The 143,017-nt window shown below is 32.1% G+C and overlaps 14 protein-coding genes and 2 long non-coding RNA genes across 21 annotated transcripts; 7 read left to right on the forward strand and 9 right to left on the reverse strand.

Moving 5' to 3' along the window:
- Window positions 1–7,591: 7,591 nt before the first annotated feature.
- LOC108489931 (transcriptional activator DEMETER-like) lies at window positions 7,592–15,033 on the reverse strand. 2 transcript variants are annotated; one of them, XM_017794681.2, is made up of 20 exons: window positions 13,907–15,033; window positions 12,989–13,782; window positions 12,367–12,895; window positions 11,990–12,289; window positions 11,834–11,924; window positions 11,038–11,758; window positions 10,874–10,953; window positions 10,717–10,801; window positions 10,535–10,626; window positions 10,394–10,462; window positions 10,265–10,301; window positions 10,094–10,176; window positions 9,380–9,979; window positions 9,242–9,278; window positions 9,088–9,145; window positions 8,852–8,988; window positions 8,548–8,613; window positions 8,329–8,443; window positions 8,069–8,107; window positions 7,592–7,991 (listed from the first exon to the last, which is right to left on the reverse strand). In XM_017794681.2, exons 1-20 carry the CDS (start codon window positions 14,658–14,660, stop codon window positions 7,864–7,866), a joined length of 4,815 nt encoding a protein of 1,604 aa, XP_017650170.2. In that variant the 5' UTR covers window positions 14,661–15,033; the 3' UTR covers window positions 7,592–7,863. The 2 variants fall into 2 exon arrangements, with proteins under 2 accessions (XP_017650170.2, XP_017650171.2); XM_017794682.2 differs by having other exon boundaries at window positions 13,881–14,002.
- Window positions 15,034–15,561: 528 nt separating this feature from the next.
- On the forward strand, window positions 15,562–19,320 carry LOC108450159 (UDP-D-apiose/UDP-D-xylose synthase 2-like). Its single transcript, XM_017747664.2, has 9 exons — window positions 15,562–16,000; window positions 16,272–16,364; window positions 16,544–16,651; window positions 17,736–17,850; window positions 17,933–18,066; window positions 18,178–18,279; window positions 18,385–18,477; window positions 18,559–18,694; window positions 18,796–19,320. The coding sequence occupies exons 1-9, from the start codon at window positions 15,734–15,736 to the stop codon at window positions 18,906–18,908; spliced, it is 1,161 nt and encodes a 386-aa protein (XP_017603153.1). The 5' UTR covers window positions 15,562–15,733; the 3' UTR covers window positions 18,909–19,320.
- An 8,528-nt stretch (window positions 19,321–27,848) lies between these two features.
- Window positions 27,849–30,307, reverse strand: LOC108489913 (histone deacetylase HDT1-like). Its single transcript, XM_053028816.1, has 10 exons — window positions 30,134–30,307; window positions 29,721–29,791; window positions 29,372–29,605; window positions 29,256–29,286; window positions 29,089–29,166; window positions 28,807–28,997; window positions 28,667–28,717; window positions 28,498–28,585; window positions 28,262–28,373; window positions 27,849–28,176 (listed from the first exon to the last, which is right to left on the reverse strand). The coding sequence occupies exons 1-10, from the start codon at window positions 30,144–30,146 to the stop codon at window positions 28,116–28,118; spliced, it is 930 nt and encodes a 309-aa protein (XP_052884776.1). The 5' UTR covers window positions 30,147–30,307; the 3' UTR covers window positions 27,849–28,115.
- A 5,904-nt stretch (window positions 30,308–36,211) lies between these two features.
- On the reverse strand, window positions 36,212–40,354 carry LOC108453697 (uncharacterized). The gene is made up of 4 exons (XM_017751963.2): window positions 39,722–40,354; window positions 38,089–39,069; window positions 37,517–37,564; window positions 36,212–37,336 (listed from the first exon to the last, which is right to left on the reverse strand). Exons 1-4 carry the CDS (start codon window positions 39,920–39,922, stop codon window positions 36,929–36,931), a joined length of 1,638 nt encoding a protein of 545 aa, XP_017607452.1. The 5' UTR covers window positions 39,923–40,354; the 3' UTR covers window positions 36,212–36,928.
- Window positions 40,355–45,330: 4,976 nt separating this feature from the next.
- LOC108452546 (uncharacterized) lies at window positions 45,331–48,160 on the reverse strand. Of its 2 annotated transcripts, none has more exons than XM_017750346.2 (9): window positions 47,623–48,129; window positions 47,348–47,534; window positions 47,118–47,251; window positions 46,883–46,995; window positions 46,546–46,795; window positions 46,074–46,229; window positions 45,900–45,979; window positions 45,751–45,800; window positions 45,331–45,646 (listed from the first exon to the last, which is right to left on the reverse strand). In XM_017750346.2, the coding sequence occupies exons 1-9, from the start codon at window positions 48,019–48,021 to the stop codon at window positions 45,492–45,494; spliced, it is 1,524 nt and encodes a 507-aa protein (XP_017605835.1). In that variant the 5' UTR covers window positions 48,022–48,129; the 3' UTR covers window positions 45,331–45,491. The 2 variants fall into 2 exon arrangements, with proteins under 2 accessions (XP_017605835.1, XP_052884731.1); XM_053028771.1 differs by having other exon boundaries at window positions 45,415–45,646; window positions 45,887–45,979; window positions 47,623–48,160.
- A 3,755-nt stretch (window positions 48,161–51,915) lies between these two features.
- LOC108453207 (uncharacterized) lies at window positions 51,916–65,789 on the forward strand. Of its 3 annotated transcripts, none has more exons than XM_017751182.2 (26): window positions 51,916–52,664; window positions 53,353–53,520; window positions 54,144–54,218; window positions 54,966–55,044; window positions 55,641–55,705; window positions 55,884–55,973; window positions 56,094–56,183; window positions 56,294–56,380; window positions 56,631–56,714; window positions 57,556–57,714; window positions 58,223–58,251; window positions 58,349–58,481; window positions 58,973–59,012; window positions 59,124–59,560; window positions 60,045–60,583; window positions 60,692–60,755; window positions 60,879–60,981; window positions 61,096–61,259; window positions 61,647–61,772; window positions 63,095–63,165; window positions 64,122–64,184; window positions 64,334–64,406; window positions 64,912–65,031; window positions 65,128–65,205; window positions 65,312–65,362; window positions 65,465–65,789. In XM_017751182.2, the coding sequence occupies exons 1-26, from the start codon at window positions 52,419–52,421 to the stop codon at window positions 65,564–65,566; spliced, it is 3,336 nt and encodes a 1,111-aa protein (XP_017606671.1). In that variant the 5' UTR covers window positions 51,916–52,418; the 3' UTR covers window positions 65,567–65,789. The 3 variants fall into 3 exon arrangements, with proteins under 3 accessions (XP_017606671.1, XP_017606672.1, XP_017606673.1); XM_017751183.2 differs by having other exon boundaries at window positions 57,556–57,678; XM_017751184.2 differs by lacking the exons at window positions 51,916–52,664; window positions 53,353–53,520; window positions 54,144–54,218 and having other exon boundaries at window positions 55,646–55,705.
- An 8,866-nt stretch (window positions 65,790–74,655) lies between these two features.
- LOC108453046 (RING-H2 finger protein ATL57-like) lies at window positions 74,656–75,705 on the forward strand. Its single transcript, XM_017750932.2, has one exon. The coding sequence runs from the start codon at window positions 74,735–74,737 to the stop codon at window positions 75,488–75,490; it is 756 nt and encodes a 251-aa protein (XP_017606421.1). The 5' UTR covers window positions 74,656–74,734; the 3' UTR covers window positions 75,491–75,705.
- A 728-nt stretch (window positions 75,706–76,433) lies between these two features.
- Window positions 76,434–83,868, reverse strand: LOC108453045 (uncharacterized). Its single transcript, XM_017750931.2, has 8 exons — window positions 83,648–83,868; window positions 81,892–82,911; window positions 80,605–80,723; window positions 78,416–79,192; window positions 78,027–78,333; window positions 77,366–77,531; window positions 76,983–77,088; window positions 76,434–76,908 (listed from the first exon to the last, which is right to left on the reverse strand). The coding sequence occupies exons 2-8, from the start codon at window positions 82,699–82,701 to the stop codon at window positions 76,791–76,793; spliced, it is 2,403 nt and encodes an 800-aa protein (XP_017606420.1). The 5' UTR covers window positions 82,702–82,911; window positions 83,648–83,868; the 3' UTR covers window positions 76,434–76,790.
- Window positions 83,869–90,646: 6,778 nt separating this feature from the next.
- Window positions 90,647–91,560, reverse strand: LOC108452317 (uncharacterized protein At1g08160-like). The gene has a single exon (XM_017750091.2). It carries the CDS (start codon window positions 91,454–91,456, stop codon window positions 90,854–90,856), a length of 603 nt encoding a protein of 200 aa, XP_017605580.1. The 5' UTR covers window positions 91,457–91,560; the 3' UTR covers window positions 90,647–90,853.
- Window positions 91,561–94,768: 3,208 nt separating this feature from the next.
- LOC108452294 (uncharacterized) lies at window positions 94,769–95,615 on the forward strand. Its single transcript, XR_001866367.2, has 2 exons — window positions 94,769–95,125; window positions 95,306–95,615. It is a non-coding gene; the product is annotated as an uncharacterized LOC108452294 (long non-coding RNA).
- A 3,680-nt stretch (window positions 95,616–99,295) lies between these two features.
- Window positions 99,296–101,082, forward strand: LOC108450523 (cyclin-dependent kinases regulatory subunit 1). Of its 2 annotated transcripts, none has more exons than XM_017748188.2 (4): window positions 99,296–99,436; window positions 99,531–99,688; window positions 99,832–99,892; window positions 100,685–101,082. In XM_017748188.2, exons 2-4 carry the CDS (start codon window positions 99,636–99,638, stop codon window positions 100,835–100,837), a joined length of 267 nt encoding a protein of 88 aa, XP_017603677.1. In that variant the 5' UTR covers window positions 99,296–99,436; window positions 99,531–99,635; the 3' UTR covers window positions 100,838–101,082. The 2 variants fall into 2 exon arrangements, with proteins under 2 accessions (XP_017603677.1, XP_017603678.1); XM_017748189.2 differs by having other exon boundaries at window positions 99,336–99,436; window positions 99,624–99,688.
- Window positions 101,083–101,810: 728 nt separating this feature from the next.
- LOC108451394 (uncharacterized) lies at window positions 101,811–102,576 on the reverse strand. The gene is made up of 2 exons (XM_017749091.2): window positions 102,158–102,576; window positions 101,811–102,070 (listed from the first exon to the last, which is right to left on the reverse strand). The coding sequence occupies exons 1-2, from the start codon at window positions 102,308–102,310 to the stop codon at window positions 101,825–101,827; spliced, it is 399 nt and encodes a 132-aa protein (XP_017604580.1). The 5' UTR covers window positions 102,311–102,576; the 3' UTR covers window positions 101,811–101,824.
- A 20,409-nt stretch (window positions 102,577–122,985) lies between these two features.
- LOC108452321 (uncharacterized) lies at window positions 122,986–126,692 on the forward strand. The gene is made up of 5 exons (XM_017750096.2): window positions 122,986–123,643; window positions 123,730–123,954; window positions 124,069–124,392; window positions 125,739–125,786; window positions 125,889–126,692. Exons 1-5 carry the CDS (start codon window positions 123,140–123,142, stop codon window positions 126,582–126,584), a joined length of 1,797 nt encoding a protein of 598 aa, XP_017605585.1. The 5' UTR covers window positions 122,986–123,139; the 3' UTR covers window positions 126,585–126,692.
- Window positions 126,693–126,971: 279 nt separating this feature from the next.
- LOC108451829 (histone H2B-like) lies at window positions 126,972–127,599 on the reverse strand. Its single transcript, XM_017749519.2, has one exon. The coding sequence runs from the start codon at window positions 127,505–127,507 to the stop codon at window positions 127,082–127,084; it is 426 nt and encodes a 141-aa protein (XP_017605008.1). The 5' UTR covers window positions 127,508–127,599; the 3' UTR covers window positions 126,972–127,081.
- Window positions 127,600–129,061: 1,462 nt separating this feature from the next.
- Window positions 129,062–130,671, reverse strand: LOC108452798 (protein SENSITIVE TO PROTON RHIZOTOXICITY 2-like). The gene has a single exon (XM_017750589.2). The coding sequence runs from the start codon at window positions 130,498–130,500 to the stop codon at window positions 129,301–129,303; it is 1,200 nt and encodes a 399-aa protein (XP_017606078.1). The 5' UTR covers window positions 130,501–130,671; the 3' UTR covers window positions 129,062–129,300.
- A 5,456-nt stretch (window positions 130,672–136,127) lies between these two features.
- Window positions 136,128–138,696, forward strand: LOC128293203 (uncharacterized). Its single transcript, XR_008283321.1, has 3 exons — window positions 136,128–136,257; window positions 136,731–136,815; window positions 138,440–138,696. It is a non-coding gene; the product is annotated as an uncharacterized LOC128293203 (long non-coding RNA).
- Window positions 138,697–143,017: the final 4,321 nt, after the last annotated feature.

Consider the following 143,017-nt stretch of genomic DNA (forward strand, 5'->3'; position numbering starts at 1 on the left):
TTATTTGGAATATTTATTATGAAATTATGATTATCGTTATAATACAAAAATTGAACTTGTGAGTTTATATGGCTAAATTTTAGTGATTATTTGTTAATTTTATGAATTTTATGATGAGTTATTTCATATGTATTGATGATAAAATCGTGAATAATGTAAAAGCATGAAAATTGAATAAATGATCAAATTGAGCATTTCAGTTCAGTGACAAGATGAATTGAAGGAAAAGACCATGGTTGGACCATGGAAACAAGTGATAAGTGATAGCTTCGGCTACACTTAACTGATCAAGGACAAATGAAAGTGATAAGTAATAACTTCGGCTACACTTATCTGATTAAGGACAAGTGAAAGTGATAAGCGATAGCTTCGGCTACACTTATCTGATCAATGGCAAATGACAACTGAAAAGTGGTAGCTTCAGCTACCTGATCCGTGAAAAGTGGTAGTTTCAGCTACCTGATCAGTGAAAAGTGGTAGCTTCTGCTACCTAATCAGTGAAAAGTGGTAGCTTCGGCTACCTGATCAGTGAAAAGTGGTAACTCCGGCTACCTGATCAGTGAAAAATGGTAGCACCAGCTACCTGATCAGTGAATAGTGGTAGCTTTGGCTACAAGTGACAAGTGACAAGTGACAAGTGATTTCTGTATAAGACCATATCTGGGATATGGCATCGGTGTGATATATGCTACTGTATAAGACCATATCTGGGATATGATATCAGTGAGATATGTGATTACGTGTAAGACCATAGTTGGGCTATGGCATCATTATGTAAAGATGTGTAAGACCATAGTTGAACTATAGCATCGAAAAAAAAAACGAAGTACTCAATTCCGTAAGATGTTCACTAATTTGAAGAAGTTTGGTAAGTATTACATGGAATTATGTGACATAAAGAAATACGAGTTGATGAGACATGAGCATAAAACTTGGTTGATGGATGAATTCATTTGTGATTATATATTTCTACGCCTTGAGTGTATTATCCGTATGAATTGGTACTCCAAATGAGTTAATGAGAAAACTTCTAGTATGAAATAATCTGAGTTCGAAATGAAATATCATGAAAACGCATTTGAAATACATTGGTATGTATTGTATATGCTATTTGACTTCATAAATGTGGAAAGCAAATGTATGTGGAAATATAAGATGATGATATTTGTACATGGAATTTATTGATGAATACGTACATCAAAATTTATATGATAAATTTTAGTGAACATTGAAATTGGGCTCAATAAGTGATTTGGCAATTTAAATCGTAATTGGTAGGAAGAGTTAATGAATTGCATATTTATGAATTGTTACACGTATTTATCGAAATATGAGGAAGTGATGGTAATTGATACATGGAAATATGAAACTATGATATATATAAAAACATGGAATATGTTTGATAAATGTGTTCATTCATAATTATAGAATTATGTACCTCATGTGTGCTATTTGCATAAAGATGATATTTCAAATACTTTAGTGAATAAAGCTTAAATATGAAATAGTATGAAATCGAAACAAATTGTTATGAAAATGTATTTAAATTATCTGTAAGTGTTTCGTGCTTCTCGGTAATGCCTCGTACTCTATTCCGGCTACAAATACGAGTAGGGAGTGTTACAACCCTTGAGACAGAGGAGGAGAGAGAAAATGGATAGAAGGGTCAAATTTCTGACGATTTCTAGATGATAATATCCTTCCTTTACGGAATGAGTAATCTAAAATATACAAAGCTTAATAGAAAATTAAATTTAATGCTAGTTAAAAAAACAAATTGCTCAATCCATGCCTTGACGGGGTTTGATATGGATTTTAGTCATTATGATAAATAAAAATTACAAAGAAATATATATTTTCAACATGTATTTAAATACGAAGGAAGTCGAGAGTTTAAAATACTAAATTAGAATTAACTAACTAAATCATTCATTTTATGGTCACCTTTTAAATTACAAAGTAGAGTAATTGTGGTATCAATGTGGAAAACGGATGCCACATTGCGATGTAGGGTTTTTGATTTCCGGTCCTTGGGTGTCTCTTCCCCCCTCCCTTCGTTGAAGATAATCCCATGATGATGATGGTTAGGGATTTTATGGATGTTGATAACGAAACCTGGAATATGTGACCTTACTTCGCCCACGCTTTAACCATGACCTGTGTAAAAAAGTCATTGTTAAGATTCCAATAAGATTACCTTCGGCTCAACATAAACTGATCTGGCATTTCCTCCACCATGCCACTTTCAACGGTTCTGTATGGGTATCAACTCTTCTTTTCTCGTTTCCTATTTCTTGTTTAAGTGGCTCTACCCACACTGACACTTTTTTTTTTCTTTTTCTTTTCTTGTCGCCTTTTTTGTAATTTCACTCGTTTTAAACACACGGTGGGATAACATTGTGGCCCGTTTTCCAATATTTGATTCGTTCGTTTTTCCATATGTCTTGTTAGCATATTTATTTTTGAAGGCATTTATGGCAACTAAATTATGCCACAAATGAAAGGCAAGGGTTATTGCACAATGGTTTATACATCATTGCTGTGGTTTGTCGTTCCGGCAAAGGTTTACTTTGTTGATAGTTTATATAAGATGGTTGTTGCTACTTCAGTGGAGGTCAGTATGGGCGGCTTGAGAAGCCTGTTTTTTTTGGGTTCGAGATGGAGACAGACACACAGCATGTTATCTTCGAATCCAATTGCAAGAATTTGATCTCCCCGTTTAAGCTCGATTGGTCAATTGGAATGGTCTGGCAATTCAACATGATATTCCAACCTTTTGTTTTCTTTTTCTAATGCTTCTTTTATCCTTTCTTGTTAAGAAAGCTAACCGAGTGGCTTATTGGATTACTAAATGGACGTGTGTAAGATCTTGAGCTCATGATTGGGTGGATAATCCACCCCCATTATTTATATATTCCCTGTTGTTACTGTAACACTTTGGCTTTTTTAGCCTTGTTATGAAAGGGAAAAAAAATCAGTTATCCCATTATTGAATATTTGAAATTAAGGACAGACTATTCATAAAAAGAAGTAAAAAATTTTATATGGTTAACAATAGAAAGGATAATCTTTCTTCTAAAACTAAAAATTCAACTTTATGGAATGAAAGCGAACAAAAAAGATCACACAAAACAAGCTTTCAAGTGAAAAGGACACCATTTCTATTTATAAAACAAGACACGAGAAACGTCTCTCAGGCTAAGGCCGTAAACCCGGTGACGAGTTTTAGTCTCATTGGTTACGTACGTGGCAAAACCACTCTTTCTATCCCATCATTACTCGCCACGTATGCAACAAACTGCCAAGGAACTTGCCACGTCACTAAAGCACCGTTGGTATCCATTTCATTCTCTTGATTTTCTTTTTCCTTTTTTCTTTTCCATTTTTTCGTAGGTATAAAAACAAAAATACTACTATTAAATACCGAAAGATAATCGGTCATGCTTTAGCTTATTATTTTTTTTTTCCTTTGGTGTGTCCCTTTCTTTCTCTCTCCTCTACTTACTATTCATTTTTCTCTCTTGAATTTTCTCGAAAAATTTTGGCAAAAGCCTTGTGAGATGTGAAAGGAAAGGGAAGTCTGGGTGTTGTTTTGTCTGACTTCAAAAATGGCTTCTTTGTACTGCAATAATCAGGTAAGAGATTCTTGTTTTACCAACGCACGCCATGGAAGATCATGTTCCAAAGCTCAAGCTTGTCTCGAAAAGATTCTTCATTTAATTTCAAGCATCCCACCACCATGTGAAATTAACCCAAACCCTTTCAAGAAGAGAGGGTTCGATATTGATTTAAACTTGAGATTAGGCTCTTTTGTCGACGATGATGACGAGAGCGAAGAAAAATCCGATTGTTTTGCTGAGAATAGTTTCAATGAAGAGAAAACAGGTACCGGTGAAGCTACAGCGACGGATGTTTCTTCCGATGTTACAGATATTCAAAAAAGCGAAGAGTTTAAGAGCGGCACTGAGGGTGAAGTTAAAGCTTCGGCGGCGGCGTTTCATGATTCATTGGATTTGCTAATAGAAGCGGCAGAGATGATTTCAGCCAGGGATATTTACCTGAATGAAAAGAAAAAGGAAGTCGAAGAGGTTGAAAAGAGTGGCGGCGGCGACGGTAGGGAGTCAATGGAAAGGGTTAAAGACTACTCGGTTAACGTTGTGGAAGAAGGGTTGGAGGAATTAGAGGATATAGCGTCGCCGGTGGTTCGATCAAAGAGAGGGCGGAGTCAGGTTTTGCCACTCAGGTTTAGAGACTCGGTTTTGGAGCCATGGAAGAAGCGACCACAGAGATCAACAGCGACAACAGCTGCAGTAGCGGTTTCGAAGAAGAAACGAAACTCGAGGTAAAAAAAAAAAAAAAACACTAAAAGTGAAATTTCTTTTTACCGTTTACGTGTTAGAACTTTGGGCTTTTTTATGAGAGTTACTGAGAAGTAGCAAAAATAGTGGGGATTTGGTAAAATGAGAGGGACCGGGAGACACTATGGTCTGGTGTTTATGTAAATTGTCGACAGTAAATTAAGAATGTTAAAAGTTTGGTTAGCGCTTTATTATTATCAATTTAGTAATATTAATTGGTTACAACACATTAACTTTAGAATCCAAGAATATTGCCATTTTGAAAATGAAATTTATTCAAATTAAATATAACCTTGTATAAAAAGGATGAAGGTAGTAGCTAATATGAAAATTAATGAACGATGAAGTGGCAATTTTAATTAAAATATACTTAAATAGAAGACAACTATAAAGTCAGATTAGAGCTTCTGGTTAGGAAACAGTTTGACATATTCAAAATTAGGCCCCAGATTTCGAGAGACCAAACTATTTCTTAGTGTTTTCTCTTTTTTTTTCCCGAATGCGTCTTTCATAACACCTTAGTTTACACAAACAGCCATATATTCTTTTTTTGGTTAAGGTAGTCAGGTCAAACAAACTTTTTTTTTTAATTGTTGATCATTGTAATAATAATAATAGTAAAACATGCAAAATTGAGAACATGTAAACAGTACTTGTTTGGATGCTAAAGCTTGGGAAGTAATTGGTTACTGCTTTACACGTAAAATGTTCATTGTTTTCAAATATCAAGAATTAGTCTGCGAACGGTCAAAGGCGCTGAAGAAAAAAAAGGAGGTAGCAATCTGAAAATGCCCAGAATTCAAACGGCGTCGTAGTAAGCTCAACCCAGCATGGTGATTCCGTCTGTCCATACGATTTGGTTGACCTTGTTCATTATAAGAGCTAATCTTAATTGAAAGATAAACATCATCATACCTAATTCATCTTAACACTTAGCTACCTTAACATTTTGTAGCATTATCATATAATATGTATGATAGGCATCCTATAAAACTTCCCTTCAACCTCAAAAGAGTATATTGCAATCACAAAAAAAAAAAAAGAAGAAGCAAACTTTGCACTTGTTTAATTATGCCATTCAACTTTTATTTTTGTTCATTATTTAGTAGTTCAACTTTGACTTATCCAGGGGCAAAGGGGCTGAATGGAATTTTAATTTTTTTTATAGTTCATATTTTTATAATTTTTAAAAGATTAAATCGAATTTTTATAATTTTAATGGGGTCAAAGTGTAATTTTATCTTTACTATTTTAAAATTTTAAAATTTCTTAAAGAGCTTAAATAATAATTTTTCATTTTAAGGGGGTCGGGCTTTTACCTGCCAGCCCCCTAAATTCGCCTATGAGCTCATCCATCAATCTTTATCAGCATGAGTTAACATTAACCATAGATACTTATAACAATTAACCATCGAGTGTGAACTTTTTTTTTCTTTTACCAAAACATATCATTAACATGTTTTTGATTGATATATTAATGAATAATCAACCAATTGAGCCAACCCATATTAACTTTTTTCTTTTTTAATTTTAATTAAACTTATTAAATGGCCAAACTACTTAATTAAATCGAAAGCTTGTTTGGAAGTTAAAAAATCTAGATCAAAATATTAGACATAAAAATAAGTTTAGATGAAAAATTAGACTTATTTAAAATATGAATTAAGCTTGGGTTAAATATTTAAAGCTCATATTCCGCTCAACCCGACTAATTTTTAGGTTTATAATTTTTATTTATTTTACATAATAGGTAATTTATATCATAAGAAAATTATATATACCATATGTAAACATAAAATATATATTAAGTTGTTTATATTTAATTTTAAATATATATATATATATATATATATATGATAGTATAAAATTAATAAATATTATATACAAATAATTATATTTTAAAAATAAAGAAATGAACAAGTTTAAACAAGCTTTTTGTTAGTCATTTATAAATATAAATAAGTTTAGATAAAATTTGAGCAACCATGTATGATATTAGTACTTAACACTATTCATAAATCCGATTCAAACCTAATGTGACTTGACTTACGAGCATCTTTTAACTTTTAATACAACTTTATTTGTGAATAACACAAATGTATTTCATCTTTGAGCGTATGTGGTTATTTCATATTTATTATGGTATACATGTGCACTATTATTTAGATTTTTAGTTAAGTTAATATCATGAGTCAATCATGTACTACTTAAATTGATAATTTATTAAAAATATGTTTTTTATAAAAGCAAATTTGGGTGTTTTTATTTTCTATTTTTATATTGAAAGATTTGAACTTAGACATTATAGTTTTTAAACTTTAAAATTACCATTTCAACTTCAATTTTATATTAACTGTTACTATATATTTTACATAATTTTTCACCAATATATATTATTCACATATAATTGTATCTCTATTATATAAATTTAGATGTTTACATACAAAATTATGAATACTTAATTATCAATAAATAAAAATTGAGCATTTAATGTAAAATATATCATATTAGCAGTATATTTATCAAGATTTTCATCAATACTAGAATTATTCCCTTGCATACAATGATTCCGAGAATAAATGGATGGGGATGACTGCATCTTCACTTTCCTCTAGTCAGATCGGCACTCAGACTATTCCTCGGTCACCTTCTCCGAATCATGTCCTCAAAATCAACTATGACGTCTCCTATTTCAACCATTACAAGTCTGTAGGAATTGTCCCCGTCGCCTGAGACTGTGAAAAAGTAGTTGCCGATGGAATCAATGCACAAGTATGCTCTACGATTGCATTCCCTTGCTATTAGACTTGATTCGTCCCCCATCCAACGATACGTATGAAAAACTCTCTTTATCGAGTCAAACTGTTGTCGAGCTATTAAAATGCTTACGAGAGAAACTCAAGTTGCTTGGGAAGTTTATTCTGTAATTTCTAACATATCGACCTTTGTTTCTAAGGTTCATGATTTTGATTCAGCAATAAAGATGACTGGGTCGCAAAGATACAGATTCTAAATATGCTTATAATGTTTTAGTCTCATGTTTCATTTCCAATAAATGTAGTAAAATTATTAATTATAAAAAAATTGATATAATTTGGTAAATTAAAATTAGTAAATATCCAAAATTTACATTAATTACAAAAATTAAACAAGCATTATTTAATAAATTAAAAAACAAATGCATAAAAGCAATTCATAACAATTAAATTAAAACTAGTTAAAACACCGAAAAATAATAGTTGAAACAGAAAAACAATAAACTGTTTTAAATACTTACCACATGTCTATCAAAGATCAAAATACATGTCGATTGTCAAATAAATTGTTTTAAATACTTACTACGTGCCTATCAAGGAACTAAATACATGTCGAACATATATTCTTTTTAGAGAATTTTTAATATATGGTATAGATTTAATATACATTATAAATATCACTAATGCATACTTTATTTACAGAAAATCAAAAAATATTTTATAATTGATAAGATATTACCTTTTATAACTTAACAATTTTGTTTTGGGTTTAGATTCCTTTTTACTTTCTCTATCTTACTTGGTCCACAGTGAAATCTGCTTGCAAGAGGTCTAGGGATACCTTGACCCCTTTCAAATCCTCTATTACAAATAATTCCTGAATTTTTAAGAAAAATAATTATTAAATAAACTTAATTCACCTTAAAAGGAAAAAAAGAAAAAACTTAATTGTACCTGTCCAAAAACATTTCTGAATATTATACATTGATTCACCTGTTTTAGAAGAAAAACAAAAGAAAAATTAAAATAATATTTTAAAAATAATTTTATTCACTTTAAAGAAAAACAAATTTTTATAAGCAGAAATTATAAATTTTACAAACAAATTATGTTAATTTTTATTATATAAATATTATTTATCTCAAATTTTATAAATAAAATTTATTATTTTACAAACAAATTATTTTGTTTTTTATTATATAATTGTTATTTACCTCTCAATATTGCTGATATTGATGTTCCAAAATATGCTGTCCTAGTTCGGAGATTATATATCAACTCCCTTGAAACTTTAATTGGCCGATAACTAGTTTCATGATCAGCAAACACCTACAAAAATAAATAATATATAATAAAATTATATAAAAATATTTTAAAATTTAATTAAATATATTTATATTTATATTAAATATAAAAATAAAATATACTTTTACCTCATTTACTTGAAAGTATGTTCCATTCAGTGGAAAGCTACCTTTGTTAGCTACTCGATATGGTATCTAAAAATTTAAACCAGAATTATATAAGATTTTAAACTTAACATTTATTATTATTTTTATATTTTGAGATTTAATCCGTAAAAATACATATATTTTAAGAATTAATTGAAATAAATTTAAGCCGATATGGTATTTAAAAATTTAATAGAATAAATATCTACCATACCTATTTTTATTTCAAAATTAAATATATAAAAATATATAATTTAAAATTAATTAAAATATTTTTTTATCTCACCAAAAGAGTGCCACGAACTATATTAGCATTAATTTCCCGAATATTGTTGCATGAGAAACATGTTTCTTCGTTACAAAGATCAGGCCCCGTAGAATTACATCTTTTCTTTGGTGGTTCTGATGACTCTGCAATTTCACCTAAAACCAATACCAATACATATATATACACACACGCAATAAACCACTTATACAAATAAAATATTTGTATTTATATCTTAACAAAATATTAAATAATACCTGATCTCCATATTGCAAGATGATATTGTAGATCATTATCAGATTCTGTTTGTTCTAACTGTAATAAATAATTAATATGTAAAAGAATACAAATAAAACTTTATATTTATCTAAATTTATATCTTAAAAGAGATACCTCATTAAACTAACTTACCCCTTCAAGTAGAACATGATTTCGTGGAAGTTCATAACTGCACAAAAAAAGAAAACTAAAAATAAAAATCCTGTTGAAAAAAATAATAATAAAACCATCAATAATATGAAATATAAATGCTTACACAAGATTACTTACACAAGATGCTCAGTTCTTAGCCGTCTATTCTGCTTCAATTTAGGAGCAGAAGTTGCATTCGGATCCAAAGAAACTAATGAATTTGAAACCTCACCATCTCTAAACATGAAATTGTTTTTCATTATAGAAATTCTGAATATTGGAATTCCGTCGGAATCATATTCAATCTCAGGTTCTTGAGACTCTGGAACTTTATATTTTGAGGATAATTCGAGAGGTTCCTCAATTATAGGCTCGATATCAGCCTGTTGATACTCCGGCTCTTTGATGATAGGCTCAATCTCAGGTTCTTGATACTCCAGTTCCAGAGACTCTAGAGCTTTATATTTTGAGGGTGATCGGGAATGTTCCTCAATGATAGCCTCATAAATCTTAGTTTGGCTTTCACTATTCAAAAGGTATTGTGGTAGTTCATAAATCTTGGTTTGACTTTCACTATTGAAAAACTGTGGTGGTTCAAAAGGTTCTTCAATAATAGACTCATGAATTTTGATTTGACTTTTACTATCCAAAATGTGTTTAGCCTCTTTTAATGCTCGAGGGCTTGAATTTGAAGCCGCACTTGATTTCATTTTATCAGACGGGATGGCTTTCTTTGAACTGTATCAACAATTTAATATTGATATTAAAATTACATTGATATTAAAATTAAAAATATTAATATTATAATTACAAAGAATGCTTGAAAATTTTATTGTTCATATGATAGAAAACCTGGCATATTCACTTTGGAAGTGTTTGCAATTATCTCTCATCGGACAAGCATTGCAGTTTGGCTTACTCTTGGTACAAGTAACCTGGTATGTGGAAACATAAAATTAAAATGAATGAGAATTGAAAACGTGAACCAATGAAAAGAAAAATGAAAACATAAATGAAAAGTACCTTTCCAAAGGTTATCATATGAAAATGAAGTTTGTACCTATATCATACAATATGTCAAAACTCAAAGATTAATTAACAAGTTTAGTTAAATCAGAAAAAAAATGGTGTTATTTAATGTGGTGACTTCACAGGATTCTTTGAGGCAAGTTGCACAGTCGCGGCCATAGGTATATCTGAATGTTATCCATGATGGGGTACCTGCAAAAAAGAGAAGAGAAGATTTCCATCAGTGTTCTTTTTTTTATTTGCTTCTTAGCATATGATGCTTACTGTTCAAGGAGATGCAACTGAAGTTGTTCAGGAAGTGGTTGGAGAGGAACCCATCCAAGACGAACAGCAATTCGAGCAACATTTACGTCAACCTTGTCGAAAAAGGATGAAACCTTTTAAGAATGCAGATAAATTTCATTGACAAAGAAGTTACCATAATTTGGTTAGATTAAATATCTTACAGGGAAAGCAACTTGTTCTAGTGATAAAAGCCGAATGCACTCAACACTCTTTAACCCCAGCCCGTTCACTTCTAACAGGTATCGCCTGTAATTACAGAATAAACATATAAGTACATGCATATTTATGTCAGAAGATTCAACTAATATGTTGGCTTACTTAGCCAAATCTGGTGGGGTGTCTCGTAGCCATTCAAGGTCAAGGCAATTGTGTAAACTAACCACTCGGTTAAGTAAGTTCTGCAAAAAAAACTTATGATCAAATGAAAAGATTTGAAAAAGAACCATGCTAAATATGTTATTTTGATATGTAGTTTTTCTTACTTGGATTGTTTCTGAAATTCTGTTCTGCTGGCCTCGTTCTTTGATGCAATCAGCTAAGTCCTTAACATCTGCAAGCCTGACTGCCTCCCAGTCCACAGTATCCATTTGATCACTGCTTCTTTCACCAGTGGAATATTTTAACCTTATGCTTTCCCAATCAATCTCTTCTTCCTTCGAAGCACTTTCCTTCTTCTCTGAAGTAGATTTTCTCTTACCAAAACCCATATTCAAGTACTCACGTTCCTTTAATTTCGGTATTTTTGACAGAACACGTTTTTGCATTTTCGCGTATTGTCTTTGCACCATGGGTCCACAACTACCGTTGGGGTTTGCAATCGAATTTTCTGGCAAGTTGGTGTCACTGACGACCTGTAAACAACCTTTTTGTCCAGCATTCATGCTTGTTTCCTCTAACTCACCAACCAAGCCACCATTGTGGTCTGCTTCTGGAATTGTTGGCAAGTTGGTGTTACTGATCACCCGTAAACAACCTTCACAACCAGTATCGATACTTGTTTCTTGGAACTCACCAATCAAGCCATCTGTTGGTTCCTTGAATTCTTTGTTTCTTTCTGGTTCAGGTTCGATTACAAAATATTGGTTACCTTCTGCATCATATTCTGCTGTGTTACTCCCAACTGACTCTTGACTAAGACAAGGATCACTCCCGCTTGCTGCTTGTTTTGGAGGGAACTTTGCAGCTAGACACATAAAAGCATTGCTATCAAGAAAGCATTGAATTAGTTTTCTACCATTTTCAATATAACACATAAAGCTACATAACTTGTTGTATTACCTTGAACAGTGATCTGTTACATTCTGTGTTAAGAGAACTCCGATCGCCGAATCCAAAACTGAACCTTTCCATTTCCTGAAACCTCTGTCCCCTATTTACAAGGTACATATTCATTAGAATTTTTATAGCTAATGTAGAGATAAGCTAGAGATTTACCTTGTATTTGCTGCATACGGGCGATAAATGAGGCCACTCGTCCAGCAAAAACTTCTCTTTCCTTTTGCCACCATTTCTCCTTTTCTTCACTTGCTTCGTTCTTTATCCTCTCAACGTCTATTCCCATCAGCAAGTTCCAAACCCTCACGGTCTCTGGATCTAAAACAACTAATGGTCTTATTTTCTTAAGAGGTTGAAATGGCCCTTGGTACGGAACCAATGTGTCATCACTGATACGAAAAGACTGCAATTTCTGAATAATGAAATTAATATACTTTTTGCTCAAGAGTCCACTTTGACCTGCATCAAAAAAACAATATGCATTTTACTGTTTTCAATCTCAAAGATAAAGAAAAACACTGTTTCTCTGTTCTTACCTCTTGGTTTGACAATGGCTCCTGGTGTGCTTGCTTTACGCTTTCTCTTGCCAGTAATCAGGATATCAGTTTCCAATACTTTGATCTCCCTCATTGCTGATAGATCCATCTTTCCAGTGACACAAAGGTTATCAGTGCCAGTAATCGGAGTATCAGTTTCCAATACTTCAATCTCCCTCACTGCTGATATATCCATCTTATCAGTGACACGAAGGTTATTTTTGCCAGTAATCAGAGCATCAGTTTCCCATTCTTCGATCTCCCCCACTGTTTGATCAATGACACAAAGATTATCAGTGCCAGTAATTGGGGCATAAGTTTCTAATACTTTGATCTCCCTCATTGCTGATAGATCCAGATCCATCCTATCAGTGACATAAAAGTCACCAGTGCCAGCAACCGGAGTATCACTTTCCAATACTTCGATCTCCATCACTGCTGAGAGATCCTTATCAGTGACAGTGAGATTACCAACAGCAAGGTTATCAATATATAAAGCAGCATTACTTTTTCCCTCTACCTCAGTTACCTGTACAATATATCAATGAATAAAGAAACTTATAAGCTTCAGTGTGGTAACTTATGTAATAAAACTGGAGTTTGAGTGAATTCTAATTCTTACCTTCCTTGGCCTCTTCCTTGGTGTCCTTTTTCTTCTTGGTAACCATTTAGCAGTAAATAGCTTCTTCTTGCTGTTCTTGACACTTTTTGTCACACTCATAATAGGTAAACTAAAGAAACTCAATATCCTTCTCCTTCTGGACCTTCTTTTCTTGTTTGTAACACTATGAGAAGCAGACTCCACAGGTTCCGATTGAAAACACAAAGTCCTAGTAAAGGCAGCTTTGGTTTCATTGATCTCTATGATCATTTTGCTTTTTTTCAATGTCCATCTCCTTTCGGACCTTCTTTTCTTTGGAAAACTATGAAACGCAAACTCCACAGGTTTAGCATCTAAATTTTCTAATGGAAAATCCAAAGCCCTTGCATAATCCACAGGTTTAGCATCCAAACTTTCTGATTGAAAATCCAAAGCCCTGGCAACAGCTGCTTGGGTTTCATTGATCTCTATGATCATGTTGCTTTTAATGTCTGATAGATTCTTGTTCTCAATTATGGCTTCATTCAAACCAGGACTTGCTTGCTTCCTTACATTCTCAGACTTCTTTCGCTTAGCCCACTTCGCAGCTACAAGCTTTGGTTTCTTTTCCTTGACTAGCTTTGGAGTTGCAAGCCTTGGTTTCTTTTCCCTTACTTGCTTTGGAGTTGCAAGCTTCAGTGTGTTTGGTTTGCCATCGAATGCAACTTTTGGCCGGTGTATCTTCCTTTTCGGCTTCTGTCTACTTTGCTTCAGGTCCAAGCAATCATTGACCAGAATTTGATCAAAAGTTACAGTTTCCCGCATAAATCCATTATCTAAACTCAAAATTAACTATATTAGTTCGTGAATACTAATAATAAAAAAGCAGTGATGCAACATAAATAATTAACTATATTAGTTCATGAATACTAACTTAAGTACAGAATCAGTAAGCAGCACCTTGTGACAATGCATAAGGCTGAGAAACTTTAGGCTCGAGCAAACATGGGAGTTCCATGAAATGATTATCACTCAATACCGAATCCCAATCTTTTTCCAATATATTTGAACCATCAATGGCCCCAGCAGAAGCTAAACTAGTTGAGTCGAGTTCATCAGTTTGGTGATTAAAACCACCACTGTTTTCCAAAGTGTAAGTACTTTTATCCAAATCAATGGAGTCTCCATGACCCGAAAAAGTACCTTCAATCCCATTGAAACCATCTTCTTTTTGCTTGCTTGTGACGGTGCAGACTGTGGACTCCAAGTATAAGTCTTCGATTCCATCAAAATTTCTACCTGGACAAAAATTCTGTTCCTTGCCTTCACCAGCATTCAACAAATCCCCCATGCCTAGAGAATCCAAGCTCATCTTCGAATCTATTTTGCCTACCGATCCCAAACTTATGCTCTCTGTTCTGTTGGAACTTTGCTCCTTTTCTTTGTCTGACAATGGCATGCAAGAATCAAACACGGCATCCTTTTCGGCCAAAGGAACCAAATTAAAAAAACTGTCGAATGTTTTGTCACAATCAATTTTCTTTTCACTTGAACAACTCTCAGAAACCTTTTCTTCAAGCTTCATTCTGGACCGCCTTGCATAAACTTCCTTTATCTCTGGTACTCCTGCAGTAGGCTTTTCTGGGGTTCGAGGAACCGAACCACATTGTTCTTTTCTTTTATGTTTTCTCTCGTAAACTCTATACCCGGACATGATTCAAGCAATGGGAACAACCTAAACGACAAGAATTCTTACTAAGAGAAAGCAATGAAACAGTCTAAAACGACACGAATTCTACTGAGAAAAAAGACAAAACCATGAGAGGAAAACGAACAAAATAGAGGAAAAAAGGAAACGAGTGAGAGTTTGGTGGTAATTGAGTTCAATACAGAGTCTGATTAGAGACTTTGATTATGTTTCAAAGTCTGCAAGATATTTTCAGCAGTTTTTTAAACAATGAATGAAGATACAGTATGTTCGTTCCCGATTCTAGGCCTAGGGTTTGGTTTGGGTTTTTTTTGTTCTACTGGGGGTATTGAACTAAAAAAATCATATTTTTTTTTGAATTTTTAATATTATGCTGCGAAAATATTATGATAAGATAATGTTACGTGAATTTATATAAATTGTTTTAATTTTTAAATTGAACTTTAACTTAATTAAAATTAATATTATTGTTAGTATATAAAATTTTAAATTTAATTATACTAAATACATTATTTTCTTATATAAAAGATATATAAAAGATTAGAAGGGCCATAATTAATAAATAAATAAATAAACTTAATTAAAATTTTAAATTTAAAAATACAAAAATTAAAATTAAGTTATTGGAATCCATAATTTAAGTATAAAATTATCAAAATTATTTTTAAGTAATAAATATTATTTTAAAAATATTTTTATATTTTATTAAATTCAAAAAATAGATAATAAGATTTAAACCGGATGTGCATTTTTGATTTAGTAATCCTTATTCCCACCATACGGTTCATCCATAAAAATAAAGAATCCCGTGCTTCAAGAACAAAAGTAAAAATAAAAAATCCCGTGGTTCCAAACATAAGGCTGCACTCCTACGAGCCTTCCACGTGCTCAATCATTTTATTCAAGTACACTTTAATCCTGCCCTTATTAAATGTTGCACTGTAAAGGTGTCGTCGCTTCTATTTTCCACATATATACAAAGACATTCTCTCCCATTTCTCACCATCTACAATTAGCTTCTATCTCTTCCTTTGTCACGTTCGGCATTCAAAAATAACGAAACACCGGCGTTGTTTCAAATGACGACTAGAATAGATCTGGATGGGAGGCCTATAAAGCCGATGACGATATGCATGATTGGAGCCGGCGGCTTCATTGGTTCTCACCTTTGTGAGAAACTGATGGCGGAGACGCCGCACAAGGTGCTTGCCTTGGATGTTTACAGTGACAAGATCAAGCACCTTCTTGAGCCTGACTCTCTTCCTTGGGTTGGCCGTATTGTGTTCCACCGACTTAACATCAAGCACGATTCTAGGCTCGAAGGCCTTATCAAGATGGCAGATCTCGTAATTTCTTGCTCCCTCTTTTCCTATCATTGCAGTTCCTTTCCTTTTTTTTCTTCTGAATCAGGAGATGGCGTATCGTTGATATTTCTCTTTGTTACTCGTTAAAATACTTTATTGTTATTGTTCTTTTTTGTGTTGAGTATGTGCTGAATGCGTTTTTTTCTTTAGCTAATTCACTCTTATTGTTGTTTAAAGGATAATTATCTGAATTTTTTTCGAATAGTTCTTGCTGGATTTAGATTTGGTTTTTACTGTTTTTGTGGCAATGTAGACGATAAATCTTGCGGCGATCTGTACTCCGGCAGACTATAATACTCGTCCACTTGACACGATTTACAGCAATTTTATTGATGCACTTCCGGTGGTAAGCATCTCTGTTAGAGCAGTTCATTTTTGTGTCATTTGTTTAGTTTCTATAATTAGTTTATTTGATATTGATGTGAGTGAGGAGAGATATGATTGTTAGTTTGTTACTGTCCATATTTCTGATAGATGTTGAAATTGAAGTTGTGGTTGTTTTGACGTTGATTTGTGGTTTGGTAGGTAAAGTACTGCTCAGATAACAATAAGCGTCTTATTCACTTCTCTACTTGCGAAGTGTATGGCAAAACAATTGGAAGCTTTCTTCCTAAAGATTCTCCTCTCCGGAAGGTAACCTTTCACTTTCTTTTTTTTAATTACTTAACTGAGAATCATTTGAGATAGAGAATTTATATCTATGAACTATGCTTCCCTTTTAATAGGATGACATGTAATGGTACTCAATTTTCACAGACTATGTCAGTGTCTAAATCCACTATTGACCGAAATATAAGAATGGGTTTTTCAATTTGACCATCATTCTTTGATATGGATATTAATATCTATGAAGAAAGAATTTTTAAAGCTGGTATTGGATAGAAAAGGCAAGATATGTGGATTTAAATGGCTAAATTGATGTTGGTTAGTTGATTTATGTTTGCTTCTTACTTACCAAATGTCTTTGAATTTTTTCAGTTTTCTGGGTTTTTTTCTTCCTATAGTCAGCTAACATTGGTCAACCGCCTTCAAAAACATGGAAGGGTTGGAGAGTGGAGTGGTTATGTTCTTGTTTGCTCATGTAATGACAGTTTACTGTGTTATTAGAATGGATTATTAAGTCTTAGTCAGTCTAGCATGGTTGTATCCTTGATTGGGTTATATCTTTAAAAATTAGCCATTTTTATCAACAGGATTTTTCTTGTTCAAAAGTTTTTGTTATTCAATGCCTTGCTGTTAAACCTGCTAATTGATAAACCTGAGGTTAAGTTGGCCTCAGGTCTTGCAAGATACAGTTTTTGTGCTGATCATTGATATGCTCTTTTCTGGTTTATAAGTTTTGTTGAAGTTCATTTGTTGCTCTTGTTTGTTTGTCATTTTTAGGATACAATACCGACTGTAGGGTCCTTTTTTTTTTTTTGGTTTATTTGTACTTATGGCCCTTGGAAAAATATTTTTTTTCCATTCAAAATAGGCCCCTTTTTGTGATTTTGCCTCTTAAGTTAGCTGTTTCTTTTCTCTTTGGTGCCTGGTTTAAACATCACTAAATCCATGGTGGTATTGAAAGTTATCTAATACACTATTCTTTTCACCTTAAAACTTCCAAATTTCCCTTTATGCTATTTTTCCATTCCCTCTTATTTCTAGGTGACCTTAATGTGTTGTTTATTTCATTACATGGTTAAGTTGGCTTATACTTTTTTGATTAATGTGACAGGATCCTGCCTACTATGTCCTTAAGGAAGATACCTCCCCCTGCATTTTTGGTTCAATCCAAAAGCAAAGGTGGTCATATGCATGTGCTAAGCAGTTGATTGAGAGGCTTATTTATGGTTAGCGTCTTGTCTAATGATTTGGCTCCTATTGAGATTCTTCAAACATAATTTTATTGACTTATTTTCTTATCCATTGCAGCTGAGGGGGCAGAGAATGGCCTTGATTTCACCATTGTGAGACCTTTTAACTGGATTGGACCTAGGATGGATTTCATCCCTGGTATTGATGGTCCAATTGAGGGTGTTCCAAGAGTTCTGGCATGCTTTAGTAATGTTAGTTGAGAATTATTTTCACAGCTCTGGAGAATGACCTAGAACGGCATCTAATTTCTCTATTCAAATAAGATGGTCTTAGTTTTAATGACTCTTCATTTTCCTGGTCAGAATCTCTTACGCCGTGAGCCACTAAAGCTTGTGGATGGTGGTGAATCTCAGAGAACTTTTGTTTACATTAAGGATGCTATTGAAGCTGTTCTCTTGATGATTGTGTGTACTGACACTCTTCTCCACCTCTTACTCACCTCACCCTCTCCCCCATCTCCACATCTGGGCAGCTGCATAAACTAACTAAATTAGTTGTCTTCTGTACAGGAAAATCCTGACAGGGCCAATGGTCATATTTTCAATGTCGGCAACCCAAATAATGAAGTCACGGTGAGGCAACTTGCTGAAATGATGACTAAGGTGAAGCTCATGATTGATGATAGTAGTTGCTATTATTGGTATCTATGTTATTTTATAACTGTATGCTGTCGGACTCTTCAGGTCTATGCAAAGGTAAGTGGAGAACCTTCACTGGAGTCACCAACAATTGATGTCAGTTCCAAGGAATTTTATGGGGAGGGATATGATGATAGTGACAAGAGAATTCCAGACATGACCATAATAAATAGACAACTTGGTATGGTCTTGCTTCTTTGATTGTTCTCAAGATCTTTTGTTTATGGTGCATATGAGAACTTGAGTAACCATTTCTCGTTATGGTTTTTGACACTGCATTAGGTTGGAACCCCAAGACATCCCTTTGGGACTTGCTTGAATCAACCCTTACCTACCAACACAGGACTTATGCTGAGGCTATCAAGAAATCCATGGTAAAACCTATTGCATCCTAAATAGGTAAAGATGTTCAGACCATGCCTAAGGAAGGATGCATGTAAAATTTACTTGTTCGAAAAATGTTCCAATTCTTTTTTTCCTTTTAAGGAATCCTATATATATCTGAATTGTTGATTTTACTTGTATGCTACTTTTTGGGTCATCCCTTGTGTCAATAGTTAATAGCTCACATTAGCTCAGGCAGTTATGTTCCCTTTGTGGTCCTATGTGGAGATTATTAAATTTCTTAGATCTGAACCGATATTGTGTTCGTATTATATATGTTTTGAGTTTTGAGCTACAGCATGGAGTATATAAATTATAGTAGGAAAGGAAAGGGAAGCTGTGATTTGTTTCTTAGGGTCTCTCTTGGCCTGAGCTTGTGTTGTACTTAAAAAATCTGTTTGAACCAAGCTCATATTTCAAAAATTTATTATTTTATTATTTTTATGCAAGTTGAAGACCATTTTTTTTTTTTTGGGGCCATCCAAGTTAAAGTTCAGAAGAGCTGTTTTTTGTTTTGATTTTGATTTTTATATATTTTTTAATTAAGATTTTTTATTCGATGATTTGCCACGACACGAAAATTCGATAGGAAACCATGCAACAGTTTAGTATATTTATTGTAGTAGAATTTGGGTTACGTAAATATTTTTTGGTAAACTACCTCACAGGTCATCTAATTATTGTCCAAATAAAAGAGATTGATTTTTTTGTCCATTCCCATTAAGTGATAAGAAGCAGGCAGTGGAATAAAATTGCAAGTTTGTATAAGTTGCAGATTTAACTTATAATTCTAGATGACCGCAACATGAAATACAAACAAGTTCAAATCTGATCTATAATTTTTTTAAAAAAAACAGCAATTGAAATAAACAATTAAGATAAAGAACAATTAACTAAATTAAAATATTACAACAATTAAACAAGAATAGAACATAATAAAGAAGAAAATAAATAAATAACCTAACCAAAAGAAAACTTAAAGATTATCCTCTTATTGTTAAATGAATGGATTCCTTAAATTGTAAAAGTTTGAAATTCATAATTTCCATAATGATTAGGTTTAAAAATTTTGTTGGTCTAGTAATCCTTAAAAACTTGAATTTTTAAATTTGAAATCGAGTGATTCAAAGTGTATTAAGGAGCTAAGAGACAAATCTTGAATTGATAAGAATATATATTGACCTAAAAATGTTTTAGACCTTTTCCAAAAATGCACCACAAATTAATTAATTATAATATGGTTAGGCGTGTGGGTTTGATTGAGGTACTTAAAATGTATCGCCTAAATTTGTCATCTTTCACTTGAGCTTATCATCATTAATTGATATATTAAATCCATAAACAAAATTAGTCTCTTTTAATTCATCATTGTTCTATAATTTTTCGATAAAATTTTAAACAAATAAGTTAAGTTTACTTCAATTACTTAAATTTAAATTTCATTATTGAACCTTGAATGAAATAAAATTTATTATATTCATGAACTTAAAATTAAACTTCAACATTCATATTACATAATAATTAAAATATTAATATAATAATAAATTTAACTTTCTTCTTGGTCTCTTTTACATATATGAATTTAGTAATAATTGTAAAAATTAGTTGCAATGAAATAAGTGGCGTGTATAAAAAGATGAAATTAAGGCAATGAAAATGATGGGACATGAATGAGACAAGACGCTGAAATTTAACATGGGAACGAGAAAAATGGAAAGACCAGGAAAAACAAGCTAATGTTCTAAAGCATTGTTTTGAAATAATCTTACTCTACTCTATTTATGTTCTTTTTAACTTATGATGATAACTTATGGCGGAAGCAATGATGTAGTGGCAGTGGAGGAAAGATGGTAAATTTTGATAATCAATTTGAAATTATTTTTTATAATTATGAGTAAATTGATATATATAAAAGTTAATAGTTAAATTTATTATTATATTAATTTTTAATTATCAGGTCACGCTTTCATTAAATATTTAATAATACTTAATGGAAATAAAAAATATGATTTAATTAGGTAAATCACATTAAAGAATTGATAGTTGATTAACAAAAAAGAGTGGCAATAATTAAATGAAAAAAGGACAATAATTAAATGAACTCTAATATAGTATATCAGTTTAATAGAAAAATTTTGAAGAAAAACTTTTTACTAAGATTAGTATAACGGAATAGATAATTTTAAATCAAACCATTAGAATTCACAAAGGGATGAAAGCCAAGCTGAAGGTTTAGACTAAAGCTTACACATTGTGCATGATGAAATTAAACACTTGCATATACACACAGATTCCAATTTTGGTATTTCAAGTTCAGGACTTCAATTTTTATTACTAGTATCAAAGCTTTAATTGTCAGTCATTTAAATGGCTTGTTATTTTAGATTAATGGATAAGTCTTTAAGAATTTTTTTTTATAAAAATTATAATAACATTACTGCCCGTTTTATTATTTTTAATTTTTAAATTTTCATCAATTGAATTGATATTACAGAATTTTATCTTTCATCCTTAAATTTATTTGAAGGTTCAAATCCAGGACTATGTTAAATGTTTTTGGATCATTAGATGATTATAGTTGGGTTTAGTAATTTTGGACATAAATAGCAAATTAAAACATAATATGAATATGAATACTATTTATTGAGTGTTTCATTAAGTTTATATTACTCTCAACCAGATCATTAATTTGGTTAGAGAAATTATGAAATATATTTTCCGTAATTAAAATAAGTTATATTATTAATGGTATTTTAGTATTTTAATTAAAGAATCAATAGAGATATATATATGGTGGGATTTGAACCTAAAACAATTGCATTGGAAAAATTTTGAATTTATCACTCTGCAAAAACTTTATTTTAATATATTTATGTATTTTAATTTTAATTATGCCTATTTTATTACTTCCATTAACTGTAAATATATTAATAATGTATTTGATTGAATGGGTGTCAAAAGGTAACTCAACACCAACTCAAGATTGATAATAATATAATGATAAACAATTAAATCTAGTTTTTATTTTTTAAATTTTAGTACCATACATATTTCATGTGTAATTATTATTAATTAGTTTTAAGTCATACGCTTGTTATTTATTGAATGTTAGTTTTAAGCACACATTTATGTTCTATATTTGTGTTTTCGCATCTATACGCGTGTGATGGATTTCTAGTGTTAATTAATAATGTTGTTCATTACATATTGTATGATATTTTGAAACACAAATTTGTGTTCTAAATACGTAGTTTCCACACATATGTAATTGAGTTTCTATTATTTATATAAAACCTCTTAGTGTTGGTGTCAAAAGTTGTGAAAAAAATAAAATAGAATAAAATAAATAAAAATAAAGAACACATAAATTTTACGTGGAAACCCTTTCGGAAAAAAACCACAGGCGAGAGGAGAAGAAAATTCACTATGTCGAAAAATTTTTACTCAAATACAAGAGGAATAGACTATGTCTATTTATAGGCTTGCAAAGCCATATTCTAGTAGGATTGAAACACCTTATCCTAATCAATATAAAATAGATGGAGTTTAATAAGGTTTAAAACCTTATTCTAAAATAAAATAAAAGAAGTCTAGTTCTATATGGATTTTACTTTTATTTTATTTTCCATCGTATTTTATTTAAATAAGAATTTGGGTCACTTAATTCTAACAATCTCCACCTTGACACAAATTCTCAATGAACAAGTTCTTCATCGCGAACTTTCAATAAACAAGTTCTTCACCTCTTCCAAAAACCCCTTAAGGGTTTAACTTCAACAATGAACACCAACCAAGTCTAAGCAATGCTCAAACTTGGTTATAGGAAGTGACTTAGTCATCATATCTGCAGGATTTTCATGAGTGCTAATTTTGCTCACAACAATATCACCACGAGCAATAATATCACGAACAAAATGATACCGAATATCAATGTGTTTTGTTCTCTCATGAAACATTTGATCTTTTGTAAGAAAGATGGCACTCGATCGTCGCAAAATATCGTGTCTGATTTGAAGGTCTTCATTGAGTTCACTAAATAGTCCCTTCAACCAAATAGCTTCTTTACAAGCCTCAAGAATCGCCATGTACTCAGCTTCATGGTAGACAAAGCGATCGTAGTTTGCAAAGTGGCTTTCAACTAATTGCACAACCTCCGATTGTAAAGACGTAACTCGTGAGAGATCTTCTTCTATCAAGGTCTCCAGCAAAATCAGCATCAACATACCCTATAACTCCATCTTTAGTTCTTCCAAACTGTAAGCAAACATTAGTAGTGCCTCGTAAGTATCTTAAAATCCATCGAATCGCTTTCCAGTGTTATTTACCAGATTCGCCATGTATCGCTAACCGCCCGATCGCATATGATAAATCGGACGTGAACAAACCATAGCATACATGAGAGATCCTATCGCACTAGAGTATGGAACATGTGACATGTACTCAATCTCATTATCGATTGAGGAGATAAGGCCGATGAAAGTCTGAAATGGGTCGCTAAAGGAGTACTAACAGCTTAGCACTCTGCATATTGAACTCAAGAAAGAACTTTCTCAATGTACCCCTTCCGACTTAGGTACAATTTACTTGCTTTTCTATCTCCGAGAATCTCCATAACAAGTATCTTCTTTGCTGGTCCTAAATCTTTCATCTCAAATTCTTCACTTAGTTGGGCTTTAACCTTTCTTATCTCTCTTTATCTTTTCTTGCTATCAACATGTCATCAACATAAAGAAGTAGATACACAAAAGAACCATCACTGTTTTTCTTAAAGTAGACACAACTGTCAAAACTACTTCTTTTGAAATCATGAGAAGTCATAAAGGAATCAAACCTCTTGTACCACTTGTCTTGGTGATCTGTTTCAAACCGTAAAGGGACTTTTTCAAAGAAGCAAACATAGTCCTCTTTTTCGAGACTATAAAACCCTCTCGGTTGTTGCATGTAAATATCTTCCTCAAGTTCTCTATGCAAAATGCGCTTTTACATCTAACTGCTCAAGCTCCAAATCATGCATGGCCACAATACCAAGCAAAGCTCGAATCGAACTATGCTTAACAACCGAGAGAACACATCATGAAGTCCACTCCGAATTTGATCAGTAACCCTTTGCAACAAGCCTTGCTTTATATCCGGGTTCTTCAACTCCCGAGTCCCTTCTTTCCTTTTAAACACCCATTTACAACGAATGCCTTTTTACCTTTAGGAAGTTTTACAAGATCCCATGTTCTGTTTTTGTGGAGTGATTCCATCTCCTCTTGCATAGCAAACATCCACTTTTCTCGAGTTTTCACAAACTAATCGCCTCGTAATAATTAAATGGCTCTTGATTCGCATCTATATCTTCACCACATTTAAAGCATAAGCAACTAGATCAACCTCGGCATACTTCTTTGGAGGTTTAATTTCTCTTCTTGTCCTGTTTTTGGCGATAGAGTATTGCGGTGAAGAAGCAACTCTATTCTCAATTTTGTATCTTGGCTTGAGGAGTTGATTCGTATTAATCGATGCTCCACCGCTTTTGGTTTTTTTATTGGAAGAGTCTTTAAGAGATAAGTTAGGTAGCATAGCGCTTTCATCAAAAACAACATCTCTGCTAATCACAACTTTTCTATTTTCAGACACCATAACTTATAGCCTTTTACACCACTTTATAACCAAGAAAAACGCATTTAATGGATCTCGGTTCCAATTTTCCATTATCAACATGAGCATACCCAAAATCTTTAAATCGAATAATTAGCGGGATTACGGACCATACCTCTTGTGGAGTCTTTTTCTCAATGGCAACGGATGGAGATCGGTTGATCAAAAACATGCAGAGAGGTCGCTTCGCCAAAATGACTTCGGTAAGTTGGCATTTGACAACATACATCGAACCTTCTCCATGATCGCTCGTTCATTCGCTTCGCAACGCCGCTTTTGTCAGGAGTATGACGAACTGTCAAGTGTCTCATGATCCTTCCGACTTGCACAATCTATTAAACTCATCGAATGTAACTCTAAGCCATTGTCTGCATGCGAGGTATTTTATCTGCTTTTCCGTCTGCTTTTCAATTATAATTTTCCAAGACTTAAATGTGGAAAACACATCGCTTTTCGCTTCGTGAAGAACGCCCAAACTTTTCTCGGAAAAATCATCAATAAAGGTTAGCATATAATTAGCTCCACCTCTCGAAGGCACTCGGACGGCCCCACGATCGAATGGATATACTCCAACGTTTCCTTCGTGTTATGGATTCCTCTAGTGAATCGAACTCTCTTTGCTTCCCAAAACACAGGTGCTCACGAAATTCAGGTTTGCAAATTCCTTGCCCATTAAGAAGTCCTCTTTGCTTAATTCGCCATGCCATTCTCACTCATATGCCCTAGGCGCATATGCCAAAGTTTAGTAATATCATCATCGACAAGGAAGAGAAGAGGACAATGCATCACCAAGAATATAGAACCTCAGAAACATATAACTTGGCAATCTTTCTTTGCCCTTTCATCACAACAAGGACCCTTTGAAATCTTTAAAACCCCACTTTCATTGTGTATCTGCACCCTTTTGAATCAAGAGTACTCAACGAAATTAAATTTCTTTTCAATTCGGAACATGCCGCACGTCACTAAGTGTTCGACAACTCCATCAAACATCTTAACTTTAATTGTTCCAACACCGCGATTTTACATGAAGCATTATTTCCCATCAAAACAACACCTTCAGATCATCGTTTCATAAGTTGTAAACCAATCCCGATTGGGACTCATGTGGAAGGTGCAACTGAATCAAGTATCCATTCCTCGCTTACTTTAGAATCATTGATGAAGCAACTAGAAGTTCACCATCGCGTAGTCTTCTACAACATCGCCTTCACCGAATTTTCCGTCATTTTCCTTTTGATTCGCAGCCTCCCTTTTAATCTTATTTTGTAGCTTATAGCACTCAGATTTAATGTGCCCTTTCTTCTTGCGAAGTTGCAAGTTTTACCTCTGCTTGAAGATTTCGATCTACCCTTAGATTTACCACGAGGATTCCGTTCTGTGTTCTACCACGATCATCATCAACATTCCGGTCTTGTCTCCCACGAACAATGAGACCCTCTCCCGAGAGTTGGGTTTAACCACAAGATGCTTCATCTTATCATACGAGGTTAAAGAATCATAAACCTCATCAACTGTGAGAGACTCGCGCTATATAAAATCGTGTCTCTAAAGGTTGAATAAGACGGGCAACGAACAAAGTAGAATCAACCCTAGATCTTCCTTATCATACCGAACCTCCATGGCCTCCAAGTTTGAGAGAATTTCTTTAAACACCATTAAGTGTTCGTGTCGACGCACCTTCCTCCAAACGATGAGCATAAAGACGCCGCTTCATATGCAACTTGCTTGTTAGAGTTTTCGACATACATATTTGTTCTAGCCTCTTCCATAATGCAATGCGCTTTCTCTTTAATCATATCCTGCAAAATTTCGTTGGACAAATGCGATGTAATTGTGTTAATGCCTTTCGATCCTTACGCTTCTTCTCTTCATCTGTTAATGTCGAAGGCATCTTATCTATCCTAGCGGGGCATCCTCTAGATCCATCTGCAAGAAGCGCTTGCATCTTAATTTGCCACAACGCAAATCGGTGTTGCGATCCAACAATGAATTTCATACTTCAAAGACGCCATTACCGTGATCGAGATGAATAACCCTAAGCTCGATACCAATTTGTGAAAAAATAAAATAGAATAAAATAAATAAAAATAAAGAACACATAAATTTTACGTGGAAACCCTTTCGGAAAAAAACCACGGCAGAGGAGAAGAAAATTCACTATGTCGAAAAATTTTTACTCAAATACAAGAGGAATAGACTATGTCTATTTATAGGCTTGCAAAGCCATATTCTAGTAGGATTGAAACACCTTATCCTAATCAATATAAAATAGATGGAGTTTAATAAGGTTTAAAACCTTATTCTAAAATAAAATAAAAGAAGTCTAGTTCTATATGGATTTTACTTTTATTTTATTTTCCATCGTATTTTATTTAAATAAGAATTTGGGTCACTTAATTCTAACAAAAGTTAATTCAAGACTAAGTTAATTGAGAAAAGAGTAATATATCATTTATTTTGAATTATAACTAATATAATAATAATTTTATTTTTCCATAATTTCTAAATAAAATAATTAAAACCAAAGACACAAAGATGGAACATGTTTATAAGATTTTTTACAAGTTTTCTACAACTTCACATATAAATAAAATGTTTTCTTTTACCTCTATAATGAGTACTAAATAATCTAGTAAATATTAGTACAACTTGCTGGGTAAGTTAAAAATCCTTCCCGTCCTGCAAGCCAAAAGAAAAAGCACTTTGATCTGTCTGTTGGTTTGAGAATGCAATTTTATATATTTTTTCACTTCATTTTTGTGCCAAGTCCATAGAAGAATTTAACAAACAGAATTGTCTTAAAATTTTATCAACAGGATCAGTTTCTTCATACAGCTTTAATGTACGAGTTGTTGTGATTTCAGTAAGCACACAAGATCAATTTTATATATTTTTTCACTTCATTCGAACGCTTAGATCGAATCTCTCGGGGGTCGTTTTCTTTCATTTTTTGTACAATGATTTGCATGGATATACCGGTTGGTATAAAAATAGAATGGTTTGAACATTCACTTGCTTTTCAATCGTAGGGGCCGTTTTGATTGATAGAGTCAAAAACCTAGAATAAGACCTTAAAATCAAGATTCAGTGAAAAGTTTGGGATCACAGATGAGCTAATTATCGTATGTCGCCTTAGAGACAATTAACTATAGTCAGGATTTTATGACCGTTTCTGCAAAAATATTGTCGTCAACGTGTAACTTTTACTAATGGCTTACTTTGAATAATATCAAAGGTGGACAGGCGTTACTATAGATATAGAACACTTGAATGAATTTCAAAACTCCAATTATATAAGCACAGACTTCCGGAAAACCATAAACCTTCCATTTAAGGATCACGCATGTAGAATGCAAATCAGACAAAATTTGAAGCAAACATTACACATCCTAAAATATAATCATAATAATTATCCAATATGATGATAGTTTCTAATCATAAGGACCTTCCCGAAGTCTTTTCTAATCCATAAATCACTCATTTTACTAGTAAGAATAATAAGAACCAAAACCACAAGCCAAACATCTCTCCCCCAAAATTAAACATGCACATTAGAGCATGTAAACCCGATCTCATTTGCCACCATGCTTGGCCTTCTTGTGAGACTCTAAACCGCCCTCAGACCCGAACGACCTGTCCACAAAACATGTCCATATTTACTTACGCAACCAACTCAATTAAAACAGGAAGCAGCTTTTCAAAGTAAAAGATAAAGTACTTGTTACAAGAACCACAAGAGAATTGACCACCAGACTTTGGAGACTTTGCAGAATTTTTCCCAGATTGCTTTGCTGGATGCGGTGTTGCTGTGTGTCCACCCTTCTTACCATCTGCAAAGGAACTATAATCAGATCACAGGGAACTGAACAAGCAAATCATTGGTTAACCAAAATATACGCAGACATCCTATGAAGTGGCAGAAATGATGACATTCAAGTGAACAATAAAAATGACCTGTCTTCTGAGGTGTAACTGCAGATTTAGCCTTTTTTGCAGAAGCAGGGGTTGCAGCTTCAGCAGGTCTCTTCTTGCTTGACTCGATCTAGAAGCCAAAAGAGACAAATTATAACATTGAATTGGGTCAAATTCAACAGTTGCTACCTAACAAAGAATAAGAAGATACCTTCTTAGGTGTCTCCTCATCCTCGTCATCTGAACTTTCATCCATAGACATCTGTCAAGAAAAATAAACAATTCAAATTTCACTAACACTGAAAATAAGCCATACATGTTAAAATTATAAGCGTAGTTATAAAAAGAAACCTCATCAGACTCGTCATCGTCATCAGAATCATCTTCCTCATCAGAACCACTCTCATCCTCGGACTCATCATCATCATCTTCATCCTCAGATTTCTTGTTACTGCTAGGTTCTGCTATCTTGCCAGATTGTTTAACAGCATCAGGTTTCCCAGCATTAGCCTTGGCTGTTTTTCCATCTGGCTTAGCTTTTCCTAAAATGTATGAATGCACCAAACATTTAAAATGCAAAATAATATTATCTTCAACAATAACTATAGATCTCGCTGCAAAAGAAGAGTTTACCATTTACTGCAGCAGCAGCAGCAGCAACAGGAAGCTCCTCCTCTTCCTCCTCCTCGCTTTCTTCTTCGCTAGACATACCTGTAAATAAGAATAACATGCATGAGAAATACTTCAAAAACCGGAAAAAAATAAAATGCATGTGGGATCAAATCTATACAAGGCCTTACCAAAATCATCAGTGGCGACAGAAAACAGGCATTAAGAGTCAAGGAAGCACAAGATTGAACAAGCACACTAAACACTCATTAAAAAATGCGTAGTTATCACTAAAAATAGTAAATTAATAGGTATTGATAAAAGGATATCCTTCCTCTGGTATGAAAGTTTTGTAACCGAGGAAATATACGCTCCCGTTTTTCCAGTTGTGGGAGAGCTCAAACTCTTCGTCAAATACTAAATCAAAAGATAATTGAGGGCAACTCTGGTGGGAAAGGGTTCCCAGAATAAGTTTCTTCCCATCAACATTCACATAGAGTGGAACGGATTCTGCTTTGTTCTTGGACTCTCCAAGTGAAGCCTAAGACACAAGCAGCATTACATTGCAGACCACGTTAGTGTGTAAAAAAAGAACTAAAAAGAAAGCAACCATAAATTAAAAAAATGTCAACTTCAACTACTGAATAACTTCTAACCTGGGAAAGATGGATAACGTAGTTAGCACCAGGATCTGCTTTAATAGGCTGTCCAGACTTAACTTCAATACCTAATAATAAGATAACAAGATGATTAAATTTATTGGTCCAAATTAAATAACTACAAATCAGCAAATTCATTCACTCTATCAAACAAAGTAAGCCAACAAATACATTACAAACATTAAAGTCCAGGGAAAAAGATAATATCATCACAATAGAAGAAAAAAGATCACAGCTTCCTTCAAAACTACCAACTTTGAACGACAAAAGAAGGTTAAACCAAAAAAAAAAAATCTAAGGAAATAAGTAAAAATGTTCAAATAAAACAAGACATTGAGCAACACAAAAGAAGACGAGAAATGAAAAGGAAAAGCCCAAAGCATCAAAAACGAAACGAAAGAGAAGCTTACCCCAGAACTCCATGGATGATTACTACGAAAGAAAAAAGGAAGGGGCTAGGGTTTTGCGAGGAGGAGATAAGTAGGGTTTTAGAAGGAGAGATACGACAGAGTCAAACTCTTTCCGAAGAGGCGGAGTTGAGTGGGGGCGTTGAAATGAATTTATAAGCAAATTGCCGCCCTTTATTCTATTTTTAGGGTTTCTTTTTCTCCCTTTTTAGCTTAGGGATTGATTGGGAGATTAACTTGGGCCCAATTCATTTGGACCTGAATTAATAGTCTGACCCAATCAAGACTTCAAATTTTCTCATTCTGTCTTTAACCTATTGTAAATCTAAAAAATAGCCCATCATCATTAATCCAAGATGTTATCGATCAATAATTCAAAGTGTCGTCGGTTTTCTTCGTAGAAGTTATAAATTTTGCCTCTGAAAGTTATGAGTCTTAATTCTTTTAGGTTTCTCCCTGTTTTTCAAGTCTTTCTCCCAAACATTGTGAATAAATAAAAGGTCTCTTTTTGTAACTGTCATGCTAGTTTTTACTCAATTTTAACTAGTTTTGGTGTCTTCTACTTAGTTGTCTTTATTTGATTTTATTTGTTGTTGTGTCATCACAAATGCATGGCAATTACTAATCAAACTTATCGGGCATTATCATCGAAAAATCTGATTAAGATAAGATATTGTCATAAAAAAATGAGATTAAAAAGTTGATGATAAAAAATATAGATCATATGACTGCTTCCGTACATCGCCAATACAAATAGATTTTTGGGGGGACTTCCGACAATGTAAAATTGATTAACTGAGATTTACCATTAAAGAAAGGTAGCAAAAAGGGAGGGTTACCATTAAAGCGCAGCGGTTTACTAGTGATGAAGAAAATGACATTAGTACAAGGGTTACCGAGAGTAATTGATGAAGACGATGTCTTTCACTCTTCTGCTTTTTTATACTTCATTTATGGTTTCTTATGAAAACATATTTAATTAAAAAAATAAAGTGGTTTTAACAAAGTATGTAAATGAAGCTATTTTTCTGACAAACATAACTCCATTGTCAATTGCCAGACATGTGAAAGAATTGAATAACTAATATCTTTGAAAATCGGACTTAATTAACTTCGACACAAATACTGAATTAATGCTGAGATGTAGGTTCCATGTCTTGTCTAAACAATGTGAATTGAAGACCAATATGTATATATGGAAGTATTGTGCAAGTATAGAAAATTTAATTCATAAAGCAAAATAAGGTAATTTGTGTATGGTCTTTTTCTTTCTTTTGGTTATATCAAAATGCCAAACACCAATGGAATCTGTACCAAATTCTACTATGCTTATTGTGTTTATATCTGTAGTATTACTATTTATTGCATTGTTCTTATATTCATTCTGTGTGTAATATTTGTAATAAATGCCTATTCAAAAGATTTGATCCAGAAAGCTGATCAATAATAATAGGGTAAATTTTTAGTTGGTGACTCAATTCTTAGGGCATTTTTATTTTAGTTATTTAAAATGAAGATATTGCAATATCATCAATTAACTTTACTCATCTAACCCTTAAATTTCTAATGGCGGTTAACTGCATACACCACATCATATTCACACTTTCAATTTAGTCATAAACTTCTAGGTTGTTTTCATTTTGATCACCCAAAAAATTTTTTTTTCTAAAATATTGATTAGGGTAAAAAAATTAAAGATTAAAGTGAAAAAATGATAAAAACTAAAATATCCCTTAATGTTTATTTTTTACCCAGACCAATATTTAAAAAAAAATTGGTTGACCAATTAAAGTGTGAATATGATGTGACGTGTATAAATTAACTACCATTAGAGATTTAACAGTTGAGTTATTAATATTAAATTGAAAGCGTCCTAAAATTTGAACAAAGAAATTACAAGAATTTTATTTTATATGGCCAACCAGGTAGTTTAGCCATAATAATAAAAACAAGTTTAAAATAGGATACCTAAAATTTCATTTGTCTCTTGTGAGTGTCGCTCTCCAGGACATTCAAATTGGCTTCACAGGAAAATAGCAACATTAATACATATATATATATATATATATATGTGTGTGAAATAATTATAAAAATTGAAGCAAAATTCATATCGTGGGCGTGGCTTCCATTATTTTCCCATCACCTAATGTAAAGCATTTGCCTGAAATTATAATAAATAAAACTAATCTGTTTTGCACGTCGTGAATTTCATTGATTAATTTGTACCAAATATTTTGGGCTTTCTTTTTTCTATTGCTGAACCATATTCATATGACACAGCGACAACTTTCCCTTAAAAATTAAAGGAAAATTAAAATTTGAAGGATTCCCATAAAAGAGCTTTAATTTTTGGATACTTACAGTGAAGTTTCAGCCGGCAAGTTCCTCTAAATGATGAGGTTATTGGGGCTGAGAATCTTGAGCTTTTCATTTGAAATATAATAATAGCGAAAGAAGCATTGCATATGTGTACTCCACATCATCTATATTTGCTTTATGGCCCCTTAAAGTTGTATAATTCAAAAAAATTATGTCTTCATCTTTGGAAAAATCCATTAACAAATGCTTCAATTGCCAACTTTTACTCGTAACATGTACCTCAAGGAAGCAACAAATGTAAATTTATATCATGAGCTTCCTCTTATTATTCCAACTAAAATTTCTTGCATTTTTTTCTATCTCATTGTTTATAATTATATAAATTCTGATTATTTATTTATTTATTTTTGAGTATATTGATATTGATTTTGCTGGAGACATTGATAGAAGAGATCTTTCATAGTTTATGTCTTTACAATTTGGGGTTATGCAATCAATTGAAAAGCCATTGTGCAAATTATTGTCGCTTTATCTACCACTAAAACTGAGTACATGGCAATTACTGAGGCTTGTAAAAAACTATTTGGTTAAAGGGATTATTTAGTGAACTTAATGAAGACATTCAAATCAGTACAGTCAAAGTGTCATCTTCTTTACGAAGGACCAAATGTATCATAAGATAATAAAACACATTGATGTTCGGTATCATTTTGTTCATGATATTATTGCTCGGGGTGATATTGTTGTGAGCAAAATTAGTACTCATGATAATCTTGCAGCTATGACGACTAAGTCACTTCTATAACCAAGTTTGAGCATTGATTAGACTTGGTTGATGTTCATTGTTGACAATAAATCCTTAAAGGGGTTTCATAGAAGAGGTGGAGAACTTATTCGTTAAGAGTTCGTATTGAAAAAGTGTCAATGTGGATATTGTTAAAATTGTGTGACCCAAATTATTGTGAAAAATAAAATATAAGTGACAAGATAGGTGGATTTACAAGTGGCATCCGTATAGAAGTTTACTTCCTTTATTTGATGCTGATTAGAATAAGTTGTTTTAACCTTAATTTAACTTTGATTAGAATATAGTTTCACAAGCCCATAAATAGACATATTCATCTCTCGTTTTATATTATTCGAATCTGACATAGTGAATTATCTTCTCCCCTGCCTGTGGTTTTTGTTCAAAAGGGACTTCACGTAAAATTTTGTGTATTCTTCTTCTTCTCTTTTAAATTCTTAGCCATTATCAACGGTCTATTTTTGTAGTATATGTGATTTTAATAGACATAGTTCAACGCTCGAACGGCTAATTGTTCTTTTGAGATGGTTTCACTTAACTTACTTTCTAAGCTGAATTGAGGGCAATGGAGATCGAAAAGCGATGTGTCAGTTGATTTCAAGATCGATGTCGACCTTCCTTCGAATTTTGTCGAATGGAGGTAATTATTAAGTCATTGACAATATTTTCTATCGCCATTATTATTTTCACGGCTCCGAGGCTCCTTTGAATGATGACGTTCAATAGTAGCTTCGTCAACTTTGGCTTCGCATCGAGTGAGAAAGAAACCGTCTTTTTTGAAAGTGGCCCTGGCAGTGTCCGAGGCCGCCTAATATCCCCGGAGACATTTTATGTATTCTTACATGAAATGATGACGCCCTTTTCACGTAACCTTCCTCTCCAGTTCTTCTCTGGTTCCTTGTGGTTGTTTTTTAAAGTCCATATTAAATGTAAATTATTGGCAATTCGAACGCGAAAAGGAAAGAAAAAAAGAAAGAATTTTTCCTTCGATCAACACTCATTTTTCCTTCGATCAGCACTCAGTAGAAGTTATTATAACCTGACAGCAATGACCATAAATAAGAAAAAAAAATCCAAAGGTAGATATAAAAGGCAATGGGAGGCGATTAGGCCAAAAGAGTAATAAAGGTTTTTTTATAGGGTTTCAATTTGGTCAATTAAGTTGAATTTATTTAGATGGAACTAGAGGTGTGCATGGGCCGGGCTACCCGACCTAAAGGCCTGCTCGAAATGTGTGAGGGTTTGGGCAAAAATATAGGCCCGAAAAATGGGCTTGGACAAAAAAATAAGCTCGTTTAAAGAATGGGCCAGGCCTCGGGTAAGGTATTTTTAGCTCGGCTCGGCCCGAATTCACTAAAGGACAAAAAAAATTTGCTTTTTTATTTTTATTTTTGAATGTTATTTTCTTGTTGTTTTCTCTCTATTTTGCTACCATTTTACTATTATGTTGCTACTATTATGTTGTTATTGTTTGGATATTGTATAAAATTTATTTTATTGTTAATTTTCTTATTATATTAAAGGCATTTGTTAATTTTATTATTATTTTAGAAGCACTTGCTTGTTAAGTTGCATTTATCTTAGTGCTATTTAAGTCTACATATTTTTAAAATTTATTTTCAATTTGTTGGGAAATATTTTATTTTGATGTTTTTAGTATTTTTATGTATTATATATATTTAAAAATAATATAGAAAAATAATACTGCCGGGTTAATGAGCTCAAGTTTTAGTATTTTTATTCGGGTTAGGCTTGAGTAAATTTTTTGGCCTATTTTTTGAGCCCGGCCCAGCCCAATAAATGGATAAAATTTTTTAGTTGAGCCCGACCCGAACCCGGCCCGGCCAGGCCATGAACACCTCTAGATGGAACTAATCATTTTTATTAATTTATTTTTAACTATATTTTCATGTTCTTATCTGAATTTGGGATTATCCCTTCAAAAGTGTAAATTGTTAGTAAATTATAATATATATAAAACATAATTTATATGAAACAAAGATTATTTTTAAATTAATAAAATTGATTATAGAAGATAATTTAAATCGATTTATTTTTAATTATTCAAATTAACCGAATTGATTTTATAAATTATTTAAGGTGAAAATAATTATTTCGTTGCCAAACTTACAAATAGGAATTGATAGAATGTTCTTTTCTAAGAAGGAAAGCAAAGGGAAAAGTGAGAAATGGCCATGAATATCAGGTTTTTCGTTGGGTTACCATTTATGTCAGGCAGATGGGAAATAGAAGAAATTGCGGTATCTGCGTGATAACTCCAGTGGTGACCAGCAATTGCAATGTGACACTTGTGCGGCTTGGCTTCACCGTCCAGGATGTATTTTGTGACTTAATGGCTTTGTGAATTTTTTTAAAGGATTAACATATGCTTAATTTTTATATTTTAAAGTTAAAAATTTGTCAAACCTCAAATTTTAATTATGGTATCCTAGTATAATTCACAGAAAATAAATATAATAACTTAATAAATTTTGATAGAAGTTATCAACAAGGATAGCAATTTATTAGTATTTTTAAATTGAAAAATAAAAAATTAATTTTAAAGTGTAAAGATTAAATTTTAAAATTTGTCAAATTATAAAATTAACACTAAAATTTAACCAATTTAAAGAAAGCTCTTTAAAACAGAAATTTCTAAAATGAAGTAATGAACCTTCCAATTATTTCATCATTTATAAGTAACTTTCGAACTTTTAAACCTAATTCTAAAATATTTTGGGTAGATTACATTTTAATTTTTATTAAATAAATAAATAAATTAATTTTATACATCTTGAAACGTGTACATTAACTAAATGTGACACATTAATATAAATAGATTAAAATATCATTTAAAATTTTTAAAAGAATTCTTAACAAAAATTCTATAAAATAAATAAATTTTATATTTTCTTTTACAAATATGGAAATATTTTTAAAAACTATTCATATTGGTATTAGGGATTTTTAATCTTTCTCACCTTCTCCTTTATTTTTAAAAAACTATCCATAATCCACAGAAGAAGGATGAAACCTTCCTTTCAAATACCGGGGCTTCCCTGGATCACACATTCTTTTTCTTTCTCATCCAACACATAATTCTCATTTTTCTTTTATCTTCTCACTATTTCTGTGATCAAATAATAATGTCACCCTTCTCGCAAGAACCTACCCTGAACCTGAACCAAAGAAAACATTGCCTACAACAATAAGCTCCAATCTAAATGTTTAGAAATAAAGTCACCAAAAAATGTCAAGAGACATTTCCAATCAAATTGTCCACATACAATGCATCGACAAAAAAAAAAAAAAAAAGATGATATCTGATCTTAATGAGTCCTTTAGGGAAACAATTAAATAGTACACCGGGGGGGGGGGGGACATTAGCCCCATCAACCATTGTAAGCCTTTGCTTTCAACATGTACCCAGAAATCCAAATACATTCTCAAAAGGTTCTTTCAAAACTGAAGCTAACACCTGAAACTCCTACCCTGGACCCAAGCTGGATCCCTTTGAAATGGTAAAAGTATAGGTGTCATGCAGACGAGGAAAAGCAATATAACTCGTAAAGGATCACCAGTGGACAATGCAAATAGCCTTTGGCAAAAGTATTAAAGTGAGGAAGAAAGAATTTGATGAGAAATCATCCGGTTAAAAATACTGAGGAAAAGGGTTATTTCAACTTTGAAGGCGTTTCTTTCGATGGCTTTGAAGCTCCTCCATCAATTGCTATATTCCCCATTCCAGCCTCCATGGCCTCTCTGTCATCCTTATCTTTCATTTCTTTTTCAGACATACCATCACCAGTGCGTTGCTCAAGAGCAGTTGATGAAGGCTCTAGTACTTGAGGGCATGCACTGAGCCATTGATGGGTGAGGCATTGAGCCGCTGTGGGTCTTTTTTCAGGGAAAAAGTCAAGTACTGGGATGAGGAAGTCGGCCATATCATTGGCATCCTGCTCGCTGAAATCATACTTCTCCATAAGCACCTTACTAAGAGGCCAAAAACGTAACCTACGGATATGCCTCAAGTCTCCGTGTCGGTTGAAGAAATCCCGAGAATAGCGGCCACCTAATGCAATCTGAATAAAAGTTGTCAAATAGTGAGAACCATGCATGCAATACCTTATAAGTGGCTTAACATTGTGAAGCAGTCAAGTTTAAAACCTTGTATCCTTGAAATGAACACACACATCAAATTAACAGAAAAAAGACAACGAAAGGAGGACATCGCTAACTTGTTCCATGTATAACAATATTACCTTGCGTGGCATCATTCCGAGAAGCTCCATCATCAATGCCAAGTGATCCTAGAAAAGAGACAAATGTCAAGGGGTGAAAATTAACATTCATAGGAAAAAAGGTGGGGTGGGTGGGGAGAGAAAAAACATGAAGAGTAGGTGCAGCAGACCTCAACTTATGGTGGTCTTACTATTTCTAAGAATCTCTTTATGTTTTTCACCACAGCACAAATAGGGAACGAGTTCATGGATTACTACATTTCTACTATCATTCATCTTTTCTTCACTCATCTCTATGTCCTCATTATTGTGTATGAGAGTGGTACAGGTGCAAGGATTACTATATATTCATATATGTAAATGCATCCAAATTAGAATAAGCAAAATACAATAGTACAAAGGAAAAAATCAATAAGCATCAAGAATGACAGGTCTACTATGGTACAAATTGTCCTATAGACGGTGCTGAAATTAATTACATTCTTGGTTCTTACACACGAAGAACCACACTTATTAAGAGGCATGCAAAATTATGTGTCAACTTAAGGGCAATAAAAATGTCAGCTAGACAGTCAAAAATGGTTTCTGCATACCTCATCTCGATCATAGTTTTCACCACTGTGAGGATCAAAAAGAACATCTCCAGTAGCCAGCTCAAAACAAATACAAGCAAAAGACCATAAGTCTGCTGATGTTGAGTATTTTGATCCAAGGATAACCTCAGGACATCTATATTGCCTGGTTTGAATATCATTTGTAAACTGTTTATATGTCCAACAAGCATTGCCAAAATCAACCAACTTACACCTAAGATCAACTTCTGCCAATAGCTTTTTCCTTGTAGCACGGCTCCCCCTTCTATGGCGCTCCTTTCCTTGGTTACCATTGTTAATTCCATCTCTCTTTGCATCATCTTTAACCTCAGAACTATTTGCCTGTTCATCACCACAAACTTCATTTGATTTTGCATCAGCATTAGTGTCTTCCGTGCCACCAGTCTTGGAATCTATCTCATTCTCCTCAGAAGCTTCCCTTCCTACACAACCTTGAGCTGCCTTCTTAGCCCTTTTCCGAATCTTCTTTTTCTGATTCCTGGTCAAATCTCCATTCGAACTCCTAATTTCTTTTGAAGCAACAGATTCTGAGACAACCTTATCCTTCCTAGTTGGAAGGACTAGAGAAGCACCAGACTTGGTAGGATCTCTCGATGGATCAACCATTGACAATAGCAACACATTCTCTGGCTTCAAATCAGTATGAATGATTGAAAGTTCACGGTGCAAATAATCAAGACCCACTAGGATGTGACGAGAAATCTCCTTAACCATGTGAAGAGGAATTCCTCTATAATCACTATACTTAATAAGGGTCAAAAGGTTATCGCCCAAGTACTCAAAAACCATACACATATGCTGCCCATTAGGCCCCGAATGCTTAAAATGATCTAAGAGCTTCACAACACACTTTTTATCATCTGGATCTCCCTCAGCTATCTGTTTGAGAATCTTTATCTCATCCATCGCTGCCTCTGTGTAGTGTTGAGCACTCTTTTGAATCTTCATAGCTACATACCGCTACAAACAATAAATTTTTATGCGGTTAACAAGTTGAACCATAAATTTTAAATGGAAATGGCTGATTCAGTTCTAGGTAAGAAAAGATATAATTTAACAAACAAAGCATCTTACAATCCAAATAACACACATACAATAGGGGGGAAAATATAAGCGAATTGACAAAATTCATTACAAGAATCAAGAATGCTGCAACAAGAAAGCAATCTGCAATCTAGAGAAAATTATCTCTGATTGGCAAATGAAGGGCATCTGAATCTCAGTTGCTAGGAGGCAAATCAGGGACCCTCCACAACATTAGCCGCAGAAATAAGACCCTTCAATTAACCAAAAGCAATGCACATTTCAGCACCCCTTGCAATGACTCCTTTCATTGCACTTAATACACCCAGGTAGAATATCAATGACAAAATGAAATTTATCCCTTTTTTTTTGTAAAAAAGAAACAATGAACCAAGCACCAACATCTGATACATGTATATACTCTTTATTAATGATTAACCATTGGTGAAAATTAAAAAAAAGAAAAAGGTTATGTCTTACTCGGAAAGTTCAACCAACTCAAATAATTCTTCACAGTGTTCATCAAAAGATGAAACTTCTACAGAAAGCCTGAAAAAAATTCAAGACCATAAAAGGAAGAGGAAAATACCGATCTTTGAGTATCCCAAGCGAGCCAAACGGTGGAGAAATGACCCCAACCAAGCTTGGTTTGAACCACATAACAACCGTTCTTAAAAGTGTCACCAATACGCACCGCATGGTACCCTCCTCTTCTGTAATCCTCAGTCCCTTCATCTTCTGACGAGTAATCACTCACTTCACTTCGATCTCCATTTTTATCCTCAGCCATTTCCTCCAGAAAAAAAAGGGGTCAAATTGGGTATTTAAATTTACAAACTTTTATTGATTCAAATGAGTTTTTCAGGCTTTATCTGAAAAACCCAGATTTTGTAAAACCAAAAGATTTGAAAACCCTCTATCAAGAAAAGGAAAAGTCCCCCGAAAAGGTGAAGGAAAGAAAAGGTAACTTTGACGAGATTGAGTTTTACAAATAGAGAGAGAGAGAGAGAGAGAGAGAGAGAGAGAGATTTGGTAGGTGGCTGAGGTGGGAGAAGATTAGGGTTTTGTTTGGCAGTTGGGATTGCCAGGAAATTAAAAGGAATTCTTCTATAATTTTCTTATTACCAATTTGGGGGAGTGACTGGCCCTTTTAGCTTTGGGGTGGGGGTGCAGGAGAAGTGTCTGGAGTTTGGTTTCATCTTCACGCGCTTAGGCTCGCGTAGGTCTTTAGATATCATTTAAGTGAGATTGAGGTAATAAGGTCCTACAAATTAATTGTAAATGATATCGCTTGCGGTCCCACACTCGCCTCCTTTGTTGCCATGCCAATGGATGATGTCCTATAGCCGATGAATTATGAACGGGGTTTTCTTTCTTTTTTCTTTTTGGTTTATTGGTGGATGTTATTCTTGTCACGAATGAAGTCCGTGGCTCACACGTGCCGCCGATTGCATTATGGATTTAAAAGCTTTCGATTCTCTAGATTTTGCGATGGTTATTTTTGGTCGTAGATTTTTATGTTGAAATTAATGCGACACATAACTTAAAATAATTAAACTAAACATAATCTATGATTTATCTTCGTAAACTTTATCTAAGTACCAATTTTAAAATATAATAATGTGTTTGAAAATATTAACTCAAAAAATACTTAAATAAAAATATAAATATATAATTTATTAAAGTAATAAAGTGTGTATAATTAAAATTAAAATATATAAAAATATTAAAATAAAATTTTAATTGGGTGGTAAACTAAAGCATTTATAAATGCAATTAGTTTGGGTTCAAATTCAACCATATACATGTTTTTATTGTTTTTAAGTAAAAAACCTAAATAATAGTAAATTTAATTGTGAATGACATATTTGTAATTGAACAATTAAGTGACTCGCTTGAGGGTGACATCAATTCATTAAAACACTTAAATAATAGTAAGTATAGATATATACAATTGATAGAAGTAATAAAATCAGTATAATTACAATTAAAACGTATAAATGTAATTAGTTTGGGTTAAAATCCTACCATATACATATTTTTATTGGTTTTTAATGAAAAAGTCTTAAGTATCCTCGAATAATATAACTTAATTCAATTGTGGAATGACATTTTCGTAATTTAACAATTGAGTTATTGACTTGGTTGAGAGTGACACAAAATCAAGATTATAGATAGATATATACAATTGATGAAAGCAATCAATTATGCATAATTAAAATTAAAATGTATAAACATATTAAAATGGAGCCTTAGTTGAGTGGTGAATTAAAAGTATTACCAATGCAATTAGTTCGGTTTAAATCTCATCATATACATATTTTTATTGGTTTTTTAATGAAAAAACTAAAGTATCATCAAATAATATAACTTGTAGGGTTTAAAATATACACATGAAACTTTGATTGTAGTTCAACCATATACATGAAACTTTAATTTTGATTCAATCATATACATTTAAAGAAATAAATACGTTAATTTATTATTTGTTAAATAAATATAATTATTTTTGTATGCAATATATAATTTATTATTTGTTAAATAAATATAATTATTTTATATACAATATATATAAAACATAAAATGATGCTACTTTAATAATTATGCAAATGATTTATGATAATTAGATTAAATTAAAATTCTATGAATAGCTTTGAGATTTATGCAGCAAGTGCTGTTTAAGATGGGCCTGGGAAGGTGGAAGTGCAATTGGATCAACCACTGGATTTTTTTTGCAAACATAGCCTATTTGCAATTGGAAGCCCCACGGCTATTGCTTGGTTGATGCTTCTATCAATTATCGTTTGGGCCAGTGGGTACAATGAAGTCCTCAAGTGAATTTTTGTAGCCCATTGGAAGCTGCACTCCTGTTATCCTTTTCTTTTCTTTTCAAAATGACTTCACGTTTTTCATTAACCAAAACTGGGCTTAAAGAAAAAGTAAAAGCTCCGATTTTCCATCTTATCAAGGAGTTGTTAGAATTTTAGTATTCAACCCTAATATTGCATTTGAAATTTTATTAATTATTAATTTAATTAAATAAGTCTGTAAATGTTATTTTAATATTTGAATAAACACTCAATCTAAAACAAGTTAAGATATTAAAGCTCAGTTGATTCCAAGAAACAAAGGTGATTTCCATTTTGGTTTATTTAGAAAATAGAAAACATTAAACAAAAAATAGATTAGACTGAAAATTTTAAAAATATTAAAAAATAAAATTTATTAAAACTAAAAATATTAAAAAATAATTTTAATTTTTTTCGTAAATGCTTTGTAAAACTAAAACGATAAAATTTTAAATGAATTGGCTCTTATTCAATTTCATATAAATATAACAAAATACATTCTCTTTTAATAGATTTTCAAATATTTTCATATTTCTGTTTAAAAGAATAGGTACTAATGTTTTTATTATTGAAAATAATTTTTATTTCTATTTACTAAATATGTTTTTCAAATTTAAAATAAGAAAAAATAGGAGGATGATATTGAGAATTACTCATAGCCCTCCTAACTCATAAATAGGAGAATAATATATTTCAATACACTCAAACCTACGTCCTCATACCTTAGCAACAATACCCATATAAATTAAATTAAGACTTAATCAGTAAATAAAATTATTTTTAAATGAAAATAGAAATATATTTTTCAAAACCATAGTCTAAAATGTATCGTTTATTATTTTTAATATATTAAGCACCTTCAGTAATTTTTAATCGTGTTTGTATATTTGAAAATTTTATTGTTGCCATTACGTTAAATAACAATGGTTGGTTTAAAATGAAAACTTATTTAAATGCAATATAATAAAATTAAAGTGTTTAATTAAAAATATAAAAAAATATTGTGAGCCTAATGCAAATGGCCAAAATTTCCATCTGGTTATTTGTTTTTCTTCCACTATTATTTTATTTTTCAATATATTTATCGAGCGAGTCTAGTTATTTATTTTTCATATTTTGTAAATTCATTAAAAGGATAGATATTGATCACGAGTTTTAAAATTATTCCATAATTAAAATAAAAATTAAACCATCAACTATTAATTAAAAAACAAACTTTATCATTTCACTTAACTCTCGTGATTTTATCAACAAAATTTAACTATAGCTAATTGATTTAAAAAAAAAACTCAACTAGCAAGTTGTTACTTAACACACGTGTAATTATCTTTTGGACCAAAATTTGACGTGTCTAAGTTTACTCTCTATAAGATAAAAATTATGATTTCGTGATAACGATAAACATTGCATTGTGTTAAAATATGCATATTTATCCGCCCTTGAATGCGAAAGAGAAGCAAAATCTGTTTACTTATCAATATTGAAGGCTTCTCAATTTATATGGATATGAAAATATTTCCTTTTCTGTTGAAACATTTTTATATTTGTTTGCTTCGTAATATATATAAAGTTATGATTTTACCTCTCTAGAATAAATTTTAAAATATTCTTCTAACTTTTATACACATAATTATTAAAAGATATTATAAAAATATTTTATCATTTTTTTCTTATATATAACATATTTATCGTATAATAAAATTGCGTATTCTATATTTGTTTAAAAGGAATTAAATCAAAGCTAAATAAAATGGATATATTTAACATTTATAAATATTATATATCCAAAAAAGTCGACATATTACGTTAAAACTTTATTTATAACGGGATGATTGTAAAATCTATTTGGATAATTGGATTTTGTCATCCCATCATCATGAATGATTATATTATATATTAGATTATGATACATGTATAATATACTTGAAGAAATTGATAGAATAAAATTATAAAAAAGTAAATGGGAGGTTTGTTGAAATAGTAAAATTAAAGGGAGGAAATTTTTGAAATTTTAGTTTCAAAATTATACTTATTTATCTTATAAAAATATTAAGCATATTTGAGAGTTACAAGTCAATTAAAATTTTAAATAATAAGTAAATAGATAAAGATAATCATGACAAACTTCTGCCTTCTTTATGGATATGTCAAATTTATGCCACAACATCAAAAACCATTCTACCACAAGTTCTTTTCAGTATTTTCTTTGAAAACAGTAGAAACTGTGTTGGATCAATGATGATTTCTTGAGACAAGTGCTTTTGTTTTCCAATTAGCTTTTCCCTCGCACATTATGAGGGAAGAGTCTGTAAAAATTATATTTATTTTAAAATCAATCGCAATTTTCTATGATAAATTGATGATAGTTTTATAAAGTAATGGTTTTTTTATAGATATTTAAAGAGTCTATTTATAAGGAAAATATTGTAACATTACAACCAAGTTTTGAAGGTTACGTATTGAATAAAGAAAAAAATATTATTAATGTATTAAATATTAAATTTTATTTATAATAGAAAAATAAAATGGAAATATTAATTAAAAACTAGACGAATTATAATAAATCAGGGTTTATTTTTTTAGCTAATCATCGGTCCTTTTGAATCTATACTCATGTAATGAGTCAAGAGAGAGCTTATAAGAAGATGAAGAAAGTTCTAAAAGATGAAAGATTATGTAAAGACTAATGGCCACGCCTGCAAATGCACCACTGAATTGCCTTTCTGTAGCCCAAATGACCAGTAATCACTATCTCTAATGGAGGGCCATCCATCCTTCATCGAATGTTCTCCCATTTTCCCAATATATTTTCCATCATTTTTCATATGTATATTTTTTTTGTTTTTATATCCATTCTTTAACTCACCCATTTCTTGCTCAAAAGTTATATCAGATGCTTTGCTTTTGGCTTTGCTCACGCTTTCTGCAGTTTCTTTTCTTTTCCTCCGTGAAAGATATGACCACCATCACCCTTAACCCGCAAAAAAGGAGTCAATTGAGTGGAAGGTATTATAGTTGACTGCTGGGGACTCCACTTTCTGGGTTATTGGATGCATTGGGTTAAGTGCCCTTATTGGCCTACCTACATTTATAATTTACTTGTAGTGGTCTTTTAGTAGGGTCGCATGCCACCTAAAAAGATACTAGGTTCTATCAGCAATTTTGTGTCTTTCCTATCCTTTTGTCTTCATTAATTAATTGTTAAAGCTTAATTATATAATCTCTGCTCGTCACAGTGCTGACAATCCTTCCAAATCCCTCTCACAAAACACAATCAATCTAAGTACATGTATAAGATTTCTGATCTGCCATTATTGTTTGGTGGAATCCTTGTAATGGGATCTGATCATTTCATAATTAGTATTATCTCATTCATGGACTATGCTAAAATGCCAGTAGTCTGAGCATCATAACCTATTCTTACAGTACAGCATTTTCACTATTCAACATTGCAACTCTGATATGGTCACATAATTTATTCTCTTTTGATTAATTTGGAGCAGCTCATATTCATGATGAAACTCTGGTTCTATCTCTGAACATGATCAGATCAGTATAATATTTTGAAATCCAGCTTTCGATTATCCCAACTTCGGTTTTTCGTTGCTTGATCAACCATACTGGATCACTTTTCTTTTCTGGTAATATATCCAAGCAATGAGATCCTACAGAAAAAATGGGTTCAACAGGTTCATGTTAGTGCATATTTTGATGTGACAGAAACTAAGAAATATAGTCCTTGTATTGTTAGAGATGGTATACGAAGTACCATTTACTGTATATACCGCAACAACACTATCTGATATGTTCTCCAATACCCTGAAGATAAGATAGGAATATTAGTCATTCAACTTATATATGATGAAATAACTGAATCAGATTATATAAACGAATTAATATATAACTTTGCTTCGATACCCGCCGCTGCTGTAAGGATCTCTGAGGCCATTAGAGAAAATGATGTTGCTGGCAAATCTATGGAGAACCAACTTTAAATCCTGTCAAATGAGGATGATAAGAGACTTTAAGGCTTAGGATTAAGGATATATAGGTTTAAGAATGATTGAGAAGAGGAGATTAAAGAAAACAAACATGGCCTCCATAGTAAGTTGTCACCCAATGTGGCCGAGGTCGGACACCAAATAAGCTCTTGCACTTCCTTATGAACTTGTTTAGATTGAATGGCGATGGTGGGAACATTGAATCATTGTTTTCATGGCCTATAGGCATCACCATCTCACTACATGTCTGTGAAGATCAAATCCCCATGTAAAATATTCTCATTGGGAATCGCATGCAATCATGAAGAAAGGAAGGTTAGTGGGATTAACATCCAATGAAATTTCATACCAGGAATCTAGCCCTACTTATATTATTCTTATTTTATAATTAAAGCCCAATAACTAATACTTCACATTTTGTTCAAACAACTACTCTTAAGATATTTAGTAGGTTTAGATTTCAATCTCAGCATATGCAACCCTCGTCTAAAAGAGCAGTTATTTTATAAGTTTTGATTGATAAATGGAGATCGTAGTATCATCTAGCTATAGTCACCTCTCACCTGCCATCTCCAACCGATATATGTTTCATCATTTGGACGGTTGAATTCGTTCATGTCATAGCATGAGTTATTTCCCATATAAGCAACAACACCGGCGAATATTCGGCCGAGTATATCGGTCCCTTTAGGAGCTCCATCGATGCCACGACAGATGATATTAAGGGGATAACTTGGGGGATGATCATATTGAGCTACTTCAGAATATATTGAATCTAAAAAGTCCTTAAGATCGAAGCTTCTCTTCAATTTTCTGAGTAATTGAATAAAAGAGAGAAGCATATAGATTGATTGTTAGTGGCTTAAAAACATTAATCATGGCTTTTTGTGATGTACTTACTCGCAAGTTTTGAACTTCATGCTGAGAATTGAAAGACCATTAGACTTTGAAGCAACTTTATCAATTTCATCCCATGATTTTCGGATAGTTTCATAGCAACTTTCACTAGTTTCCTGTCCATTATAGAACAAGTTGTAATCATGTTTAGAAAAGGGAATAGTTTAGTCAAAAAGAGAAAAAAATCGAATCAAATTAGCCAATTGGAATTTTGAAGCTTTTTTTTTTTTATTTTTACTTTGAAATCCTTCGTCACAATTGCGTAGTAACCAACATGTGGTGCAAGTTCATCAAAATAAAGAATTGGAGCTGAGGATGCGAGAGCTCCAAGAGCAACATGTGGATATTTCAGCCGAAACCACGCAGCAAGCACTGCAAAACATGATACATATATATGCGTGTATATTCATATGAAAAATAAAAATATGTGGTCATTGAGCAATGGAATCGAGATTTATGTTAACTTACTTCCCCCGTACGATCCTCCAATGACAATCACCGGAGAATTCTTTGCGAAGAATGTTTTCTTTATATGAAGAATAATGGCGGCATAATCTGCAATAGCTTGAGCTGAGGTGAAATAACCCCTAATACTGGCGTTTCTCAAAGCGGCTTCACTTGATCCACATGGTATGGATTTCCCATAGAACCGATGCTGCAAAGATTGTAACGTGACGTGTTTCTGAGTAAATTAAAACCTCCTTAGCAGAAGATGGAGAAAGACTTAAAAATCATAATCTTACCTCTATATATACCAGTAAAGCCTTGAAACGAGGGGCATTATCCGTGAGAATACCAATTCCAGATAAATCATAATCCAATGATTCTTCCGCACCAAAATACACCAAGATTGGTGAACTAGTGTTCGCACCACCCCAGTACTTAGAATTAATTACATATCTTTGTTGAAAGCAGGTGAAACTTTCGGGTTTGTAGTTGAAGTGATCAAGTGTCTGGCTGTAAAAGAAGGTCTTGAAATCCTTGGGAAGTGATGAAATCGATTCGATATCGAGTTCATTTCGGATTGTTCTTCGAAGTGCTCCGAGCCTTGGTAAGCTGAATTGCGTTCCAGAGACGTAGGACAAGGAAATTAAGGAAAAAAAAAGCAGTTGATGATGGAATGAGTGTCTCACCGAGTCCATGGACTTTGTTTATCAGCAATAATTGAAGGCTTGGAGGGTTTTTTCTTGAGCTAGTCTATAGTTCAAGATGAGCATTCTATTTATACTATGCAAGAGATTGGTTACTGTTAATTAAATTAATCATAATAATGTAAAGACATTTGCTTGAGTGTGGATAATATGTGAAAGGGTATTTGGCACTTTTTATCATTTGTGAATCACACGGATGAAAGGGAAGCAAAGAAAAGAGAAAGGAAGCATTTGATCATTTTAATATAGTAACATACGAGACACCATTGACTCTTTTTTTAGAATTTGAATTTTAAAAATTAGGGGACGGTGTAATATTTGTTCATCTAATCGAGAAGTGTATGTAATGGAAAGTGGGACAGTGTAAGAGATGAAACACCATCGGAATTGATTGTGTTGTTTCTGTCTTTCTGAAGCATTTGCATTTTCTTTTTCCCACACCTCCAAGCATTAATGATTGTGGATGTTTATGCGGGGATATGTTTATGCTAAAACACTACTTAAAAGAAATACCACATGGATTAGCTGATTGTCTCTCTATAATTAACAAATCAAAATCCGAAACCCCACCTTGAAATCCATAAGAAAAACACATGCACTCTTTTATCTAATCATATAAGGATTATGTAAAGTGGAAACATACATGCGCATATATAACCATATTATATGTACCTATATTCTGGTTTATAGTTTCTTATTTTCTCTGACGTTTCATCTATTTATAGTGCAATTTAATTTATGCATTATAGAATTGAGTAATTTAATATTTGTTTGTATGTATGCAAACAAACTTAATAGTAGTGTTAATAAGAGTGAAGTTGGAATAACAAAGAATCAGAATAAAATATTTTATTTCTTTTAAGTATAAAAATATCAAAAGTTTAAAAATAAATCAGAGGAGAAGAGAAGAGGGTCGATATCCAGCCTATCCCTCCCTGCACCACTGGTGTTAATATAAAATCATTCAAATGCTAACATGGACTTCTGAAATCTGACCATGAATATATATAACTTTAGATATCATTCGCATATGAGTTACACCACACCATAAAACATTTATAAAAATACTCTTGGCCTTCAAAATGAATTATCATTCTTTTCTTTTTTTTTTTTTTGGTCCTTCAAATTTCATCCCTGAAAAGGCCCATCTTTTATCATCATTTTCTACTTCTAATTTCTAAAACGAGCTGACCTTGAAAGAAAAACAAAATAATAATGGGTAGCTAGTTATTTCAGTTTTGACTGAAGAATCCATCTTTCATTTGCGATTATAGTGGACCTAAATGGGGAGCCTGTATGTCTCACATGAATAATGCTGATAAGAACAGTAAAAAATGGTCATGATTTTGAAGCAAAAGCACAAAATATGGGAAATGGTCCAACTCAAGAGGCAATTAAATCTATGCAAACAGATGAGGCCTACCCACTTTTCCCATTTCTAACTGTTATGGAACTGGTGCCACCAAGGTCTTTGTCTTTCCACTTTCACCATGGATAAGCACACACACACACACACCTTAAACTGCCTAATGATGCAGGCCAGGTTGATAAATCTTTGTCACGTCTACCTATTCAGATTTGACATTGCCAACAAATTAGTGAATCCTCGTAGATTGCCTGATCCTTGCATATGGAAGCTTGATGATTACCGGCCAACAAGCCTGAATGATATCTGTCAAGTCTTCAGTTTTAGACTCGTGTAAGGAAAAAAAAAAAAAAAGGGTTCATAAAGTACTTTCAATTTCGAATGGAACAGTTAGTTTAAGATAAGACCAGGATGATAGTAAAATTCGATTCAGATTTCACTCCAACGGTAAAAATTCTTTTTTTTTTTCAAAATGATTACTATCTATTACTAATAATTGCTTATGACTAGAATTGGGAAAGTGCTGCTGAAATTGGATCCGATTGAATAACATTGCACTTTGGAATGCTGATTCTCTGTGTGTAATCCAAAATCGCATTGCAAATGGTATCGCTATTTGGAGTGCTGATTCCACACGCTTCGAATGGAGTTGGTTTTGAAGCAACTTAACAACACTACAGATTTATCATGAACATAACTGTTGTTTGGGATGCTGGGACAAAGGCATATGATTTTATTTTTTTTTGCCTGGTGTTCTGACAGTAAAAACTGAACGATACTTGCTATATAGGCTAAGCCCTGGTACCAATGCGAGTACAAGAAACCTTATCACCTTGGATTACGAACAAGCAACTTCCCCGTGAGAGATTGACGCCTAATAGTCTGGACAAACACAAACAATTATCGCAGTTAGTTAACAAGTCGCCCCATGTATGCCTAAATTTGTTTAAGTTCACTACATATCGTCTTTTTGCCTAAACTTGGCAAGTATATCACCAGCAATGCAAATACAAAGATACTGGGTGAACTTTGGTATTACCGGCCTGCCCACCCCTACCACTTTTGAGTTGGTGGAAGGCAAGTAGGTTTGATAATAGCTCTCATATTTGTAATTCTGGCATTAATCAAAAAATGTTGCAAATTCTGGTGGAAGGCTTGAGTCTGTCTTTTGTCATCATGGAGCACAGAAGCTTCCTTCTAAGCAGGGAAGTGCTTAAACCCCAAAAACCTATATTGATTGTTGTCAATCCATGCATTAGATATTGACTTTAATAGCATTCAAAGGAAAAATATCTATAGAAAGTCATAATTAAAGTTAGTAATTGGAACAAGCATAAGCGCTTAATCAACCAACATAAAATTTGCAGATCAAAACTAAACTATTTGTATAGAATAATACCAAACTGCCTTGACTGTCAAGTCATCAACCCTAAATATCTTGGCCTCTTTCTGCAATTCTAAGCAAACCCATCAGTTGCTGCACCAGATCGCCAGCTTTAAGCTTACTCTTATTTTTTTATAAGCCAAAGTATAAAATATGGAATATGATAATATGATCCATTTTTTTTTATGTTATACTAAGGTGATATTGTTAATATGAAAAATATATCTTTTAGATCAACAAATGTCTCTCAATTATATTTCGAAAAATTTCAAAGCATTGAATGTGTCAAATTAAAGAGTTTGTGAATTATCTATGATACTTATGTCTGGTACCATTCTCTCAAATGCTATCATACTAGTATAAGAAAATATTTTCTATTTGCATAATTAGCATCAACTTTATAATATTATTCAGATTCACAATTTAAATAGTCTTTAATTTTAATTATAAAACTTATATAAACATTCACAATTTAAATAGTCTGTAACTTTAATTATAAAACTTATATAAACTTAATTTAGACAAAACTTATGATATCTTATATCCTTTTTATAATAGGTAAATTAAGTCAAAATAATATAATCTTTATAGTATTTAAAATTTATAAAATAAATTGTTCTAAACTTTCACAACACTTATTTTAAATAATATTAAAATTTTCATTACTTTTAATAACAAAAACTATAACAATTTTTATAAATAAATATATTATTTTTATAATATATAACATTGACACATAGATAAATTATATCCATACTTAACCTTAAATTTTTATAAATAAATATATTATAAAATTTTTAAATAATTTTTATAATAAACTTTTAACTATAACTTTAAAAAGTATAAATTTAAAATAAAAATTTATGATTATAACTTTATAAAATACAAAAATATATTTATAATATAAAAAATTTTAGTCATAACTATTCCAAAATTTATACATATCATACTTATAATATAATTTTATAACTTGTGAAAAAATAATTTTCTAAAATTAAAATTAAATATAATTATGTCTATAATTACTCTAATTCTCAATTAAGGTGCTTCAATTGCACCTAATTCAATACAACCTACCAATTATTATTCATACATGTCAATATTATGTAATTACAAATAAATAGTTCCAATCTAATTATTAGATTGCTTTTCATACACTAGTTTAATTAAAAGTATTAAAAAATGAAATTTGCAAAAGCATTAAAAACAAAGGAGCAAAAAATGCAGCAAGGAAAATGCGACGCTGGCGCTCTAAGTCAAGCCTCTGCAAGTACAACTCTTCATCGTTTAGCCCATTGCCTAAACTTCAATTAACGCTCTGCCCGGTCCTTCAAGTACTACTGCTAGAGCTAGACTAGGAGGAGCTCCATCAGTCTATGGAAAGCCCAAAAATCAACGGACAGCGCCAGTGTTTTCTTATTTTATTTACCGACAGAATTTCGCAATTTGTCCCTAACGAAAAAGTATAACAATTCTAATCTAAACTTCTGTCCCTAAAATTTCTTTCACTTCCCAACTGATCCCGGGGTGGGAAATTGGAAAAAGATAAAAAAGAGAAGCAGATCCGTGGAAAGGAAAGAAAAAGGAAAGGTGTTTGAAGACGGGGGATGTGTGTTTATGATCTGGAGTTGAAATGAAATGCAGCAGCCGAATCTGTTCCCGTTCGGCAGCGTTTTGGGGAATCCGTTTTTGTTGAATGGCGGCGTTGGCGATTTAAGCGACGGTGGATTTGACAGCTCTAGGGTTTTCTTTTTGGTCCCTTTTTTGTTATTCCAAGGAGGTGGAATGGATTTGTCCAAGGTTGGGGAGAAAATCCTCAGCTCCGTGCGGTCCGCGCGATCACTTGGTCTCTTGCCTTCTTCTCCTTCTTCTGATCGGCCCGAGGTAAGTAATGTAGCTCAAGACTTACTTAAATCTTTTAATCTTTTGATTATCGAGTCTTTGTTGAGTTCTTTCTTTTGCCGGAATTCTTTATTGAGGTTTATTCCACTGCATTTGATTAGTTTTGAGAAATTCGACACTAGTATAAATTAGTGTTACTTCGTTGAAGTTAAATTTAATTAGATTTGATTTGAACTGAATTTAGTTTTGTCACTGGACTTGCTAGATACGTTGCATCCTGAATGACAAAGACTTTGTTTGGTTGTTACTTTTGCTTCCCTTAAAGATTTTACTGTAAAAAAAAAATGGATGAACAATGAACATGGAATGCGACGGAATTTTTAAATAATTGTTTAGTATAATAGTAAAATCATGTTTTTGTGTATAGTTTTTCATTTTTAAATCTTAAAATAAAACATTGTTTGCTTTTTATATCCCGGTCTTTTGGTTTTGGGAGGCAATGTTAAATATCAAAAGTAATTACCAAATGGTCCCCAACAACAACAAAGCAGTAGATGGAACTGGGTATGACTTGTTATGTTTTTTGAGCCAAAAGTTTGCTGGGTTTTGTGGTTTGTATGTTACTTTTGGACTTAGGTTGTTATTTGATATTTCTGTTAGGACTAGCTGTATTCTTCTCTATAGTTTATTTGTGAATTTTGATCCATATGTTCTTTATTATCTTATACAGGTTCCAGCTCGAGCTGCAGCAGCAGCAGCTGTTGCTCGTGCTCTTTCAGGATTGCCACCTGATCAGAGATATAGTCTTCCATCGAGTTCTGAAGAACTGATGTCAATATATGGAAGCAAACCTCAGAGTCAAATAGTAGAAGACATAGAGGAAAAATTCTATGAGGAGGTGTTTCTTGGATATTTATGCTTAGATGTACTAGAGACATATAAATTATAATTTGAGAACCATTGTCTATTGGGCAATGCACAATCAGTGAAGTTACATTTACAAATTCAACTTCTTTTAGTCATCTGAATAATTAAGGCGAACATAAAGTTGTGGTTCTGATTGGTATTTTTGTTGTTTTAACCTTTATTCTTGTCAATATTTATTTGTTGCTGTCTTTCTTCTCCACCACTTCCTTTCTTCTATCCATAATGATCATATACTAAAGTACATGCTGTGAATATATAAGCTTCAAGGACATGAGAAAGAACTGTTTTGTTATAGTCTGCATTCCGTTTCTTTGCCTTGTTCTTTTCTTTTTGAATATGAGATTCTGAAAGCAGAAGAAAGAAAGAAAAAGTAAAAGGAGGTGGGGTGGGTACGGGAAAGGGGAAGGAGCAGTACTACTGTAGTTCATTGGAAGCATACAGGAGTAGTTCCAAAAGGAAAACAGAAAGAATAGTGTTTGCCTTTTCTTTTTTACTATGCTGAAGCATGTTGTTATTATTATTATTATTATTATTATTATAATTTTATGTTTCTTCAATCTGTTTCTGTATACTTACTTTTTCAATCTATGGCAGGAGTTTGATCCGATAAAACATGTCTTGGAGCATATTCCTTCTGAAGAAAATGAACTAGAATATTTTGAGAAACAGGTATTTTTTTGGTTTAATTTTCTTATTTTAGTTTTTTAAGTGGACTTTGCTAATTCAATTATTTGTCTTCTGGTTTTGCACCTCAATCATTTATATTGTGGACTATTGGACTTTACTGCTTTATTATTTCCTCTCTTGGTGACTTTGATCCCTCCAATATTGTCTTACTACCATTCGCTATAAATATGTAGATATCCCAACTTTTTGTTTTAATTGTGAGATAATATTTTTGTCCTTTCTTCTTGTTTTCTTATTTAACAAGTGCCTGTTACAAGTGACGCATATGATACTGTTTTCTTACTCTGTTCATGAATGAGTAACTGCTTGTGCGTCACAATCCCAGTTCCCTGCTGTGACTTGTTTGTTGTCAGTGAACAGTTCTTTGCTCAATATTATCTCTGTGAACACAGTGGTAATGATTAGGGGATATAATAAAGACATCTGATAATAAGAAAAGGTTTTTGGGTTTTATGAACTGCGGCCTAAGGTTGAATAAGCAATTGTGGAGCAAAGATCCTGGGTTGTACATTGTACCAGTGAGCTAAATATGTTCAAGGTTCCATGCTTGTCATATATGCGTAGCTGTTTCTTTTGTTCTTATCTTGTCATATATCGATAAAGGTTACTTGCTTTGTTCCATTGTTTGCCCCCCCTGGTTTCTAATGGATTGCAATCAGATAGCTTTGTTCTTATCTGGAATTTTCATTAAGTTTATCTATTTTTCCGTTCATCTTGATCTCTTTTTAGGCCACACTTAGATTAGCTCAACTGGATAGAGTAGCAGAACAATTATCCCGCAATGTTATGGAGCACCATGAAGTAATGGGTAAGTTATCTAATGAGATTTCTCTGCTGTATAACCTTTGTTTATACATCATCTGATTTTATTGTATAGGTTTACAAGTTGTGCTCCTCTATCTATTATTAAAATGAAAAGTGTCTTTTTGCATCTTTAAATGGAGTTTTTGACTATGATATATAGAGCATCAGTTATCTGAATTCTTCATCTAATCCCTAGTCATCAAGATTTTATGTATATATTTACTAAAGTTGGTCCCATGACACTAATTATTCACTAAAGATGGAATTATTCGCTTTATCAGTTATAAGTTGATTAATTGGCATGATGTGCTGTAGTGTTGGTCTTATTGGTGCCTGTCTCAAAATATATAATATAAAAATACATTTCTGTGGGGTTATACAGAATGGTTAAGAAAATTTGATTGTCTTCTAGTTTCTTCTTTAATTAAAGTGACAACCTTTTAATTTTAATTAGTAAATTGGAGGGGTTGAAGGTGTTTAAGGTTTTACAGTTCTTACTTCAGTTTTTGTTGTTGTGTGTACTATGGTGGTGGTTTAAAGAAGTTCAGAATTCATTTTCTCGTTTCTTTAAGTGAGGTTTTGATACTTGCTTTTGGCCAGTGAAGGGTATGAATTTGGTCAGGGAATTGGAGAAAGACTTGAAGATTGCAAATGTCATCTGCAGGGTAAGCTTTTGCATTGTTTCATGTATGATATTTTAAAGAACCTCATATGGAGAATGTCAGCTCATTGTTTCTGCTTTTTCCCAGTTCTTGGTGATTCTGTTCATTACTTTAGATATTGAATGTACAATTGTTATGCTGCTACTGAATCTGCATCTCATTAGAGTTGTGTTGTTTGCAGAATGGCAGAAGGCATCTGACATCATCAATGAACGAGGTTTCTAGGGACCTTGTTGTGAATACTGATTCTAAGAAGAAACAGGCTCTTATGGTAAATCTCTCTTGTACTCACCTTAGCAATGCCTATCTTTGACTGTGGCTATAATTTTATATCTTTTGGCTTTCTGGGAGAAAGTTAATGTTTTCATAATATTCATATTTCTCATTGCAGCACTTGCTTCCAGTACTAGCTGAGCTTCTTCATGCACGGGACATGCAAGTATCCCTTGAGTCTCTGGTCGAGGAAGGTAATTTCTGCAAGGTGAGTTCCAAGTAACATTAGTTACATTACCTTTGATCCTTCAGTTTCTTTTTTCTACTTTATGATGATTATATCTCAAAACATTGCACTTAGTATAAGTTTTTGTGCAGGCATTTCAAGTACTATCCGAATATTTACAACTACTAGATAGCTTCTCAGAGCTTTCAGCAATACAAGAGATGAGCCGTGGGGTTGAGGTGAGCATTAAAGTTCTATTATGTAATTCTTATGTATTTTGTACCAAAAGGTGTTCTCTCTTTCTGCCTGCCTCTCTTAATTTCTGTTGTTAATTATAGTAAGAACATACAAAAGATATATGTTAAGTTGCAATGCTGCATCTTTTGCTCTGGAATAGAAAATTTCTTCGTTCTTATAACTTTCTTACAGTTGATTTTGGATTAAAATTTGAAGTAAGCTTCCTTTTCACCATTTTAAGTATTAATGCAGGTTTGGCTAGGAAGAACTCTTCAAAAGCTGGACTCGCTCTTGTTAGGAGTTTGTCAGGAGTTTAAAGAAGAAGGCTATTTAACTGTCAGTTATTTATTCTCTGCTCCTTGTTCTTAATACCTGGTGCATGCATGAAGTCTTTGATTTCAACTTTCTACATGATTTATGCATTACTTTTGTCATAGATGATACACTCATAAATTTATTTTCAGTAAATCATTTTATTTGTTTCAAGTATCCAAACGTCCTGTGGCTGCCTCATCGAGTTCAATTTGTGGTTAGTTTGTTTTATCAAATCGATGACATATCATTGTTTGCACCTTTCATTAAATGACTATATTTTAGTTGTCTGCATAGAATGCTAGGGAGGCAGACCAGGGTATCTGCTGGATTTATGTATAAATTTGAGCATGAGCACGCTCACAGATTTCTTTGCTTGTCTATTGTTGTGGCCTAGAAAAGATACTGCTTCTGCCCATTCCCTTTTAGTTTTCAACTGTTTAGTGCTTTCTTGTTTTCTGTTTCTAACAGCTTACTCAGTATGTAGACTACTGCAATTTCTTTGTTCTGTTTGTATGTGCATTAAAAACTGGTTTGCTCTATGGCCTTTGATGGAATTCAGATATGTTTTTTGGCCATTTGGTTAACGTTATTTAGTTTTGCTTGAGAATTGCATTATTTTGGTCTACAATAAATATCATACAGTTCTCATTATGTTCGCTGTGCTAGTCATTTTCTGTCCGTGCCGTATGTGGCCTATCCTGCAATTAGAAGATTCTTCTCATTCTGTGGTCTACATCCTAGGCTTTGTCAAGTTCAATAACATTTGTCTCATTCTTTAGAGGGAAGAACCGAAGTTAGAGATTTACGACTATCATTTTTATATTTTTGGAAAAGTGAGGTTAATATATTTGCAATGTTTCAGGTGGTTGATGCTTATGCTTTAATAGGAGATATCTCTGGTCTTGCTGAGAAGATACAAAGTTTTTTCATGCAAGAAGTTATCTCAGAAACCTACTCTGTCTTGAAGAGTATTATTCTCTATGAGGTAATATTGATGTTGCGGGAATACGATAGTTCAGAGGTACATATGGCACCTCAGAGTTTTAGTTTACAACTATAATATACTCTTTACCCACTCAAAGAAAGTATTTTAATGTACGTGCTGTTAACTGTCAAATTCTAGATTTCAGGCCATTTGTCGATACAATTTATCAGTGTACTTATGTTGATGCACTAGATAGGAAATGAGGTTGAGATCACAGGGTGCTTATTCTAGTTAATTATATTAATGTGAATTCAAATTTAGTTGAATTGGATGAAAAGTTTTGGACTGTGGCTAATAAAAGAGTACACAGATATATTAGGAGTCCATCAAAGGGAGAAGGGAACTTAAATACACATAGCCAACCAGTATGGACAGGAAACCATAGAAGAATGAGAACAAACCACACTTTAGTTCAGTTTGTTTCATTGTGAATTTATCCTAGGTCCTTTGTATGTCCTTTTTACCTTTTCTTGCTGCTCATGATGCTTATATTTTCTACCTCATATGATAGAATAACTTATTAGGTGATTGATAACTTTTGCAGGACCAAGATGTACAAATGCAAAATAGCAGGTATGCATTCTAAACTTAAGTGGTCTTTCTATCAATTGATGTGCTAGTACTTTATTATTTTTCCATGGTTATTAACTTATTTTTTATTTGACCCCAGACTTACCTACAGCGATCTATGCCTTCAGATACCTGAATCTAAGTTTAGACAGTGTTTGTTAAGGACACTAGCTGTCCTGTTCAAAATAATGTGTTCATATCATGAAATCATGGGCTTTCAGCTGGAGAATAAGGTCAATTTGAATTTTACTGTTTCTCATTTGTTTATGTAAAATATTTGTTGTTAGTGTTGCTGCTTAATGGTTACAGTTGTCTCCAACTTTTTGTTGCTGTGAAATTTATGTGGAACTTTCTTTTCCACTTCTCAAGCTATGGGAAATGTGGAATAGAAGATGGTTACATTATCTGCCTAGAGCATCCAGGACTAAGAAATACGGGAGGGCTAAGCTAGAATTGGAGTTAAGCAAGTCTGTGCTTTGACTCACATGGTTTTTCCTTTTCTATATTGGTTTTCTTTTGAGGCATCAGTTTGAATCTATTGCATGGTATATAAATCTCTGGATGTATGCATATTTATAAGAAATCTTTCTGGGTTCTTTGGTAATGCCATGGCCTTTTTGCATATTCCTGGTTTCCTTCCTGTTTGCAGGGTGCTCTGTCTCTCTTCTTCTTCTTCTTCTTCTTATTATTATTATTATTTTAAAATGTTTCTGTCTTGTTGCAGGTTTTAGAGTGCCCAGCAATAAATGCCAAATTGATGAAAGGTAACATCTTTTCTGAATGCTGTAGAGGTTTCAGCGCACACTGGGTTCAGTTTCGAAAATAATCCTTGCAACTCCCAATGGGTTAACTATTTGATCTCACTGAATCTGTAGGCGGGACACCAGGTTCATCTTCCATAAAGGAGTCTACAACAGCCACTTCCTCAGCTGATACATCTGGAAGGATGGATTCTGGAAATGTAGAATCTGATAAACCAGTTTCTGATGGTAGAAATGGCGATGGTGCTACATCAAGCAGTGGATCTCCATGGTATCAATTAAGGAAAGAAGCCATAACTTTTGTGTCACAAACTCTTCAGAGGGGACGAAAGAATCTTTGGCAACTTACGACTAGCCGAGTGTCAGTACTGCTGTCTGCTTCTGCTGCTGCTTCTACAAGCATTCATCAATTTTTGAAAAACTATGAAGATCTTAGCACATTCATCTTGGCTGGGGAAGCCTTCTGTGGAGTTGAGGCTTTTGAGTTCAGGCAGAAACTGAGGGGTGTCTGCGGAAATTATTTTGCTGCATTTCATCGGCAAAATGTATCTGTAAGTTGGATTTCTGACTTTTTCTTCGTCGTTACTTTTATTGTTTTTATTGGTTTTGGGGGAGTTAGTCTTTGAAGTTGTAGGCTTTCTTTGGAGACAGGGTGGCGCTACCATTTAGTTATAGCTAGTCATGGGCTTCTTACTTATCTACATGGTTACAAGAATTATGCACATCAAAATGCAAGTTTTGTTGTCTTTATCATACTTGCAATATTTTTTGTAATGACTGTTGATATTTTATACTTTGTATAAAATGGAAACATGGAGAAGTTTTTTGTGGAGCAAGTACCGGTACTTGTATTTTTATTTTCTTGCTTATTGTAGCATGTTATAAAATTGGTTTGTCTGTTGGCATTTCTTTTGCTGCAGATACATTTTATTTTGTGGCACCATTCTTACTAGTATTTCTGTGCATAATTCTATACCTTCTGCCTGTAACCTTAATGAGTTGAAATGGAACTGTGTCTTTTTGTTTCGTTTTCAGGCACTTAAAATGGTTTTGGAGAGAGAAACCTGGCTTAGATTGCCACCAGAGACGGCACAAATAATTAGTTTTGCTGGGCTAGTAGGTGATGGAGCACCCTTAATTGCTGCCTCTGATGGTAGGTCTTCTAATTCTAGGGTGCTTCGCGCTGACAAATCAGCAAACAAAGTTGACACGGGTGCCAAGAAGAGTGGATTTTCTCCTTGGCTTAGAAATGGAAACCCATTTTTGCTAAAAGTAAGCTCCAGTCACAAAGAGGCTCATAATTCCTCCCCACTTAATGGAACAACCTCTGTTGAATATGAGGGAAATGCTGATAATATTCATGGTGATGTCTCTCCACATGGTGATGAAAATCATATCAATGGTGCCAATTCCATCTCGGAAGAGGAAAACGAGGATTTACTTGCTGACTTTATTGATGAGGATAGTCAACTCCCTAGTCGAATTTCAAAACCCAACCTTTCAAGAAGTTGCTCTCCTCATTTCAGTAATGATGATTTTACAGCACAAACAGGATCATCTCTTTGTCTTCTGAGGTTAGGTGCTATACAGTTCCGAAAAGAAAATGCATTTCTCTATCAAGAGCTATGTTCTTCATTTTCTTATAAGCAAATGTAATTGAGCTTCTAATTTTTACACATTAGGTCAATGGATAAGTATGCAAGATTGATGCAGAAACTTGAAATAGTAAATGTTGAGTTTTTTAAGGTGCGTACTGGTTAAACCTTTCTTTTCCTAAGCTCTACTTCCTTAGTGGGCATACAATCTGAACGCTGTCTTTTTCGCGTTTTCCCTCTAAATTAATTTTCCTGATTCAGTACATTGTTGCAGGGCATATGCCAGTTATTTGAAATGTTTTTCTATTTTGTATTTGAAACATTTGGTCTGCAAAACATGAATTCGAGTGGAAAGACTTCGACGGACTCTCTTAATTGTAAGTTAATTTCCATTCAATACATGATGGAAATTTATATATCTATTAACATGTCTTTCACTTATAAGTTCACTTCTCATTTCTGCATTTTGACCATTTGTTTGTTATTCCTAGATCGGTTAAAGACTGCCTTATCACAAATAACGCAAGATTGTGAAGAGTGGATAAAAACTTCATCAGGACCCTTATCATCTTCAACCGCACATGCAGATTTGACACCCACTGCTCCTCAAAATACAAATTTTGGTTCTCCAGCAGGCACCTCCTTTGGTCTAAAGGTATAAAGCAACTTTCTTTGGGTAAGGTATTTGCTGATTTTTAGGATGACCGTTACAAGTTTTTCCCCCAAGCTCCTTTTCTTATAGATTTGATGGGGAAAATTGCCCACTATTAGCAGATTTCTTGTTCTCTCATCAGCCACTTTATGTTTCGGTAGTTTTATTTCTCAATATGATATTAACTAAGGGATGAAAGATTTTGTTTATTAATGTGGATTATTCATTAAAATGCTTTGCACTGACTCGTCAACAAGAATCTATGTTAAATGCTTATTGGTTTCTTGATTTCTTTGAACTAAGGTGATTTATGTGGATTTTGTTTTTAAAACAGGAATGAAGCATTTGGTAATTTATGTGCCCATAAATAACATAACACTTATGTTGCAGGAAAGATGTGCAGGTGCTGATACTGTAGCTCTTGTAGCTCGGATATTGCATAGATCTAGAACTAATCTCCAATCATTGCTATTAAAGAGTAATACAGCTATAGTTGAGGATTTCTTTGTGCACCTGGTATGTTTCTCTATTAGTCATTTTCTATCAATTGGGTCAAGAAAATGCAAAAAAAATTGTACTTGTGTGATTTATGTTGACTTATGGTTTAGTGCTATGTCTGAACAAGACCAGAATAGTTATTTATAACAGTATTGGACCACCTCTAATCCATATTTTCCTGAAATTAAAAAATACCAGTAATAAGAGACACTTTGTCCTCTCTTCTTTCAGAAAGGATGTCCTGGTTTCTGCTTTGTGTTATTTGTATATGTATAGTATTAAATAAATGTCAAAAGTAGTATGTGGTTAAGATTTTAGTTCCACCTTTCATAGAAAAGCAAGTTGTTAATGCTTTGTAGACATAGAGATATATTATGGATAAGGACAGGGGTCATTCTACTGGATCTTCCAAGTGAGTCTGTAAGGTCAAGAGTAAATTTAATAATTTCCCGTTTTGTTGCTTCATTAATTTGGTACATTGAACCTTTTGAACATATAGACAGCTTCATAATATATTCAAGCAGTTTCGTTATAACTTTATACTAAATTCAATTGAATAATTATTTGGTATGATGTGATGAAAAATCATGAATGATAAATCTGATAGTCTGAAATAGGCTCCTTGTTGCCCCCTCCCTCCTGAAAAAATGACCCTCTGAACAGTTGTGGGATCTGTAAATTATGAGGACTTGGATTCTTGAAGACCTTTGACACTATCTTGTGCTAGATTATTATGATGGCAGTGTCAAGTTACTCTATGTAACTTATGATTTGTAGCTCAAATATTTTCTTTAATCAGTACAAAATGGTGACAAACAGGCAGCAAGGGGCCTCGATTCATGAAGGAAGCCGTTTTTTTTTTGTTCAAACAGTTGAAACAAAATTAAAAGATCAGTTACTCCTAATAACTATTAGAGCTTTGATGAAGGTAGCTCTTCCCTGTCAAAGGCCCTCCTATTACTTTCATCATTAAAGCTAAAAAATAGATAGACCAAATGTGTCACTTCCCTACTATCTGTACAAGCATGTATACCTCTCAAGTCCTTGCTCCTGCCACTCAACCCTGCCTGTATAGCCCATGTAATAATCTACATAGCATAAGCTAAGCTGCCTTTGTACTAGAACAGCTGCAAGTTTAAGCTGTCTCCCTCCTTCAGACATATATATTTTACTTTTCCCTGCTTGGTTTGGAACATCTTTTTAATATGTAATTTATAAAATTTATTATGGTTTTCCAAATGAGCATCCTTTTGTCTTATCAAGTAAATGTTATTATATAAATTTGAATTTTACTTTTTCTGATAATATGATATTTAGTCTACTTGCTTGGCTATTGCCAGGTGGGTGCTGTGCCAGATCTTGTAGAGCACATACATAGGACAACTGCCAGAATACTGCTTCACATTAACGGGTAAGATCATTATATCGAGTTCCTCATTAAAAAATGTTATTTTTGCTTGCATATTGACACAAAAGCTAAAACCTGTTTGTTGAGGATTATAAATTAAAAGTAACTTAAAATAACTTTAATGGAAAAAACAAAAAACATGATTTGATTTTTCTATGCAATCATTATGATTGATTTAATGATAATGTTTTTGATGCTTGTGAATTTTGTCTATGGTTTTGCTTTTCTTTTATGCAAAAATTGAGGAAACAAATGCAACCAAAAGCAAGGAACAAAATATATGTATGCACGTGTATGTTTATGCATGGACATGTGTCTGTGTATATAGCCTTGTGAAAGCTGGGACTGATTCTAGGGTTATTATTACTCAACCTTGTAGTCACCCAATATGCTGAAATATATATATTTTTTGTAAAAAACAATACTCTTTGATGTTAACTGAACCAAGCAAGAAAAAAATCTGAATGAAAAAGAAAATGTAACAAAACAGTTGAAGTGTCCAAAATGCTGAGTTGCGGGAAATATGAAAGAGAGTAAACAAAAATGTCTTAGTGGGTATTAAAATTTTGAGGTAGGCTAAAGACATTTGTCCAACCATTCTTGTTAATTTTGATGATTGGAGGTTATCTATCAATCCATCAAAACTGGTTATTAGTGACTAAATTTTGCAGTGTCTGGCTGACTTGGGATATAATGGAAGAATTTGGTTTCACTTGCCAAACCCATTAAGGTTATATTATGCGGCAAGATTTTTTTTAAACTAACTTTTTATGTCCTTTCCCTCTTTTCCTCCATTTTCATGGCTGAAATCAAAACCTTGTAGATCTTTAACAATGATTAATTTTTCTTCTGTGATTGCATGGCTTAAAGAAAAAAAAAATATATATTTACTAGCATGCCATGAATTTTCCTAGCTGTTGTCTAGGCTATTCTCATAATAAAACCTGAATGTTTGGCAGGTATGTTGATCGAATTGCTAATGCAAAATGGGAATTGAAAGAGCTTGGGATGGAGCACAATGGGTTTGTTCTCTTTCTTTACAAATTTGTTTCATTTTTTTTCTTTTTTCTGTGATCTCATATTTGGCAGTAAATCTTGCTATTATCTTTGCCTGAATAGATCCTTGACCTCCATTTGAGAAGTTCATTGATATGAATTGTTTAATGAATAGGTATGTGGATTTGTTGTTGGGAGAATTTAAGCACTACAAAACAAGGCTTGCTCATGGAGGAATTCAGAAAGAGGTAAGATGAACCCCCATCCTGTTAAACATTGCTAAATAACAGAATTAATCAATGTGATATTGTTTGCCTATTGCTTTTCATTGATCTGGATGAACTGCCATTGGATTAATCGTGCATGCTTGAAGCAAGTTAGTTTGTGGATCAGTCAATAGAATAGCTTGGGGGGGGGGGGGTTATTTGTAAACCAGATAGGTTTGCCATTGAAGAGAATAAATGAAATGAATGTTAAGAAAGAAGAGAAGAAAACAGTTTAACCAGATTGGACAAGTGATACTTGTGACATGAAGCCCATTATAGAAGGTTAATTTGCTGCAGGTGAGGTTGTCATTAGTAAAACTCAGAAGCGAAAAAGTGAATTCAGTATCTTGTATAAAGAATTGAAAAGATTGATGCGCATGCATGTTCATGATTATGATGTCCTTGCTTTTTGATGAAAAGGATAACTGCAGCTACCAGAAAAAAATGTGAAATGATTTACTCCAAGCTTTGTTTTCCAATTACTTAGGTTCAAGACCTCCTATTGGACTACGGACTAGAAATTGTTGCAGAAACTCTTATTGAAGGTCTATCACGAGTGAAGCGATGCACTGATGAAGGACGAGCTCTCATGTCATTAGACCTTCAGGTGTTAATTTGAATTATGAAAGGAAAATATTTTGTATTGTCGGGTCATTTTGCATGTTTATCAAATTTGGTAACCTATTTTCCTTATTCCTTTCAGGTTTTAATCAATGGCCTACAACACTTTGTCTCCATAAACGTGAAGCCAAAGTTACAGATTGTTGAAACTTTCATCAAGGTGACTTCATAGTTAACACGGTCAATTAAGAAGCTGATGCAAAAATTGATTCATCCTTCATTTTGATATGTATATGGAGTATTAAGTTGAGTCATTCTCTTAACAGGCTTATTATCTCCCTGAAACTGAATATGTACACTGGGCACGAGCTCATCCGGTAAGAAGTCTTCTGGTTGCAGCAAAATATCAATTGCTTTCATAATCTAGTTCTTCTCTTCGTCTTAGAAACCTGGAAATAAAAACTACTTTTGCGATGCAGGAATATAGCAAGAATCAGATTGTGGGGTTAATAAACCTTGTTGCTTCAATGAAAGGTTGGAAAAGAAAAACCAGGTTGGAAGTTCTGGAAAAGATCGAATGAGCAGCAGGTATATAGTCGAACTTGAAATTAAAATGTAAAGTTTCACACTGATTAAAAGAAAGAAAGAAAATATATATATTTGGTTTTTTGTAACAAAATTATGTATATCCCATGGTGTTTCTTGGTTTTCATTTCGTCACATTGAGTGCAATTAAGGTTTGTATATCTTCACTGTTTGTAATACTTGTGCTGCCCTTAAATATCAAATTCAGTCTTGAAGTCACACATGGTGTTAAAGTAATAACAAGTTCTTTCGGACACTTACTGGCTTGAAGTGCTGCCATCAGATTGAAAATGTCAAACTGCTGCGAACTTTCTTTTTAAATTGGTGGGATATGATGAAATGACAGAATGTGTAAAGATACAACATATATTTGGTTGAGATAATCTTAAGTGTAGATAATCTTAGTAAACAAATATGTATGTTTGATAAATTTGCACACGTCACAACTCAAAACTTTAAAAACACATTTTTAGTTTCATTTCACCATAGGATCCATGTATTTATTTATGTTTATTGACTCTGCTTACGAATGGCAAGTTGCATCTCAACCGTTCATTCTGGTTTGTTATCGCCGCAAAACTGAAGGATGATTTTTTTTTTTCTTTTTCTTGCTTAATAGTTAATACCCTAAACTAAATACTGTTAGGCTGTGTTTGGTATGCTACATATTGGACATTTATATCTTATAGTTTTACTCATTTTTTTATATATATAATCTTTTAACAGACTCCTCTGGGAAACGTATTTGGAGTCGACAAACATGTTTGATATTGTTCATGGTGGGAGTTTGTATTGATTTTTTATCAGCTCTACAAAAAAAAAAAAAAAGTTGGTCATCGGCAAGAGAAAATGTGAGAGATTTTCAGCTTACTGCGAGAAGTTGTGACCGGAAACCAGACCTCAGAAATGGAAGACAAAACATATCTGACTATCAAACTAATGTAAAATTTTTAACCGTTAACTAGTTATTTTGTACGTAGAATGGAGATCTATAGTAAAAGGCTAATCCAAGGAAACAATATTAAAATGGGGTCTTCCTTTTGGGACCAATTGCCTCAATTTCTGGACTTTAATTGTTTGCATCGCGTCCATCACTGTTGCCATTTCCACACTTATATATTCTTGTGGTATCCTTCAAATCTTTTGCTACCATTTAAAAATAAAAAAGAATACAACAAAAACGTTTAACAAAGATATTGAAGGAAAGTGCTTATGTAATAGTACCCTTTGCCCTAGTATTTCTTCTTCTTCTTCTTCTTCTTCTTCTTCTTCTTCTTTTCTTTTACTTGTCTAAAATTATTTATTTTTTCTGTTTTTACATTCACCAGTGGAGAAAAAGAATAGTTTTTAGAATTTGAATAATAAAAATTAGATTAAAGAGATGAGGTGGTGAGATATGATTGATCGACAATAAGATATATATTGAATAATATAATTGAGTTATTTATTAGGTTATAAATTATAACGTGACAGGGGACTGTATGTCTTTGTCAAGACTGGAATTATTTTCCAAGTCCAAAACGGTATCCTATGCCCGTAGTAGTATATGCAGACAAGCAAAAGAGAGATACATTGATATGACAGGTGCACACAGATTGACACTCTTTCCATCCTAAAAGGCTTATTTTCTCATCCTATGTTCATATAAAATCAATTATGTAATTTACAAATAAATTAAAATTATAGAATTCGTTCAAAATCTACGGATGTTATTTTGCAAAAGTTAATAATAATAATAATAATTTTCAGCATAAATAAATTAAATTAACTCCAAATTCGTATATCTTTGGATATTGATTTATACACACAACATTGGTTCTCAGATTTGCGTTATCAAAATCAAGTATTAATGTATGGTATGTGAGAGGAAAGTAGCAAAGGAAGTTGATGTTTAATTACTGTCAATTTGTTACCATTCCTCTTTTGGGATATGAGCTATGAATATAATGGTGTAAAGTTTCCCTTTCTTCGCAGTAACTTTTAGTGAACATTCATTACAATAAGATCACAGCCTTGTCGTGATTAGAAAGAAGCTTCAATGGTTAATTCCAAAGGTAGAAATAACGTGGAAGAAAGGGTATATAAAGCGTGAAAAATAAAATACAAAGAAATGAAGGTGCCGAATCTGAGTAGACATTACACAACACACACACACATATATAATATATTTATATATGCAATTTCAAAAAGATAAGAAAGAAACTAGGGGCTACAAATTTCAAAAATTCTCTCGGCCCAATCACCTATCTTTAGCTATACGGTCTACCTTCACCTCCATGTCCAAGGATCACCATGAAACTATTCTTCAAGAAAGTCTGCAAAAACTTGAAGAACAACAACAAAAAGAAAGGCTTGAAAAAGATGTAGTTAAAGAAGGAGGGTTGGCATGGAGGGAAGGTATTGAAGAAGAAGAAAAAGAAGAGTGCAAAACGCCAACTTCGAGTGATCACAAAATACCCACCATCCGAAGCTGCCCGCCGACGCCAAAGAAGAAAGTGAGAGTAAGTATGGTCCACAAGAGGAAGTTATCTGAGTTGCACTTCTTTGAAACTACAAGAAGAGAAGAGGTAGAGTCGTTCTTTCGCTCTAACTCTCACCCACTTACAGTTGATGCCTCTCCCGATATCAAGAGGAGGAGATGTAGGAGTGCTTGATCATTTTAATTACCTTATTTATTTATTTATTATTATTCAAAATTAATTAGCATTAAATCTAGATTATCACCATGTAAATTAATTAATGCGATGTCGAATTTAGTTTCTTACTAAATAATTTGCCCTTCATTTTGTTCATCAAAAATTGGATATGAAGATGAAAGATAGGTTCAACTAAACAAGGGAAAAAAAAGGTTGTGAATTAGCTGCACAATTAATTTGTTGAAATTATAAAAGAAATATATTGATGTCAAAGTTTTCAAAGTTGTCAGCCTTTATTCATTCATGCCTACATTTTATTCCATCACTGAATGGTATTAGCTGTTTTATGTACTTGCATCATTCTATTCCAGTAGGGATGGATAAATGAAAATTAAAGACAGATTATTTTAAAATCTAAAACAAAGGTTGATTATTTTGGATCAAATTTAGTAAAATTTTCTTAATTTTTAAATACTTGGAGCAATAATTAAAGTTCTTAATGATAAAAAAAGATATTTCTTAAATCATAAATAATTATTGAATCTAAGTTTGACAGGGAATTATGTGATGGATCCTGTTAAAATAATATAACTTTTTCTTTTTAACATTTAGCCTGCTTGACTCTGATTCTATACATTTATACATTAAAGAGTATATTAAAACAAATTGCTTAATTATGAGAAATGTTATATACTAACTCTCTTTTTTATTTTTAACCAAATAATTCTAATTCTAAATTTTGTTTAATTAAAGATATAAAGAGTTCTTGACCAGTCTAATTAGGCACATAGATATAGCAAAAGGTGATGTAATTTTCATCACTCTTATTATATCACTTACCAAATATAGCCATCTACTTCCAACTTTTCTATTTTTATACACTAAAATTACACAATCCACTCATGTAAGAGATTCTCACATAAATAATTTAATTTAATTTATCATAAAATTTTAAAATTTTAAAACAAACAAATATAATTAACTTTGGTAAATGAAAATAACTTAATTCGCTATAAAAGAAATTTTTAAAACACAATCATTAAATTTAAAAAAATTACTAAATTTATCTTTATTTGCTTCAAAAGAATTTAATAAAAATGAAAAATAAAATAAAAATCTCCAAACTCATTCTCATCCTTCTTATAATAAAGTAATTTTGATTGGATATAATATTGAGAAAATAATATTTAATGAAAAACAATATTCTCGTTTTTCACAAGTATTGATATCTTAATAATAAGTATTTATAGAAAAAAATCAATAACCAAAAGTATTAATGAAAAATAAAGAGTTATAATATTAAATAGAAAAATATTGCAGCAAGTAATTCCAATCATAAATCAACTTAATTTAAAAATAAAAATGTTGCTTCCCAAACCTATAAGCAAGAAAATAATTTAAATCAATTATTAAGAGAGCATGCTTAATTAGCCTTGATCTTAAACTAATAGGAAAGACAATCAAAAGCTGATTATTGATAGGGTTTGAATTTAATGAGTACATCGACCCTTCAAATTTGCAAACATAAATGAAGAAAAATGAGGTAAAAGGAAGTTGTAGAATTAAAATGGGGTCATATATGTAATGTATTATTTAAAGACTCTACATTTTTGAATGAATATTAAAACCTCACTTACTTTATTATTTTATATGAAAATTGTCTAAATTATCCATGTGTACTAAAAAAGTTAAATATAACAATGTAAAACATTACAAATGTGTAGGTATATCTAATTGTATATAATACCAAAGAGATTTATTAATCATCATCATTATAATATAATAATAATGTTAAATTTGTCTATTCAAACTTAATGTAAAATTAATCTTATAAATGCTTAGGAATATTTAATTAGATATATTGAATAAAAAATAATAAAGTAAAAGACAATTTGACCCTATTCATTTTCTTTATAGTCACTTTTACTCTTATAATGGCTTTCTAATGAGCTGGTTCTATATTACATATAGATGTGGCATTCATTTTAATATAATGATGACTAGAATCTTTTAGTTATTTGAAAAAAAAATCATTTCCTACTAAAAATTTATTATTTAATCTAAGCTTTATTTAAATAAAATTTTCAATTTTGACCCAATTTATAATTTTATTTCACCTCCTACATAAAATTTATAACTTGGACATGATGGTATAATTTGTGTCTTAATATTGTTTAAACTTGTAAGAAATACGTATCATCACCCTAAGTATAATAAATTTAGTATTATGGAGTAATTTTTCGTATTTAGGTTACTATATGATAGGGAAAAGCTATAGGGTAGCACAAAACCTAATAAGGACAAGCAGTTTTACCATCTTTTATGCCCACTTTCTGTCAATATTATGGGTGTGATTTGCCCACATTATCAATTTGTTTGTGTAAATTTTGTTGCCGAAAGTTAAAATAACTTTTAGTCTTTAGGACAAATTAATGTCAAGACATTATTTTAAATCCTAGACAGTACGCAGTTGAGTTGCGATTTTGTTTAGGCAAATTGAGAGCAGGAGCATGTGGTGTGGCCTTCCTTTACGTGTCTCGTAATAATCCTCCCTTTTCAAATTTGTTCACAAAGATAAGAGGACACTAATAATTACACAAATATAATCTCGTCGAATATCATCTTTAAAATGAACCTTATGAAACATATGACTAAACCCAGAATTTCTTTCTATTCAATTTTTTCCTTAAAAGTGAACTTTATCCAAAATTGCGAGGAAATGGTGTCAAAGAGCACAAAGAATAGACAAAAAAGGACAAGAGTGTAGCTGCCACTGCTAGAAAATAGCATTTAACCTCGGGCCACTTTGGGTTCGATTTCTGGGGTCAGTGCTATAGAATGGCAAGAAATCTAGCACTCACGCTTCATTGGAAGAGAGAACCAAGCCAACCATGTGAATCCACTTTAATACTCCCAATTTTGGCTCTAAAAGATCCCATTTTTTCCCTTTCTATTTGTTGGAACATAGATTCTCAACGCCTAGGATTCTGAATATTTTAGACATCTTTCTATTTGTATTGATAGGAGGGGAGTTTGGGTTAAGACTGTTTCATGTTTTGCAATCTTTCAAAATGCCAAGTAATGTATCTTCCCTGTGTTTTTCTTTTTTGTTTCCTGTCAGTATTTATTTATTTATTTTTTTATTTCCCTGGTGTCACTCTAAGTTTAAATTTTAGTAATTGACATGGAACCGTGCATGTTGTATGTCGGATATATTGCATTAGTTATTCCTTTTACGATGTTTTGACTTTGGCACATGCATGCCTACACATTCTTCTAATAATCTCCATATATCAAGTCATTCATTCATTGCCACGTAAAATACTGAACTGTCTTTAACATTTTATTTTTTATTTTTAAATATTTGTTGATTTGGTATTGGAATGTCGTTCTGACATTGTTTTCACTCTATTTATTTTTCAATGTTAATCAAAATTCAACTCTATATATCTTCCGCAACTTAAAAAGTAAGTGATTAAAATTTTATATTGATAACTTGATGTCTAGAGTTGAAGCTTTAACAATGAAATCCCCAATTTGTAATGTATCAAAAAAGAGAAACTTCAACTCTAAACTTTGTTTACATCTTCTTTTAATTGAATCCATGATTATTACATTGAAAAGTTTTATTTTCATTTCTTAGCACCATTATAGAATCGCACTTTTTGTAATTGAAGCTACCTAAATTAAAAGGGGAGGTGGCCTTCAAAGATTTATAAAAGAGAAGACGATAGATTGAGCAAAGTTTAGCAGAGCTTCATCTTCAGCAGCTGAAATAATAATTTAGGATAACATCACTTGCTGGGCACATAAAAGTTGAGATGAAGGGTGCAATCGATACCCTTTAGTCCCTTTTGTGATTAAATGAATTTCCACTAAGCAAAACAGATAAAGAAAACTGGACAGTGTGAAATGTAATTCTGCAGCCATGTGTAAAGAGCAGTGGGCTTTTAAATCTCTTTATTGAGTTTTGAATTGGATTTTCAATTCCCGAGGAATAACGTGGTAAGACAATGCAGCTGCAGACTGAAACTTCTGTAGAAAGGTTAAGCAAAGACAAAAAGAATCCAAGAGAGTGTAGAGTTCAGTTGAAGTTCCAATTGGCTAAAGAAGCAAGCAATAAGGCTTCCCTCCAATGTTTTGGAAGAAGAACCAATCAACTATGCTAACAACTAAAGATAAAAAAGCAGCAGCAAGCAGGAAAGCTATCACATTAACTATTTTACCTAAATCGGAAGAATTTACTTTGTTGTTAATGTAATTAACATACAAATTGGTAATAGCAGTTGTAGGATGGAAATGGAATTGCAGTCTAGATATTTAGGTTCCAGTACTTGTCCGTTTGTGAGTAAGTGGATTTCCAGGAAGCCTCAGATTGTTGTTTTGCCAGTGGATATTTTCAACTCTTGTCTCCGTTCATAGTAGCAGTTAAGATGTATTTACGTTAATTGTGAAGACCACTTCTACTAGCCAATGAAGTTACTCGTATGTGAGGTTGTGTTAAAGTTTGAGTTTGGGAAAGCCTAGATGATGGATGCGGATTCTACCAAAAATAACATTATTACGCCTAAATGATAAATAAATAGTAGTATAAAGAATAAGATCGATCTTACAAAAATTTAAATATATCTAAAATTGTCGTTTCGCTTTAATTAAGTTGCATGTTTAGATTTTCACAATGCATAAAAGAAATATTTAAATTTAATAAAAATAAAAATAACAGAAGTAATTGAAGTTGAAATAACAGTGAAAAATAGGTAATTTTTAAGTAACTGGCTGAACTAAATGGATCTAACTCGAATCCATAACCTCAACCACACAGGTAGTTTAGATCTAATTACAATTTCTCTTTATGAAATCTAATTAACTACTTAATTAGACACGTCAATATAATACAATAGACGATTGACTTAATACTTCCAATTATATACTTTTCAACACTGAATTAACAAACTATTTTTTACTTGAATTTTTTAAATCAAAGAAACAACTAATACAAGAATGAAAATTTTTAAGTACATGTTCATATCTCACGACTCTCTATCAGATTATTTATCGACCTAAAATTAGATAAAAATTTAATTACTCATGAAAATAAATATATTTAATGGAGGTTTCAACAATGATTAATTAAAATAAAAGAAAAGAAAAGAGCAAAGCGCAAAGCGCAGTATTGCGCAGGCAAAAAAAAGAAAAAGACAGAAATGAACAGCAAAGCAAAAATTGAATTGAGAAAAAGAAGTGCTGGTATCGTACGCCTCCCCTCCTATGTATATGTATAAAATAAGTATCTTAAGTCTAACCTTAATATAGTATTAAAGAGTTATTTAAAAATATCAAAAATTGAAATATTAGCGTAATTAAAAATAAAAAAATAATATTTTTACAAATAAATCTCAGAATTAAAGTTAATAAAATAGTTGTTTGTTTGTCCCAAAACTTTTATGGCAACCTAATTTGTTACTCATTTTGGATAATGGAATAGTGTAGGGTGGGAGGGAGTTTCTCCATAGTGATGGGTCTTTTTACCAAAAAAAATATAATAAAAAATTTATCAAAATAGTACGTTGAAACAATTATGTACTAAAATGGTATATTTAGATGGATAGAGGGTGATGTATAGGCGGCACCATTCTTATTTTAACACTAAACAGTTAAAAAAATATTATTTTAATAGTAGAGGGATAGGGATAGACGCTACCATTTTTACCTTTATAGTATATACGGGTACAATACATTTGTTGCCTAAATTCAACACTCATGATGAAATCGAAATATATTTCTTACAATCTCAAGAAATTTAATTTAATTTTTTGAAACATGATCCCGATTGATTAATTATCAAGCTCCCATTAATATGGTGCAACGCTTCTAAATAATCTTATTTTAACAAAACATGTCGGCATCTAAACTTCCAAGCTTATTTTATAAATTTATTTCAACATCTTATATTTATTAATATATATAAATTAAAATAAATTATTAATTGTTATATTTTTTTAATGACTATTTTTATTTTCTTGAATTATTATTATGATTTATAAATTTATTTTAATATCATATATCTATTTATTAATATATATATAAATCTGTAATAAAAAACAACAATTTTATTATTTATTATAATTTTATAAAATTAAAAACATTAAAAGAATTAAATTTGTTAAAATAAATTTTGCAATAAAAATAATTTTATAAATTGTGCTTTTAAATAATTTTAATTTCATCAATTAAACACAAAATTTTATATTTTGCAAAGTAATTTTATGCTAAATAATTTAATATATTGATAATCTTATTATTCCTTTAAAGGCAGTGTAGAATTTTAAATAAAAATTTTAATTATGACAGGACATTTAATTTTATTAGTTTTATTACTATTATTGTTACATCAACTTCAGTATGGATGATTCCGACCGTCCACCTTATCCCCGTTATCTATAATTCTATACATTTTATAATAATTTATCTCCATAGTTCCTTGTATAATAATTTATCTTACCCTTTTTTCTGTTTCCTCAACTTCAAATGAAACCCTACAACCGGAAACTCTTCCTCTACTATGACTCTCCTTACTCCTCCTCCACCACCTCATTTCCACCCCTCCACTTCCCCAACACCACTAACGCCACCTCATCTCCGCCGTCCTCATCTAAAAAGTCACCTCCCTACAACCCTCCTTTTGATTCCGCCATGGCTCTTACTTGCGTCGTTCTCCTCACTGTGCTCTTCTTCATGGGCTTTTTCTCTATCTTCATTCGTCGTTTCTCGGAAGACCCATCGGCCCATCTATCTCGTAGAAGACGTTACCGTGGTGGCCCCCATGACCCATTTCCATTCCCCTCTGATTTTCATCTTGTCTCGGCTTCACGCAAAGGACTTGACCCGACGACCATTCGGTCATTGCCCGTATATTCTTACCGTGGGAATGCCAAGTATCAGATAGATTGCCCCGTTTGTCTGAGCGAGTTTGAAGAGAATCAATGTCTTAAAACGATACCGCATTGCGAACATGTTTTCCACGTCGAATGCATTGACACGTGGCTAGCTTCCCATGTCTCCTGTCCCGTTTGTAGAGGGACCCGGTTGTTGGAGATCACGAACGTCGGCGGCGACGGCGGTAGCAGTGAATTGGGTGATCTGCAGGAGACAGTTGATCAGTCACCTGCGGTTGAGATCAGTGAAACGTGTATGGTGATGGAACCAGAATCAAAGATTAGGAGAGCAAGTAGCTGTTCAAGTTTGGAGCAACGCGCCACGTTGCCGCGAACATTGAGTTTTTGATACCTACAGCTACAAGTACCAATGTGACTGACACGCAGTAGATGTTAATAAACATAATTTTTTTTTAAATTATTCCCTTGCCCAAGTTTCAAGGAAAATCATGGGACAAAAATAAATCAACGAAAATCGAGAGGCTTCGAGATTGTTATATTTATTGTTGTTGTTAATAATTTGTTATTAAGTGGAGAGGGCGATTTTGCGTCAAGTTTAGAGAATCTTGTTTAGACTTAAAAGAAAGCAAACTAATTTTTCTTGATTAACTTTTGTTACTTTTCAAACTTACTATATCAAAATGAAATAACGAGCTTCTTGAAACTTCAAGATTGAAACAGAACGAGCCTATCAATTGATATAAATGATATTCATATGTAGTATACTTTTACGTTGAAAGCTGAAACCAATGACTCCTAAAAGGGCTTGGTGCAACACGTCGAAATCTAACCCCTCAAAAATCAGAGCAAATTTTGATTGTTACTTTTGGACTTAGTCCAATAAGTAACCCATCCTGTTCCATATCCAATATAAATCCCAATCGTATGAATCGAAACGTGAAAATTATGACATAGTAGAAAAATTAGCGATTATCAACAAACGGCTATTATCATAACAAGTCATAGAAATGAAAAATATTTCTTGTCTATTAGCAAATACCATTAACTAGCGTAATAAAATGAAAATCTTACAACTTTTCCCCCCCCTGCAGCGGAAGCTTTCAAGAGTCGTTTCCAGATGAATATGTCATAAAAAGAACTCACAAGCACTCGCACAAATGAATTAATCCTACTTTGAAAAGTCATGTTACTTAATTCGAGTTAACTAACAAAGCCAAACTATAGGAAGTAAGATTCTTAAAAATTATTGTTGAAAGGAAAATAATCGCACACCAACTTGTGAAGCGACTCTATAAAGTGTGGCGTGGATCATCCATCTCTACTGAAGCACCTTTCATTAAGGAAAAACGAAAACGGTGAATATGATCTTATATCCTCCAAAGTAAAATACAATCCATCAATCCTTGCATCAATTATAATTAATGATTTTTACACTCGAAAGTTTATAAGGATTAGTAAATATATGACACTTTCCGTTTCAACCATACACTCAATTTATGTACTCAAATCACGACAGGGGAAGGGACCCAAGAAAGGGTTAAATTAAATAAATGAGAGATATGGAAAATGGGATACTTGGAGTGATCCAGAATTTTTTTTTAAGAAAAAGAACTGATGAAAATTTTATATAAAATCGTATTCTGGGTTTCTGTTTTCCTTCTGTTCTTTTTATATAAATACTCTTCATATTAAAGGATTGAGTAGGCACGAATGACCTCAACTACCGGTGCCCGACACATTGGACATTTTCCTCCAACATGGACCAGCTCATTGGCACATTTTGAGCACGTGCACATGTGCCCACATCTGTAACAATAAGATACAGAAAATTTAAGGCCTCAAATTTATAGGAAACTAGCGGATCAATTTTTAAGATTTACCTGTACAGCAATGAATCAATGTTGCCTTCACAGCATATACAACAGATGCCTTTCCTGACATTGTCCCAGTTAGAAGCATCCTTCGGCAAGTTGTCGTCAATCACCCCTGCAGCAGAACATTTCGATGATTAACAAACAGAATATGAAACAAACCCAGCATGAGAAACTTTCAGCTTTCTTTACAGAACAAGAAAATCCATAATTTATTACAAAAAGGAAAAATCTGCAGTTTATTCCCTACTCTTTTCCCTCCTCGATATCTTAAATGATAAATAGGAGCAATGACAAGTAGAGAGCCTTATGAGGCATAAGCAGTCTCCTGGAGTAATCCAGAAGGAAATACAACCCAAGTGAGCTGATACAGAAGGAAAAGAAGAACAAACCTTGTGAACCAGCTGAACGGTTAAGGGCAGCAGAAACTTCTTGTCTTATTGACCGCTGTATCTCAAGTTGCATATCCATACAAGCCTCCAGCATCCTCTGCATATTATTCATCCTTTGTTGCATCCTAGCCATGTCAATCCTCAAATCGTTAATGACCTCCCACTCCTGCAGCAAATTAGCGGAGCACGATTAAATGTAAGTGGAGACCAAAAGAAGAGTACTCAAAGAAATTTAAGCTCATAAATAATCCCCAAGCCCCCAATTATTAGTGAAATCCTATATACTAGCATGTAGTGAACTACATATGAAGCACAAAGAACCACAAATGTTTCACTATTAAAAGATAGAAGGAAGAATTTTGCAGTTTAGCTATCCAAAAGTACAAGGATGTATATTGTAGCTTAACCATCCAGCATGTATTGTATGGCTAAATTCATCAATTCTGCTAACTTGGAGAAGCTTAATACTAGATTTCATCCAGAAGGCTATTAGTTGGTCATTATGCTAGACATATAAAACAAAAGTTTTAAATTAAATAATGTAACAAACAAATGAAACAATATGCTTTCAGAAAAATACGGGATATAGTTCAGAAGTATCTATTGAAAACTAAGATAATCAAAAACAGAATCAAGTTGCAGAAAGGAAGAAATGACATACAATGCCAAAGCGTTGATGCACAGCATGTGATGCCCAATTATAATGGTGTGAATCCTGATCCCAGAGTGGTTGCATAGGCGGCATCCTGGGTGAAGGAAGGGTGAGTGGAGGAGTCTCAGCATCCCCGTGGCCATCATTCTGATCCCCACTTTGCTGTTCTAGGTCTTGCTCAAGAGATGCAGGAGACGGAGATGTTCCTTCCAACTCCCAGTCAACAGGAGCATGATTTTGCCTTTCCACATATGATTGTATCAACTGGTCAAGACTCTCACGGAAACCACTACGAAGAAGAGTAGACACACTTCTCCTACATAAAAGTAACTCGGGTTATAAAAGTACCGAATTAGAAAAATCTAATCACATAAGCCCAACAGTTATAAAATTCATACCTGCTTAACAGTTCCCTCAGTTCCATGCTGTGTACATTATCATCATCAGGAAAATAAAATGTATCTGTTCTTCTGATAGTAACAGGTTCTTGATTGTAAGACCCTTCCATCCAATCCTGTGCAGTCCCGCGCAAGCCTCCATCTTCATGGTGCCTCTCAGAGGCTTCTTCATTACCATCCATGGACTCATTATACTCAACGCCAGCTTCCTGCCAGTCTGCTTCTGCAGTTTCTTGATCCTCTTCCTGCCATAGTTCAACTAGAGAAGCAGATTCTTGCCCATCAATCTGTACAGCTGGATTGCCTTCCAAATTTTCTCTGTCATTTTGGGGAGAATGTTCATAAGATGTTTCATCAGCTTCTTGTAGGTTAGAATGTTCTCCAGCTTCATTCGGCAAAGTTTCAAGGGACGATTCATTGGCAAGATTTTCTTGCCAGTCCCCATCCAAGATTTCTCCAATAGCTTCCCTGCTCTCATTAGACTCATCACTGAAAGACCACTGCCACTCTCTAGCAACACTCCCACAAATTCGTTCCCGCCACTCTTCTACCCGAGCAGAGGGTTCCTGCCAACGTACATCTTCAACATCATCCCCTAAATCAGTTATACCATGCAAAAACATTTGGTTGTCTGTTTGCTCATTCTCATGTTCAGAGTTATTTACTTGGTTTTGCTCATTTCTATTAGCATTAGTATCAGCATTAGATGATGTATCGGAATGATTACTGCTAGCAGGACCAGAACCAGAATTATCCAGTCTGGAGAAAAACCCTTCCCTGAAACAAAGGCACAGGTTGCAAAATGTTACAATGGAATGGTAAAAATGGCGTCACATAAATATAATGGGTAAAGGTTATAACATATTAATTCAACATTTTAACTTCCACCAATAAAATATCCAAAAAGTTATCAAAGCAATAGTCAAGCTATATCAGAAAGAGAAGCAGAAATTTTTTTTTTTTTGCAATCTAGCATCTCATGGGAATACATCCTCATATTAGTAGCAACTATGATAACAAAAATTAGGAGGCCAATAACATGTCCAACCATCAATAAAATGATTTTTGGAGAAACACCAATTTAAAATGCAACCTAGTCATTTTATCATTTATGAGGGAACTCCCTCCTGCCAAGTAAATTTTGAAACAATCATTCAACTACTTAAATATAATATTTAAATATAATGAAGAATACACTCCAAATATCTGTCAAGTTCTCAATTCCTGAAGTTTGTAGACTTGCCCAATGGATTCTGCCATCTAGCATACCAGCCGAAGCTCATTGCAAAATGAAAGTATAACAGGTACTAAGTTAAGACCAGCCAACCAACTATCCACTATAGGGAAAAGAACAAACAATCTCAAAATTAAACATATATCACAGCTAAAACCATAGAACCACAAACTGGTACTACAAATTTAGACATGACCATTTAAATGTATATTTACTACCAAATTATTTCAGCTTCATGTAGCTGTTTTGCTATGTCAATGTCACACTTGAAAAAGGGAAGCCTACTACACAAGGCTCGGGCATTGCAAGGTATGAGGAGAGGAGATGCAGGAGGCTTTACGCTATTCCACAAGAAGCTGGTTTTATGACTTGAAAGTTAAACCATGAAATCCAGGTCACAACTAAGAAGCCACACCAATGCCTAATATCTTAACATGCTAAATCCATCAGGTTTTCATGTGAGAACTTGAACAATAAATTAAAGGCATATGCAAAGTACTAGCATTTATAGTCTCAACCTCTTTATCACATTCCTCAATACATTCACCATAGTATTACTAATTTCTACAGCTTTAATGTTACCAAAATGTTCTTCCTTGGAAGAATCTTTTTGCCTTATTTGAGTTAAATGCAAGGGACATTATTTTAAGCTTAGCGAAAAATCAAATCTAAAGTAAATCCCTTGTTTCAAATTCATTCTTCCGAATGCAGCTTTGAACCCATAAAGATGAGGTGACTAAGTATCTGACAGAAATTACAGATATTGCTTAGCTGGACAACTGAGCTCAATGCACTAAACATTAGAAAATTTCATTTCTTGAAGTCTGCTAATAAAAAGTTCTGTGAAAGATGTTTACAGAAAGTAAAAAGATAGGAATTGTCTCAGAATATGGCATCAAATGAACTTAACTGAATAAAAAACTCTGCTATTTATATGACATGAAGAATAAAGTACCTTAGACCAGATACAGTTTGCTTTTGTCTTAATAAGCCTAATTCGCTGGCTGCAATAGAGGTAGATCTGTTACCCTCACCCATTCTGTCATTTCTCAGGAATCTACCTCTCAGCAATGACTGCATAAAGAATATGGAAATAAATGAATGCCAGTAAATGCAGCCCATGTTTGGTTTAATGCCAAAATCAAGAAGGTATAACACCCAAAGGTTAACAATTAGCATCAGGACACCTTTAAGGGTGTGCTTGGTTGGGTGAAAAAGTGGAAGGGAATGGAAAAATGGAAAGAAAATAAGTTTGAGTGTGCTTGGTAGGGAAGAAAATTGAGGAGAAAGAAAAGAGGAAAGACGGACACTTTCCATCCTAATGCATAAAAACCAATCCCTCCAAATTGGAATGATGAGAAGAGGGAAAATGAGAGAGGGTGTATGTTAGTTCAAAATTATGCATTTTTTCAAATGTTTTATTTTCTTTCCTTTCATTTTTCAACTCTACCAAGCAATGGATGGAAAGAAAATTACTTTTATTTCAATTTTTCCATCTTTCCTACCAAGCACACCTAAGGAAAGAACAATTATATTTTCCAATTTTCTATTTTTCTACCCCTTCAATTATTCATCTTTCCAATTTTCTTTCCACTCTACCAAGCAAAGCCTAGGTCAATTGGTTTAAAGCTACCAATGCAAGCTAAGATACACTACAGTTGCCTTCAAACAACAATGACATGTATAGAAGATTCATAAACATTGTTAGAATTTCTTATTATTTAATTTCCAGAACAAGCCGCAAACTACCAGTTGTAAACATCAATTAATATAGAAAGAACAAAAAACAGGCAAATAATTGAGACAGATGTGCTGCCATTCCATAGTTGACATGGGATATTAGTTTTGCTCTTGGTTCAAGATTAGCATTCAATTTTTCCGTGTAATATCTACAACGGCTAGCACGCATATGGACTTTCTCTTGTTTGTATGCATGTCATAGTTGCAATGAAGTTATTTTCTAGAATTTAACAGGAAAGCATAAATCAATAGTTACACATATAATATTGTTGTTAGAGAAAATATTACGCTTAAAAGAATGACTTAAGGCTCTCAAAGCATGTAAGAAGCATCTCCATCATGTGAATCTCTAACACCAAAACTACTAAATTAGCATCTACCTTAAATATGAGTTGGGAGGGGGTGTCCTTATTTGCAATTTTGCAGATTTGAAAGAGCATGGACATGTGAACAAATAAAGAAAATAGCCACCTAAAAAAAGGTTGACATTTTATGCATTTACCTGAATACGGTTGCGATGGGCAAAATTTGATACAGCTCGATGCTCCAACAACCCCTGGAGCTCAGTTTGCCTTTCTCTCTCAGTCTTTTTAAGCATATCAAGCAAAGCCTGCCGGCCACATAATTTACGAATGCCCCTACGGACAAGCTCAGTTCGGCCTTCATTCTGATTAATCACCAATCCATCAAGAACTCGATCAATTTGAGCACCAACATCAGCAGCTTGGTCTTCTCTACTGTCAACACAAGCACCTCTCTGCTGGCTATTCATTTGCATCCACTCCCTTATAATTCTGACCCTTTCTTGCTCAGTTTCACCAAGCCACTGGGCTCTTGAACTGTTGTTTCTACAAGAAACATTAGATGTACGATCCCTGCCACCACTGTTCATCCACTCCCGAAAAATTTGCCTTACCCTTTCCCTTTCAACTTCCCCCAAATCAGATGAATGTTCACAACTAAGATTACTTGAATCTCCATTCCTACTCTGCAACCCAAATCGATCTGGCAACCACTGTCCAAACTCATTCTCACTCACACTCGCATCATCTGAAACACCACTATGTTCACTATTTCGGCTATCAGAAAGATCAGTCACCGAGAGGTCATCACTCCTTGTATGGAGCATTCTTTCACTAGCACTCTCTTGAGCATGACTCACCACATGCTCATCCTCAAGCTCCCGCCACATCTGCAGGAGAGAGGATGCCCGGGTCCTACCATTTTCCCGCCTTCTTGATGTTTGTGACTGAGACTCCCTTAGGAAGGAATTTTCAAGCACAGAAACATTGTGTAGACCAGCAATAGCCATAATGCTCCAAAATCTAAATTATCAAACCTTTTCAACCCATATGCTTCAAATGTAAGAAAAACTGCATTTCTTTAGGGAATATTGGTATGTAGTAGACAATCTCCTTTTGAAAAACACTTAAAACTAGTTAATTTCGACTTTTCCATCATTTATCAACGTTTGCATTGTCATCAACTCATCATGTTCACCACCATCATCATCACTATCAATCTTCAGAGCAAACACACAAGAAAATGGTTATAAAACAAGTATTAGATCATACTATCATTCTACTGCAACAACTAAAATTCTCAGTTTTTTTTTAGCTTATTTTCGTCAATAAATTGTAACACTACTAATCTTGATATCCAATTTCCTCAATGTCATGTTTCACCTAAATGAGGAAAACAAATATAAAAAACAAAGGATCCGCTTAACCACTGCCTATAGGCACCGGGATTATATATTTATCATTTTGGGGAAAATTTTGTATTGAACACGTTACTTTTACTAAGTTCAACAAAAAGTAATGTGTATCACCTCACCAAATGCCGTTAGTCACTGGTTAGTATTTCCTCAAAGAAATCCGGAAAGTATTTACAACAATCTCCAACAAACACACCCAAAAGAGTAAGTTGAAATAATTTATTCAGTTAATCCCTTGTTTTTCTGCTGAGAAAATGTATAAAGACAACAAAAAGGTTTCCAAATCTAAATTTTTTACGCTGGCGAAAAAAATTCAAAAACAAAAAATTAACCGTTTAAAATTTCTGAGAAATTCAAAAATACTTTTCTCTATTTTCATCGCATTTCTCAGCAGCCAAACAAGAGAAACGAACAAACCTCACCAAATACACATTCAAAAGAAAACGAAGATCGAAACAACAACAAACCAAAAAAAAAAAAAGGAATCATCAAAAGAATGGATAATAAAAAGAAAATAATAAGAGAGAAAAAAAAATCGTACCGAAGAAGCTTGAGTTTTCTAATTTTGAAGTAAAGGAAACGAAACCTAAAGAGAGAGAAATGGAAAATGTGAATAGAAAAGAAGGCAGAGAAAGAGAAGAGAGGGAGAAGCTGCGAATTTATTATGAATAAGAATAAATTAAAGTTAAGAAAATAGGAGGGACACGTCATTTTTATTTTATTGCTCTAATTTTGTTGTATTGAAAACTTTTCACGGCCGATAGAAAACCTGCCGTAACACTAACGTCTTAAAATAGAGTGTAAAAGACGAATAAGAGATTGACGCGTGGGCCGTAACCTTTTCTCACGTGGCGTTAATTCAAGAAACGGTTCCCGAATCTTGGATTTAACGGGAAGTGTTGAAAAGAAAACGACGCGGCGCTTTTTCGTGATTTTTGGGAACGGAATTTTGATTCGTTTTTGGGTTGAAATTTCAAAATAAAGGTAGCGGAAGGGTATGATGGAATAGCGAGGAATAGCGAGGAATAACCGGAACATTATGGCGTTAACGGCAATTCAAAAACCAGTGCCTTTTTTGCTCAAAAAGATAAAAATGAAGTCGTACTCAATAGTACAAAGTTTGATTTAAAGAAATTTTCTTATTTTGGATATTTTGGTTTTCCAATAAATAAATTATTCAAAGTATTTTGATTTTGTAATCTCAATTTCTTTAAAGAATTTACAACTGTAAATATCAGATAAAAATAAAAATATAATCATGATAAGTACTCCAGAAATAAAGAGTCAAAATATCATTGGCGTGTGTTATGCGGCACTAGCCAACCAATCTTCATACTTACAGTTGATCATTTAATCAAAATTTGATTTTGTATCATTATTTTATTGATCAATAAAATCACAACTAGAGGTGACCCTATTCTTCGTTTGGATCCAAAGTTAATGAAGTTTGATTTGGTTGCTCCATGTTAAAATTTTGTTTCAATTTCTTTTTAAATCTTAAATATCATATTTTAATTTATATTTTAAAATATTTTCCAGAAATTTTCAAAACAATAATTTATTAATGCGATTGAATTAAGATTGCTTTTATTGCATATTAAATTCACACCAAAATTTAATTTATTAATTTTATCATGTAAAGTATTATATGATATAATTTAAAATAATTTTTTACTGAAAAATTCATTATTTTCTAAAACAATAATAATAATAAATAGTATTGTTTTTTATGGGGTTTTATTTTTAATTCTTTTGAAAGTTTAAATGTATGAAGAGAGGACGGGTTAAAAGAGAAATATTTCGTGAGCCACATCAACTCAAACTCACGTCTTATAATTTAATTGTCTTTTTACGCACTCAAAAATTCTATTACTTTTTAAATTATATTTTCTAAATAAACACTTGAATACTTCTATAGCAAGAAATAAAATCTTATTAAAGATTTAAAATACTTAAAAATTTAAATACGATATTAACAACGTGAATCAATTGAATAAAATTTCGAGTAAATATGAATATAATGGTAACTTCTATATATAGCATCAACATTAGGTTGGGTAATATAGGGAGATAAGGTGTTAACATTGAGCTATAAATTTCTAGAAGCAAGTTGGCAAATTTTGGGAAGTTAATAGAATGATATGAACTTTTTAGAAACAAATGAAAGATGAAGTTAAGATGCTAATACAAAACAGGGAAGCTGGCTTACCAAAAAGCTAAGTAATTATTACTAAATTTCCTATGATTATAACTCTCCAACAATGCCTATCATTAATTAAAGCCATCTTTTTCTTCTTCCCCTTTTTTTTTTTTTTTTAATTTTTATGGAAGTTGGTTTAGCTTGTGAAATTCATATGATTGGATGTGTTTAATTAAAAGTTGGTTGCATGTTAATTTGTGTAAACCCATTGTCTAGCTTAAAATAGATTTTTCCTTATTTTAACTGTTAAAAAGATTATTTAATTGTTTTTTAAGGAAATATTCTTTTATCTTTTACTCACATAGATTTGAAGATTATAAAAGAATTTTGATTAATTTTATTATAAATTTTAATTTGGTGTAATTTAATTGTGTTCAAATGTATACATTAAACTATGATCTTTGTTTAATCATATACATTTAAACAAATACATCAATTTATTCATATATTAGATAAATATAATTATTGTTGTAACTTGTATGCAATATAAATATAAAATGTTATTATATCAATAATTTTGTTAGTAATTTATGAAAATTGAAATAAATTAAAATTGTATATAAAAATTACTCAAATTTAAAATTAATGTGTAACATTCTACATTAATTAAAGTTGATGTATTTTAGTATTTCTTTTCCTTGGTTTTTTTATTAAATTTGTAATAAAAAAAAAAGAAAAAAAGAAGAAGAGTAATTCATAGAATTGCACTGCTGTTTATACTTTTCCAAATCTCTTTCACTTCACCAGACTACACACCAGAAAAAACCTATTACCACTAGGCACTCCAGGTTAATGTTTAAAATATGAGCTTTTGATAATAATAATAATAATAAGCCACGAAATTATTGTTATTATTATGGAAGGAGTTTGGATTGTTTCGATTTGAATAATGTTGATAAAACTTTAAATCAATAATATATATTTTTCCTAATAGTTTTATTGAGAAAAGCCACATAATTATTATTAATTTATCATAAACACGAGAATTAATAAATTAACCGGCCCTTTTTCTAAATAAGGTCTTCCATCAAAATGAAAAAGAAGTTGTACTTATTATAGTCGTTTTTTTTTTTTAATAAGGAAGGGCAATAGGAGATTTTGAAATTATTGGGTTGGTAAAACTTTTAAAAATTTTAAGAGTTTGTTTAGAATTTATTTTTAAAAATGGGAATTTAATTAAAGAATCTATTTTTGTGAGATTAATGAATTTTTTAAAAATTTAAGAGAGTTTAATTAAAATTTTTAAAAAGAATATTTTATTTTATTCATGACATAATTTAGAGTTATTATGTAAGATTATGGAAGCACATAATCTTAAAAAAAAATTAACATATGCATATGCATGTGCAAATTACATATTTAGAATATAAAACAATAAATAATGGAATGTATAGTTTGAAACTAACTAATAATAACATACTGAAATGTGTATGATATTAAAATAAAAATAGATTAAATTGCCAGTAAAATAAAATTTAAATACATAAATACATTATATTAAGACTACTAAATAAATATAATTGTTTGTCATTGGTATCAAGTTAATTTGTAACACCAAACTCAATCAATGTTATTATTAATAAATACAATTGATGGAGATAATAAAGTGTGTATAATAAGATTAACATGTATAAAAAATTAAAATAAAAGTTTGATTCAACGATAAATTTAAGGATTTATTAATAGAATTAATGAGATTCAAATCCCACCATAACTATATCTTTATAATTTCTTTTAAAATAAAAAATAAAAATAAATTTGAATAATATAATTTATTGGTGGTCTGTAAATTATGCATCAATATTTCAAAATAAAATCGGGTTGGGTTGGACCCAAGTATTCATGGGCCTTGTCATCTTAGAAATATATATTTTTATTTTCTTGTGTAAATTGATATCGGGTCGCACTCAAGTTGACTTGAAAACCCATTTCACTAATTAAAATAAAATTAAAATATTTTGTATTGTTATTTTAATATAAACACATGCCGTTCATGCATATGGAAATGGGAAGGCTTGTTGTGCTCTATAATTATCAAATAATAAAAAAAGCATCGAAGAATATGGGCTGACCGGAAATCAACCGGCATTTGGCGAAATCTTCGGCAGTATTGAATCATATCGTAGTTTATTATACATCCATGATTAAACATGATCGTGAAAGAGCAATAATTAAGATTATTATGAGGTCTAAATGTTAGCTTTAAAAATGAAAAAAAATGAAAAACTCGACTAACTGCAAACTTAAAAAATAAATAAAAGAATGATTAAGGACTTTGTGGCCTGCATCCATCCACCTGCGTGGAGGTTTTCTGTCGCTCCAAAATCCTACATAAACCCAATTAAAATTTATGATCATCAATCATCATACTATTATTTTTTTTTGTTTCTTCATTTCTTTTCATTCTTAAAAATAAAAACTATCGATTCATGTAATAATCTTTAAAAATTATTATTTAATAAATTTCGGACTACATGTTACTAGGCCATGGACATTTTGTACCGAAAATAATTCTATTATTATTATTATCATTATTATTAAGTAATGTATACAAATCGTAATAATTGTGATATATTCTTACTGACATTTCAGTAAAAAAAAACTCTTTAAAGCATTTAAAATTATGATGTTTTGAGTTTAAATCTCTATCACATATATATATATATATATATATATTTCTTTAACCTTATAATAACATTTATTGCTATTTAAAATAATCATTTCAATTTTAAATGTATAATAATCTATCCTCAACTGAATAATGGTTTGTGAGAGGCATTGCCCCAAAAGTAATGCCTTTTTTAGGTAAACCCAACAGCTTTGACTTGTCTCTTTCTTAATGGCACATTATGTACTTACAAAATGCAGGAATGGGTCCTCAAATGGCCGAAAAGATCCCATGTTCCAACTACATGAACATGAATCTAATCTTTCCCCCCAATGGTCACGTGGAAAAGCTTATCCCTACATAAGAAAAGAAATATCTAAGGACTATATACCCTTACTCCTTCCCATGTTTTCCTTCTTTATTATCCACGATGTGACAAATTATTATGTATTAAAAACATTAATTTTAGAATCTCAAATTCAAGTGGAAAAGATTAGAAAATATAAAATACAAGAAGTGATTTCCCTACTTCTTTCATGTTACTACATAACATGTAGTTTTTGCGACGTGGTTACAAAATTTAATTTAACAACTAAATTAAGTAAGTGATAAACTAGCAAACTAATTTGGAGAATCCACACATCTTATATAATGTTAGGACTAAAGCCAGGGACAAAGATCCCAATGCTGATTTCTAAGAAAAATGTACAAAACCATGCCAAATGCTCATGTCAACGATTTCAGGGCAAGATAAATGTTGTTATAAATGTACTTAAATTTATGTTGAGGATACACCATTTTGATAACCTCCACCTCTATAAAGTAATTACTTATTTGTTTATCTAAAATTGTGAATTAATCTTTTTAGATGATTCAATCATGCTCTGAAATAAAATTTAATTTATTCAGATTAATTTATTCAGAACAAACTCATAATGGTAACTTTGGAAATGTGGGATATTCCAATGAAAATATCTTATTAAAGCTTATCAACGAGGAACAGTGAGAAAACAAGATATGATGCCATTATCCAAATCTAACAGAACTGAAAAATGTTATATAGCTGTAAAGTGGATAGTGTTCATTTAAAAATGGCCAATGCTAAGCATTCAAATTAAGTACAATTATCTCAAATAAAAAGTACAACCAAATTTTCCATGAAGATGGAAAAGGGAAAAAAGAAAAGGAAAAACAGTGAAGGGATAGAACACGAGACAGAAAGGTACATAAATTGCTGTAAAATTGTAGGAGTTTGCATAATTGTATATTATTAGAAGGGTTCAAACAAATGCTAGAGAGATAGATGAAAGGATATGAGTTTAAAGACTGTTTGGGGAGGGGTCTAGTGACAAAGGCACTCAAGTTTTGTTATCAGAATTGACAGTAAGGGCACATGCCCTTACTTAATATCACATCTATCAAGTTTTATAATGGTAGGACACCATTTTGCCTATACATCAGGAAAAATAACCAAAACCCTCATGTTTTTTGAGGGGCCAACACCCACAAAAATGAACCATACCCTTTTTCCTAGGGCAAGACTTTTTTCAGAAAAAGACACATATCTTGTCTTCCAATGCTGGTTTTTTGATAGTTTGTCAGTAAAAAGTAGCTGAAAGTCTTACAAATTTGACCGGTTATTAATGAGTATTTTAGAACATGGAATGAACCGTAAATCCAATTTTTCTTTTTTGTTGCTAATTACACCTTAACGATCATCTAATTACTGGATTCGTGCTAAGTATATGTGTCCTGGAAAAAATATTTGGTGTTTGTTCTCAATGAGTGAAATACTGATGAAATTGATTGAAAAAGTATCTATCAGTAGCAGATATAGTCCTAGATTTCTCTCTACCAATTTTCTTCATTTTAAGTTTACAGCTTAGAGATATTTTTGAGATAAAAAAATGTGGGTTCAGATAATCAAGCAAGTCAAACAACTAGCATTGATGGGGTAGCCACTGGCTATTGCCAATGAGGTGCTTTCCTTTATAAATATGGGTTATGAGGACACTTTTACCTACTCCATGTAGATGAAGAGTTTTTCAAAATCGAGTGACAATTTAATGAAGGATTAGTCGGATTAGGTGGAACAACACATCAAAACTAAATGAAGCTTTCAATGCTATAAATGTGTGGGGATGTGTAGGTGTAAACTATTAAAGAGTGAGTAACTCGCATGGACTGCAATTCTTGCAAGTAAACTCCCTTCACTTGGCGTCAAAGTTAATCTTAAACCCAATGGGTTGAAATGACGTTTACTTACCTAATAGCAAAGGTGAGGCAGTTTTCAACAATGAATTGTTTCTCATGTTATCATCCTTTTTAGTGTTGGAGAAGATTAGTTTTTTACTTTTCTGAAGTTAGGGCTTACTTTAGTTTGTTCTTTAGTTACAATCTATCATGGTCGAATAGCATCTCTGAATTCTAATTTCGGTATTTGTAACTCCATTTTTTTTTTCATTTTTTGTAAAAGAGAAAAGAGATCATATTTCTTCCCCAATTAAAAAGAAGCCCATTTAGGTTATGGGCTAAACCAGTAAACTATCTCAAAGCAAAGTCTAGGCCTTTTTCTTCAGGTAATTTGAGAAGTTGGGAATTTGGGTTCTATAGAATTTTAACATTTCTGTAATATATTTTTCTATTTTAAAATACATAAAACTTCAATATGTATATATATAGAGTGTGCTAACAAGGTTAACATCGATTAATACATCAAAAAAAAGAAAAAATTATACATACCCAAAGTTTTATTATAGCAGTAGGAGGTAAAAAGAACAATTTTCACACCATATTAATCAAAGAGGAAAACAAAGAGGATAGCATGGAAGAGACAAAATGGCAACCCTGGACACCAATTCAGACATGTAGAAGAGAATGGGAAAATCACAAATAAAACCAGGAAAAGAAAAGTCATTGTCCTAAAACATCACTCTTAACTAAAGTTCTGCTTCACATGGTACCCTGTCAAAATGTTTGTACCAAGACAAATGCACCGTTACTGAGTAACAAACAATCCTCAGAGTACGACGATTGGACTTCCAAGTACCTACCTTAAGCCGAATCCTTGCCTTAAAATGAACATCAACTTGAATCTCCTTTGATGCTTTCTCGATCATGAGATCCTTAGATGTTGATGGTGACATTGCCAAATTTAAAGCCACGAGTTTCGGCTTGATTCGGCTCACATTCCTATGAGGTTGGAAGAAGGGATCGACGGTGTTGAACGCCAGGGTTTGATCTTCGTATGTTACTGTGGACTCAATGTAATCGTAGTAGACAGAGATTCTGCGGTTACGGTTAAATGCCCTAAGAACAAAATAGAATGTGGCATTGAGATGGTTATTGGTTAGGTTGAAATTTTGGACTGAACCATTTTCAAGTGTGTAAACCAACTTTTTTGGACTAATGACTAGCCAAGCGATCAGCACGGCTAGACCGACAAGAACTATAAGGGCTAGCAAGCAAGTGGCCACGCATCTTACTAGGCTAAATTGTCTTCTCGGCTGTTGTTGTGCTGCAACACTTGTATTGCCTGCCATTGTTTTTGCGGGACAATAGTTTGATAAGGACTCTGAACTCAGAGAAATGTCGAATGTTGTTTTATACAGAGTAAAAAGTTAGAATATTTTGCCTAATGAACATGCCTATATATATATAGACAAGAGAATGCTGAGATGTTATCCTGTTGTATTTATTATTTCGTTTCTTTAATGTTCCTTTTTCTTTTGCCAACTATATTTGAGGGACTTTAAGTTTTCTTGGATGAAACTCAAGACATCTGAAAGATTCATGTTCTGTTCTTTTCTTCTGCTTCAAATGTTGTAAGATTCATTGCTGCAACCCTGCAACTTCTAAGTAGAACTTTCTTCTGTTGGTCGGCTGTTCTTTTATCCTGGTAGAACCAAGGTGAGTCTGAGCTTTTTCATTTTGGTAATTCGAATATAAATATAAAAAAATATACTTAAGATCTTGGACAAAATAAATTTACTTTATTGGACTAAAATCTAATCAGAACTATGAACATCTTCGATATATTGGACGAATATGCTTTTATACGGAGTATCAGTTTGAGGTTGATGCCATGGTCCGCAAGTCTTAACTGGCTTTGCATAAAACAGATGGGTATATATATATTATTTGCTCGACCGAAAAGACAAAGAGAAAGCACGTTAAAGAATAATGCAAATTGCTGATGTTTAGAAGCTCAAAAGCACGTTAAAGAATAATGCAAATTGCTGATGTTTAGAAGCTCAAGCGACTAAGATTAATTTAGATGCTGTTCTGAATAGATTGCCACTTTAATTAGCACACTTCATGTTTGGATGGGCGGTGTGTTTAGCTGCGGTTAGTGTAAAAATAACAGTGGCGGTGAGATTAGATACTGTAGCGATACTGTAGTGTGAGACAAAAAGTAAATTAAACGCACCGCACCGCAGTCAATCGCCCATCCAAACAAAGCTTAAGAAAGGGTGAAATTTTTGTAAGACGGATAAGATCCCCAGAAATCTGGAGGTCTGAGGAGGACTAATGAAACTTAATTTTGGAGCCTTTCTAGTAGCCACTGCTTATGCACACACGCTAAGGACAAAATTCCTTTCACTTATCTTAAATCATATGCCATTATTTGGATTCAAATGAGTTTCATCTCCACATTTATATTGATATTGGACATGAATATTAAACAGAACTAAAACAAATTTTCTGGCAGCAAGCATTATAAATTTCTTTCAAAAATAAAAAAGGAAAAAAATTCTATTTCAAGAAGGTCAAAATAACACTATACTACTACTTTTCCTACAGTTCCTCTCTTCTTGGCTAAGCTGGCACAAGTCATAGGCTCCACTTGATATCAGTTGGCAGATATTGCTGGAAGAGCCAAAAGTTTAACCCTTAAATCTTGGGATAACCATACATGTATGTTATTGAGTTAATTATGACTGAAAAGACGTCCATCAAGCAAAATAGTTAGCTTTTTCAACTCAAATTGAAGGATCATCATTGGCTTGATTATTACTAATGTAATGAAGGGTATCTGTTAATAGGATATGCACAAAGATTCTTTGTCACTTGCTGTTTCCTTTGCTTCATATCCAAGGTATTCCAATCTTTTTTTTTTTTTTTTAACATCACAATTTCTGGAAATGGGACTCGTAATAAGTATAGTTAACAAATTTTAAAGCTCGACATAATCGAACAGAGTTTGCTTCACTCAAGGTATTTATTCCCTGCAGTGAAGGGTAAGTGTTTTGAGTAAAAGTCTTATATCATGTGATTAACTATTTAACTCAGAGTCTCAGATAGAGTATAATTAATTTTTTTCACTTCTATAATTATATCCGAATACTTTTAATAAAATGAAGAGTCTGAGTACAAGTACAAGTGTTCACAGGTTGGGTCGAGTCCAATCAAAATCTTGACCAATTTGCTAGACTCGACTTGGTTTGGCCCAAAAAATAAGTTTAAAACTTTGCCCAAGTTCGGCTCAGATAAAAATGCTAAAACTCAAGTCTAACCTGTATTAATTTTTTTATATTATTATTTTTAAAAATTTAATATATTAGAAATACTAAAACATTAAAATAAATATTTCCAAACAAATTGAAAATAAATTTTAAAATATATGTATACTTAAATAATACTAAGATAAGTGTAATTTAACAAGCAAATGTCTCTAAAATAGTAACAAAATTAACAATAAAACAAAAGTTATAAAATATCTAAATAATAACAACAAAAATAATAGTAACATAATATTGATATTGTAGCAAAATAGTGAGAAAATAATAAAAAATAGTAGCAAAATAGTAAAAAGAATAAGAAAAAACAAAAAAATAATAATTTTTTTCAAATTTGGGCTGGGTTAAGCCGAGCTCGAACAAAAAAAATCTTACTAGAGACCTGACCCATTTTCTAAAAGGGTATTATTTTTTTTTGTCTAATTTCATTTTTCAAACTTACATTTTTTACCTAAACTTTTGCACCTTTCAAACAGAACTTTGTATCAAGCCAGGTCGACTGGCTCAGTTCTAAGTTAAGTACAAGAAGTTTTTTTCTTACACCCCCAAGTGGTGCTGATGCTCTAAAATTGATAGTAAAAATGTAGTGACCAAAAAAGATAGAGGATTCCTTGGAAGTTGGAACTGTATAATAGATGCCACGTACATATAAAGTAATTAAATCGAGAACTAATGAATTAAGAAGCTGATAATTTCAATATTATTAATCTTAAAACAGAAATTGATCTTTACCAGCTGGGCTGGCTTACTTTCTTTCCCTTTAGTGAAACTTTGCTTTTTCTCCATGATTCATGCTTCACCTCTAAGCAATTCCTAAGCCATCTTCACTGCAACTTTATTACGGAATATGGATAGAAAGAAGATGGAGTGTATTAAGTTTTATCTTGCTTATAATAAGGGCATGGTTTCATCTTCCCATTCTGAGGCCAACGTTCCTGTTCATTCCCTTCTCTGGTGATCTTCACATGACATATCAAAACCTGCATAAATTTTTATTCAAAATCATGCATTGCGCCATTAATTAGATGGAACTTCTACTTGGCATCTTCCCTTTTTCAATAACACTGGAAAGCAATATATATATATATATATATATAAATATGCTTTAGCTAAATAACTAATGGGGAGAAAGTAAAATCCAAATCCAAGCAAAGTTCTTTTTTTTTTTTTTTAAATGGGGTAAAGCATGTTAAAAAAAGAATACGCGCTACACGCGCCTGAAACGTCTACCAAGCCCTTATTATAAGCAAGATTAATCCGACGGAACAAAGCGTGCGGCGCGTGGGAGGGCTTCAACGTATATATAGTAGAATTTTATTGGTAAGGCAGGGAAAAGAAGCAAAAGAATAAGGCATAAAAAAGTAGTAAAGTTGTGGTCACCAAATGTGGGGCAATGAAGTTGGTCGCCGCATATCCCTTGGAAGATGCTGTCATTTCATTTTTGGTAAAACCACAAAGTGAAGAAACCCACATTTCAAATAATCACTTTGTTCCAACCCATATATATATATTATCCTAAGCCAAGATAGCTAGAAGCCATTCAAGATTTTGCTTATGAGCTATTTCAAGATCGCAGGTGGTTTCACTTAGTCATGCTGCCACCCCCCACCCAAAAGAACTTTGGAAGCAAATCAAAAGGGTTTAGTGAGTGTTTTCAGCATGGTGGGAGGTGGCAGAGTATAAATATTGAAGGTAAGTTCTGATATATAATTGGGGGAATGGATGGGTTTGGTTGAATTCAACCTCTTCCAGCCCCAGGAGCCTTTTCCCACAGGGCAACTATAATCCTTTGGCATGCAGTACTTTTCAGTTGAAGATGATCTCTTCACTTCATCATGTGATTGGAGAAACTTGGATTTTTTTGAATTGCAGTCATCAGTTTTCACTGTAAGAGATGGTTTCTTCCTCAGGGCAACTTCAATCCTTTGGCAGTTTTATTTCTCTCTGTGTCATCTGCTTAGATCATTGGAAGTATCATCTACAGCATGGCCTGGAGTTGGTTTCTGTTTTGGTAATAATTTTTGTGTTTTAGTGTTTCCTTTTTCTCTTTTCATATTTTCTTTGTGCTTGTTGTATGGAAGAAGAAATGGTTTGGGTTGTTTGCGTTTGTGATTTTGGTTCAGTAATGTATCACAAATCATTTTGCAGCATAATGTTAGGTTTTTAAACCTCCAAGATAAAATTATGACACATCTCATTTTTCCTTTGTGTTTAGTTTATTCTTAATATGTTATGAATTCATTAGTAGCTCCATCGTGCTAATGGGATATGGCCAAGAACACGAACCCCATGCAATCCACGAAACCAAAAAAAAATTAAAGATGAAAACTCTACATATGCATATAATATCTCAGTTATTTTTAATGTGCTATCTTTGAAATTCTAGATACGACCATACATGCAGTTTTCTATAGCAATTAAATTTAAATAAAAAATAAAAATGTATTAAAGCTCTGATCCTTCTTGGGGCTACAGTGGAGAAAGACATGAATGGAGAAAAAGGAAATAAATTGTGGTGGTTTGTGTTGATATATTAGACGAAGGCACCTGACCTGACTATCTAAGATTTATGTTTTTAATCTGATAAATTAAAATTCATCCAACACCAACAGTGGTGGATGTTCCCAACTTGAATTTAAAGGGAGGACAAAAGAAAGTGGCTGAAAATCAGGAATATTCTCACCCTCTTACCAGCCAATATTTATAATTCAACACGTTTCTGTGTGTTTCAAAGCCCTTTAAATTGCACAAATCCTTTTTCATATTATTCTTGATTTCTTAATCACAAAACCTATCATTAATTCAGTAATGGCAAAATGATAATGACAGAAAACAATAACTTAGTTCGGTTTTAATTTATGGTTCATAACCATACTTTTTATAATATGCTGTGCACACAACTTTGTTAAAGCAAATATTGATCAGTTTATTCCATAGCATCGCCCAAAGATACTTTATTTAATATATATTAGGTCACGGCCTTAATTATATATATATATATATATATATTATGTATGTAAAAACTACATTTATAAAATATTTAGGAATAAATCAATAAAATGTTTATTGAAATGAGAATATTGAGGTTTTTAAAATTTTGGTTTTTATATTTATTTTAGTTTTAAATTTTAAATTCTTTATAGATTTGATATAAAAAGACAAAAACAAAATCATAATAATATTTGTTTAATTAATGATTTTAATTGAGTTGTACCTAAATAATTTAATTTCACATTAGATCATGGAACACCACAATGTAGATGAAAAATTACATAAAATATATAATTATAAAAGAATTTATATAAAATAAAAAAAGGGCTTTGGTTTAAATAATTATATTGAAGTTTTAAAATTATAATATTTTAGGTTGTAATTCTATTATAATAAAGTGTTTATAAAAATATTTTATATAAATAAGACAAAAATAGTTATGAAATTATTTTGTAACTAACTTGTATCCAATTAACTAATTTAATCAAAAGCGGAAATAGATAAGACTATCTTCAATTTATGACTACATTTTGGGAATTTAAAATCTTATAATTTAAACGTCAGAGAATTTTAAAGTGTGGCTATTTTGTTGTCTTAATCATATGTAATCTTTTCAACTTTAATTAGCATTCTGTATGACCAACTAGGTATTTATATTTGTTGAGGTCATTGTTTTTGCATCCTCGCACCATCATACTTTGTGATCAAGCGTTTTCATATTCAAGCATCAGAGTACTTTATTTGTTGTTTCTGTTATGGGTATTTGTTAATCTATAAATAGGAAGATAATACGTTTCTGTACATTCGAACTCAAGTCCTCCTATATTAGTAACAATAGGGATGTTCATTCGGTTAACTGAATCAAATTAGCATTAACCGAGCTTTTTAAACCTTTAACCGTTAACCGAATCAAATTTTTTTCCAAAACAAATTAACTTAACCAAACTATTTCAGTTAATTCGGTCAGCTAACTGAATTAACTAATTTTTTTATTTATTTATTGTTAAAATTAGTATAAAACATATCAATAAATAAAGTGGTAATGTTTATTTAACCAAATTAACCGAATTGGTAATATATAAAATTGGTTTTCTGAAAGTTCGATTAATTCAGTTAATTACTCAATTTCGAACCGAATTAACGGATAACTAAACTTTCAAAAAACCATTAACCGACTTCCAACCGAATAACCGAATTAGTTTGGTTTGATCAGTTAATTGGGTTTTAACTGAAATTTGACTACTCCAAGCAACAATGCCCTACACCAATCAAACTAAGACTCAATTGACAATTGTTGATACAATGTTAAATGGGTTAACTTTATGTATTGTAAACAAAAAGAGTTTAATTGCAGTAGAATTGCTTAAATTATGGCCCTTATTTTAAATTGGGTTTTAAATTTCAAAACCTTCAATTCATCTTTAAACTATTAAGGTTATATCAATTAAGTTATTTCATTACTAAAACCATTAACATGTCAAAATTTATGTGATATAATTTAAAATAAAAAATATATTAAAAATAAAACACTAAAATGAAACAGAAAAAAATCAAAAGATTAAAAGAAATGTAAAATGACAAAATGTGCCCCATATTTGTTTAAATTATACCAAATAAGATATTGTATGTTATTTAATACTTGCATTGATAGGTGTTTCTATAGAGAATAACCTAACTAATATAACTTTGAAAATGTGAATCAATTGTTACAAGAATAGATTATTTGTTTAAATTTAGAAAGAACACTGTTTGTTAATTTATTAAAATTTTATTTTGTTGGATATTATATGTTTAAAAATAAATTGTTTTATCTTAACGTTATGAATAGTAAAATTGTTTACTGATTAAATTGAAAGTAATATGATGATGAATGAAATTTGATGAATAGATTGGAGTTTGATTCGACATCGTATAATTTTATCTCCTACGATTATAATATGAAAAATAAAGGTTGTATTTGGTGTTTATTCAATTTAGTGCGACAAAAATTATATTATCATGTCTAGTTTATTAATTACTTTGTTTGAAATGTAATGATAAATTATAAATTTATTTTATTAAGTAAAAATAATATTTATATATTTAATTTTACAATAAAAACAACTCTTAACAAATATTTACATTAAATATTTAATAATAAAGTTTAATTGATAATTTTAAATTATTTTCTAATTTATAATTTTAATTAAAATAAAATTATTTTAAATTTGTTTCGCATGTACTTTCTAAACATAATATATATATATATATATATATATATATATATATAAAACTTGTTTTGAAATAAATTTAAAACAAAATTAAAACTATATTTTATTTTAGTTAAAGGTTAACCCATAGGTATTTTAACCCACAATTCTTACACAGTTTAAATAGAATAATTCTACTTATGTTCTATTAAAATAATAATAAGTATTTCATACAAATACAGATCCTAAATCAAATTTGTAATTAGAAAAAAACTTACTTATGAATAATCTATTGGAGTAATAAGAAAAATCAAGTTGTAGGAAGAACACAATTACTTTTTTTACTCTTAAACTAATATAAAATATGATTAATTTTATTTTAATAACTTTTAACTTTCCAATCTTCCATAAAAAAAAGTAATTTTTGTACTTTTTAGCATGAAAAATCAAAAGTAAATAAATTTTAACAAATTAAAATATTTCCAATTAATTTAATTTTGGGTGATTTGTTTAAAGTGTAACCTTACTGAGCACAGTGCTGCAACCTTGAAGTGAAAAATTATATAAAAAAAATGGATTATTATTTATAGTTTTGACTTCTCAGTCCTGATCCAATTAGCGGGAGAAATTTAAAATTTAAAGTTCAAAATTACTTTCCAAAATTATTAAATTAATAAAAGAATCACAGAATTATAGGCAATTTTAATTTTTAGTCTTTATCCTTCCCTCCCCTAAAAATATCCTAATTCCAATTTACAGCTTTGCCATTCTTTAATATCATCAATTAAGTCTCTCTCAATCTTCATTTCGCTCTCTCTCGAAGGTACGCTATACCCTCTTTTTCCTTTCTTTTTTAATCTCACAAAAGAGTTGTGATCTGGGTTGCTTCAATTTTTTATTTGGTTTTACTTCTTTAGGTTTTTCAGATCCAACCTCCAAATCCGACTTGACGCTAAATTAGAAGAAGGAAAAAAAAGAAATAGTGATTTGTTTTATTTTTCATTTTACAGCAAAATCGAAAAATGGGGCAGATTCAATACTCCGAGAAATACTTCGATGATACTTATGAGTACAGGTAAAATTCAGATGAATTTCATCTGAATTTTACTAGGTTTAATATTTCCTTCATTTTTTTCAAATTTTCAGAATGTTAAGTTTTGGTTCCTTATTAAATTTAGATTACTTTCATATTTGATTTTCTTTTGTGGTGGTGTACAGGCATGTTGTTCTCCCCCCTGAAGTGGCCAAACTTCTCCCCAAGAATCGCCTACTCTCTGAAGTATGTTTTTTAGGGTTTTACACATGTCACTGTTTGTAACTTATTTTTGTATTTTTACAGAAATGTCCGTCTTTTTAACGCAGTTTTGTTTAATTTAACAATTTCCTCAAGTTTTCATCTGAAATAGTTTGCTTTGTCGGTTGTCTATTCAGGAAATTAATTATTTATGACCATAATTTACGAGTTTTGATTTTGATTGTTCATGGTTTATGAAATGTAAATAACTGGCTCGCAATTAAGCAACTCATTGCCTTCCGTACTTGCTTGTTTTTTGTCCCAATTTTCCATCTTTTCATGGTAGCTTGAGTTCGCAGATGCTTGTTTCACGAATGTGATTTTGTGTTGTAGGCAACTAATTGTTCCTATACTTGCCCAAATGCATAACTTGAGATTTCTTCCTTTTATGATTCTTGTCCTATAGGATGAGTTTCTTGGTTTTTTAAAGTATGAATGAAATACAAAAGGCTCAAAATTTTGTTGTAGGAGAGCATGACTAGTTGATCTTGTACTTGCTCGTATGCATAACTTCGGGTTTCTTGAGTTTATGATTCTTGTCTTATAGCATGAGATAGATTTGTATCAGTTACCTTAGTTTTGAAGTATGCATTGGATGAATAAAGCTATATTCAAAACTTGAGATATTTGTATTCTATTCTAATGGTTTAGAGTTCATCTTTTGCCCTGTTTCTTTGTTTTGAGGCTAAAAGTATTGATGCTGTTATGCCAAGTCCTTTAGCTTTTACGGGTTTGGAGTAGTTTCTGATTTTGGTTCATGTTGCTCCCCTTTTGTAGAATGAATGGCGTGCAATCGGAGTACAGCAGAGTCGTGGCTGGGTCCATTATGCAATCCATCGCCCTGAACCACACATCATGCTCTTCAGGAGGCCTCTCAACTATCAGCAGCAGCAGGAGAATCAGGCCCAACAAAGTATGCTTTCTAAGTAATTACATCAGTATTTAGCATCCAAAACAAAAAGGGTGAAACCAAAGCTACATTGTTAGTGTTTATCCTCTTCCTAAACAGTTTGGGTGTTGTGGATTCCTGGATTGTTTTGTGTTTTAGTTCTCCACTTTGGAGAATTCCATGTCAGGATCGCTTTCTTACTTTCTTTATCTGACTACCTAGTGTCATTAGTACTCCGCATCTTAAATTGTTTAAATAGCAATGGATGAATAATTTTTTTCTTAAACCTTGATTAGATCATCTTAATTTACTGGTGTTTCTTGCCAATCTTGATTTATTTTTTGTGCAATTTGTGTCCTCATTTTAAGTTTTTGTAATATGTCATAATTGTAATTAAAGTTTTAAAATTTTGAAGTACTAGATATTTATATACATTTTTTTATGTTATATATATATTGTTTCGCGTTCGAATATAATAAAAGAAGAAAGATCGTTTTTAAGCTATTTTACTCCGTAATGAAGTGGTTTTTCCTTCATATGTTTTGGAGACACAGTTGGGGTAGCATATCTATACTTATTGTTTGATAGGATTACGTACTTTCTCAATTCCTAAAATGAAATTTATTTATTCCAAGTTTGGAATTATGATTTGGATTAAAAAATTTGGGTTTCAATTTGAAAATCTATAATTTTTATTTGGATGACAAATAAAAAATCGAATTTGAATTTGAGAAACTTTAAGCCCAATTTCATAAGAATCAAAATTTAAATTCTAGAATTCATTTTAAAATTTGAAATTTATAATTTCAATATTAATTGAAAAACATAAGAAAACTTGTTTTACTCTCGCATTTTCTGTAAATTTTAAAGTTTTTAGAATTGAACCAGTAGGTAAATCGATCTGACCATAATTTTTAGTTTAACCGATCTAATTGGTCCAATAGAATAAATTATTAAAAATAGATAAAACTGATTCAACCGGCACGATTCATCCAATTACTACATTAAGGTAGAGTTTAGAAAATTATCTAGTAAATTAATTTCGTGAAATCACTTGTATTTACAAATGACATGGGTGGCATGGAAGCTATTCGGTGGAATGCGTGTAACTTGGATCCCATTTCCTCAATCCCGCCAAACTTGCATTTCATTTGCTCAAGTCTGCGAAACTCGGTCTCCTTTGGCTGCTCAACTTCCATTTGATTAATGTGGTGCTCCATATTATCAACTCCTCCGAACCTGGACGCTATTGCCTTCATCTTATCGAACATGTCCTTCATTTTGCAGACATAGAAAAGCATAAATAAATAAATAAAGGAAAATTCTTAAAATCAGAAGAAGAAAGAAAGTAGATATATTACCCTATAGTTTTTCCTATAAATTCTATCAGCCTCGGTATTTTTCATTCTTTTTTCATCTGGGGTTTGGGTCACCTCACTCCCATTAGGTTGAGAAAAGAGCATTTCTGTTAAATCTGATGTGCAAGCTTCTCTCTGCGACCTGTGATGCTCCATTGGATTTGAACTTTGAACCTTTCAAATTGTCAAATAACCAGCAAAGAAAGATACGAGCAGCTCTGCAGGGACATCAGCCAGTGTTTGTAAGTTTATGCAACTGACAAGACCGCGAGCCAGCTTTTGAAATTAGTCAAGTAACGCGGTTTCAGGCTTTTGACAAACACTTCTGTATTTTAATATCATTTGGTTGATGTTCTGAACGCACTATGACTCGAGTAAGATTTTGAATTATGTTCGAAACTAGCTCCGACTTTGTTGACTTCTCACTTAGGAAAAACCTAAAAAACCAATTGACCGACAAATTATATTGTTACACTTTTGGTTTAATATTATATTTTCTATTAAAATTAATATAAATTTATAAAAATTCATAAAACATATAAATATTATACAAATACTAATAAATTATTAAAATATTATAAAATTAATAAAACATATTTAAAATTTTATAAAAACTCACCAAAACTTATAAATAATATAATAAGTTATTAAAATTTAAAAGAAATTAGAAATTACAAAAAAAAAAGAAGACACCATTTAAACCCCTCAAATAATAGTAAACACACAACATCAGACTAACTATTGGATAATGAGAATAGTTGTCAGATCGTCAGGGTCATTTTTATGTTGAATAAAATGTTCTTAATCTTCATGAATAAAACAATAATTACAAGACCCTCTCTTTTTTATTGATAATTTTTTTTTTCCAATTTTCTAAGTACGGTATAGTAGTTTAGACCTTCAAAAGTTGAAAATTGTTTGCTAAATATTGCATGATATAAAGTATTTTTGGTACAACTAGAAATTAAATTTTCATTATCCAACGGTTGCAAATATTAGCATATGTCAGTGTCAAATATTTGACTAAAATTTTTAGAATCGGATTGATGGTCAAATCGATTAGGTCATCGGTTCACCGATCCGACAAGCTTGACCAATCCATCTAGCTCAATTAAATAAATCACAAAAAATTCAAAATAATAATAATAATAATAATAATAATAAAATCCGATTCAACTTATTTGTACCCATTCCCAAGTCATTGATTTAATGACTTTCTTCAGATCGGTACCAGTGTCGATTCTTATTGCAATTTGTTCGACTAGTCATTTCGACCCAATTCAAACAATGTTGATTTTAACGACTATTTTCATTATCCAACGGTCGGTCTGGGTTACATATTCATTTTGATTTTAAGAGTTTAATTTCTAACACGATGAACCAATAAATGAATTTTTATATATTTTAAATATTTTAGAATATTTTATAAGTTTTATAATATTTATAAGTATTAATGAATTTTTATAATTTTATAAGTTTATAGGAAGTTTTAAATTTTTTAGGATGTTTTTGGATTTTTATAATTTATTAGAATTTTTATATTTATAGTAAGATTTTATGATTTTTTATAATTTTTAAAGTTTATATATATTTTTAAATTTTAATATTTTTATGATTTTATAAGAAAATATAATATTAAATCATAAATTATCACATGCCACCACTAGATTAGTTCATCAATTGATTTTAACGGTCATGATGAAAACATTAATAATAAAATTTAATTAATTTTTTAGTTAACAAAATAGACAAATGAAAAATTAAAAAAAAAGTAAACTCAAGCAATTTTAAATAAAATATTATAAATGTCACTTAGCATAAAAATTAAATATTTATCCATATCTTTTCAATTTATTTAAATATAATCATTCTTTTAGAAAGCATTTGAATATGGAAAAATTATACATACGAAAGCTAGTCAAATGTAAATGTGTTCATGGCCAAAGTCAAGTTGGTTTCGAGTTAGTCTTAAACATGGTATTAACACATTTTATATTTATTTAAGCTTGGTCCAATTTTAAATATGGACCGAAAACTTTGCTCAATTAAACTCATATTTGTAAATGGCTAGTCTAAATCTATTTTAAGTTTCTCCATAGTATTTTATTTTTAAAAATGTTTATACTATTTTTATTAGTCTAAATCTATTTTAAGTTTCTCCATAGTATTTTATTTTTAAAAATGTTTATACTATTTTTATTTTAATATTTGTTATATTTCTATTTATTAAGATTTTATATATAGGCTTTTTTATCGTTTGCATTAAATTATTATATATTAGTTTTTATGTTTTATAAAATACATAATATACTATACTACAAACTTAGAAAATCGATCGGATAAGGTTCGAGCTTTGAATCTTCAAGCACAAGCTCAATTTATATTTTAAATTAGTCTAAATTTTTTTCTTAAACTAATTTTTCGAGCTCAATATTTCTGCTCAAGCCTCCTAAATTGTCGGGCCAACCTTTAAACTTAAACGGGTAACCTGACTCATGAATAGATTTAATAGGATATTTGACATTTCAAAAAATAAACAAATTTAATGACAAACTTCTATGAAATATTTAGGGTTTGTTTGGACATCGCACAATAATTGGATGAAAATGTAATTACTAATTTATTAATTACACTCTCTTGTAACTACAAAGAATTGTAATTCTTTAGACATGTTTGGTTGATAAAGTGTAATTATATTATCATCTTATACACCATGTTTAGTAGTATAAATTGTAATTACGCAGATCGTAACTTATATCTTAATAAAAATAATTACTATAAAATTTTCAATACGATAAAAGAATTTGTAAACAAATATATTTTATGTTGAATATGTTAAAATATTTTAATTATGATTTGAATTGATAAATTAATATATTTTAATTATATTCAATAATTCAAATAGTAAATATTATTTTATGTTAATTATTGCAATTAAAATAGAATATTTTAAAATTTGATTAAATATTATTACTAAATGTATAAAATCATATGCAAAACATGTAATGTTAAAAGTTAATATATATAAAAGCACGAGTTTGAAAATTTTTTGAACCTATGAGAATACCTTTTGATAATATGACGATATTGACATTTAAAAATAATTATATTATTTAATTTAGAATTAATAATTAAAAGATGACATAAAATAGTAGTTATGATAACCATGCATTTAAAAATAATCATAATTTAATTTACAATTGTTAAATAAACAAAGTTGTGAAAATTTTATAATAGAATTATTACTCTAATAGAATTTTAAGTATAAAATATAGGAAAATAGTGTGATAATTATAATTAGTAGTTAAAAATTTTGATGTAAAAAATTATGCTTATTTTATTTTATTTTTTGAATTATGCTAATTTTATTGATGTAAAATAGAGTTATTATTTTAGTAGAATTCTAAGTATTTTAATTACCACTTAATTAATAATTAATTATGTCAATTAATTACTATTTTGAATAATGTTAATTTGCATTAATTACATAAAGTAAAATTACATTAAATGCTAAATATGTTAAAGATGCTTTAATTATAATTTAAAAGTTTATATTATAATATTTGAATTGATAACTTAATATATTTTAATTATATTCAATAATTAAAATAAGAAATATTATTTTATGCTAATTACTACAATAAAAAATATAATATTTTAAAAATTAATTAAATATTAAATGTGTAAAATTATATGCAGAATATGTGATGTTTGAAACTAATATATATATAAGTACTAATTTGAAAAATTTTGAACCGATAAAATTACCATTTATTTTCCATGATATTACTAAATTAACTTTAAAAGTAAATATAATTTGATCTATACTTATTAATTAATAAAGTTGTACTAATTTTTGAAATAGATTTATTAATTAAATAAAACTCTATGCATAAAATATAGGAAAATTTTGTGATAATTATAATTTATTTTACAGTTATTAATTAAAAATCTTGAGGTAAAAATATTGTATTAATTTATTATTTTTTAAAACTGTGCTGATCATTTATCATAGTACATATATATCCCACGAGAATATAAATTAATTTACATTAATCCTGCATTCTTTATCATTCCTCCTCTGCGTCAACTCCATTGTCTAGTTCGGTGGTAGCCAGTCTTCAGTCGTGTGGTCCGCTAGTTTTATTTTTTTACAAACTTCATTAGCAAGTAGCGACTTCCGGCAACCAGGGAAAGGAGAAAAAAGTGTGTTTTGTAGATGGGTATCAGGCTTATTGGTTTTTTTTTTTTTTAAATTAGAATTTAAAATTTATGATTTAAGTGTGGTATTGCTCGATTTCATTTTTGAAAATTTTATCATAATTCGATTTGATTTTCAATTTTTTATATTAATAATTTTGATTAAAATGAGTTTTGTTTATAGTGATTGGATATTATTTAATAAAAATTATTTTTTATAATTTTTAAATATAATATTTTTAAGTAAATAAAATATTTTTAAAACTTTAAAATTATTTTTATTATTTGAAATATAAAATAATTATTTTATATCATTAAAAAATTAACTATAGATAAAATAAAATAAAACAAAATTTGGTTGGATTCGAATAACTACAATATTTAATTTGGATCCTAGAAACTATTCAAATACCTATGTCGGAATTATGGAAGAAATCAACGCACACAATCGCGCGAAGGGCATCTGCTCTGTTTTTTCCTTTACAGCGAAGGAAAGAAAGAAATAGCGAATACAAGCAGTTTTGACTTCTTTTTCTCCATCGTTCGACACAGCCGCCAGTCATCGCCTTCCTCGCGACAAACAACACTCGCGTATTAGTTGACCCTGGAGTCTGGTCATCACCAACAATCTTAGGCTCATTTTGGACATTGTTAGGAACAATTTAATAATAAATATTTTATATTTTATTAATTCATAAATTTGGTTTAAATTATATAATTATAATAATCTTACTTAGAAGTTGCACACTTAATGATTGGGAATAGATTTAATAAATAAAAATTTAAAATTGATTAAATTCTTTATTTCATTATTGATACACACAATTTTAATACAATTACCTTTCAAATTGTCATTAAACTTTACAACAAATAAATGAAAAAGAAATAATATATGTTATAAAATTTGCAAAATGAAACTGAGTCATTGATTTAAAAGTAATTAATAAGACATGAGATAATTAAGATTTGGATTTAATTTTTTTTTTATAATAGGGGAAAAGCCATAGAGTTCACACAGCGGAAAAACTCAATTCACTCTAAAATTTTAATTTTTAAATTAGTGGCGTAGAAAATATTAGCCCAAAATTTAAATATATAAATTCATCCAAATTTAGCAGCCAATGCTGTTTTTTATAATTTAAATTTCACTTGAAATTATTTGGGAAAAAAACTTTATTTCTAAACAATTTATAACCCAAGAATTCCCGCTGTAATCAAACTCCCTAGCTTCCATCACATATCAACAGACCACCAGTATTCTCTATTTGTTGAACCCCCAAAACATGGTCATTTGGACACTACCATCGGACATTGAGCTTCCACTTGTGACATGTTGTGGCTATGGAGGTCAGTACAAATACAACACTAAAAGTTTTTTGTGGAGGAATAATTACGGTAAATGTGAATGGTACAAAGATATTTGTGGGTTCATGTGATAATCCATCTGTTCGTGTAGTTTGGGATGGAGTTCACTATACTGAAGCAGCTAACAAGTTCGTTTTCGATCAAATTTCGTCTCCAATCCAGCTGTTCCATTGAAGCAGGCATGCCAGAGCTAGAGGGATTCAAAATAAAGTGTCTCCTAAAGCATATGGACACATGAATAAACCAAAAAGCTAACTAGCTTCTCTTGTATGTATATGTAATAACTGATACTTCATCGTTGCGGAAGATGATGTTATTATTGGCCTCAAAGTAATAAATTTTGAATTTAAAAAATGTAATATATATATATATATCTACTCTTTATTTTTTATAATTATACTATAATTAAAAATTAAAAATTTTAAATTTATTTGAATTAAAGAAATTAATATCATTAAAATAAATAGATTAAATTATTTTTCTGTAAATAATAAATTATAAATTTCATTAAAATGTTAAAATTAATCAAATTTAGATTTTTTTTTATTATGCAATTTCAAAATTCATCATCATTTATTTAATGAACCAAATATATTCATGTAGCCTAATCTGGATTTTAATATACACTATTTAATATATATTAAATTTCATAATGTTACAAAGAACAAATCTTGACAAATATTAAACAATTTTAATTGCATAACTAGAATTAGAAAATTAGGTATAGTTTGCCTTGTAGCAGTTTTGAAGTTAGTTTTGTTAAGTAAGATTTTTCTTGTATCGTATTAAGGAAAACACAGGGTTATTTATACATGTTCCTACTACTATTATTATAGTTCACAACGGGGCCTACTATTTTGTCTCGGCCTCGGGTCCGATATATTGACATTCCTTGGGCATCCCTTGGCTTATTGGACGCGTGTCTGTTGAGCATGCGGTCATTTTTGATCCTGGGATTGACTCCTCAAGCGAACCTCGTACCTGTTAGTCACGAGCAGGGATCCCTTGTAGGGCTTGCGATCCCTTCTACGGACATAGCTCGTGACCTCATTCCTGCGAGGTTTAGGCGAGCTCTCATTGCAAACTATCTTTGCGAACATTTAGCATTCCAGCAGGGTCCTTAGCTAACTATGCATGTAGACAAATATTGTAACATCCTCAAAACCCCCTTGGTCGTGAATAATATGAGATAAAATCTTACTGGAATAAGGTATAAGATCAAAGAAAATGAAAGTTACAATTTATCAAGCGAGAGTTAAATTAAGAAGCATGGCATGACATATTAAGGAAGGGACTAAATCGTAAATATGTGAAAAGTTTTGGATCAAGTGTAAATATTCAAAATTTAGGGGATCAAAGTGCAAAAATAAGAAAGTTGAAGGACCAAAAGTGAAAATAATCCAATTTACTAAGATATGGAATTTGGCATGCAGGGACCAAATTGAATAGGAAAAGAATTGTGAGGAACTAAATCACAATTTTACCAAATTAAGTGATGATTCAAGGATGAAATTTTGAAAGATCATATAGGGTAAAATGGTCAATTAGCAAGAGGGAGAATTCTAGAATGTAATGCTGATGTTGATGATATTTTGGTTATTTTTTTAATTAATTAGTTAAATATTATTTAATTAATATTTTACTTAGATATTTATGATTATTTTATTTAGAAAATGGTAGTATAAAAAGAAAGGAAGGATGAAGGAAATTTATCATCCTTCCAACGTGAGTGAAAAAGTGAGAAATGAAGTTTTCTTTTCTTTACAATTTAGTCCTTTGCCATGAAAACTTACATTTTTACCCAAAAATTTTGAAAATTTCCTTAGATATTAAAGAGAGAAGATGAAGTAGAGATTCTAGAGAATATGTTCATCAATTTAGAAGCAAGAAAATAGTAGATGAAAGTGGAAAAAATGAGAAGAAAAAGGAAAGAAAGTGGTGAAGATGAGGAATGTATGGAAATGAAGAAGAAATGAAGAAATTCTTGACAAAGGAGGTAAGTTTCATACTAAACCTACTTGTATTTCAATAGATTGAGTTAAAGATGATTTGAGTGAGATGTATGAAACATATATTTAATCTAAATACTAGAAATAGAAAGCATTTGATGAAGAATAGAGACAAAACACTAAATTGGTAAGAGAGAATGTGATTTGTATGGTGAATAGTACTAAGATTAAGAAATGAATATCTAATCTACACATAAACATAAGTGACTAAATTGTATAGTAATCCAAAGTATGGCAATTACGTGTGATTGAATGAAAGATAGTGCAAAGAACCTTGGAAAAAAAAATATTTTCATTAAAACAGTTTGGACAACAACAATAACTTAAATTTGAAAATTCACCTAAAATGAAATTTATTTAGAGATTGAATTAAATATGGAATTAGAGCTTCTTGAGTCTAAATTCATATGGAATAAACGGTGAAAGAAACGGGATTTTATAGTTTGAAATATATTAATTTTCGTGAAACAAGGTCGGAGTGGATTTGGGTTCCCTGGTTCTGACTTTGGAAAATCATAAAAAATTGTAAAAAAAAATTATTATGAGTTTAAATTCATATGTTTAAATTATTAATGAGTCTATTTTCAATATAAACAAACGAAAACATCATCCAAACCTCGTACTAAGAGATAATTAATTTTTAGTAAAGAAAGGTCGAAGCTGTCAAGCAACAGAACAAAGACAAATTTGAGGAATTTACTGTACTGATTGGATAAATTATAAATTCTTAAATTTTTATGGTAAAAAATATATTTGAGCCTAGTTTCAAAAACATCAAGCAGATCTTAATTTCGAATTCTGTAACTCAAGATATATGTTAGAATTAAGTGACCCAAATTCTTATTTAAATAAAATACGATGGAAAATAAAATAAAAGTAAAATCCATATAGAACTAGACTTCTTTTATTTTATTTTAGAATAAGGTTTTTAAACCTTATTAAACTCCATCTATTTTATATTGATTAGGATAAGGTGTTTCAATCCTACTAGAATATGGCTTTGCAAGCCTATAAATAGACATAGTCTATTCCTCTTGTATTTGAGTAAAAATTTTTCGACATAGTGAATTTTCTTCTCCTCTGCCGTGGTTTTTTTCCGAAAGGGTTTCCACGTAAAATTTATGTGTTCTTTATTTTATTTATTTTATTCTATTTTATTTTTCACAAATTGGTATCGAGCTTAGGGTTATTCATCTCGATCACGGTAATGGCGTCTTTGAAGTATGAAATTCATTGTTGGATCGCAACACTAGATTTGCGTTGTGGCAAATTAAGATGGAAGCGCTTCTTGCAGATGGATCTAGAGGATGCCCTGCTAGGATAGATAAGATGCCTTGACATTAATGATGAAGAGAAGAAGCGTAAGGATCGAAAGGCATTAACACAATTACATCGCATTTGTCCAACGAAATTTTGCGGATGTGATGAAAGAAAAAGCTAACTTCTTGCATTATGGAAGAGGCTAGAACAAATATGTATGTCGAAAACTCTAACAAGCAAGTTGCATATGAAGCGCGTCTTTATGCTCATCGTTTGGAGGAAGGTGCGTCAGTACACGAACACTTAAGGTGTTTAAAGAAATTCTCTCAAACTTGGAGGCCATGGAGGTTCGATATGATAAGGAAGATCTAGGGTTGATTCTACTTTGTTCGTTGCCCCGTCTTATTCAACCTTTAGAGACACGATTTTATATAGCCGAGTCTCTCACGGTTGATGAGGTTTATGATTCTTTAACCTCGTATGATAAGATGAAGCATCTTGTGGTTAAACCCAACTCTCGGGAGAGGGTCTCATTGTTCGTGGGAGACAAGACCGGAATGTTGATGATGATCGTGGTAGAACACGAGAACGGAATCCTCGTGGTAAATCTAAGGGTAGATCGAAATCTTCAAGCAGAGGTAAAACTTGCAACTTCGCAAGAAGAAAGGGAACATTAAATCTGAGTGCTATAAGCTACAAAATAAGATTAAAAGGGAGGCTGCGAATCAAAAGGAAAACAACGGAAAAATTCGGTGAAGGCGATGTTGTAGAAGACTACGGCGATGGTGAACTTCTAGTTGCTTCATCAATGATTCTAAAGTGGCGAGGAGTGGATACTTGATTCAGTTGCACCTTCCACATGAGTCCCAATCGGGATTGGTTTACAACTTATGAAACGATGTCTGAAGGTGTTGTTTTGATGGGAAATAATGCTTCATGTAAAATCGCGGTGTTGGAACAATTAAAGTTAAGATGTTTGATGGAGTTGTCGAACACTTAGTGACGTGCGGCATGTTCGAATTGAAAAGAAATTTAATTTCGTTGAGTACTCTTGATTCAAAAGTGCAGATACACGGTGAAAGTGGGGTTTAAAGATTTCAAAGGGTCCTTCTTGTGATGAAAGGGCAAAGAAAGATTGCCAAGTTATATGTTTCTGAGGTTCTCTTTATTCTTGGTGATGCATTGTCGCTTCCTCTTCCTTGTCGGATGATGATATTACTAAACTTTGGCATATCGCCTAGGGCATATGAGTGAGAATGGCATGGCGAATTAAGCAAAGAGGACTTCTTAATGGGCAAGGAATTTGCAAACCGAATTTCTGTGAGCACTTTGTGTTTTGGGAAGCAAAGAGAGTTCGATTCACTAGAGGAATCCATAACACGAAGGAAGCGTTAGAGTATATCCATTACGATCTGTGGGGCCGTCCGAGTGCCTTCGAGAGGTGGAGCTAATTATATGCTAACCTTTATTGATGATTTTTCCGAGAAAAGTTTGGGCGTTCTTCTGAAGCGAAAGCGATGTGTTTTCCACATTTAAGTCTTGGAAAATTATGATTGAAAAACAGACGGAAAAGCAGATAAAATACCTCCGTCTGCACAATGGCTTAGAGTTACGCTACGATGAGTTTAATAGATTGTGCAAGTCGGAAGGATCATGAGACACTTGACGATTCGTCATACTCCACACAAAAACGACGTTGCGAGCGAATGAATAGAACGATCATGGAGGAGGTTCGATGTATGTTGTCAAATGCCAACTTACGAAGTCATTTTGGGCGAAGCGACCTCTCTTGCATGTTTTTGATCAACCGATCTCCATCCGTTGCCATTGAGAAAAGACTCCACAAGAGGTATGGTGCGGTAATCCCGCTAATTATTACGATTTAAAGATTTTTGGGTGTCCTGCGTATGCTCATGTTGATAATGGAAAATTGGAACCGAGATCCATTAAATGCGTTTTCTTAGTTATAAAGCTGGTGTAAAAGGCTATAAGTTATGGTGTCTGAAAATAGAAAAGTTGTGATTAGCGAGAGATGTTGTTTTTGATGAAGCGCTATGCTACCTAACTTATCTCTTAAAGACTCTTCCAATAAAGAAAACCAAAAGCGGTGGAGCATCGATTAATCTGAATCAACTCCTTAAGCCAAGACAAAAATTGAGAATAGAGTTGCTTCTTCACCGCAATACTCTATCGCCAAAAACAGGACAAGAAGAGAAATTAAACCTCCAAAGAAGTATGCCGAGGTTGATCTAGTTGCTTATGCTTTAAATGTGGCTGAAGATATAGATGCGAATCAAGAGCCATTTAATTATTACGAGGCGATTAGTGTGAAGACTCGAGAAAAGTGGATGTTTGCTATGCAAGAGGAGATGGAATCACTCCACAAAAACCGAACATGGGATCTTGTAAAACTTCCTAAAGGTAAAAAGGCATTAGTTGTAAATGGGTGTTTAAAAAGAAAGAAGGGACTCAGGAGTTGAAGAACCGGATATAAAGCAAGGCTTGTTGCAAAGGGTTCTGATCAAATTCGAGTGGACTTCACAGATGTGTTCTCTCCGGTTGTTAAGCATAGTTCGATTCGAGCTTTGCTTGGTATTGTTGCCATGCATGATTTGGAGCTTGAGCGGTTAGATGTAAAAACTACATTTTGCATAGAGAACTTGAGGAAGATATTTACATGCAACAACGAGAGGGTTTTATAGTCTCGAAAAAGAGGACTATGTTTGCTTGTTGAAAAAGTCCCTTTACGGTTTGAAACAGATCACCAAGACAAGTGGTACAAGAGGTTTGATTCCTTTATGACTTCTCATGATTTCAAAAGAAGTAGTTTTGACAGTTGTGTCTACTTTAAGAAAAAGCAGTGATGGTTCTTTTGTGTATCTACTTCTTTATGTTGATGACATGTTGATAGCGACAAAAGATAAAGAGAGATAAGAAAGGTTAAAGCCCAACTAAGTGAAGAATTTGAGATGAAAGATTTAGGACCAAGAAAGAAGATACTTGGTATGGAGATTCTCGGAGATAGAAAAGCAAGTAAATTGTACCTAAGTCGGAAGGGTACATTGAGAAAGTTCTTTGCGAGTTCAATATGCAGAGTGCTAAGCTGTTAGTACTCCTTTAGCACCCATTTCGGACTTTCATCGGCCTTATCTCCTCAATCGGATAATGAGATTGAGTACATGTCACATGTTCCATACTCTAGTGCGATGGGATCTCTCATGTATGCTATGGTTTGTTCACGTCGGTTTATCATATGCGATCGGTCGCGGTTAGCGAGATACATGGCGAATCTGGTAAAGAACAACGGAAAGCGATTCGATGGATTTTAAGATACTTACGAGGCACTACTAATGTTTGCTTACAGTTTGGAAGAACTAAAGATGGAGTTATAGGGTATGTTGATGCTGATTTTCTTTGGAGACCTTGATAGAAGAAGATCTCTCACAGTTACGTCTTTACAATCGGAGGTTGTGCAATTAGTTGGAAAGCCACTTTGCAAACTACGATCGCTTTGTCTACCACTGAAGTGAGTACATGGCGATTCTTGAGGCTTGTAAAGAAGCTATTTGGTTGAAGGGACTATTTAGTGAACTCAATGAAGACCTTCAAATCAGCCACGATGATTTTGTGACGATCAGTGCCATCTTTCTTACAAAAGATCAAATGTTTCATGAGAGAACAAAACACATTGATATTCGGTATCATTTTGTTCGTGATATTATTGCTCGTGGTGATATTGTTGTGAGCAAAATTAGCACTCATGAAAATCCTGCAGATATGATGACTAAGTCACTTCCTATAACCAAGTTTGAGCATTGCTTAGACTTGGTTGGTGTTCATTGTTGAAGTTAAACCCTTAAGGGTTTTTGGAAGAGGTGAAGAACTTGTTTATTGAAAGTTCGCGATGAAGAACTTGTTCATTGAGAATTTGTGTCAAGGTGGAGATTGTTAGAATTAAGTGACCCAAATTCTTATTTAAATAAAATACGATGGAAAATAAAATAAAAGTAAAATCCATATAGAACTAGACTTCTTTTATTTTATTTTAGAATAAGGTTTTAAACCTTATTAAACTCCATCTATTTTATATTGATTAGGATAAGGTGTTTCAATCCTACTAGAATATGGCTTTGCAAGCCTATAAATAGACATAGTCTATTCCTCTTGTATTTGAGTAAAAATTTTTCGACATAGTGAATTTTCTTCTCCTCTCCGTGGTTTTTTTCGAAAGGGTTTCACGTAAAATTTATGTGTTCTTTATTTTTATTTATTTTATTCTATTTTATTTTTCACAATATAAATAATTTAGTAACTATAACTCAAGTGGACAGCTTTGATTTGATATGAACACAAAAATAAATAGTGGAATTATAGGTAATGTTACATATAAGTGATGATCCTTATATGATTGCTGAAATAGTAAATTGTGTTTTATAAAGATTTATTTGGTCAAGAAATTAAGAAAAAAAGTATCGAGATCTCGGTGTTATAAACCGAGCCATAAATATTTTGTTAAATATTTACGGAGTGTCAATAAGGTAGTATTAAAATTTTGTTAGAAAATTTTGATGTTTGGGTGATTAATTAAATAAAAAGGACTAAATTGAAAAAAGTGTAAAACTTGTTAGAAGCATTAAGTAGCTCAATTGTCAAATGAGGAAGGACTTAAAGTGCAAATAAGCATAAAGGAGATACTTTGGGCGGCATAAGCAGAGGAAAATGAGGAAATTTGAGGAAATAAGGGCAAAATGAGAAAATAATAAAATTTACTAAATAAAAAGGGTTTTTAAAGAGAAACAAGGTCATATAATAAATTTTATGAGACAAGGTCAGAATGATTTCGGGTTCCCCTGTTCTGACTTTGGAAAATCATAAAAAATTTAAGAAAAATAATTAGGGGCTTAAATTTATATGTTTAGAATCATAAATGAGTCTATTTCAAGAGAAACAAACATGAACATTATTTGAATCTCGTACAAGAAGATAATTAATTTTTAGTGAAGAAGGTTCGGAACTATCAGACAGCAAAACAGAGGTGAATTTAAAGAATAAACTGTACTTATTGGTTAAAACAAAAATTCTAAAAATTTTATAGTAAGAAGATATATGAGTCTATTTTCAGGAAAAATTAGTGGATCTTAATTTGGAGTTCTGTAACTCAAGATAAAAATAATTTAGTGACTATGATAGAGATGGACAGCTTGAATATTCATATAAGTAAATAGTAAAAATTATAGATAATGCTACTTACAAGTGTGTTATATACATTAAGGATTTGGAATGGAGAGGAGGAGGAGGAAAATATGTGAGTGACTTATGCATAAATTGATCACATGCTCGATTTGTAACGCCCCTAACCCGAATCCGTCACCGGAATAGAGTTACGGAGCATTACCGGAGTTACCGATTCATTTATCAGATATTTCATTAATCCGATATCTTTTCTTTTCTACGTTCAAGTCTCGTATTCAAGTCATCCGGATCTTTATAAAGAAATTTGATCGTCGTTTTCATTTATTTCATGTTATAATACATTCAACTAATGCTCTAAACAAAATTATCATTTTACCCCTAAACTTTTAATTAATGATGATTTCATCCTTAGGTTAAAATAAAATAAAATTATTGCAATTTAATCTTTATTTCCAGTCGTTATTCTCACACAAATTGATAACAACCTATGAATACTATAAAATGTCAGAATTTTCCATAATTTCAACACTTTTCAATTTAATCCTTAAAACATATTTTTCCCTGATCTTGAGCTAAATTACTAATTTCATTCAATTTTGTAATTTAAATACTAAAATAATCCATTTCATGCAAATTGGTCATTTCTAACATTTTTTTAAAAAATTGCCCATAAGATTTTACTTTTATTCAATTTAGTCCATGAGCCTAAAACATACAAATTAGCCATGCTAGCTGAATATTCATACATATTTTCCTCCTCCTCCTTTCCATTCCACATCCTTAATTTATATAACATGCAACAAGTAACATTATCAATAATTTCACTATTTACTTATGTATATTCAAAACTGTCCATTTGCATCATAGTCACTAAATTATTTATATCTTCAGCTACAGAGCTCGAAATTAAGATCCGCTAATTTTTCCTGAAACTATACTTACTTATCTTATTACCATAAAATTTTTAGAATTTTTGGTTTAGCCAATAAGTATAGTTTGTTCTTTAAAGTTGCCCCTGTTCTGCTGTCTGACAGTTCCGACCCTTCTTCACTAAGAATTAATTATCTCATCCTACGAGATTCGGATGATGTTCCCGCTTATTTCTATTGAAAATAGACTCTTTAAGGATTTTAAACATATAAATTTAATCCCTTAATTATTTTTTTCAAATTTTTGATGATTTGCCAAATTCAGAATAGGGGAACCCGAAATCATTCTGACATTGTCTCACAAAACTTATTATATCTCATGATTTATAATTCCATTGCTTACACCGTTTCTTCTATAAGAAACTAGACTCAATAAGCTTTAATTTCATATTTTATTCATCCTCTAATTATATTTCTACAATTTTGGGAGATTTTTCAAAGTTAGACTATTGCTGCTGTCTAAAACTGTTTTAGTGCAAAATGTTAATTTTCATTTTGCCCCAAATTTCACAGTTCATACAATTCAGTCCTTACTTAATTAACCCCTCAATTAAACTAATTTTCTCAATTAATACTTTTCCTAGACATTATAAGTTATTTCATAACTATTGAAATTCAGAATTTCCACATAAAACTCTAACTTCAATCTCTTTTACAATTTAGGTCCCAAACATTCACTTTCTATTCAATTCTTTCAATAAAATCAGCATATAAACAATTTAAAGCTCTAATTCTATATCAAATCATCATATACTTCCAGCACATATTCATAGAAACTTTCAATTTCTTTCATAGAATTAAGAACTAATGAATTCAACAAATGGACCTAGTTGTAAAAGTCACAAAAACACAAAAATTTCAAGAAATAATCAAGAATTGAACTTATTGAAGTAAAAATATGAAAAACCAGCTTAAGGGAGCTCTTCCATGGTGTTTTTGCTGATGAGAATGCAGAAAAATAAAGAGAAATCTAGATAATTCAACTTTAGTCCTAGCTTTATTAAGTAAATTTTGCAATTTTCCAATTTTGCCCTTATTTTCTTGGTGATTTCATGCTCTTTCCGTCCAGCCCAAATAGACCTTGGGTCTATTTGCCTTTTAAACCCTCTTTCTTTTATCATTTAAGCTATTTAATCAGTTCCTACAATTTTGTATTTGATACAATTTAGTCCTTTTTGTTCAATTAGCTATTAGTACTTTAAAATTTCTTGACGAAACTTCAATACTAACTTATTAACACTCCATAAATATTTATAAAAATATTTATGGCTCGATTTAAAATTCCCGAGGTCTCGATACCTCGTTTTCAATTCTAATTATTTTATTATATATATATATATTTTGTACATTTCACTATTTCAAAATTTTTCCTAACTTCACATTTAACTTATACTCACTAAATTAATAATATTTCCTACTCATTTATCAGATTTAGTGATCTCGAATCATTGTTCCGACATCAACGAAAATTAAGTCATTACGATTATATTTGGTAAATGTTAAACTTTGTTAAAATGAAAAATGTTATAAATTCATGTTTGAATTAAATGTTATATATGTTAGAGAATAATTTGAATATTTGATATTGCCTATGAATGAATATCGATATTGCTTAGTAAATGTCAAGCCAAATATAAAAAAAATATATGTTATAAGTGGAATATGTATGAAAGAATGTGGTAAGTATTTTCATGGTTATTATTGAGCTCATTCATATGAATCTGTCATTTGAAATTATGATAGACAGGAAGAAATAGTGAATGGCATGCTTATGTATGGTTATATATATTTATCTGAAACACAAGAAAATGATGGTTATATATTTGATATATGGAGACATGAGACTATGATATATGAACATGAAATATATTTTATAAATCTGTTCGTTCATAATTATAGAATTGTGCAACTTAAGTGTACTATTTGTATAAAGATAGTATTTCAAATGATTTGATAAGTAAAACTCCAATGTGAGATAGTCTGAAATCAAGACAAATTGTTATGAAAGCGTGTTTAAAATACATAGATATGATTGTTATAAGTTATGTGAATAAATAATGTGTAAAAGTATATGCATATGAGAAATTCAATGAAAGTTGAGCCCATACATGTTTCTTGATATTTATATGAATTATATGACTAACAACATGATAAGAATAAGTATTAGGGCTCGTGATCAATTCGAATAATTATACTTTGCATAATTATGTTGATTATAGAGAAGTGGTAAGTTAATTACCATATTATACAAATTTATTAAATATTACATGTTTACTTCGTTTTACTTTTTCTTTTAATTAATAATGATTCGATAAGCTCCGATAATGCCTCGTACCCTGTTCCGATGACTGATACGGGTAGGGGGTGTTACATATCGAATGATAGTATAGCTATGGTGAGTCCAGAATATCGTATCCATAAGGACTAAAAGTACTAGTATTAACTATCTTTCTATTATTTAACCTAAAATAAAAAAAAGGATTTGTTTTAATTTAAAATTAACTAAACTAATTAACTAATAAACGCGACAAAGAGCGAATTAGGAAAAATACTTGAAGAAAACTTATAAGGAGGACAATACCCAGGAAAGAATCCACCTAGACTTCACTTATTATTCTGACTCTGAATCAAATGATTATTCACTTATCTTGATCCATAGAAATCCCTAAATTATGTTAATATCTCTTTCGAGACTAAAAACAACTGACTCTAGGTTGATTAATTGAAGTATCTTTCTAATTAAAAGCCCTATCGTCGCATTAACTCGATCTGTGGATTCTCTTATTAGATTTGACTCTAATCCGGCAGATTTATGTCGTCCTATTTCTAGGATTACATGCAACTCTGCTTAATTATGCTAGATCTACTCTTAAACAGGGACTTTTGCTCTGCCGAATAAGCACATCAAACTTGGATTAATATCCTAAAAATATTAAAGTAAGGATTAAGAACACATAATTAAGAATAAGAACAAGTATTTATCGTGTAATTCAAATAATTAAATAATAATATCAATCATAAGTTTCATCCTCCCTAGGTATTTAGGAAGTTTAGTTCATAATGTAAAACGAAAACATCTCAAATTTAGACAAACAACAAGATATAAAAAAAACCCAAATAAACTTCGAGAGAAATTTGAATGGAGATCTTCAATCTTGAAGTGGATCTGCTTCCGAGATGATTCCAACGGCTTCCTTCGAGTAATTTCTGCTTTCTACTCTGTGTGCCCCCTTAGGTCTTCTTCTAGTGTGTTTATATAAACTTTAGAATGCTCAGAAACACTAAAAATTGACTTTTTTCCGCGTGTTTGGGAAACAGTGTACCCGTGCCCAAGGTCGAGATAAGATACGAGGCATTACCGAATTTAAACATACACAATCACATAAAATCGGGCCATAAAATTTCATTCAAATAAAAAATATTCATACATATGTATAACGTCCCTTAAACGGGCTTACGAGACCCTAAACATGCATTAGAGATGATTCGAGACTAAACCGAAAATTTTGAAAACTTTTGGGAAAACTTAGAAAATTTCATCATGAAACAGGGTCACACGCCCGTGTCCTCAGCCCGTGTAACTCTTTGTTTGTGACGTCAGCAACAAAATAGATTCACACGGCCAAGTCACATGCCCAGGTGCTAGGCTGTACACACATGGCTGCCCGTGTGGCCAAGAAAGTGGCTATTTACCAAGCCATTTGGCACCCTCATTTGCACATACTTAAACATAACTTTAATGACACTTTTCATGGCATAATTGAGCATTTAAACATCATCAAACAAGTCATGATCATGGCAATTTCATATCATTTTATTCATGCATAAGGTACCATACTTTGCCTAGTTTAAACTTATCAAACTTTCATGCCATGACTATCATTAACCCATTCTCTTATTTCATAATTATGCCAATTATGTCACCAACCAATTATCAAGCACCTAAACCATAACCACACACCCATCCATATTAAACAACGTTATCCATATTAAACAGGAAGCGATATCGACACGGGCTGCCACATGGGCGTGTGGTTAGCCCGTGTGGCTCACACGAGCGTGTGCTCAGCTCGTGTGAAAATGGTCTTGGCCGTGTGGATCCTTACATCAGCCTGTATTGTCCATTTTTGGCCCGTTTTCTACTCCTTTTGTTCCCCTATGCTCTCCTAAGTATAAAACATGAAATCAAAGGATTAAGAGCATCAAATTCACTAAATTAGATAATAAATCATCCAAAAACATGCTAAGCATGGGATTAAAGCATGTTATATACTAAAAGCTAAATATTCTAATAAATATATACATAAAGGATGAGGAATGGAGAGAAGGAGGAGGAAAATATATGAATTTATATATATATAGTAGATGATTTTGAAATGTTTGAAATGGTTGTAAGTGATGAAATGATTAATACATGTGAATATGTTTAAACGAATTGATAAAATAAGAAGTGTATAATTGTTAATTGATGTGATATTGAATTCTTGTTAAAATTTTATGAAGAATTAAATTGATTGACACAATTTAGAAATAAATATGAAATATACATAAAGTGGGTAAACTACTTTGAAAGTGCAAGTCCTCCAATGGTATTATTTGTAAAACTTTAATATTTTGTTAAATTTATAAACTTTGTTATCTTTAATTGAATATCATGTTTTTATGAGGACTTGAGATTAGAAATAGATGTAAGTGGATGATAAGTAAAATGAAGTGGGGATTATGACATCTAAACATGGTTAAGGTAATGATATAAAAATAAATAAATAAAAATAAAGCGTGAAACTTGTAGGAAAATGGAGATAACGTCAAGATAACAAGTTCGTCATGTCACGACGTGGAAATCCCAACATAGCGATGATAGTTTAAAATTTTTTATAAAAAATACAATTTGACCTTTGGTCAATTGTGGATGTTTTAATGAGTTCCTTTAACTCATAAGTTCTACCATAAATTCAATTATTACTGAAATGAGTTAATGATCTAAATTAATTAAATAATATGATACACTGATATGAAATTTTTAATAAATGCTTGGGCAACGAATATGTCATCTGATACCTTGACTCGGTGACTGAGTGAAGTATGAGGGTGGTACAAATATTCTTCTTCAGGGTTAAAGATCTAGATCTTATTGAGTAATTTAGGCTGGCGGTTCCCAAATCTTAACAGTTATGGTGTTCCACTTTTAGATACTGCAAAATTCTCTGTAAAAAACTACTCAAAATATACAAATAACATCTCCTTATTAGTATAAATTATATTTCTGCTTTTCTTTTTCATTTTTAGGAAAAGAGTGTTTTATGTGAATCATACTCTAAGTTTTAGGAAAAGACATAAAAGTTTTTACTGTTATTTACTTATTTTATAAAAAACAAGTTATTTATATAATTAATTAATATTTTTAAGTTAGTTTTATAAAAAAGCGAAACAACTACATAAGAGACAAAGACCATTGACAAGTCAATAACTACGTACCGCTTGAAATAAAACCCAACCCCTTGGCACTAAATAAACAGTTTGCCGACATAGAAAAATCACTTAAAATCTTATTTATTTTGACTACATAATTTGTAGTAACTAAATCAGAAAAAAGAAAAAGAAATAAAAAAACATAATGTGCCTTTTTTCCATTCTGCAGTGGGGCACAAGGAAATGATGGATGCTATAATCCATAACAAAAGCCATTTTAATTTAACGTGTTTAACATTCAAAACTCAGACGACTTGCCAATTAATAGAACTCGCGCACTCAGATACATCACACACGTCAAAAAAGCCATAGGTATAACTGAGCTTTCAGCATTAATATCTTAATATTACTGTTTGAAAAAACACGATGGTAATAATGTTCACATTTCCACCTATATTATATATACCTCTTCCTGGCTACCTTTCATCTCTACGGTATATAATAGAGTCCTACAGCTTTCTTTAGTTAGCAACTCAACTTGTTTTTCCAACTGCTACGCAGTAGCTGCTGCTTTTTATCAGTCGCCGGCGTCGTGCTTTGAGGTGGAGGCCGGTTCCATGGAACACACGGAAAGTCAGAGTTTGAATTGGAATTTTTACTCTTCACCCGTGTCGCCGTTTGGTAAAGGATTTTTTGATGATGTCACGTTCACCGATAACGGAACAGACCTTTTGCAGCCTGCCGACACGGTTCCAACTTGCTCAGCATCGATGATAGTACCCATGCCGTCGTTTCCAGATGGGGTAGCAAACACTAACCCTAACGAGTTGTCACAGCAGATTAATTCTTCTGACAACTCTCAAAGAGACGTTGAAGGCGGAGTTGTCTGTACTGAACCAGATCCAAAGCACTTGGATCATGCTGGTCAAGCTTCAAATGGACGAATTCACAAGGATGATGAAGCAAGGATGCCACCATTGGGAGACGCCAATAGCCAAGAGGGAACATCATCTAGAGGTTGCAATGAAAAGAAGCGAAAGGGTCCCCAACTCGAAGAAGCGGAGCAAGCTCAAAAACAGAAAAAAAGAGAAGCTGATAAGATTTATCGGGCGAACCGTAAGGTAAATTTGAATCCTTCTTAAATATCTCTACTGCTTTCGTATTAGTGACGTTTTCGTTTTTCTTTTTTGGTCTTTTGAAAATGGAGGAGGAGTATGAAAAGCTGAAAAAGATACAGACAGACTACGAAAACCTACTGAAAAGAGTAACAAAATGTGGAGGGATCGACCAAATCGAGTCAGTGATTAACCACAATAATCACATCAACTCTGAGTTACAGAAATCAATTGGAACCGAGCTTGGTCCACTACAGCAAATGGAGTCCAGGTATGGAGGAATTGATAGAATGAAGTTCATGTTGGACAAATTTAAGGTATTTCACGTGCTGTAATTTTCTCTACATTATATTAAGTTTGAGTTTTTACTTGCATCTATCCTGTGAGTTTGACTGATGTAGAGATTTATGATTTTTAATGTGAATGAGAAGGAATTGGAGGCCAAGTATGGAGGAATTGAGAAACTGGAATCCATATTGGAGAAATTCGTGGATATAGAAGCTGACTCCAATAAACTAAATCAGATAAAATCTATGTTGGGGATTAATGAAGCAGAGTTCATAGTGGACAAGTTGAAGGGAATGGCGGACGACTTACATAAGTTGGACCAAATAAAGTCATTATTTGGCGGAATTGATGAAACCGAACCCGCAATAAATAGAATTAAAAAAATGGAGTTGCAGTTGGAAAAGCAGAAGCCAATGGTTAGCCAAAAGGAAGTTGAATCATTTCAGGCATCTCCTGGTAGTCCACCGGTATGTTTCTCTTGCCACATATATCCTCACACTTATTCTTCCATGCGTCATAATCGGCTTAGACGTGTGTTAGGTGAAAAGCATGTTCCTAAAGTTATTCAATACACATATGTTAGATTGATTACACACACATTCAGTCCATGTACGTCATTAATATTCGATACACATATGTTCGGTGAAAAGCATGTTCCTAAGTTATTCTCCGTCTTGTTTGTGAGAAAGAAGTGCTTCTGCAGATTCCCAAGCCTACTGATTTTTACTTCGTGCAAGCAATCCTATGTGAGCCGTTATAGCTAGTTTCCCGCATGCTTAGATCGGTGGTAGGTTTGGATAGGCGGTGAGCTACGGTGCGGTGGATTTAGCTTATATTTCATCTCACACTATAATATTTAATTTCACCGCCATCATCGCTGTTTTTACACTAACCGCAGTAAAAACACTACCCAATGGTGGAGCCACGTTGAGGCTCGGGGGGCATGGCCCCTCAAAATTTAAGTTTTTTAAATTTAGTCCTTTGTAAATTTATACTATGGCCCTCCCAAAAATATAAGTAGGCACCCAAGATTTAAGATTTTTGTAATTTTCCTCTTTATATGTATATTATAGCCCTCTTAAAAAATAAGTAAGCCCCTCCAGTATTTTTATAGGATTAAAATAATATTAAAAATTTTATTCTTAATAAAAACAAAGAAAATTTTCTTGAAGAAGCTAAATTACCGATGATGACTTTTGAATAATATTTTTATTAAACAATAATAAATTAATGTTTATTTAATGGTTTACTTAATATAATAATAATAATAAATTAATGTTTATTTAATGGTTTACTTAATATAATAATATATATAAAAAGAAAAGAAAAGATGAAGAGACTTTTATCATCTTTCTTCTTCATACTGGTGCTTAGTAAGATAAGAAAAAAATTATCATTTTCCTCCAAATTTGAAAGGGATGAAGAAAAACCTTGGTCACTTTGTTTAAAATTATGTCAAATGATAGCTTGTGAAGTAGTAAGTATTCCTATGAAAACAGAATAAAAATTATTAATCGAGTCAAATAATAGTTATTTAATCTTAATTGTTGGAATACTACTTCTTTTAAATATATTTTTATATGTTTAAATTGATTGTGATGTTGGAATATTATCTTTTTGAATCAATTATTTATATATTTAAATCAATTGTTACATAGCAGTTCTAATTTTAATTTTTCCAAATTAATATCTTGTTTTCACACTACCTATCCAAACTCAAAATAGATGATAAAGAAGTATAACTAATCTTTTGCCTCTTTCTCTCCTAATATTCTTGGCCGTAATTAGCCGTTATGGGTTTGCACACTTGCAGGAGAAGAGCGGATCGCAGCCACTGGACTTGATAGCCGACTTTGACAATGTAGGGTTACTACGTTACAGAACTTGCTTTTTTCCATTTTGTTTCTCGGATTCAGCATGTTAATTTCCTGTCTGTTTTGTCCGACTTATATTAATATCTCAGGTGCCAGATAATCTAAATTTCTTTACCACTGTGAGTGGGACAGCCCCAAACATGCAGTACAATGATGAGGATGTGGATCGTCTCATCGCTCGAATTACTGATGAAAACATTCCGAGCGACTTGGCCACCAATAGCGTCGGGGATTTATTAGGAGGGGCGCGGGAAAGGGTTAACAAATACGAAATCCCGTCGTTGCTGGTCTCCACTGCTCAACATATTTTCAACGACCATGGTGATATTACGAGAAAATGTAAATTGAGTGATCTTACTGTTCAAACTATATTTGTTTTGTTTTGTGCTGCTATCAAAGAGATGGTTGATTTGTCCCTTGAAAATGTGAATGTGGAGATTATATGGAAGTTGAGACATCCAATCATGGATGCTAAACGCATCGAATTTGACGCCGAATTTGCCATGAAACGTTTAATAACAATAGTTCATGGTTACTTTGGTCTCAAAGCTCGCCAGGACCGACATAAATTGGAACGATGGGTAGCAAGTCTAAGGGCAGATGACGAAACCTTGAGAAAGGGACTTGAAAAGAAGTCTCAAGAGATACAAGACACCGAAGCCAAACTGAGACGCCTAGAATCTCACAAATGCAAGATTTGCCTGGAATCCATGGAAAAATTTGTGGCAAAGGATTTAAAATCTGTAACGCTTAGTCTGAGCCCAGTAGCCTCCAATGAGACGTGATTGTTATAGGTTTTGGTGCAAATGCACTATTGTTATACCTTTGAATGCATTTTAACTTTTTGGCCATTAAAAATTTTGATCGTAATAGACTTGAAATTTTAGACTGAAGTGTTTTGTTCCAATTAACTCTAGTTGTATTTTCTTTTCAAAATCCAAATTACCCAAGAATTCAACCTAGAACAAAACTTCATTGCCATTGCTCCGCATACTAAAGTCGGTCCTAGCGATTAACAATATTGTCAAAGAGACTTTAAAGTGATTTGAAATCTAAATTTTGGATTTCCTCGGATACTTCTCTAAATTTTGTATGAACAACACATATAAGAATTCTTTTAAATTTTAAAGAGATGAATCAAAGCTAAGAAGTAACATAAATGGCTAATAAAATTAAAAAGATAATGAGATTTCAATTTGAGCTGAAGAAATACCAAGAGACCCACCGTTTAATCATCCTTAAAAGCTACTAACCTTTACAACCAAATCAAAATTTCCAAAACCTAAGAACTAGTAAACTTAGTGACAGCCTTAGTCCCTTCAGAAACAGCATGCTTAGCCAACTCCCCGGGCAGAACCAGCCTCACAGCTGTTTGAATCTCCCGAGATGTAATTGTGGGCTTCTTGTTGTAACGAGCGAGCCTCGAAGCTTCCTGAGCAAGCTTCTCGAAAATGTCATTAATGAAACTGTTCATAATCCCCATGGCCTTGCTCGAAATCCCGATATCAGGGTGCACTTGCTTCAGAACCTTAAAGATGTAGATCTTGTAGGTTTCGACGCTCTTCTTTGGTCGCTTCTTCTTCTTGTCGCCGGCTTCCTTGGGAAGCTTCTTCTCGGCTCTGGGCTTTTTCTCGGCTGGTGCCTTCTCGGCTTTTTTCTCTTCCGCTGGTTTTTTCTCAGCAGGCTTCTTCTCGGCCTTTGGTGCCATCGGAATTTTGATTTCCAAGATTTGAAACGAAAGAAAAGATTGAAAAGCTTTGTGATTATATGAAGATGATGGAGAACTCGGAGGTGAATTTATTATATATAGGTGACCGGATGAGATCTGATTGGTGGGTTTTTCTCTGAGAGGATCGATGGCGTGGGAAGTAGGAAGCGTTGGATTTGAGAGGATGATTGGACGGATAGGATTTGCTTTTTCGTCTTTAAAGTTTAAGAATTTAAGCGGGGTTTTTTTTCTTTTCCAAATTTTTGAACTTTTGGCTGAATTTTTGTATTTCGCGGGCGAATTTATGGATGAATGATAATCCGTAACAAACCAGCTGCATCTCTCCACGTGGCAATTCAGTGATAAGAGCGCTTCTTTCCGTCGCAAGGAAAATCCAAAGTAGAAACGCTTCTTTATTTGAAATTCAAGCCTTTCTTCTTTGCATATGTAATTTTCAGTTTCAGAAAGACAAAAAAACAGCCAAAACATGATTTAAAAAAATTACATGAAAAAATTGGTCATGGTAATTAGAAGTGACAAAAATTTGGGTTGAAAAGAAGGTAAAAGTTCCTTGGCATAGAATTCCTTGATCACACTCGTTTACTTATCTAGAGCAAACAATTTGGAGACATGTAATCACAGCAGATACAATTTTGATAATATTGTACAAAATAGTTTAAGGGTAGAATTAGTGGTTGGGTTTGGGGCATATTATTGAAGATTTTTATTTCTTTTGGTTTTATGGTATGTACACTGATTATACACACCTTCAATCTTTCCAGTACACGTATTTGCCTTCCGTTTTGATTGTGGAAACAAGTGCTTCTGAAAATTCCCACGCGGATCGCTGTTATTGGATTTGAACTGGGACTCTGACAATGTAACACCTCTGGGTTTTTCCTTTTCTTCTCCAGTTCAGCAAGCTAAGTTTCATTTCCATTCTACTCAACTTTTCTGTTTCCTCCAACTTGTATAAACATTTCAGGTGTCAGATGAGGGTGGAATTAATCTAAAATTCTTTTTCCACATTAAGCGGGACGAGGCCCGACATGCAGTACTACTCTGATGATCTTGTGGATAATCTTATCACTAGACTTACTGATGGAAACATTGCCAGCAACTTGGACACCAACAACTTCAAATATAATTATTCTGCTCGTGAAATTTCAAGGTCCATGGTGATATTACCAAAAACTGTAAATTCATTGGCCTCAGTGTTGATACTATATTTGTTTTTCTTTGTGCTGCTCTCAATGAGATGGGTGATCCGTCCCTTGATGCCAATGAAAATATTATATATACTATGCAGATTCCCATAAAAACCATATTATTCAAAATTTTCATTTTCTCGATGTTAGTGTTTAATATATATATTCAAATGATAAACATTAAACTTTAGCTTTTGGGACAAAAGGGAGTACTAAGATTTCCATTCTTCAAACATGAGTGTAAATATAATCAGTGTTTGATACTCACCTTTCAGTAATAACATGAATGCTAATGGTTAAATTTGCATGAAATCCATATGCAACGAGTTTCAGTTAACTAAAAATCAATACGATAAAAAAATACGGGTATACATGCGTGATATATACTATGCATGGAAATCAATCTGTTCCATGAAACGTAAATTTGAGTTAAAGCTTAGAAGGTTGACACCGAGAGGAGTTACAAGAAAATTAAACAAAATGGCATACATGCATACATGCACACATTTTATTTATTTATTTATATGCAAGAGATCTATCTTACCTATAATCTAGTTGCATAGTAGAGGAGCTTTAGTGTTGGAGCTACCCTGGGTTCGCCATAGGATTAGTAGCAAGAGCTGGAGTATGGCCAACGAACAAAGCAACGTGACCCATAAGCTTATCTTTCCTTGAAAAAGTGGTACCGCAAGAGCACTGCCACTTGAGATCACCACAGTGCTTTTCATGAGTCCTGAGATCTGACAACACCGAGAATTGCTTGCAGTTACATCGTTTGCAAACATACATCTTGGGACAATGGCTCCTCTTGTAATGATTCTTCACACAAATCATGGATTTCAAGGGTTGGAATTTGGCATGTTTCTGGTTCCACCTACAACCTTCCTGAGGACATGAATACTTCTTATTCATTTTAGTTGAACAGTTTCCCAAGGCACTACTGCTACTACTTCCCTCCCTAGGATTCTTCATGGGGTTAATCAAAGCAGCACTGCTCTTGTATTCATCCCCGTGAGCTCTCATGTGCATTCTCAAATTTGCGTCTCGCTTGAACCCTTTACCGCAAACTTGACAGTAATGTGTGTACTTAGCTAATAAGTCTTCAGCATCCAATTCGATTATGTCATAATTCATAGCTGGAACCGCTTCACACCCTCCGCTAATTTCACTTCTTCGAGGAAATTCAACAAATTCTTTCCTTTCCAGCTTATCGTCATTACTAACTTGTAAACTTCGATTCCTATTATTGCCATTAGTGTTGTTACGGCCATTATTGCAGGTGTCGCCATACCAGCTAATCGTTTCAGCACTAGAATAAAAGCTTTGCCCTTTTTCTTGAACAATGTTACCAACACAAATATCACTGAAGTTGGGTGGTTGAGAGATCCGATTATCAGGAATCACCCTAACATACTGCTGATGCAATTCAGTGTTGATATTGTTACCTGAAGCAGTTCCAAGAGACATCTGTTGGCAAATAAATATCATGGAAGATGCTGTGACAATGATATCTTGAACCAAAGAACCCATGCTTGAGACGGCTAAAGAAGTTGACTCCGGATGAGCTTGATCAGGAGATATAAGGATGCTAACAAGTGACTGAGCCTCGTGAACTTTATCTTTCAGGATGGAGAGATTGTAGAGGAGAGTGGTTGAATGAGACTGATCTGGGCCTGAACCTGAACCAGCTTCGAGGGAAGATGGAACCATGTTTTCTTCAGCCAAGGGATACATTGGCGAACCTTGTGATGCACTGGGGAAACATGAAGCGGACCCTGAAATCATTTTCAAGAAATTATTGGTTGATTTTATCTTTTCTTTGTTGGGATTTGAATAGCACTCTCTAAAACTAAAAGGTTTGTTTTTGAGGAAGACATTTGAGGGAGAACAAAGAGAGCTCTAAGTCAACTTAAGAGCTTGTTTACGTTCATCCCCACTTAAGACCTTCCTCAGTTATTCACTAATCTCGCAACCTTGTCGATTGGCGACGATTAAAAATAATTTTAAAGTCAATGACAAAGTTGGCATACGTTTTCATAATGAATTTGTTTTAAGTTTGCTTTGCTATTAAAATTATTAATTTAATATTTTTTATATTAATGTATTGTTTTTTTCTAATTTTAAGAAATAAGTTTTTTTTTCCCCTTTTTAGCTAAAATACTGCTTGTCTTATTTCATTTTGTGAGTAGACAACATAAGTCATTACAACTAAACAACATTATGGATCAACTCCTCGTTAGAACAAAGAGATTATTCCAACAAGTAACTAAGATTATTCCACAGGAGTTCATCCTTAATCAACGAGGGTGGTGGAGTTGACATGCACAAACACTTTTTTGACTGTCCTGAAATGGAGTTTGCAGCCCTATTTGCATTCTTCTTATCAAAGTTAAACTTCAAGCTGTCAACTTCAGTCACCAATCTGTCATCTTTGCCTTAGCCTAGTTTGAGCATCCATCTTACCCTTTCCTCAATAACAATATTGAGAGAGTGTCATGGTCTAGCACAACCATGAGATCTCACTTGGTGGATCAGACAAGGTCAAAGCCTTGAGTGAGAGTTCTCTTATGGTGGATCTTGAAGGGCAAATGTCATGCAAGAGCATCGAGCAGCAACATGATGGTAGGCCATATGTGAATGAGATCAAAGGGGGATGGTGATTCCATTCAGTGGGTTGAGCTACAAGGAGCCCATATGTGGGGGAAGTGTGCTTGGAGAATGCCTTGTGATGGCTTTGGAGTGCTAGGTAAGAAAACTACCCTTGTTTCAATCATTTTAATGTTCCCTATATGAGCATAGCTATAAAAGCTATTAAGCTCTTTACAGGCAGTGATAGGTGTTATATCTCCACCTCCCCCTCACCTTGGCTAGTTGATGGGATTTGCTTGGTGCAAACAAGCTATTCATGACGAGAAAGATGCCATGGTGTTTGGTCACCGAATAAGTGTGTAACAGCTCGTTTTTTGTCAAATCGGAACAGTGATTTCGGGACCTCAAATCCGAAGTAAAAATAATTATTTTATTATTTTTTTAGGTCGACATCATGATTGTTTTGTTGTGAAAAAATTTCGTTAAGAAATTTTATCGTTTATATGCTCAATTTGTGAAAAAAAAACTAAATCACATAAAGTGTGAAAGTTGTGTTCTATTAGTTAAAGGTGTTTATTAGCTATGGTTTTTAAAATGGAGGTCTTTATGTTGTAATTAGTCCATTAAGAGGTTAGTGGACTTTTATGGACATGAAATGGATGTTATTAAATGGTTATGTTAATAAGGTTATTTTAGTAAATTATAAAATATGTTAGGTAAATTAAAGAACAAACAAAAAGGTGTTGTTTTGTTCATCTTTCTCCACCGAATGTGCAAGAAGAAAACCTCCATGGATGCTAGTTAAGGTTCGGCTAGTATTAACTTTGCATTTAAATATTTTTCATCTCGGTTTTTAATGATTTTTATGTTTTTGAAATCAAATGAGGGGACTAATTTACAAAACCATTGAAATGTTTAATATTTGTCATTGATGAGTATAATAGGGTTTTAAAGTTTAATGGAAGAATATGAGTCCTTGTTGATAGTTAAACACTTTTTGTTAAGTGATTTTTAGTGAAATTGTCATTTGGGAGCTAAATTGAAATATATGAAATTTATGTGGTAAATATGCGAAATAATGAAAATTATGGACTGTTATGGATACAGTGATAATTCAGCTAGCTTTGGTGTGATTAAAATTGCATGAATTTGCATTTTACGAGCTAAGGACTAAATTGTAAAAATATCAAAATAGTAGGGCAAAAGTGTAATTTTGCCATAAGATGATTTTTGGCCTAAATTGAATGGAATGATAATTAAATAGGTTAATTTTGATTACATATAGATCAAGAAAAACTAACTTCGTATCTAGATCGAGGAAAAAATAAAGTACTCGACTAATCGACCTATTTCACCTTTTTTACATTCGAGGTAAATTCGTATGTAATGAGCTTTATTATAATTGTATTTAAATGATTTGATATTGCATAAATTGTGAATACGAGACTACGGGCATGATCGACAATGATTCGACAGTAATTGGAAAGTGATTCGACTACAATTTGGCATTGGAAATCCCGGTTGAACCTTAGGAATAGTTTAGGATACTAGTGACATGTCATTAGAGTGTTGATTTGGCTTCGGGCCATGATATCGGTACTTCGGGTGTGAGTTATAACGATTTGGCTTCAAGCCATGATATCAATACTTCGGAGATAAGTTACCTTGTTTGGCTTCGGGACATGGTATAAGTACTTATTGTGCGAGACTCTTGAGTATCCAAATCCTAATCCGAATGGTTTAACGGGTAAATGAAAGATGTGGTTGAGTATGAGATTGGTAGAGATGGTACAGGTATGTACGGAAATTATTTGAATATTGAAATTATGGAATTGATGAATTCCTTGGTAAGTTGTGTGAATGAAATATCGATAGCTTTGAGACTTAACTGAATTGTTGTACATTGCTTTCCATTATTTGATTGGTAAATAATTGATGAGATTTGTTTATTGTTTTTCATACGAGCTTACTAAGCTATATAGCTTACATCGTTAATTTTCCATGTTTTATAATGCGTCTAAAGCTAGGTCAGATTCGGGGATCGTCAGAGATCATTTCACATTATCCAACTATTACTCGGTACTTTTAGACTTAAGTATTTTGAGTATATGGTATATATAGGGACTTTGGTCATTTTGGTTATGAGTTGGTAATGATTTTGGCCATTTGAATTGGCTTGTAAATGTTTATGTTTTGGTTTGTATATATAACCATGAATGATGGCTTATTTTGGGTTATTTTGATATGCTTGAATCATGTATATATATATATATACATGTGTTTATGTATTATGAAATGTAACACCCTTTAACCCTAAACCGTCACTGGATCAGGGTTACGGAGCATTATCGGACATATTGGATAACTTAGAAATAATTCATAAATAAATAACATTCATAGCATAGTTTAACTTTTAAGTCTTTACAATAGACCCTCGAGGCCCAAAATACGTATTAGGAGTGGAACGAATTTTTTTTTTTTAAATTTCGGCAGCATTTTTGCTTATTTTGTATAAAACCCCCTGCAAGTTCAAACCAAAAACAACCAATACCATATATACTATATAAACTTTTGTACCATTTCATTAGTATAAACATTAAAAATACTAATTACCATTTTTTTAACAACAAAAGTCTTGTAACATTCTGATGTGATCAAAATAACACCTATGTACATGCCACTTTTAATTCAAAATATAGTACCTACTTATGAAGCTCTTGAGGATGTGATGAGATGAGAGATCTTCTAGCCGACTTTACCTCTTCGAGTCTAACTGTACCTAAGCGTTAAAATTAAACGCATTAAGCCGATAAAGGCTTAGTAAGCACTACAAGAATAAATAGGAAAATAAATCCTATTAAAATATTATAATCCTTTTGATCAATATATATTTATATGCATATAAGTTTCTTTAGCTTAATTTTATATTAACAAAATTTAATTTATTATTATATATAAGTTATAAAACTTACCTTATTACATTGATAATTCGCTTTGGTTCACAACTTATAACTTTAGCCCAAAGTAGACTTAATAGAACACACTGGATATATAGAACAAATACAGAAATGCATTATTATGCACAAACGAACAGAGAGCACTAAAGTGCTATACAGAGAGCACAGATGTGCTAAACAGAGAGCACTTAACGTGCTAATAATAGAACGGAGAGCACTAATGTGCTAATAATCAGAGAGCGCGTTAGAGTTCCTTAATGGCATGTCACTAATATCCTAGTAGTTCTAAATTTATCAACTTGGGCATTAAAACTGAATTTCATACATTTAAATACTTTACATAAATATTTCGAAAAAGATTTCTCATTTCTTCATCATTACAATTTAGTGCATATTACACAATTCACAAATATCACATCTTTTTCACACATATACTTTTGTCACAACATTATTACTTAATGTTCAAACAATATAATTTCTTATATTCTCCGATTATAATTTTCTTTTCAAATTTCATAATTCCATAATCTATTATTATTATTATTTATTTACTTATAAATTTAAATATATACATATATATTACATTTTATTTCTAAATAATTCTATACTACAATATAAACATCTAAATAAAATTAATTTAAAAAAATCTTGTAGTACTTACAACAAAAAATTGAGATGATGTCTTCCTTCAATACTTAGCCTTCTCTTTTCCTTTTTCTTCAATTAGGTCCTCTCATTTCTTTTCTTTCTCTTCAATTTCATATAAAACATATAACATTTACATGTTAGAGAAAAATAATTAAATGACTTTCCTATGCTATAAAAAAAACATGTATGATATAATAAATTCATCATTTCTTACATTAATTTACATTTCAATTTATTCCATAACTAAAATTATTTCCATTTCTATTACAATCTATGCTTTATTTTTATTTAAATTCTACTTATAACTTAGTTTAACTCCCAAATTTTCACTAATAAACCCCAATTTCAAACTTCTTATAATTTACTCCTTATTGCAATCTATTTCACAATTCAATCTTTTTTCTCAATTCTAATTTGAATTTTTCATAAGTTAAATCTCTAATTTATCCATAAATTCAACAATAACTATATAAAAAATCTACTAACTCTCAAAATTTCAACATATACCTAATAGTATTTTGTTCTAGGATCATAAAACTCAATAATTACAAGAAAATGAATTAAATTGACTTACCAAATTGAATTTGAACCCTTGAAATCTCAAATTTTCTTTTTTTTTCTTTTCTTTCTCCTTTTTCTCTATTTCGTCCCTGTCCCTGCTATTCATTTTATTGTTTCTTCTTTCTATTATGTTTCTTTATTTACTTATGTTTTATATATTATATTATATATAATATAATAATATGATATATTATATATTAATACTTAAATATTAAATTAATATAATATATAATATATATTTTTATATTAAAAATATCTTAGATTTTTTTTTCTTTCAACATTGAACCGCCTCATTTAATAATAATGGCATATTTTGTAACAGCCCGATTTTGGGCCTAGTCGGAACAATAGTTTCTGGACCACTATTTCGAGGCCAGAGAAAATTATTTTAGTATTATTTTATGTGTTATGATATAATTTTATAAGTGTATGTAAATTTTGATAAGTTAATTTTAGCAATTTCTAGTCCAATTTCGAAAAAGGACTAAATCGCGTAAAAGGTAAAAGTTATGTTTTAATACCTAAAGGTGTTAAATTGCCTTGTATCTTAAATTGGGGGTCTTTAAAGTGAAATTAGGCCATTGAAATTGTGATGGCCGGTTATGGGAGACAAAAAAATTTGTTGAAAAGTCAAAATTAGGTGAAGTTGGTCACCAATTTTGACTAGTTTTATTATTAACAAATTAAAAAGAAAAAGCTATCATTTTTCTCTTCTCCTCCACCGAAAATGGCAGAAAATAAAGGGGTTTTGAAGCTCTGAAATATCAGCCACTTAGATCCCTTGCTAGTAAGTGATTTTTAATGTCTTTCTTGATGATTTTTACATTTTTGGAACCCCTAAAGCATGAGCTTTCATATGAGGGGTCTATTTTGCAAAATGATGAAGAGTCTAGGGTTTTGCCATGAGAGTAAATGTGTTGTTTTCTGTGTTTTTTATGGAAGATTATGAGTCCTAGTTGTCTAATAAACAACTTTTGTGAAAGAAATTGCATGAAAACACCTTAAAAAGTGCTAGATTGCTAAGTTGTAAAATGAGTTGTAAATGTGTGAAATAGTTGAAATTATGAGTTGCTATAGTTATGAAAATGGTTCATCTAGACTCAAGGAGTAAAGAAATGTGATAAAAAATATTTTACGAGCCTAGGGGTAATTTGGTAATTTTGGCAAAATATAGGGGCAAAATTGTAAAAATTGCTCAAGTGTGTCAATGGACTAATTTGATCAGTGCATTATTTTAATAAGTTGAATGTGATATTTTAGATGATGAAAATCGAGATTTGGACCTAGAACGGAAAGAAATCGATTAAGGGATAATTACGTATTTTTTTACCTTTGTGGTATCGAGGTAAGTTCATATGTAAATGTTGGTAACATAGTTATTATTTTAAATGTTTTTATGTTATTTAAATGATATGATAATTATTATGAGATATTATGCTTGTGATAATTGTTTGATAATATGTCAAATTATATGATATACTTGGAAAATGTGAAATACTACCGAGTATTGGTATCGGTATTCCGTAGAAGATGGTTGAGACACATGATTGGGAAAAAGGTCCCGTTGAACCTTAGGAATAGATTAGGATACAAGTGACATGTCACTGGAATATTTGGGCATCCGAGCTCGTTGAGTTGAATCCGAGTTCATTTATGGATGCGAATGTTCGAACTCGTTGAGTTGAGTCCGAGTTCGTGAGATGTAACTAGGCATCCGAGCTCGTTGAGTTGAGTCCGAGTTCACTTATGGATGTGAACGCCCGAGCTCGTTGAGTTGAGTCTGAGTTCACTTATGGGCGGGTTACATGGTAGCTTGGCTACATATGTGGCACTTATGTGCAAACTTTCTATGTATCCGAATTATATTCTGATGTGTTCAACGGGTAAAATTCTACTCAAATGGAGGAATACTCGAGATGAAAGGGACGTATTGGTAAATGTTGTGAAATGGATACTTTGAATAGGTATGTACTTAACCCTCGGGTTGAAAACTCGACATAACAACAATATGGTAAGATGGTAAATGAAAATGTGATATGAATGTCTCGATGATGATTATACAAACGATGTTGTATTAATTTTGTGAACAATGATCATGAATGAGTAATTTAGCCTTGACAGATTTGAGTTACTGAAGTAGTGTAACTTTGAAAATACACTAAAAATAGTGGAAAATGAGTTAGAGGCAGAATAAAATATGAGATTAAAGCTTAATGAGTCTATTTTCACATGAAAGAAACAGGGGAAGAAAAAGAATTCCATATTGTGTGATATTTGAATTCTTGTGAAATAGGGTCTGAATGAATTCGAGATCCCCTATTCTGACTTTAGAAATTCACCAAAAATTGTACAAAAATTATTAAGAGTCATACCTTACATTCATGGATTCCTTATTGAGTTTATTTTTAGGGGAAATAAACGGCATGGTCGTTGGAATTTTGTCCAGGGAGAAATTCGGTTTGTAGTGCATAGGGGTTAGAGTGGTCATACCCTGAAACAGGGGAGACTTTAACTAATAAACTGTACTAATTGGCCCAACCAAAAATTCTATAAAAAAATTATTAAGTATACATATGAGTCTAGTTTCAAGAGAAATAGACAAGAACATTATTCAAGTCTTGTACTATGAGATAATTGAACTTTAGTACAGAAGGGTCGGAACTATCATACAGTGAATCAGGGGTAACTTTAAGGAATAAACTGTACTATTTGGCTTAACCAAAAATTCTGAAAATTTTATGGAAGAAAGGAAAATAAGTATAGTTTCAGGGAAAATTAACGGAACTTAATTCGGAGTTTTGTAGATCCAGATATAAATAATTTAGTGACTGTTGCTCAGAAAGACAGCTTGTAGTGAACTTGAGAATATGTTGTAAACATTGATAAAACAAGTTAATGAGTGCTTATTGTTTTCATATGAACTTACTAAGCGAAAGCTTACCCCTCCTCTTCTTTCCCATGTTTTCTAGAGTTTCCAGGTTAGCTCGGGTTGGAGGCCGTCAGAGATATTATCACACTGTCAAGCTAACGCTATTGGTGTAGTGATTTTAAGTACTTTGAGCCTATGGCATGTATAGGAGTTTTAATATTAGAGTATGTGATATGGTTTTAACCATATGTGTTGGCCTATTTTGATTATAGGGTTGTAAATCTATTTTAATTATGCATGCATGTGCTATGGTATTATGTGATGAGTTTATAATGATTATAGTATGAATGTGGTAAAGATGTGAGTAAAATCTATGATATCTATTGCATGTGAAATTGCCATAATCATGACATGTTAGGAATGTTTAAGTACCTAATTTTGCCATGTTGTCTGTTATTATATAAGTATGCGTGTATCTATTGTGAGTGTGACAAAATGGCTTGGAAAATAGCCTTGTATTTGTCCAGGTTTTTGGACACGGGTTTGGGACACGGGCGTGTCACACAGGCGTGTGCTCTATACCCACACGGGCATATGAAGCCTTGATGCAAGAGATTTTCTAAGTTTTTCATGAGTTTTCGGTTGGGTCCCGAACCACTCCAGATGTATGTTTTGGGCCTCGTAAGCCCGTATATGGGACAAATTGTATGTGAAAAGAAAAGTTTTTAATTATTTGAGATTTCATGGCCCTGTTTAGTATGGAAGTGTTAGTAAAAGTCAGGTAGCACCTCGAACCCCGTCCCGGCGTCGGATGCGGGTGAGGGGTGTTACATATTTGCCTATTTAGTCATTTCTATTTCCTTTAATCTATAATTAAACTTTCACACTTATTTCAATCTTAATCCTTTTTCCTAATTATTTCTAATTAAGTCGAATTCACCTAATCAAAACCTAATTAGACACACAACTATCTTCGTAAATATTTATAATAAATATTTACGAATCCGATTTATCGGAACGGAGTCCCGAGAATGCATTTTTTTTCTCTTTTTATCAATTTAACTATATAATCAATAAAATTTTCCTATCAAAATTTTCATGCAGTATTCCTATCGTAATATAGACTATGCCACAATATTAAAATAAATTTTCTTTCTAGATCGGATTTGTGGTCACGAAACCACTATTCCGATTTTACTGAAAATGGGCCATTACATGAAATGTGATAGATGATGATTGTGTGATGTTTGAGGGTAGTAGGTATTATGAGTATCAAATGGTTGATTTGTGAATGATAGTTTGCTAGTGAATCTAGGCATTAATGCATATTTTAGATTGGTCATTGTTGATGTGTTAAGAAAGTAAGGTTTGGTATGATTTTGGATGGCATGTTGTGGGTATTTATATTTGATATTGGTTGGTGTTGGAAATGGTATGAAATATGCTTGAATGAAGTTGATTGAATGCCTATTATACGCTATGTTTTGTGCCATTTGAGTTGGGTGTAGGTGTGCACAAGTTTGGCTGACAAATTGGCTTGGTAAATAGCATATCTTCGTTCATACGGCCTAGCACACGGGCGTGTGGCTTGGTCGTGTTACACCCAGTTTTCACATGGGTTGGTCACACGGATGTATGGTTGGACGTGTGGTGCAAGTCAGTATACTCCCTAGTTTTGGCACGGCCTAGCACAAGGTCTGAACACGAGCGTGTGTGGCCATTTCGAAGGGCACACGGGCTAGACACACGCGTATGTGGTGTAACACCCCTTACCCGTACCCGAGACCGGGATAGGGTACGAGGCATTACCGGACAAACATACAAACATCCTATTAAAATACGAGCTATAAAATTTCATTTTTAACAATAGTATTACTTATTCTTACCTTACACCTTTACATTAGAATATGGTCACATCTAATGATCATAATTTATTCACTACATAAGCATGACATATCATATAGCAATGGATCAAGCATGCATAAACAATTAGGTTTACAACCCAATGGTCGAATATAAACCATATCACATGGGTATATACGATTTAACCATCATAAGCCAATACGTTTGGCCAAACCATACTAACAACTATCATAAAGACGAAGTCTCTATACATGCCACTCACTTGAAAACACTTGAAATTTATCGACGCTTCATATCAACGTTCTGATAGTGTGATGCTGCCTCCGACAATCTCCAACCCCAAGCCGACCTGCCAATACTAAAAGAAATGGAGAAGGGGGTAAGCTTTATGCTTAGTAAGTCCATATGAAATTAATAAGCAATTTACCAATATGTTTCCTTAGGTAAAACAACTATAATTACTCTTTTATTCATATTCTGGTCAAGCTGTCTACTCGAATCATAGTCGGTAATTTATTTATAACTCGAGTTACAGTATTCCAAATTAAGATCAGTTAATTTTATCAGAAACTAGACTCACATATATTCTTACCATAAAAATTTTAGAATTTTTGGTTGGGCCAATTAATACAGTTTATTCATTAAAGTCTCCCCTATTTCGCGGATCAGCAGCTCTAACCACTCTTCACTAAAATTTAATTATATTTTGCCACCAAATTCAAATGAGATTATCATTTCTTTCTTCTGAAACAAATTCAATAAGGAATCCAACCATATAAATTATGTTCCTTAAATATTTTTGTACAATTTTTAATGATTTTTACAATTCAGAACAGGGGATCACGAAATCAGTCTGAATCAGTCTAACAAAAATATAAATATCTCAAAATATAAAATTCCTTTGTTTTCTATGTTTCTTTTATAGGAAAACAGATTCAATTAACTTTAATTCCATATCTCATTTCATTTCTAATTCAACTTCTACCATTTTTGGTGATTTTTTGAAGTCACTCCCCTGCTGTTGTTTTAGACTGTTTATCCCAAATTTCATTCCTTCACTAAAATTTCTTATTATCAACTTTCAAGATAATACTTATCCATATTCATCTTATCAAAAATTCAATCACATATCTAACTCATAATTCAAAACTTATATATCCATATTCCGGTATTATCCAACATACTTTTTTACGTTAAATTTCATTTAGCAAACTTGTTTCTCCTGGTGAACACTTCGGAAAGAAACAATATCCGGTGGTTTTAACACATAGCTCCACCTTCTGTAATTAATGCCCAACTTAGTGGTATATGCACATAGCACCAGACTATTGGGCTAACACTTAATTTTGGCATACACACTTAGCGCCACTTTTCAAATTAACATGTATAACGTGGCATATCCACTTAGCACCACGTTACATGTTTAACCGTGGTATATCCACTTAGCACCACGTTAATGAATCAATATATGTAACCGTGGCATATCCACTTAGCACTACGTTACATGTATCAATATATGTAATCGTGGTATATCTACTTAGCACCACGTTACACGTATAACCGTGGTATATCCACTTAGCACCACATTACATGTATCAATATATGTAATCGTGGTATAACCACTTAGCACCACATTACACGTATAACCGTGGTATATCCACTTAGCACCACGTTTTTCCATTCCGAAGGTTCAACCAAGATTTCCTCATTTAATCTCAATTCATCAACCACAAATCACCGTTTGTGTCCATTAATTGAACAATACTAAAACTTATATCACATGTCACAAAATAAAATATTATAACATAATAAAACAATACATTATTTACATATAAACTTACATCTCATATACTATCAAAGGAATAACATTAAAATACACATTGCATTATTAAAAATCATATGAACTTACCTCGTATACGAAATGGCCATTTTTACCATTTAAGTCCACTATTTGGTATTTTCTCGATTTTAGCCTAAATCTCAATTTTCTTGATCTAACATTACAAATATAGCTCATTTACTACTCACATTATTCAAATGGGTCCATAAATCATATTTTTACAAATTTTCATTTTGACCCCTAAACTTTTGCATATTTATACTTTTGCCCCAAGGTTCGAAAATTAAACTTCATCCTATTTTCTTATATTTTATGACATGCTGATCATTTTTCCCTTCTATGGAAACATCAAATTCTCACTCTAGCATGTACTTATGAACATTAGGTATTTTTACCGATTATGTCGTTTTACTCGTTTTCACGTAAAATCGCTTAGAAAAAGTTATTTAACACAATTTCAAGCTTCATATTCTACCATTAAACATCAAAATACATGCATATCATTCAGGGGTAAATTTTTAAACATAAATCCTAGCTCAAAATAATGGTAGAAATGAGCAGATCATGTTATCGGGATTTCAAAAATACATAGAACATTAAAAACAGAGCTCGGAATCACTTACTATTAAGCTTGGAAGCTTGGAAAAATCCTAAACATGACTGCTCTTGGTACATTCTGCTGTAGCAAGAAGAAAGGGACACATTTGGAGTTTAAAATTTGTCTTTTAATTCATTTTACCCCTAAATAACCAAAATGCTCTTTTTACTATTCTTTCAAATTTTACCCAACCAAGGCCATTTTTGTCCAACAAGTTATACAATGGTTTAATTAACATTTAAGGACCTCCCATTTAAAATTTCATGACAATTAGACACCTCTAACATGTAAAACTCAACTTTTTCACTTTTTATAATTTAGTCTTTTTTACTAAATTGAGTGTCCAAACGTCGAAATTTTCGAAAGAAATTTTCATG

This window comes from Gossypium arboreum, chromosome 5 (genome assembly GCF_025698485.1).
Source record: "Gossypium arboreum isolate Shixiya-1 chromosome 5, ASM2569848v2, whole genome shotgun sequence".
Lineage (NCBI taxonomy): Eukaryota > Viridiplantae > Streptophyta > Magnoliopsida > Malvales > Malvaceae > Gossypium > Gossypium arboreum.

Excerpts from the sequence above, each read along its gene's own strand:
- LOC108489931 (XM_017794681.2), bottom strand. The coding sequence starts at position 14,660 with ATGTCCGGGTATAGAGTTTACGAGAGAAAACATAAAAGAAAAGAACAA. Across the intron at positions 12,896-12,988 it reads CAAGGAAGAGGCCAAGGAAG|GTAACTGAGGTAGAGGGAAA; the intron begins GTAAGAATTAGA and ends TATATTGTACAG. Across the intron at positions 10,802-10,873 it reads ACCCCACCAGATTTGGCTAA|GCGATACCTGTTAGAAGTGA; the intron begins GTAAGCCAACAT and ends CTGTAATTACAG.
- LOC108450159 (XM_017747664.2), top strand. The coding sequence starts at position 15,734 with ATGACGACTAGAATAGATCTGGATGGGAGGCCTATAAAGCCGATGACG. Across the intron at positions 17,851-17,932 it reads GATTGAGAGGCTTATTTATG|CTGAGGGGGCAGAGAATGGC; the intron begins GTTAGCGTCTTG and ends TATCCATTGCAG. Across the intron at positions 18,067-18,177 it reads TTCTGGCATGCTTTAGTAAT|AATCTCTTACGCCGTGAGCC; the intron begins GTTAGTTGAGAA and ends TTTCCTGGTCAG.
- LOC108489913 (XM_053028816.1), bottom strand. Across the intron at positions 29,167-29,255 it reads TGTCGCCACTGATGATTTTG|GTATGTCTAGCGAAGAAGAA; the intron begins GTAAGGCCTTGT and ends TCTTATTTACAG. Across the intron at positions 28,586-28,666 it reads ATGAGGAGACACCTAAGAAG|ATCGAGTCAAGCAAGAAGAG; the intron begins GTATCTTCTTAT and ends TTTGGCTTCTAG.
- LOC108453697 (XM_017751963.2), bottom strand. The coding sequence starts at position 39,922 with ATGGCTGAGGATAAAAATGGAGATCGAAGTGAAGTGAGTGATTACTCG. Across the intron at positions 39,070-39,721 it reads CTTGGGATACTCAAAGATCG|CGGTATGTAGCTATGAAGAT; the intron begins GTATTTTCCTCT and ends TATTGTTTGTAG. Across the intron at positions 37,565-38,088 it reads AAAACTATGATCGAGATGAG|GATCACTTGGCATTGATGAT; the intron begins GTATGCAGAAAC and ends TCTCTTTTCTAG.
- LOC108452546 (XM_017750346.2), bottom strand. The coding sequence starts at position 48,021 with ATGGACTCGGTGAGACACTCATTCCATCATCAACTGCTTTTTTTTTCC. Across the intron at positions 47,535-47,622 it reads CTTTACTGGTATATATAGAG|CATCGGTTCTATGGGAAATC; the intron begins GTAAGATTATGA and ends CAATCTTTGCAG. Across the intron at positions 46,230-46,545 it reads ATATCGGTTGGAGATGGCAG|ACATGTAGTGAGATGGTGAT; the intron begins GTGAGAGGTGAC and ends TGATCTTCACAG.
- LOC108453207 (XM_017751182.2), top strand. The coding sequence starts at position 52,419 with ATGCAGCAGCCGAATCTGTTCCCGTTCGGCAGCGTTTTGGGGAATCCG. Across the intron at positions 65,032-65,127 it reads TCATGTCATTAGACCTTCAG|GTTTTAATCAATGGCCTACA; the intron begins GTGTTAATTTGA and ends TATTCCTTTCAG. Across the intron at positions 65,363-65,464 it reads ACTGGGCACGAGCTCATCCG|GAATATAGCAAGAATCAGAT; the intron begins GTAAGAAGTCTT and ends TTTGCGATGCAG.
- LOC108453046 (XM_017750932.2), top strand. The coding sequence starts at position 74,735 with ATGAAACCCTACAACCGGAAACTCTTCCTCTACTATGACTCTCCTTAC.
- LOC108453045 (XM_017750931.2), bottom strand. The coding sequence starts at position 82,701 with ATGGCTATTGCTGGTCTACACAATGTTTCTGTGCTTGAAAATTCCTTC. Across the intron at positions 78,334-78,415 it reads CTGAGGGAACTGTTAAGCAG|GAGAAGTGTGTCTACTCTTC; the intron begins GTATGAATTTTA and ends ACTTTTATGTAG. Across the intron at positions 77,089-77,365 it reads CCGTTCAGCTGGTTCACAAG|GGGTGATTGACGACAACTTG; the intron begins GTTTGTTCTTCT and ends GTTCTGCTGCAG.
- LOC108452317 (XM_017750091.2), bottom strand. The coding sequence starts at position 91,456 with ATGGCAGGCAATACAAGTGTTGCAGCACAACAACAGCCGAGAAGACAA.
- LOC108450523 (XM_017748188.2), top strand. The coding sequence starts at position 99,636 with ATGGGGCAGATTCAATACTCCGAGAAATACTTCGATGATACTTATGAG. Across the intron at positions 99,689-99,831 it reads GATGATACTTATGAGTACAG|GCATGTTGTTCTCCCCCCTG; the intron begins GTAAAATTCAGA and ends GGTGGTGTACAG. Across the intron at positions 99,893-100,684 it reads AGAATCGCCTACTCTCTGAA|AATGAATGGCGTGCAATCGG; the intron begins GTATGTTTTTTA and ends CCCCTTTTGTAG.
- LOC108451394 (XM_017749091.2), bottom strand. The coding sequence starts at position 102,310 with ATGGAGCATCACAGGTCGCAGAGAGAAGCTTGCACATCAGATTTAACA. Across the intron at positions 102,071-102,157 it reads TTTATAGGAAAAACTATAGG|GACATGTTCGATAAGATGAA; the intron begins GTAATATATCTA and ends TGCAAAATGAAG.
- LOC108452321 (XM_017750096.2), top strand. The coding sequence starts at position 123,140 with ATGGAACACACGGAAAGTCAGAGTTTGAATTGGAATTTTTACTCTTCA. Across the intron at positions 123,644-123,729 it reads TTTATCGGGCGAACCGTAAG|GAGGAGTATGAAAAGCTGAA; the intron begins GTAAATTTGAAT and ends TTGAAAATGGAG. Across the intron at positions 123,955-124,068 it reads TCATGTTGGACAAATTTAAG|GAATTGGAGGCCAAGTATGG; the intron begins GTATTTCACGTG and ends GTGAATGAGAAG.
- LOC108451829 (XM_017749519.2), bottom strand. The coding sequence starts at position 127,507 with ATGGCACCAAAGGCCGAGAAGAAGCCTGCTGAGAAAAAACCAGCGGAA.
- LOC108452798 (XM_017750589.2), bottom strand. The coding sequence starts at position 130,500 with ATGATTTCAGGGTCCGCTTCATGTTTCCCCAGTGCATCACAAGGTTCG.